This window comes from Haliotis asinina, chromosome 6, assembly GCF_037392515.1.
Source record: "Haliotis asinina isolate JCU_RB_2024 chromosome 6, JCU_Hal_asi_v2, whole genome shotgun sequence".
Lineage (NCBI taxonomy): Eukaryota > Metazoa > Mollusca > Gastropoda > Lepetellida > Haliotidae > Haliotis > Haliotis asinina.
In genome coordinates this window covers 49,114,607-49,258,785 of record NC_090285.1, presented here as the reverse complement: position 1 = coordinate 49,258,785, position 144,179 = coordinate 49,114,607, and the positions used below count along the sequence as shown (strand labels likewise).

Genomic DNA, 144,179 nt, shown 5'->3' with positions numbered 1-144,179 from the left:
TGGACCAACCATTAGTTGCCCTTTTGACATGCATGGGTTGGTGTAGACCTGTATCTTCATGGGCCATTCAGGAATACTGCTGGGTGTGGCATTAAACGGTAGTCATTATTGCACAAGAAAGAGGACTCAACATCAAAGACAGAGGAAGCATAGATAATGTGTCTCCACCAGCATGTTGTTTAACCCCTCTCCCTTCCTTTAAAGCATGGAGTATATGATGGTCCTATAAGTTTTTGTTGTGACACTCTGTAGTTTGTTGTGCCCCAATAGATCAATGCTCTTGTTGTTGATCACTGGACTCCATGGTTTACAAAATACTGCCATACAGCTGGAAAAAATGGCGCACTCTGTGTTAATCAACACATACACACACAAAGAGTTCATGCAGAGTTGCATGTATCTGGCACACAAGAATCCTGTGATTCTGAGAGCTGGAACACTTAAGCTTTCCTCCTGATTCACCCATATGTTACTGTGATTCTGTTCTGAACAGCATAGAAGACCCACTCACTCACATATATATTTTCATATCAGTTACAAACTGAAAGAATTGCATGAATGAGTACTTGCGCATAACTGTTTTATGAAGGCCTATCAGTTATTTTGTTCTTAATTTTTCTAAAACCACTTGAAAAGCAAGAACCCCAAGCAACCCATGCTTGTTGGAAGAGGTGACTAATGGGATTGGGTTCTCAAGCTGACTGACTTGGTTGACACATTATCATATCCTGATTGCATAGATTGTCAGGTCCAGACTCTGTATTATACAAACCACCGCCATATGGCTGGAATTATGCAGAGTGTGGCGTGAAATCACTCTGACACCTACTTGTTAGCAACAATATCAGATACCAAGTTTGACACTGGAGACAACCAGGCATGTAACAAGCCAATGTGTTTGTGTAAGTCTGATAGGTTGCAAAGCGTTATATTTAGATAGTATTGATGGCCTGTCTAACCCTTTTTGCAACAATCATGTGTAAGCCTGAGCTTTTTTTCACAAAGGTAGCTACACCTAAGACAACTACTTTGGCATGAGGAGTTACCACCAAAGACTGGCCGTTTCTCTTCAGGGGTTAGTTAATACCAGAGACCAGGTGTTTGAAGCCAGTATTAACTACCACAAACAACCACTTTGGCACCCTGGTGCCCTTACATACATGCAGAATGCCAGAATTGTTGCAATCAGACGCAAGGGCATTTGGTCCAAATAATGATTCAATAAACATTTAAGCTAGACTTTCACAGTATACAGAGTCAGACTTATACTCCACTCTGTGTTCACGTGTATATTTCTATTGATGAGGTCAATTCATTGCATAAGTATTTGACTATTTGCCGATACCTTGACTCAGTTTAACATGAAGATGAGTATTTGAAATTGCGATTTAGCATTGGCACTTAGTTTGAAAAATACACTCTGAACAAAGATTTATGTTCAATCAATACTTTATTCCATATCAATAAAATTGGCTTATATACAACTTGCAAGTAGACTGTGACAATGTTCATAATAAAAGCATGTTTAAACAAATATTGTCACCTCTGATTATCACTAGGGACTGTTTGTAACTCATGGCTAAGGGGGTAAGGGTGATATTTAAGGAAAAGCATAACAATCCCACCCCCAAAATAACTTGTACATAATTATCCCCACCCCCAGCCATAAATTATGAATGGTCCCTAATCAATCCATAACTAAACTTAATAATTCAATTTCTTCGTAATTGGTTGTAGCAACTACTTTTTCAAAGGTATACATATTTACATTAGAGATAAATGACCTTGGTAAATGCATGACTAATAGCATCAAACATAGCACAGACAGGTAAAAATGATTTTCATTCTCAACTCAGTCACATAAAAGACAGTTTCTCTTACATGTATTATTCCTTCTTTCATTAAAAGCCACCCTCAGAACTGTTTCAAGTTTTGATGCAGTAATTATGTAAAAATACTTTTCAGATTCCCATATTTCTATTAAGTATTAATTTTATTAACTTGATTACTCATTTTATTAAATTCTCTGTGAACTTACTTATGCATCTTTCATCACAGAACCTGTGAAGGTCCCGGTGTCGAATAGGTCTTCAGCAACCCATGCTTGCCATAAAAGGCGAGTATGCTCGCTGACTTGGTTGACACATGTGATCGGTTCCCAACTGTGCAGATTGATGCTGATGTTGTTGATCACTGGATTGTCTGGTCCAGACTCGATTATTTACAGACCACTGCCATATAGCTGGAATACTGCTGAGTGCGGCGTAAAACTAAACTCACTCACTCTTTTATCTCAGTGACATTTAAAAAGCAAAAACAAAAGAACAGAGTAGGTTGTAATGTTTGAAGATAAAACATTATACACATCTTATCTAAATAAAGAATCACCTAAGTATTAGGGAGTGATGTTGATAACAATCTACACCTGTTTTATGTAAAACAATCTGGAATAGTTAACAGCCTCTGCAAACCACATTTAGTTCCAAAATTCTGTATTACACCATTTGTATTTAAGAACAATTATATTTCTATTGTTAATTCAATCCTGTATGTCATGACATCTGCAGTCAACTATTTACTAAAATGAGAACAACATTCATTCCACATTCATCCTGGTCTTAAACAACATGAACAATTCCAGATGAAAACAAACATACCACCACCAAAGAATTGTATTTCCAGTTAAACAATACTTAAAGATCACATATACTCTAGTAGGGTACAAATACAAAATCACTCGCTGACATCGCTATAAATGGAACCCTGCCACAAAAACTACTAATTTCGACCTTTAATTACCTTAAATCGACCTTTTTGTCAACAGTGCACAATTCTCAGCCGCAAACGAAATTTCAACAAATCAGAGCGGCGCATCTCCTTGCTCCTGTGACAGTATACTATGCAATATTTTGGAGGTGGAAGGAAACTAATATTTAACCCCAACACTTTCATCAATTCAAATTTCTTATCAGGGTAAGCTTGATCTACACCATTCCTTTACAGAGTTGCTGCCTTTTGCCACGACAGGATCTGTTGACCTTGATACGAGTTCAAATGATCCATGGATACCATTCTGATTGTCAGCAACAGGCACTTGATTGAACATGTAACCTTTGCTAAACGAGTGATTTACAGAAACAGTAGAAAGCAGTGTTCAGTCGAATTGCCAGCATACGTGAACACAATAATGTCGGCAACCCTATTAAGTACTGTACTTCCTGTTCTCCCTGTGGTAGTTGGTGTGAGATGAGTTTTAAATTGACTAAAGCCAATATCCACATACAAAATCACAAAACTACATGCACAAACCAACAAAAAGTCTAATAGTCAGATCTGGGAATTTGTCCTGACAATAATGTTCATAATTATTGGTGACATGAACTCATAGACCACATTCTTATTACTTATGTATTGTCTCTGATAAAAAAAATAACAGTACAACAATATCAAGAACTCAAATGATATGACCAGTGGAAACACAACATACAGCACTGTTCCTGAGGATTTGTGCCTCAGCTGTGCATACACCTGTAAATATGTCCAGACCTATCATCTAATTCAGTACAAGAGCCAATATCAAGCCAATGGTACCCAAGACGGTTCCAAGGATGACACCAGTATATATACAACATACAGCATTTTTGGCCAGGACTTTGGCCTCTGAAGGGAGTCCGAGTTCTTTGTACCTGTTGGCTTCCCATGCATACTTGGTGGCAAACATGCCTGGTATACACAAACATATCAGACTCAGGTAAGATGCAACAATGACCTGTTTTATGCTACGCCATGGTTTGGGCACAAGGCCCCCACTGGATGTAATTTTAAGACGCACACCTGTGTTTTCATGTTGCACAATATATGGGTTAGCTTTCTGTGTTTCTTCTGATGCGTTCTCTTCTGTCTTGGCATCTTCGTCCTCCATTTTAATCTGTACATCTTCATATTTAGCAGACATGATCTGGAACTATAAAAATAATGAATGAATTTATTCTGTAGATACTTAAGGAGCACTGATCTGGACGACTTGTTGCTTTTGTGATTGGTTTTACTTCTTCTTCCTGTTAGGTACCAGCGTGATATCCCACAAATTTCTTACTGGTTCAAGACCTCTGTTATGCTACCCGCAATCATAATAAACCAATCAAACTCCAGCCACTATGACGAACTCTCATCATTGTTTTTGATGTTAGGGGAAACAACAAATGGTTAGTTGCTATTAGTGGTGGTCTAATTAATTGAAATAACTGAGGATTGGTCACAATGACTAAATGACAGAGAAACTCATTCGTATCTTCTCATAATCAACTCAAAACAATTCTTGAACGCCTGTTTACATTAACAATTCACAAGGTTGGGTTTGTCTGTTACATTTCATAAGCAATGAAAGGTCATTTGACGTCATGATTGAAGTATCTTAAAGACTCAAGGAAATTTACGTTCTAACTTACTTGTGCTCCTTTAAAGACATGAAATATGTAAATGCATTATGAAACAATGAAATAACAACATAAATTTCTTAAGCGGTGTCTTGATGTCTCCAGGTGAAGGCCAGATAGTGCCATATATTCTGTAGAAGTTACAGTTGATTTGATGAAAGCGTGTACATATATAGACAGCAAGGAATATTGTATTTCAATGATTAATGACAGTGCTTAAATATTGTCTTCTCATTATCCTCTTATTATTTTTGTCAAGTAGTACAGGTGTCTGTGAAAACTGCCATATAGCAGGAAAATTGCTGAGATTGGCATAAACAACAAACCACCCAGATCCGTATGGGTCGTCCTGACTTTGGCCATCTATTAGCTCGACTTCAAGGCATGGGCAGATATTTCAGACGCTGAAGCGACAAATAGCCTGCACTTTTTGAAAACAGAAACACATTTTTATCTGAGTGCCTATCAAGTTTTACACACACTTCCCAGATAAAGATAACTACTGCCATTTCATTTATTTGCGATAAATCTATTTTCGCTGACACTAGTGACAGTGATAAACACTTGATACTGATAGGGGTCTACAATGGCTACTGCTGTACTTGTAAATAAGAAAGCATTGTGCTGAAACTTGTACTTTTATACCCATACGAATGAAAGACAAACCGTTTATTCAATGCAAAGAAGTTTCTATTCGTTACACGAGGACTGACATGGTTTAATACAAGCATTTGGTTGCTGAAGATGCGAATCTTCACGGATACCTGCAATCAAGGTATGACCCTGCCGAGAGCCGCGATGCGGTCCTATACAGTTAAAGTTAAGGCCGGACCCTGCATCACGGCTCAGTCGGCTGTGCCCACACGGGCTGCGACTGGTAATATGCATGGGGTCGAGTGCACTCTGACCAGTATCGATGTACTCATAGATCGCTTCTCTACCATTAAACATACCTTGTATAGTCACGACAAAGTAGGTGATGACTGGCTGATAACCTGTTGACTACAGGTTGCATCTGCAGCGAGTTGTCTTGTTGACATACTGTGCGCATGCGTATGATTCTGATAGGCGTGGCCTTTATACCTGACGAGAGTTTGCCGGCTTGCAATGTGTTTTTATGTCTCAAAGTATCCTTCTCATGGATGTTCGCTCCCACATGTTACGCATACAGCATAATACCATTCGGGGGGGGGGGGGGGGGGGGGGGAGAGAATTACGCAACGTCTCCCGTGCAGTTATACTTCATAAGCAACACAAAAATATCTGCCTGTGATATCAACATGAAGCAAACGTGCCACTCACCTGTCAAGTGAAAGAGAGTTCTGTTCTGTAATTATTACTAGTGCTTCACTGATTTACATCCAATGGGCTCCCCGGGTAGATCTGGCATTGAGCAAGTTATGTGCCGTTGAAAGAACAGACTGTCGGGTGACTTGACACACCGCGGCATGGATATATTGCTTACGGCTGGAATGGAAACGCTACAGAACACTGGCAGTCTTACACAAGGCAGAAGAGAACTATAAACACGAAAGTAGGTCATGTACAAGGAGGTTGTGAGTCAACATGGTTTACTACGCGAGTGTGGCAAACTATACCCCCTTGGGAAGTATTCCAAATATTTTAGCGCGTCAGGTTTATGTAGAGGCCGGAGAGCGCCAAATAAAAAGAGACTTTGGCACGAACCAATGATAATGATTAGTTGTACTGTAAGCAGTCTTATTCGTTTCATTTGACAGTTAACGCACGTGAAGAATAATCGATGGAGCCTTGCCAGCCATTTATCATTCAATTTTCATATTAAATATTTTGATTATTTGTTGTATAACACCACATTCAGCAATATTGCAGCTATATCATACAGGGTGACGGTCTGTAAATAATCGAACCTGGATCAGACAATCCAGTGATCAACGTTATGAGCATCGATCTATTCAATTCCGATACTATGACATGCTTCACTCAAGTCAGCAAGTCTGACCACCGATCCCTTTAGTTTCCTCTTGTGAAAAGCATGGGTTTGAAGACCAACCCCGATCTCCAAGGGTATTTTTTTACCTTAACCCAACTTATGACAGTAAGGTCTAAATAGGGTCTGATGTACAAGTGGTACACAAGCGTGTGTTCATATTGAAGAAATCAATATTCCCATTGTTTGAGGGTTGAGAATATTAGGGATAAACGATTTACAAATGAATGTTTGTCCGTACAAGACGCACAGTTAAAAGGTTATATTATATAAATTCATTTATATAGCATGAACCATGACACAAAATGTTCTACAATATTTATTATGTACCTACTGTTATGAAATGGACCAATATCTGCTGTCTTCGGGGCAGTGTTTCCTGTTAATGTAATATATATCGTAACGAGAAGCTTATATGGTATGCTCGTCATGATAGCTTGCGCAAGAGCCCAGCTCCTTGCATCGACGTCCCTTTCCTATTGTCCCGCTGATTGCAAGACCAAGCAATGTGGGGAGTACAACAATCCCCCGTAGTGATCGCCCACTCCTATGTCTGATTCAGATGGAAACAAGTCGGTCCCGTGTATTTCGAAAACTGGTAAACCCAGTTGCTTCAGATTTAAATAGTCAATGAATGAGTGAGTGTGTTCAGTGAATGAGTAGATATTATAATCAAGCAATATCCCGGTGGTGGGGAGCAGAAATGGGTTTAAACAGGGACCGGTCACTCGCTTGCTTTCTTTACCATTTGTACTAATTAACGTGTGCCTCGTCATGTTCCATCGCACACAGTGACTTGGCTCGTTCCCAGCGCAACTTCAGTTGTGTTTAACTTCAGCCAGTTTATCTTATCAGTCGGAATTTTACAATGAATGAATTATAGTACGAATTAAGAGCAAGAATTATGTGAATAAATGGAAGAAATTGAGAAAAAGAATAAAAGAAGTACATATGTGAATGAATGAAAGAATAAATGATACACCGCGGCCTTCCCTCCCAAAACATGTTGAAGGACACAAAAGTATCGCGAGAACACGTGTTAACATCAGCTGTCCTTTTGAAAAATCTACTTTGAGACATTTTTGTTTACATTAATAATTAATCCAGATATCTTATTGCATGTGGGGAATGGAATGGACATTAACAAAATGTTAACTGACACTGTCACACTGCCCTCAAAAATAAAGCGTAAAACTGTCACAAAGCGTTCTAAAACACAGTTCCAGTTTTGTCAAATAAGATCAACAAGAAAGAAAGAAGTTATGGAACTATAACCCTCAAACATCAATGGCGAATCAGATCAGATCGGCGATATGTCATATTTTTCACACACCTCAAATACACCCTAACATTTTGTTTTTGATTGTGAAGCTATTACTTGCAAACACATTTCACCTCATATTATATTCCCCTCATAAGAATTAAAGGTGTATGTGGAAGATGTTTTTGAAGTAATAACTAGAAACACTCAAACAACGGCTTGTTGTATTTCAATGGCGGATCAGAACAGATCGGCGATATGTCACATTTTTCACACACCTCAAATACACCCTAACATTCTTATCTAGATTATGAAACTATCACTATTGCTTGCAAACACATCTCACCTGATAGTATATTCCCCTCATAGGAATTAAAGGTGTATGTGAAAGATGTTTTTTGAGGAAGTAACTAGGAATACTCAAACAACGGCGTATAGCATTTTAATGGCGGATCAGAACAGATCGGCGAAATGTCATATTTTTCACACACTCCAACCTAACAATTTTTAAGGTCATAAAACTGTCACTATTACTTTCAAAACCTTTCAACTAAAGGTATGTTTTCCTTCTAAAAATTAAACGAATATGTGACAGAAGTTTTTATAGTCTATCTTCACGGTGAATCGAGAATTGAAGCCAGTGAGCTATAACATACCGACTTGAAACTTTACTACAAATCTACTGTCCTAATACGGACACTAATACCAATTATTTGACTTAAACTGAAGTTACAAAATAGTTGACTTATCTTCTACATGTAGGATTTCAGTTGTTACAACATTCAGCGAACTTAATCAGCTGTTGAAAATAAACCGGGCTCACTCTTAAATACTACCCTGCCACCATATTGGCTACACTGGTTACGTAACGATCCAAGACATACCTTCAGCGGCTTTTCGTGGAGTTTCTTCCACCCCTCTATACAGGCTCTCTGGTTTAAATAAATAACCATTTTGGGAATCGAACCTAGGTCATTGTCGTTGACGAGCGAAGGATTTTCAAAGCTCTCTTAGCGCTATAATTGTCGTAAGTGCCACACATTAACATTAACTTACGACTGTCTTAGCACTAAGAGAGCTTCGAAAATTTAGGTTCTGGGTTTGAAGTGGTCCAGACTTCAGCTTAACCGTCAGCAAAAATCTGTTCAACTGCCAGTAAACTATGTTATCCAGCATTTCTAAACCCCAGCCTATATGCCGTGTGTTTATGTTGTGATTTCCACTTAATGTTTTTGTTTCATTTTCAACTTCATGGATCGGTTGATCTGGCTCGTCTGCTGACTATGTATTGTTCATGATGTCAATCACTTGAATGTCTGTTCCAAAGTCGAAGATTTACAGGTTGACATCATGCAGAATATTACTCAGCGTGGTGTGAATATTAAACGCGCTCCACTGTTCATCTGTGACAAGGCAGATAGGAATGTGAACACATGAATTGGACACTTACACTATGATGTCGCTTGGATTAACTGTCAGCTGAAAAACGCCGCAATCATCTGTGTCGCAGCCACATGTCAGATGTGTTCCATACAATTTAGTCAACATCGTGAACATCGATCTACGGAATACGAAGAAATGCATCAGCCATGTCAGCAAGAGGGCATCGGTTGATGCATCCTGTATGTTTATGTTCCCAGGGCCAGGGTGAGTGAGTTTAGTTTTAGGTCGCACTCAGCAATACTCCAGCTACATGGCGGCAGACTGTGAATAATGGAGTCTGGGCCAGACAATCCAGTGATCAACAGCATGAGCATCGATCTGCGCAAATGGGGACCGGTGGCTTGTGTCAACAGCGAGCCTGACCACCCGATCCTGTTAGTCTTCGTTTACCACACGCATGGGTTACTGAAGATCAATTCTACCCCGGACCTTCATAGGTCTCGACCTTCTGTGCCCGAAGGGCGAGGAGGAATACATACAAACATAGAGGGTACATCAACACATAGTCCCCGTAGGAGCACTGAACAATGTATTTCTTTTACCGAACACATCAGGGTTAATTTTGAACTGTTTGAGGCATGGGTATCGGATTACATTAAGGAGTACTAGAGTGAGGTAGTTGGCCAATCCCGACAACAGTCAGAACACTCAAAATTTCTTATTCTTGAAAACAAATTTAGAGCTATATCCCCCTTCCATCGATTTGCATTCACAAAACATCGATAATTTCAGTGACTCAATTATTCGAGATAAAATAATTTTTACAAAGTACCAAATGAAATCCCACAGTTCGGCATTCCCAGCGGGTAACACTCAAAATGTTAGTCGTTTCTAAGCGGTGTGCTGTCAGAATAACAGAAGAGCGCCCATCCAATCAGAAAACGACATTTATGTGTGAAGTAAAGATGCAATACATCAGTGTGACAAGACAGATTAGACATGAACATTTTCAATACCAAATAGTGTCAAGAGCCAAGACACTCAACTGGGGGACAGACACTGACAGCTGTGAATTGATCTGTAAGGTTACCACACGAAGTAGAGTCAGCTTTTTGAGAAAGCTTGGGTGCACACTCTTGAAAAAAAGATGGAGCGCTCACTTCATTTTTACCCGTTTTCACCCCTGCACACCCGCTCCTGATCCGCCTATGTGAATTACAAGAAACCCGGAACTCCTACTGACAATGAGTTTCAAACACATATAGTTACACGGCAAATGTACTGACTGGAACAGGCCCAAACTGAGAAACGTAAAGCATTGTCAAATCTGGGACTTTAAATTTGTTATAATGTTCAGATATAAGGCAACAGAGAACAAATAATCCGACCCGATGCAGTTAAAATATGTAGCGCCATCCCCATGGAAGGTTCTCCGTGCTTTTGTAACTAAGACCATACCGTTTATCTAGTTCAGGACAAGTGCCAAAATCAAACCAGTCGTACCCAAGACGGTTCCAAGGATGAGACCAGTATATATACAGCATACGGCATTTTTCGCCAAGACTCTGGCCTCAGAACGGAGTCCGAGTTCTTTGTACCGACTGGCTTCCCATGCATAGTTGTTGGCATAGATACCAGGTAAACACAAACATATCATACTCAGGTAGGATGCTATGATGATCTGTCTTATGCTGTGCCATGGTTTGGGCACAAGTTCCACATCGGATGAAATTTTAAGACGCACGCCCCTGATTCCTTGTGGCACTATATACGGGTTAGGTTTTTGTTTTTGTTCTGATGTGTCGTCTGCTGTCTTGGCACGTTCGTCCTCCATTGTTATCTGTACATCATCGTATCTAGCGGACATGTTCTGGAATTGTAAAAGTATTGAATGAATTTTATTCCATACATACAGTAAAGGGGAGAACAGGACTGTCTGTAACCTGTGCGATTGTCTTTTTTCTTCCCTGTTTTTTTCCCTAAATATTTAAGAGGAAAGTTATACGTATCTTCAGTCGGGTACACATCTGTAGTTCCGTGTGGATAACGAGCCCTTCATTCTTGATCTGCCTCAAGTCTTTTGTCCCGACCCCACAGACTTGACCAAGGTACACATGAAATCCCATCAAGAATTAATGGATTTTGCCAGAATATCATAATTCGTTCTCACATTTCTTCAGACTCTTCAAAAGTAAATCAGTCAAATCCACTGATTATTGACAGTAAAGGGTGAATCCTCAAAACTATGTAAGGTGTAAAACAAAACGCCATCTTGATATTAATTATTGGCAAGTGAAGTCATATCTTTGACCCCTTAATATTCGGACATTTTTTCTGCATATATGCCTATCTGTTTTACTATGACATTGATAACAATTAAAACATTTGACATTATCTGCTTCATCTTAGACCGCCGCCACATACTGGCAGCTGGAACATGTCTGAGAGCGGGGATACACACGAGACAAACCAGATCCATACGTTGGTCGGCAATCCTTGCAGAAAGGTAAACCAAGTTCTATGGACAGCCAACGTCCTTACTGCAGTGTTATCATCACACTTGCTCGATAACGGTGATAGTACTTACACCGAAACGTCGCATCCATTGCAATAAAGAAGTAGACTATCCATAGAACCTGGTTTTCCTTCTTCTATACAAGTCCTAAAATGCCTTTCAAAGAAGAAATCCTTATGTGACCGAAAACCGAATACACAAGGACATCATAATACTGAAGCTGTAAGCAGCAGGGCAGTGTGGTTGTGTTTACTTTCATTGAATCGACCTTCACCTCAAAGAAATTGTCAAAATATGTAGATATCTACAACATTACAATATGTTATTGATGTATTACATCACTACCAATGACCCATTTTTTCACAAAATGGCGTGTTCGCGAACCTAGACTCAGGATTGTGAGAGAGACCATCCCTTGATTAAAGGATCGATCTAAGTGGTCAGAAACATCTTGAAGAACTGCGATTTGTTATTTTTGGTAATTCATATAATTGCAACCAAGAGTTTTCAGAAATGGTAATAAAGACCGAGGTCGTTTTTTTATGATTTAGCGTCACTCAGAAGAGAAACGTTGTCAAATTTATATTTGAATTCCCCAGATCCTGTCTTGTACAATGTTCTATAAATATTGAGCCAGCGTGTGCAACAAATGGACGAATGTCTGAAAAACTGGGAAAGGGCTACATTGTGTAGAATCTAAATTCTCGGGGGTTTTTTACATTTCGAGCGCAGCCATGCGACACAACGGTGTTTTTTCACATCCGGTAGAATCTACAGTAGAGATCTATTCATTTTATCTAGACTCTTGGTATTGAAAAAAATGCTGTTTTATTCTAATATCTATGAGTAATTCACTTGTGTATTTGAGGCAAGTGTGTGAGAAACTGACCTAATGTCTACCGGCTTCGGTGGAGCTTGATTTTTGTAAATGTCCAATATGGCGGAAAACTATCTTCAGCGTTATTTTTGTGAAACAACTTCGATTCAACGTGTATCACGATACCAGAGATCACTTGTATGCTATTTTGAAAATTTTGATTTTTTAACATTTGCACATCAAAATACCTTGAACAGCGGTTTCATAATGTGTCAAAAAGACCACAAGTTGAGGTTCAACTCAATTTTTGAAAGGTTCGAAATCGACGTGTGAACAGACGTGTGTATTGAATACCATGGGGAGAGACACAAAATGTTCTACAGTATGCTTCTATGTACATATACTTACTGGTATCAAATACCAACTCGCTTCGGGGTTGTGCTTCTGTTTATGTCAAGTGTTTATATATCCAAGGACGTATATTTATTCGTCTTTGATATATCTAACGAGATGCTTAGATTCTGTATCTATCGTACATGCGCAAGTTTCAAACTCCTTGCATCAACGTTCGCTTCCTACTTTCCACACGTCGCTGCATGTATGCAAGTACAAGCTATGCGGAAAGTTACTTAAAACGACACTAAAACACAAAGGACAAGGTATGATAAGGGTGGTTTTTGGCCCACTAACGGAATTGGCTGAAAACATGTTATTTGTTTAGAGACAAGTTGGCTTTGCATAAAAATGCTGTATTTTATATGTTCTGAGGTGTAATTTTACTGCAGAGGGGGCCTAAAATGGGTTTTACCAGTTTCCATGAAAAATAACACAAAGTCTGAAATATCAGTGTGCCATAATGGCTTATTCACAACTGTCATTTTATTTACATACAAATTACCTCAGTTTTACGACAGGTAGTCATGCTGAAAAACATATCAATGTCAATCATACTGTTTTAACCGCAAGGGGCCCAATTAGGGTTGCAAAACATTGTTAATTCAATTACTTGCCAATTGTGTCCCCAAAACTCAGTCATTATTCACGGCATTCTTTGCAAATGTAATCAATGGGTCCATTGTTCAACATGTAAGCATGATGACAAACATGTTGTACTAAGAATCACAGGGGCCTGATTTGGGTAAAGCTACATTTTGGGCACAGCTTCATTCCAACTAGTAAGTGTTACAAGTCAGCATTTACAACCAGTTTTAGCAAATATACAGTTATGATCTCAGTTATCATACGTTATTACAATAGTCAACCATGTTGCACTAAAAATCACAGGTCTTGACCTCAAAGGGGACCATTTCGGGCGAAATTTCATTGTCAGCGCAGGTTCATATTAACACCATGCACACGTTGAAGTCAGTATTCAAAAGACTTCACAGAGTAATTATTCACAACTTATCCACTTTAAAGATATAAAACATCCACTATTACTTTTCATTCACACAGTCATCAATCTCAGTATGTGATTCACTCTCAAGAACTGCAGTATTCAAAAGTGTATAAACCTAAAGTAGATCAAAATATATAAAATATGAATTTAAAATATTGGGAACAAAGGCAACTAGACCGACTTGAAAAGGTGAATGGTCAGTGTGTCTCAAGAAAAGATTTACATGATGTTAATTAAAGCTTGTTTCACCAGTGTTGTAACATAGATTACCAAACTTAAGAAAATAATTACAATATTTGGATTTGATGTGAAACAGTTTAATTAAACATTGTAGACTTGATAAACAAACTTTGAGAAAAAATGAAAGAAAAGTTACAAGGATTTGAACTTGCATGTCGGATAACAAAAAGCACCAACAGTCCACTGTTGCAACCATTAGGCTACATATTCCTTTGCCTCCCAGGGTGAATTTAAGCTTATATATTACACTTTACAACTATGTATGACTTGACGTCTGCTTGTGTTCATCATCTGCTAGACCTTGATACAATGTTCTTATTCTAGCTTTAAAAAATCCTTTTCATACAGTTAAGTGTAGTGATTTTGGTTAAATGAAATGTAATATGTCATTGGAAACATCAAGGTACGTAAGGTCTTGGAAAATCCATATGTTTATACATGGCAATCCTGTTGAATGACAGTGTTATTTTGACAGTGACAGGTGACTCAAAGGTGTTTGATACACAGATGATAGAAAAACTATGATCAAATTCTTACGTAATAACAAAGATTCCCACCTTTACAGTACTGCTTGATCATATTTCGAAAATCTTCAGACGTCTTACTTTTCTAGCAGAGACCAACAACCCAAACCCAATGTTTACCTCTCATAATCAGCCTTGTGAGTGCGTTATGATATTGAAAAATTTAATAAAGATGTTTGATATGGGTATTTTAGAGCACAAAACCATTCAAAATATAATGTATCATGGCACAGATGTGTAAATGTGATGGATTGTTTTTAAAGATGTTAGTTTATGTCAATGTTTATGTTTTGAGATGTTGTATGGGGCAATTTCATGAACTGAAAAAATGTACTTTTTTGTAAGATTTTGATGTGAGCAAAAGCGTGACCCACCACAATTTTTTAGGTGTGCATTCTAATTTACTCTCTTCATATGTGGTGAAAAAATTGGGATGGGTCACGCTTTTGCTCACACTTTTCTACCACTCTGAAAATCAGAAAATGTAGGTTTCTAGAAGATATTGTAAAATATGTTAACTTTGAGGTCTTCAAAGAGGAAAACTAACAACACTAAAAGCATAAAAAATGCAATTGGGGGTAACTTCAACAATTAGTTTAGCTCCTTTTATGCTACAATTATTGTGTTGTAAAATTTTGATAATCATGACATGTTGTGGGTCAATAAGGGCCTCTATCATACCTTGTTCTTTTGGGTATAATTCCTTATCCATCTTTTTCTATTTTGGCAGGACACTGAATAAACCAACCTGGTCATGTACAAAATTATACAAACCCCTTAAAATCGTCTAATTACAGCTGTCAGACGATTCTGACTGGGATAGTGCTGGTTGAACTACTGGGTCATGAAAAACTCTTAGCACAAACAAATCTTAAGTTTGAAAACAATGCTTAGGTAAGATTTTAGATATGTCTGGATCATGAATCTGTCTCAGGTGGCATTAGTATAGGCAATTATAGATAGGGCAGTTCGCACTCAAGAAAAGTCGTCCTGAATGATAATCTTCATCGCGAAATGGTTTACATGAAACACGAGTGCACCATCATGCAAGGTTTTAGTAATACTTAAAATGTAAAAGTTAAAATGTTAAAGTTAAAATATATTTCAGAAATATTTCATAGTCTAATTTTGATTTGATTCCGAATCCGTTTGTCAATCTAGGGGACGTCACTCGAGTTGAACCGGGTATTTCAACAGCACCATGGCGGATTAGAAAAGGTCATCAGAATCCATTGTCTTAGAAAGCAGTGAGCACATGTGGTCAGTTCTTTGTATGTGTGTGCGTGCGTCCTTGTGTATGCGTGATGAAATAGATTTCACTATGTTTTGATTACCTGTTATAGCTGTTATATTTCTGATATAGCAGGTTTACAATATCAAAATAATTGTTGTATTCATCTAAATGCGTCGTCCGTCGATGGTTCAGGGCAGTTTTGGGTACAAAGACTCCTTTGATAGGGTATCGGCTAAAAGGACCAATCAGAATCAAGCATTGTTCAAAGCCAAGGTAGGATACTAAGTTGCGATTGCGTTAAGTTGACGAACTCCGAGCCGACCACTTCTCGTAGTACACATTTTGCCAAGCGACAATCAGGAGTTAGTGAGTGAGTGAGTGTAGTTTTACGCCGCTTTTAGCAATATTCCAGAAATACCACGGCGGGGGACACCAGAAAATGGGCTTCACGCATTGCACCTATGTGGGGAATCAAACCTGGGTCTTCGGCGTGACGAACGAATGTTTTAACCACTTGGCTACCCAACCGCCCCAGAGGCAGGCAGGAACCAACAAGTACCATATTTTCAGCGTGTTATGTTATGGCGAGGATCGAACCCGCGACTTTACACTCTCCGAGCGGACCACTACATCATGGAGGCGGTTTGTCGTCCGGAGAAATACTGTTTTTCGTAATCATCAAATAACAAGTTTATTCTAGCATTTTCCAGGTTTACAAAACAACACAGTTTATATCTGGCAGTACATAGAATGACATTTCAAATTTAACTAAAACAAATGCAATGGCAATACGATACGAGAGGTACAAATACAACACTATTGCTGTTTTCCTCGTAACAAAATGGTTGATACCTATCACCGTTATTCCATTTGCGTATATCGATGCTGATGATATAAGTCACTGGATTAGACTACAGTAAAGTTGTTATGCACCAAATAACACACGCACACACGCACACACACACCCGTCGCAACATGTTCCAATCAGGTAAACTAAAGTGAGTCAATCAAATTTTAAAAACATTTCTTTACCAATTCAGCGCCCTTGAAAACATCGGTGATAATAACAACGAATCTGTTGGCGTTTGAACGAATTCTTCCGTTCGATCTTTATGCGGTGGGATATAACCATCTATTCTGCGGGTTTAAAGTCATGCTGTGCAACCACACGTGTCGGTGGAGCGTATGCAGGTTACTATACGTCCTCGTCCATTTTCTGGATCCAGGTTGCAAGAAACACAGAACCAAATATCACAATCAAAAGAGATCCAATAATAACGCTTGTGTAGATGCAACATACAGCATTTTTCGCCAGGACTCTGGCCTCAGAACGGAGTCCAAGATCTTTGTATTTTTTGGCTTCCCAGGCATATTTGTTGGCAAATATGGCGGGCACACAGCAACATAACAGACTCAGGTAAGATGCAATGATTATGTGTTTGATTTTGCCCCATGGTTTGGGAACAAGTGACTCGTGAGGTGGACTTTGAAGATGTACGCCTCTACTTTCTGCTGTCATTTCAGACGGGTTGGGTTCCATTGCGTGTACTGTCGTGTCGTCTGCTTTTGAAGAAGTGTCGTCTGCTGTTTTGGCTTTTACGTCCTCCATGTTTATCTTTACGTCGTCATAGCCCAAATTCATTTCATTTACACGATCTTGCGATGGCTGCATCGATAGTCCTGGAAAAATACAAATAATAAATGAAATGTATTTGTAGATATATTCAAAATTGTGATTTAAATATACAAAAGAAGCCGCAAGATATGTAGTTATGTATGTTATTATTCAGAGTGGTAAAGAAAAATAATACTAAATATAAAAGTTTCCCCCATATGATACTTAACACTGTGTATACATACAATGAAAAGTAAAGTGACTGATATTGGTTAAAGCCTTAATATACATTATTAACTCATTTCCATGAAAGTATGCCGCGTCGAATCTGAGACGAACATTCTATTTTGCCTCCCAGCACAGATGGCAAGCCAAGAATCCCAGTCATGAAGAATATCTACGATAGAGGCCAAGACTCAGCGGATCCTGCTATCGCGATAGGACGTAGCTCATGAAAGCCGGTTACTGTCTACGATTAGAGCTGTAGAACCTTGTCCCCTGTAAACATTTTAAGTGTTGCTTCCGCACTTGGAAGTGTTGCTCACGTTTGGGTTCCTGTACGGCCTGAATCTCACTTCCGGCTGTCGTCTAACATACGGGCGATATACTCAACAACCTGTGCGTGATTACACTCAGTTGCAAAAGAAACGTCCCCATGTATATTATTCTCTCCAAAACAACAGTGACAAACACAATAGGTATATTCAAGGATTTATATCAATAAAAAAAAACCCACTATATTTTACAATTCGGTAGGCTATCATGGAGGTGCTATACGTTTTCGGATGCGACGATGGAGTTGGTCCCACAGGTCTTCAGTCATATGTCGTGAAGGTCACGGAGTAGAATAGACCTTCAGCAACCCATGCATGCTTGTCGGAAGAGGCGACTAACGGGATCGGGTGGTCAGGCTCGGTGACTTGGTTGACACATGTCATCGATTCCCAATTGCGCAGATCGATGCTCATGTTGGTCACTGGATTGTCTAGTCCAGACTCGATTATTTACAGACCGCCGCCATATAGCTGGAATATTGCTTAGTGCGGCGTAAAACTACACTCACTCACTCACACTCATCAGGTCTGTTAGTTTAGAACCTGCTTTCATTTGTGAAAAAGTTTCGACCCAAATTTCCTTGCTTCTAGACTGACGAACATTCCCGTCTACGAGGTCGTTGTTCACGTGTCAACGTCATGCCTTTGAACGTTCGGTAGGCACGGGTACCATGTGCACGAAAAGACTCCTTGCTGTCCATCTGCTGACTCGATGCCCTCGACTTTTCGCCGCTGATGACGACACAGTTACAAATCTCTTCCTCAAAGGAAGCACCCGTACATGATGATTTTCCTAGGGTGGGTGATCTCCACTTCTTGTCTTGTCTGCTGTCCTGCCAGTTTGTCTCAAGCGTCTTCCAAATGTTCGTTTTACGAAGCCCGTGATTCTTGCAACTTTGCAACATGAGAGTGCGTGGCTCCTACCTCCAGCATACGAACTGCTTTGCGCTGTTCAGCTCGTGTTTTTATATACAGATTGCATAGGGGTACTTTTCTGCTCGTGCGGGAAGTTTTGGCGCTCAAAATCATGTAGCAGGTGTTTTTCCTTCACATATAATGTTAATATGTGTTTGGGAGATGTGCTCCCAACCTTAATTCACGTATATGTCAACTTAGAGGACAATTATTATATTTTCGGGGGGGTGGGGGGGGGGGGGGGGGGGGGGGCGCGTGTGTGGGGTCGATTCGTTTGCACGTGAGTGTACAAGTGAACTTGTTACACAAGACTGGGTGAGTTTAGGTTTACCAGGGTTAGAAATATTCCGTTGATATCACGGCTGGGGATGCCAGAAGTAGGCTTCATACACGATTATATACCATGTGGGGAATCGAACCCGGGTCATCAGCGTGACGAGCGAACGCTTAAACCCTTGGATACCACACCGTCGTTACACAAGAGGGGTATACATTTACCACTAATGACAGCGTATCTATTGTCCATCGATGACGAGACTTTCTTGAGATTCGAAGCCGATGCATAAGTTTAATCTTTTGTAATTCAGTATTAACTTTAGTTCATTACTAAGCATTCTTTTACTTCGGTGTTTGCAAGATTAAAAAAAAATGTCACGACAGTGGACAGTGGATCCACTCACTGCATGGTTTGTACCCGGTTCAACAATCGAAACCTTTAAACTATCCTCTGGTTCTTGGATTCAGTGGAACGAGCGAGTTGAGTTTTACGCCGCACCCATCAATATTCCAGCTATATGGCGGCGGTCTCTAAATTTTCGAGTCTGGACCAGACAATCCAGTGACCAACAGCATGAGCATTTGTGAAATTGGGAACCGACGACATGTGCCAACCAAGTCAGCGAGCCTGACCACTCGATCCCGTTAGTCCCCTCTTACGACAAGCATAGTCACCATTAATGGTTGCTGAAGGCCTATTCTACCCCGAACCTTCAAATGTCTTCGGTGGAACGACGTCCAATGCCTTGCCTGTGTTGACTTGTTGACTTGTGTATTTCCTTGTTTTGTTTCTAGGTGAACACTTTACACGCCTCTTCATGTATTTATGACGAGTGTCAGCCATGTCATCCATGGATAGCACTTGATACGCTCACATTTTTGCGAAGCAGTCTTACTACTTGATAGTATTTGAACACCTATTAGCGTCATTAGGTTTATAAAGAGAGATGTGAGCATATGAAAAAAAAAGATGTGAACATATATATCGACGTACTCGTTTTTTTAATTATGGATTATTTGACGGCTAATGTAATGTAATGGAGAAACATTTGGATTCTTACCATTCATATACCATTCAATTTTCAGATTTGCTATTCCTGAACCCAAGCCAGTGATCGAGGACTAAATAGGCTGCCATGCATAAGTGTTACACAAGCGTGTTTTCATACTGAGGGAATAAACAACATTATTGTTGATAATGATTCACATCAGGTATGAGAATATAGGGAGGAACAAAAAAAAAAAAATAAAAAAAAAAAAAAATATATATATATATAAAAAAACCCACAAAGAAACAAAAAAAAACCCTCCAAAACAAACAAAAACAAAAACAACAAAAAACAATCAAACAAATACAACATTTTTGAAAGGCTTAAGAATAACAATAACCTTAGTTGGTTCGAACGATACTTTTCCAGAACTTTGGGTAGGAATTATGAGTGAACTTAAAACTTTTAAAACTCTGGGTGTGTTTTTTTTAACTAACTCCCATAAACCTGATCTGAATCAATGTCAACAATAAGAATACTGATTCCTTCAATGTGAAAACACGTCTGTGTATACATACGTGTTATTAATAGCAGGAACACTAACACAAAATATTCGACAATATCTCTGAACTTACTGTTATGTTGTGCACCAGTATCTGCAAGCTCGGGACAGTGCTTCCTGTTTATGTTGTGAGTATACCTTGTAAGGGGCCACTTCTATATACATACGGTACATACACGCCTCGCGAAAGCTTGCGAAAGAGCCAAACTCCTTGCATCGACGTTCGCTTCCTGTTGTTTACCGCTGTATGCCAGTACAAGCTATGTGGAGAGTATAACAGTACATCCGCGTTTACGCTGACGTAAACGGACCATACTATGTCAGATTTCTGTGTAAACGGACCGTTCCCATGTTTTCTGAAACTTCGATTGTTTTTTATAGGCTTCGCCTGTGTAATCTGATAATTTAGCCGAGTTAGGCATGTTCAGAATTCACACATCTTTAAGGTTAACAGATATCATCACTTCGTACATCATCACATGTATACTGTTCACTTGAGTGAGTGAGTTTAGTTTTACGCCGCACTCAGTGATTAACAGCATAAACAAAGATCTGCGCAGTTGGGAACCGACAACGTGTGTCAACCAAGTAGCATTTAATGGCAAGCGTGGGTTGCAGAAGGCCTTTTCTACACCAGACCTTCACGGGTCTTCCCTCAAGACATTGTCAATGATTCGTCTGACATGGCAGGGCCATAAATCCGTGAAAATCCTCCCCGCTCTCGCAAGGACGGACACGTAAGAGTAGATTAACGGGATCGGGTGGTCGGGCTGACAGACTGTTGGAGCACCATTTATTGCTTACAAAATTCAAACTATTGAAAGTCGGAAGTCAAGATAATATCTTGGATTTTCAACTTAGTATCTTGAATTTTCAAGAGAGTATCCTGAATGTTCAACTTGCTATCTTGAATTTTCAAGATCATCTTGCATGCACATGGGTATAAACAGTCAACAGCATGTTGTACTGGTATATTCACCTGGATATAAAAAAAATCATCAGCGTGTTGTACAGGTTGCATTCACATGGGTATAAATGTCGCAGGTTCGAGTCTCTTCTTGTCCGAAACAAATCTGATGAGACGGAGTTGCCTTGAAAAGCTGTTTATTGTCTGTAACTGTAATTATAACAACATTATTAAATGTTGATATCTGTCTGTATGCCGTCGTCTCAGGCTGACAGATGACAATAAGAAGTCAATTCAAATTGTGCTGACAGGCAATTGATAAAATAATGGTTCATAAGTAAGATAGACAAATTAAATATATTTATAACCACATGTGCTACGCATGGTAGTAGCACATTAGCATGAGAGAAACAGTCACAGATATGGCGCGAGGTCAGTGATCCGTGAAATACAGTGATCTCTCATGATATGAAATAAGGACCTTTCACACATTCTCGTACGTGCTAAGATAGTGCAATATTCCACAAATATTGCATAAAATGTACATACCGATGTATCATTCATTTACGATGACGGGTTGGCAAGTTTCTTTTATAATACAGGGACACATCGGGATTTCATAACTTTAGAATAAAAATATTTTAAGACCCCACTGAGGCCTACTGATCAAAAGGTAGATGATTTCCCTATAAAATAATCTTTAAATGGTCACAATCGGATCATTATTTCGAAAGTAATAAGCCACGACTCATCGACAACAGCTACCTCCGCAATTTCATGCCAAAATCATGCATGGATCACCAAAGGCAACGAAAACCCGCCTTTTAAATTCGTAATTCCAGACCAATGTAGGACTTGTTTCGATCGGCATTCTACGGGTCTTAAAACTTATTGCAACATCTACATATCATTTCCTCGACAGTAAGCTGACATTTCTTCCCAAATCATCGTTAATCACACTCACTTGTCGGCCATACAAATATATGTATGTTTTTCTGGCACTGTTTCTAAGGGATACAAGCCCCTGAGATTGAAACCCGGATCTACACGAGTCTACGTAAACGTATCCTCGGTGCTTTTCGTTACACTCCACCACTGAGACTGAGTGGTGGAGTGTAACGTAATACACTGAGACGAAGTTGACTTGGGATCTACACGGGTGTGATACCGATTGAAACAATAACTGCCTTTATTTCAACGTGGGTGAAATCAGAGGAGGGGAAAGGCCAGCGTTACTGGTTTGGCTCTCACTTCTAATAGTTTTGAGGTGGATTTAGGATTCGAACCAACGACCAACGTAAGCAAGCTCAGGTAATAGTCGCAGCTCTACAGGGAGAAATCTACAAGCAAAATTTAGCACATACACAAGCCTGCACAATCACAACCAATGATATATCAACCAGGTGTCCTACAACCTGGGATACTCAACAACTACTCTATATAGGCTCCCTGCTACAACCAATAAGGGACCATTCATTTAATTTATGGTTGGTGTGTGTGCGTGTTTGGGGTACAGACAGAAAGTAAGAGGCCCCCTGCTTGTCATCCCCTCCACAACGTGTACAAAACTGATTAAATTAATATCATCGCACCACCAACAAATGTTACAAATTCGGTGAACAGAGAACCTCCTTACATGAGTGGGAGGCAACAACGCAGGGAAGAGTACCTTGGTACACCAGAACAAAATGGGTGACCCCTCCCCTCTTAAAATCATCACAAACCCCCACCCCACTCCCCACCTATGAATGTTACAAATTTGGTGATGGTCTAGGACAAAAGCAGTCGTTTAAAAACTTCCTTGACAAATGCCACACTGACAAAAAACATCCAAACAAAATCTATGGCTGTTAAATGCCACCAATGACAAATGCCACCCAAATAAAAATAAACACCACCAATCCAATATCATGTTTACCAGATAAATTTGCAATTTCCCCATGGCATTTGTCCTGTTTTCTCTCCATATGAACCAGTACAGTGGTACATGCAGTATCTTAGTGTGACAGAGAACCTCCTCACAAAATAGATGCAGCATCTCAGAGAAAAGTACCTTGTACACCAGCAAGATGCAGTGCTTGTGAAATACAGGACCTAGCTGATGCAGTAAATAAGTATGACTAGTTTCCTAGTAAGATGCACTACTTTCTTCTGTGGTGAGAGTGAGCGAGTTTGGTTCTACGTCACTTTTAGCAATATTCCAGCAATATCATGGTTGGGGACACCAAAAATGGGCTTCACACATTGTTCCCATTTGGGGAATCGAATGCCACTACCTCATCTGCTGTAGTAATTCCAAGTGATGCAGTACTTGTGTTGCAATATTGTTTCATTATCCCACACACCAAAAAGACATCGTCAATCTATATATTTGGCTGCGTGTCTGGGTGCCTCTCTGGGCACCATCTCTTGGTGCCTCCTTAGGCGCCACAGTAGTGCCACTCATGATGCCACTTTAGGTTGTTAACAAAAAAAACCCAAATACAAATGAAGCAAAAACAATGTCTACTAACTCATGTTTATTGGTGTCATCTTCATAAAAACACATAAAACAACTGCAGATGATTAAATAATTGCTCACATAAACAAACACTGGGGGCCAGGTAAGTGAGCCATTGAGTATTTACTCACAAGTACTCAGTATGTCTTCACTATGCTGGGTTCAGTCTATTGGGTAAGAGTGTGAGTGAGTGAGTTTAGTTTTACACCACACTCAGCAATATTCCATCTACATGGCGGCAGTCTGTAAATAATCGAGTCTGGACCAGACAATCCAGTGATCAACAACATCAGCATCAATCTGCGCAATTAGGAACCGATGACTTGTGTCAACCAAGTCATCGAGTCTGACCACCCAATCCCGTTAGTCGCCTCTTATGACAAGCATAGTCGCCTTTTATGGCACGCATGGGTTGCTGAAGGCTACCCCTGGGACCTTAATGGGTCTAAGATTAATGAAATACTGAAAGAAATCAGCATAACTGGTTTCCAGGTTACTTCAAATATGAGGTTGTTTGTGTGTGCTTCCCCAAATGGGTAACATGTTGCTTTAAAGATAGTATTATTCACTGTTGTAATGTTTTGTTGTATGTGTAATCTGTCTGTACAAAAGTGCATAGGGAAACTACAGTGTTCAGGTGCTGCCCCAAGTGACAAATATTATGCATGAATTGAGGTATGCAAATTTAAACATTATGTATAAGAGCAGAATTTAAAAAGGAGGTACATTTGTCACAATATTTCCTATGAAATAACAAGTAAATGAATATATAAACATGACATCTCTAAACGCTTGATGCATCATGTGTTTAAAAACACTCTGGCACACAGGTTGAAAAGAATACATTAGGTTATTTCATAGAATTGATACTCTGCTCTTTGTTCTTTAAGGTTTTCCATATGTGTGGTACATTCAAACAGTGAAAACAGTCAGGTTTTGTGTAACAACAATCAATATCCTTCAGTCACTTCATGAATTTTCAATTTACCTGTATGTGGGGGACGGGTTTGTGAGGTGTGGCTGCTCCGGACACAGCAAGTGTCAAACAGAAAGGTGTAAATGCTTCGAAGTCAAGCTGAAGTGCAAGCAGTCACTGCCACAATAGCTTTAACTGTTACTGACAAGAAGTGATGTTGAACTGTGATCCACTTCCGAAGATTAAGTACTGTCAAATCCCGATGAGTCGAATGTCGGTGCCTCAAATATTATGTATAAGTACCTGTCAGTCCTGACCATTTTTTCTACCATCAGGCGAATTGATTACTTGGTTCCCAGCGATTCGACTCATCGGTATTTGACTGCATATCGATTGTTGTTATACAAAATGATGCACAATGGCTGACACTCTTAGTCATTTCATGAAATGACTGATTTCACAATCGGACTGTGACACATATACCAACACAACACAAAGTGAAGTGGTTAATGGTGACTTGTCATTTTCTGCCAGTAATTATCTGGAGCTCAGCATTCACAAAAACCCCACTGCTTTGAGTCATCATTTCCACTTGCAATAAAATACCTCACTATCAGGGAGACAGTAGTCCACAATAAACAATAAAATATATGTGGGTATGAATGTATGTGGACATTAATTTCAATCTACAACAACTTACTACAATCCATGATGATTATGAAACTGAGAAACATGCAGAAAGGTCACCAGTTTCAGTCAAAAATATATATACATATATCTACTGTAATGCTGTTAAGAGGGCTCCAGATAATTTTTCAACACCATTTTTTCAATATAAGAGTACTGGGGAAAGTTACAGAACTGAATGGATTTTAATGGCGTGTAACTAATCTCGTGTTTCCTTTCATATATGCACCACAACATTGCTACTCTTGTGTAAACAGGGCAATTAAGAATGAAGCAATACTTTTTCAGATAAATATGTCCGTAAATGATACCAAGACCATACACCATTGCTGTGGTTCGTATCTACTATGTTTTCTGCCTTTTATCCTATCATATCGTGCATATTTTTTATCTGTACATATGCTGATACAGCCCTTATTGGGAGCCCTGGTTAATGTTAAAGACAACTTCACCATGCTTCACAATCACCTGCCATATTTGTGAAGGCACACACTATCAGTACCTCATAAGATGATATAGGGGGGCACTCATATTTTATGGACTGCCCATATTTCAACACTGGAGTTATGTAAATAGCTATACACAGAGTCTGTGCACACAAGTCTGTGCTCATACATCCACTAGCAACATACAACATCTGGTTTGAAGAAGTTGAAGTGGGTAGAGAAATGGTTACAGAGGTACCTTTGTTACCGTCACCTGAAGTTTTGTTCATTCCTGGATGCCTCTCTCAGCAATGTTTCAGCGATACCATGCTGGTCTCGACCACACAAAACCTGTGACAGTACTGAAAACACAGTACAAAGTTCCTAAACATTAACCATTTGTCATTTCTTCCACAATGCCAAAAACAAATCAAAAGGTAATTTATTTAACACACACACACACCCAAGTCTGATGATGGATGTTGTGAAAATATAATATTGTCAATTCAAAATATTGACAAATATTTAACATACCCAATGGTCCATGCAAAGCTGAAGGAGGCATACATTTTGGTTGATTATTCAAACGAGTGAGTTTAGTTTTACACCACACTCAGCAAAATACTAGCTATATTGCTGCGGTCTGTAATCCAGTGATCAGTATCATGAGAATTATCTACGTCATCGGGATATAATGACGGATCAAACAAATCAGTGACCCAGACCACCCGATCCCCTTAGTTGTCTGTTAGGACAAGCATGGTTTACTGAAGATCAATCCGAACTTCATGGGTTATTATTCAAACAAGCAGGATACACATGAAATATAAGTATTCCTCCATAACAAACTTACAACATAGTAAATTAACAAGTGTATATACAAGTAAATGTAACAGATGTACATTGTATACATAAGTGTCAACAAGAAAAGAGCCATAAATACACCATGCCATGCAGAAAGTGGTCAAATGTAATGTATGTTGTATTTGGGACTACACTCTCTCAGAACAGATTCTAAAACATTTGTTGGGTTGAGTCCCATCCATGATTCGAGCCCACACCTTCAGAGTCTAATTACCTAATTACCAGCACACAGTCAGTCATCTAACTCACTCAGCCAACAAAAGCACTAGAGTAAGTGTAATCCTAAATAGAACATATATGTTAAGAAAAGAGCCCTTTAAGATTCATGTTTCAGGAGGCAGCATAATGGTATGTCAAACATACACAACACAGCCTAAAATGATTTTCAAGGAACTGGCAGCAGGTAGCTCTCTGACATTCTTCATTTCTTCTGGTGGGGGCAGTGGGGTAGTGTTTAAAGAATTCACTTGTAATGCTGAAGACCCGTGTTCAATTCCGAACATGGGTAGAATGTGTGAAGTACATCTCTGGTCTCCCCAGCCATGATATTGCTGAAATAGTGCTAAAAGCAGAAAAAAACTAAAATCACTCACTTGACTCTTTCTCACCTTCATCCAACTAATGCCACGCTAGGATCAGATTTTCAGTTTCACTGGATTGCCTCCCTGGCTTACTGGATAGCATGTCTACATGGGGAAGGATGGTGGCTTGATTCCTTGCCATGTAATACCAAAAATGGTACTTCTTATTACCCATCCCAGGAAACTCTGTCTACGTTGGACACCTGAGTGAGTGAGTGAGTGAGTGAGTGAGTGAGTGAGTGAGTGAGTGAGTGAGTGAGTGAGTGAGTGAGTGAGTGAGTGAGTGAGTGAGTGAGTGAGTGAGTGAGTGAGTGGTTTTACACTGCTTTTAGCAATATCATGGCAGGGAACACCATAAATGGGCATCACCCATTGTACCCTTGTGCAGAATTGAACACCCCAGGGTTTGGAATCACCACCCCTACTGCATAACATTTCAATGAGTTAGCACTATAATAATGACATTTTTCTGGACTAGTTCACATATATAGCTACACATATGTACAAGCATGTCACCTTGAAGTGAAATAGTCATGAACACGTGTAAAACTCCCTTAAACATAACCTGCCACAACTGGTTTGTCTCTAAGAATCTTAGAGATACAGAGCAGAAATGTACACACAAAGTAATTATTAAATGCAAGCATTGCAACATAAATCAGTCTAAGTAAACTTAGTCTCAGTACTTTTCGTTACACTCCACTACTGAGTCTAACAAAACCTTATGGGAGGTCTTGTTATGTAACCTTTCAGACTGACCAATCATAACACAGCTTACCAAATCGCAAAAGTGGACATTCGCACATACCTTTTCAACTTTTTATCTCAAGAACGTTCATACCCCAACAATTCCAAATGCTATTTAGCTTACGCTCGCTTCCAGGTGATGCACACGGCATACGTACAACCATGACAACGGTGAGTAAACAGTCGCTGAAAATGGTGTTTTGGGCATTATTCAAGGATGTCATCTTGCGGAAATATTAGTTAATGGCAACCATGTCAACAGAAACCCCAAAGCACATATACTGCAGGTCAAATAATTGTGCTATATGCGGATTTGTTTGAGGAGAGATCTGTGTCAGTGACCTGAATATTTTGGAAGTCCCTCCGATCCCTAAATAGTAGCCATTGTCTGATTGGTTAAATCTATTATCGTGTTTGATTGGATGGTCATTGGTCGCTCAAAGGTTACTTGATGCGACCTTCTACTAGGTTTTGTTACACTCAGTGGTGGAGTGTAACGAAATACACTGAGACTAAGTTTACTTAGACTGCAACATAAATATGCTGTTCTTGCATATGACCCTTGAAGATTCAGCATTGTATACTCATAAGTGAACACATGAAAGTGCAAGTGTTACTTTATTTATTTCCAGAATTTCCCCCCCAGTGCAATGCATACCTTGTGAAGAAACCTGGAAAGAATAAAGGACCATGTGTACTGTCATGTGTTGCCTTATTTGTTTCCATGAAAATATAGTTTTCTGTATTTCATTAAGAACATATTCCAATTTCCTGTGTTCACTGACAATGATGTCCTTGGGTAAAGAATTACAAATGACTTGGATGTCAGGTAAACAGGATATTGTATTTTCATCATCTGACACAACATGATCTGTACAACATTACTTCAATTGACTAGTTATATATTTCTGACTAGTTCTGCCATTATGGCTGCAAGGTGTTCTGTCTCACAAGAACAAACACACACGAAAAATCAGGTCCTGATTTCTCGAGGCAAACTTAAGTCTGAGGTATGACTAAAGTGTGAGTTTTACTCAAATTTGACACAAACATGGGAAAATGCATTTCCATGAATGAAATGAAATTAATATGAAACTCAAACTTTGAAGACACTTTGAGTTTAGTTGATAGATTACTTATGTTGTTTGGGCTTTTATATTTTAACACTGCAGTTGAGTTACAAATTCAGCTATTTCAAATTGTCAAACTCAGTTTGAAATTTAAGTAAATACTTCTGTTTGTGTCAAGAAATTGGGGCCTGGTAACCCAGTCAGTTTCAAGAACCTCCTCATGTACAACACGGATATTTGGATGTACCTGAGATACTCACAGACACGTGTAGAGGCAGGTACTGGGTTTCATGCATATAGTACCTTGTATCAAGTATTTTGTCACTAAAAGTAGAAACAGATGCCAAACACATGAAACATACTACAGAGATGCCAACCCCAAAGTGTTGCAAAAAGTAGTTTCAAGGATCAAAATGGTAGTCAACAAAATACTAAAAATCATGATGAATTACAAGAAAAATATGACACTAATAAAGAGTGAAGCTTTAATTTCATATTCAAATTCAAATTATTTGGATAATTTTAGGCTAAAATGCATTTAAAAGATGAAAATATATGTTTATGTCTATATATCCCGACTTTAATGAATTTTCTTTAAATTTTGTATAATTTCCAGTGCAATCATACTGGCATAGTTTGAGGAAAAAATTCGCAATGACTATTATAAAATCGTAGAGGTTGGCATATCTGCATCATACAGTGTTTCAGACAGGTAAAACCTGACAGTTGCCTTGTCTGGGTACAATTAAAAATATTTCTAATTAAGTATTGAGACTCATGACTTCTTAAAGTCAACACATTTGCATACCTCCACACACTACAATAAGAGGAATTGATATGACAAGAATAATGCCTACACAAAAACTAACATAAATCAAAGTGGCAGCATAATTAGCTAATTTTTTACTTTCACTGAGAAGGCCAAGTTCTCTGTACCTCCATGCTTCCCATGCAAAGTGATTGGCACAAGCTCCTGTCAGGAAACAGCATAAGTAACTCAAGTAGGATATAATAATCAACATCTTCATGCTTGTATATGGTTTGGGCACTAGCTCGTTCGCATGAGCCTTCCTCACGAGAAATGGCACAGTGATTGTCGCTTCTTTATTGCGATTTTTAGCAGTGTTTTTACTGGCATCCTCAATGACAAAGGTGGCAATGCCCTCTTGTCTCTCCTGCCCAGGATGATTCTCTATCATTGAGGAGACAACAGCATCCCTCTCAGAGCTTTGATCTGCTGCTTGTGGAGGAGGAACAGACGTCTGAAAGTAAATCGTTCAAGTCTGGATATATCAAACACAGGGTTTTAAAGCAATATGCCAATATGCAAATATCCCTGGGATCCCTATTTTAGTGAATCGAGGTAAAACACTGCATATACCATGTCTGCCTCAAAGCATGACATCATTAGAATGAGGCAGGCTCTTACTTTCATAAAATTTCACCTTGAAGTATTTCCTGTTGATATGAAATGTCAGTAATACAGGACAAATTTTAAGGATAGCAACTTCTTGGGTTTATTTTCACGAAGTTTCGGGGCTTATCCTAGCCCCCTCATCAGGCTGAGCTGAACTGAACAGTACGGCTAACTGTTGACACTCTTACTGTTAGCCTTACTTAGACTTAGCCTTACTGTTCAGTTCAGCTCAACCTGATGAGGGGGCTAGGATAAGTCCCGAAACGTCGTGAAAATAAACCCAAGACGTTGCTATTCATAAAATTGGTCCTGTATTACTATGCCAACTTGTTAATGCCTTTGAAGAATCACATGAAATGTCAGATTCAGCAGGATGACGATGGACAGGATACATTATGTATAAAAATACATAGATTAATGTCAGATTGTATAATACTTTGTGATTTTCACTAGTTCAGAGCAGGTTCAAATGGAAAAGCATGCTCGAGAAAGATATGTTTATAGACTCTACTGCAGTAGAGGATATTTTGGCAATGAACTCATAACAACACATTTTAAAAATTTAACTCGTAAATACTTTTGTCGCTAAAAAGGTTACAAATAATATGTTTCAGTAAGTGTATAGGTCTTGTATGGATTGTATTTTGACTTAAAACATGTTTGTCATAGGTGTCCCTAATGGGACAGGAATTTTACCCAATCCTGACGATCAAACGTCATTACTATTTGCATGACACTGATTCACGAACACAAGTTTATGATAAGGCCAATATTTTATGAACATTGAGTCATACAGTTCAAGCCTAGACAGTTCATTGAGAGTAAATAGCAATACATGCATACTGGTGTTAAAATTACATATTGCTGACAGCTAGCTGAATATTTTGGGTTTTGCGAGTCAATGGTTGCAGACGATCCCTAGTCCGGCAGCGCTCGGCCCTGTCCGTCTACGCCTCAGCTGCACGAGATGCACATTGAAATACAAACGTCGCCGATTGAAATCGGGGATTGTCTCAACAAACTAGAATGTCACTCTTGAACGTTTGCCTTCAAAATACGCTTGGTCTACGAGTTCAGTGTTTAGAATTTTAGCATATGGATGCCTTTCTGCATTGGTTAGTAATTTATCGTTCTTCTAGACTAGTGCCAAAATGGTAGTGGCCCCTGGAGAACATATTCTTGAGATGTGTACAGTAGATTTCTACACCTACCATTTTCTCTGAACCTGCGTCCTCCCTACGTATACACGCAAATCTCCTTCTGACGAGTTACATCTGTTCAGCTAAGAAGCTCCTGCATATATAGCCTATCGGCAATAACAGTAAACTTTCTCTGGTTAAAACCCAATAAACTGGTTCTTCTGTTGATGCGAGGAGCCTTAGCATTTATGCAACCTGCCAAAAGATGGCGCTGGTACGTCTTAATTTCATGAGTTAGTCTGTTGGCCGTATGGAACTATATAAATGCAAATGGAATATTAAAGAACATGAGGTTGTCATTTCACACAGTTGTGTTTGTTGTGTAAATGAAGACTTTATGCTCCCGTCAAACGGGTGGTACCTTCACCGCTAAAAGCAGGCTTGTTATAATATAGTCAAGGGGAGGTAACTAAACCTCCACAAGCATTTTCGAAAGCAGACCCAAAAGAATAATTTAAGAGTCAGTGACTTAATATTTGACGTCACTTCGGCAATATTGCAACCATATCGTTACGAGAACAGTTCATTTAAAAACGCGCGCAAAAGACCACCAACAACTAATGGTAGATCACCATACTAGGGACCATGGGGACTTACAATACTTTTGCTACCTGCATGGAGCCAAGCTGGATTTACACCATCCCATCAGCCGTTGGCGATTGTAAGACAATTTATCAAAAATTTTAAAATTACAAATATACAACGTTTCAAAACTTGGTACGTGAAAATTTTACTTTGAACGTTCTGGGACTTAAGTACCCTCACAGGGGGACAATAATTTTACAATACTTTAACCCCCATTGAAGGCACAGCCCCTATCAATCGCAGTTGCTAATTTATACTACCATTTAAAAATAACATTTATCTATATACAAAACAGAATAAATTAAGATAGGCATGCAACCCAGTTGTGAAATGACTGGGTTAGTCCTGATTTCATCACCTCTAAATTAAAGTTGTTTATGACTCTTTTTTGAGGTTATACATTTAGTAAAGATGATCATAGACAAGGTTGATTTTCAATCAGCTCAAATAAGGGTGTATACAAACCAAGCATTCTGTGAAGTATTACTAGGAGGCTTAGGTCTGACTGTTTCATCATCTCATCCCACTATGAACACCACTTTATGAACTCAGGCGTATTCCCACAACCTCTGTACCAAAGGCCTGGTTAATCTCAGATGTCGAACAGGTCATTGGGGTAGCGTAGTGTTTAAAGCATTTTGTGTCATGCCAAAAGATCCAGGTTCAACGCAAAATGAATGGAGCTCATTTCTGATGTGTCCTGCTATGATTTTCCTGTAGTTTTGCCAGAAGAGGCCTAAAAGTAAAACTTAGTCAGAAGTCATGGTAGAGTGTGGGTTTGTCACGCTGAAGACCCCTGTTCAATTCCCCATATGGGTACAATGTGTGAAGCCCAAGAAGCATTGATATTGCTGGAACATTGCTAAAAGTGGCATGAAAAAAACCCTCACTCATGCTGGAGCATACCTCATCCAATAAACAGAAAACAATACTTGATATGACGTGAAAAGAAAATTTTAAAATATCAACATAACAAGAAATATATTTGCTGAATGTTTTATTTCTTAATATTCACAAATATTTAAAAGGAAATGTTTATCCCACCAACATATACATACAAAGTTCAACAGCCTATTGAAGGTCAACAAGAACGATACAAATCTGTTCTGCATATATAATAAGGAGAAATCTGAGCAATTCTTCTAGCTATCATCCTCGACTGTCAAAGGCTTTGGCTAACTAAGATAAACAACTGTTACCTTTGAAACTAAAGAGCTGTTAAACATGAATTTACATCCACAATATTAACATATGGCAACATCTGAAATTTATAGTCATTTTTAGTTCTATGAACCTGTGTTCAACAAAGTAAATAACAATCATCAATAGTAGTACTGTATGTATGCGATGAGTCTCATCACTGATAAGATGAAGTATTTGTCTCTGAAATTTGAAACTGAAATGGTAAACCTGAAGGAAATAAATCTATCACAGGTCTTTTGTACTCGGCAGTTTGTCACACAGTCCTGCCATTGCGAACATCTGCCTGATACAAACATGTATCAGTTTTCAGTACTGATGTAAAATATATTGAGAGAAATAAGGTGAGGCATTACATGAAAGAACAAGTGTTGCTATATTTTCCAAGGTTTCTCCACAAGCCTTGTATTGCACATTCTCTTCCCACAGTGGTTACTTGTCATATCTTCCTAGGTAATGTATTTTGGTAGGAAGATATGACAAGTAACCTCTGTGGGAAGAGAATGTGTACAGCACAGCTTGTGAAGAAACCTGGAAAATACTAAAGAGAGACTTGTGCTTACATGTGATACATTGCTTTTTTCCATCAGTAATTTTATGAACATCATGGGTTCTAGATTTAACTTAAAGATAATGCCATATAGGTTCTATCAGAGATTCCTGGAAATCATACAAGCTGACACCAAACCACTGATTTGTTTGTTAACAGAAAAAAAACAACTCCGCGGTTGGATAACTTTTCTGGAGTAAGACACCTTGTTGCATTGAGCCTTATATATAATTCATTCCCATCCATCACTGATAAAATGAAAATATCTAACCTAGTAAACAATAAAACATATTATATTTAAATACAATAAAATGATTTAAATGCAGATAATACACCAATACAGTAACAAATTAATGGCATGCTAAACTGGGTCACTGATGTATCGAGAATTAAAGCTTAGTAGAATTAAAATCACTTATTGAAGTATACATGCACAAATACCAAACAGTAAGTGCACCACAAAATATAAGAACATCTAAATAAATAAAAAACTTAAAAAAACAACTTAATCAATTATATGTTTCTTAGAGACTGTTTGCACACACTTTTGTTTACCGGTATATGTTAACATCATATTGTAGAAGCAAAGAAATAGTGTTATTAAAAACTTGTAACTATGTACACCTGTAACCAAATCCACATCAAGTAATGCTACAGAAAGTTGTAACTACAATCACTGCTACCAACTCGCCTGACGTTGAAATATTAACAAAGATGGATGGAAAAAAAACACTGACTTAATGCATATACAAGTACTGTGCAGTGTGTGGATTCTAACACCCTTAGACTACTTTCATCCCAGTAAACAACAGACAACATAAACAACATCAAACTAAGAGCCAAATAAACAAGCTGTGGGAGAATTGCGTATTAACATTCTATTGCACAAAAAAATTCTTATAAATTTCAAATGACAGAAATGTTTATATTCATTGATGTTTTCAGAAACTATCTTATTTTAAATATTTGTTCTGACACTCTCATGTACATGAGAATTCTACCTCAACTTTTACAACCAAATACAATAATCCTTCGTGACCTCATTACTAAAATGGGACTGAATACATTAGTATAGATGAACACTGTTATACTTTTCATTGGTTCTCTGTGACTCTGGAATCGGTAATAAACTCAACGAGGAATGTGCATTAGGGGTGACAGAAATAAAAGAAGTAGTCTGACAAGTATGTTTATTTCATATAATTCAGATGCTGACAGCAAAAATAACTTAGAGTAATATACATTCCAAGACAGCAGAATGTTACATGTCCATTTATCATGAGTGGAGGACAGGTAAGATCTAATGGGGAGGGTCACGGTCAAAAGAACATTCTATGGTAAAACCAAGTCTAGTTGCAATTTGTCTTTCCACAATTGGTCACGAAAATAATGACGAAGGAAGTGTAGAGTGTCATCTCAAAATAGACTAAGTATTAGGGGAAGGGTAATTATTTTCAGTACTGTGCATAAAAGATTTCTGACACCCTAAATACACACTAAATATATTTTGCCATTTTGTAAGAAAACAGTAATTAAATGTGTTGGTTAATTTTACTGAAAAGTATGTTTGTCATTTTCTTCATTACAGTCTCAATCCTTTTAAAGAAAATAATTTTTAGAGATCTGGTCTAAATAAACCGCTATATGCTATGAATGGGTGAGTTTAGTTTTACACTGCACTCTGCAATATTCCAGTTATATGGCGGCGATTTAAGAAAATCAACTCTGGATCCAGTGATCAACTGCATAAGCACCGATCTGTGCATTTGGGAACCTGCAAAATGTATCTATATGCTATGAGGCAGTGTGTAACCCCTATCTGCATCATATTAGTCACACTTTGAAATGTACCTGTTGAATTCCTTTTACTGATATTGTGGTCATGTCTGCAAGATGAATCTTGTTTCATAAAAAATACCCAAGCAGTAAAAGAAATAAAACTCCTACGACACTCTTCATAACTGCTATGGGTGTAGACTGGTACAGTCTGTAGTTGTACAGTATATAAATGGTCCTGTTTAAGACACTGACTTTGCATCATGGTTTGCACCCATCATTAGACCCACTTGTCATTTCAGGGGTGGTGGGGGAGCCTGTTGGCTAAAGCCTTCGTGAGTAATGCTGAAGACTCGGGTTTGATCCCCATGTGGTTACAGTGTGTCAAGACTATTTTTTCTCTCCACCACAATGCACAATGACATTGCTGGAATATTGCTAAAAGCCGTGTAAAACCAAACTTGCTCACTCTCTTAGTACTACCATTAAGGCCAAGAGAGAAGGAGTTCAGTTCATGCTAGTATAGTAATATTCAGGTGACATAAGTGGGCTTCACACATTATACCCATGTGGAGAGTCAAACCTTGGAGACTGGCACGATATTAAGTCCTAGAGAATACATTAAGCAGGGATTTAACTAGATCTGCTCAGCAGCTGATATTCATGCCAAAGGTTGAACAATTTTGTTTCATCAAACTTGCAAAATACAAATTATTTTTTTAAATATCTCAAGTATCTAATGACTTGGTCAGTGAGACTTGTATTCCACTAATAACAAGACCAAAGAAGAGAAAGTAGCAATTTTCATTATTGTATTGAGTGCAATGAAAAATTGTGACTTCAGAATACCTCTAAATACATAAGATGTTGTACAAACAAAACTAAAAATAATTCCCAACTCTCATGCCGAAGGTACTGAGTTTTAAAATCTAAATTAATCTGTGTAGAGTACTACTACAAGATCAGGCATAAAAAATAATTAAATTGAACCTGTTACAAGTGTATGTATATAACACTGATAACATCAAAATAAATAACAACATGCAATAAATACATCATATGAATAATTAATCAGTGGAAAAAGACAACATGACAAATGTTTTAAATGAGGTCTTGAATTTTTGTTTTGTTTCTGTTCTTGGTCAATCAAACAATGTTTACTGTAAGATTACTCAAGACCTGAATACTTGTGTTATGAATCTGATCACATCTAAATTCAGAAAATATTACTTAAAATTTAAGAAAGGTTAAAAATGAATATAAAAAAAATATTTTCTCTTTCTTATGACATTCGACAAAATATGACCATTAGAATTCACTGATCAAAACGGAATAATTGTAGATCACAATCATTCGCCCTCCACCATCTTGGAATGAATTCATCATAAGCCAAGACTTAATGAATGAGTCTGTCTCAAATTCTTCCTTAACATGAAAATAAGTATGCAATATGTAAAACTATTTCAAATATTGGAGGGGCTGGGATATGTTTCAACTAAAAACTCTATGAACCTTTATTACACCTCTTTCTTAAACACATTTTGGAATAATGTCACTTTTGTGCCAGCAATGTTATTTTTCAAGTCTGAAGTGTATTTCAGCTGAGACAATATATTTTTCTAAATATAATTTGACCCCATGCCAATGTATGAAAAGATTGACCCCTTTTCAGTGTTCTCTTTTGGGTCTTCTGACATGTTGATAAAGCAACTATGTACACAGAAAAATAAATTTGTCTTGGCTTATTGATTAATCACAAAATTTATTTTGATATATGATGATTTTTAGCTTTAGAAAAATAACAACAGCCTTTTAGTCTGCAACATGTGAATTTTGAAAAGACTAGTGGCTTTATGTTAATTTCCAGTGCTGTCTCAGAATAACAGTGAATAGCAGAATAATCATTTCTCCTATTTGAAACCTGTTTCCAAATCAGATAACAAGCACGAGCAGTTTAAAAGGTATTTAGAAGTTGGTGGAATCAAACTAGAAATGATTTATGGTTGAACTTCTTTATTATACAAGGTCACAACATTTCGAGACAGTTCCTAGTCTCTTTTTCAGGTGAAGTAGAGACTAGGAACTGTCACGAAACATTGTGACCTTGTATAATAAAGAAATTGAACCATAAACCATCTTTAGTTCAATAACAAGCACATTCTTCATTTGTCCTATCAGAATCCGCATTTAAAAAGGCGATGGAAAGTGGCAATGGGTAAAAAATATCAGATGGACTCAAAATGCAAAATGCACATGAGGATAAGCTGAACAGTATCCCATCCTCACCTATTGCAATAATAAAATGAGAGCAAAATGCTGATGATGAAGGTAACATTTAATTATCATATCAACAATCTGGATTGTAATAAATGCATACAATGGGCCCTTACTGTAAATAAATATGGCACAATTTTACAAACTGTTTTTATGGACCGTTGATTCTTAACAAGTGTTTGTAAAGAATACTTAAAATAAACACCATTTATTTGTCCAACAAAACGAGTGTTTTTCTCTAGTAACCATATCAACAACATTGACAAAAATAACTACCGGTAGAACACCTGTTGAACAGACTTCACCGACATACAAATTACAGCATAGCGGTATTAACATTGCATCAAATATGGAACATCTTTCTATGCTAAGTAACACTAAAACTGAGCTTCAATTTGGAGTATCCATTTCAAATAGTCTTTCAAAAATGGATAAATGAAAGTCTGATTTGAGAAAGGTACCAATATCTAAAGCTTACAATTAATCTTTGCATGCTTCCATTGCATTTAAACAATTGCATCCAATGAAAAAATGAAACACCATGTGGCTTTTTAAATGAGTGAGTCAGTTTAGTTGTATGTCGCACTCAGCAATATTCCAGCTATATGGCAGTGGTCTGTAAATAATCAAGTCTGGACCAGACAATCCAGTGATCAACAACATGACCATCAATCTGCACAATTGGGAACTGATGACATGTGTCAACCAAGTCAGCGAGTCTGACCACCCGATCCCGTTAGTTGCCTCTTAAGACAAGCATAGTCGCCTTTTCAATGATGATCTCAGAATATATTCATGGAAAAAGGAACAGAGAAATTTGTTGTATATCACTTTCAGAGATATATCCCTATGGAACACTTTAAAAGACACATCCCTTACAGAACACTTTATGAGATCTATCCCGTATGGAACAATTCAAGAGGCATATCACCTATGGAACACTAGAGACATTCACAACTGGTGAGGCACACATACAGAATACCACCAGAGACAACATCTTATATACATGTACAAGAAAGTCTGCTTTGTAAACTTTGATCCTGCTGCTTTCTACAGTCAAAATCACATTCATCAAAAACAACATGAAGTTTTAAAGTCTGCATATGATCATGAAGAAAAACATAGTACGCATTCATTTTGGTACAGTTGATTGCAGAAGAGTGCAGAAGACCAGTAACAAATCAGGAGTAGTAGAGATGTCAACATTTTACACTTCATACTGATGCTGAATTTGTAATCATGATGCTGTTGTATTTAAGACAGCAATAAAAACACTCAGTTTTGTAGGATTTATAAGTGGCAATGCCCTTCTGCAAGACTGGAGTTCCAAAGGTGTTGTCCTGCTGCTCAGTGAAAGTTGTCTTATGGTGGAGAGGCCTTAAGAAAGTGAATTTGTTCAAAATATGCTATGAATGGTATTTGAAGAAACAAGGAACTAAAACCAAGCTTGCATTTCGTTCATTTGCTTATTAGATGACTTATTGTGTTCCTTTTGAAGCATGACTCCTGCTTCCTCAGTCTAAGACAATTTACATAATTACAGGATAAACACATCAATCAGTGTACAACACTCTGTGTGCTATTTCTTTGGTTCTGTTAACAGCTGATAATATTACTTAAAGGGGAAATAAAGACAATCACATTTGAACCTAAAGGAACATACTCAACAATAATTCAGGTTTCAATCATAACACAAAGTGTTTGCTTTAGGTGGTCTGAAAGTCACGACAATCTTAATGAAGGAATCTAAACACTGAATCACAATGAACACATCCTGATGGGGAACTGGGAAGTTAGTTAACTTAGATGAGTTACCATAGATAAATCTTTCCAACATTAAATTAAAGTAAAATTTTGAGGGACCATCTCAAACTATATTTGTACAAGAGGTACAATTGTCACAACAGTTCCTATCATGATATAACACCAAAGTTAACTCAGTATTTGAAATTAAACCTGTACATATATCAGGAGACTTTTCTAAATTCCTTTTCTTTTCTATAAACCTGAACTGTTCCTGTATTTCTAAGACCCTCATCTCACATAACCTGTCTTCTTGGTTCAAAATACAAGAGAGCCTGTGAAATGAGTATCAAAAGCTATTAGCAAAACATCTAAAAGTAAATAATAATTCAATTTAAAATTAAAAAAATAATCTAACAATTTTTGCCATCAAACATCAGAGGAATATGTTTCTTTCTGACAAGAATGAAAGGGGAACATTCAACAGGTTGCTGTTTATAGCATGGCATCTCATTCAAACAGATAACCTGTTGACCCAACCTTTCTGCATGCTTAATGAGCCTGCCCAGCTCTCATTGGAAGCAAATAAAATCAGAAAGTACATGGATAACATCTAACACGTTTGTATATTTGGGAAGGGTCACAGGATTAACATTCTTCACTATCAAAGGCTGAACTTTCATTGGAGTGGGAGCAAGCAGTGAATATAACAACCCTGCACTTAATCAACTCTAAAGGCATTAACAATGATAAACTTCTTGTAAAACCATTAAGAGATGTAAAAAGATCGTTCCATTAATGTAAACAATTTTACACAATTGATTGTCATGTGCTGGAACGAGTCATGTCTCCCTATGAAGAAGCTGTAATTTCATTTCACCATGGACATGATGATTTGGGAATAAAATATGTCCTTTTTAAATCTGCCTTGTGGCTGAATTTAAATGGATTTCTTAAAATATTAAAACCAATTTTGTGATATTGATCCTGTCAGGACACGCTGAAGCAATACCACAGGTTTGCAGTGGAAGAACAGAATAGATCATTAAGGCGTTGATCCAGGGTTATAAGTCTGACAGCTAAATTTGCCATTGTGTATCAAAGTGATGATTCTTTGACAACTAAATGCACAGCAGTCATATGTAATTCACAATCTGTCAGATCGATTGTCCAAAACGGACAATTATCCTGTAACCATGGTAACTAAACAGGTCTGGAAAAATATGGTGAATGTTTACACAGGAAATATAAATGGAGTAAAACATAACATGATTATGATTGTTGCAAAGAGATTGATGGGTTGATGGATAAATACACAAATGAATTCTGGCCAGTGACTCCTAGTAAAGCCTGTGACTGAATTCTATGAATCTTATGAACCACCACCTGGAACCAACATGTCAAAACCTTGTGGTTCTTAGACATTAACTTTGCAGTTTCACCACAGACAGATGACAGAATAACTGTATCTATATGATAAAACTATACAGATGTTGAACTCGCAAGCCTGAATCTTGTTTACAATCCAACTTGAGAAAGGGAATGACGAAATATTTCTGACATCCGCCAATTCCTAGTAAAGCCTGTGACTGAATTCTATGAATTTTATGAACCACCACCTGGAACCAACATGTCAAAACCTTGTGGTTCTTAGACATTAACTTTGCAGTTTCACCACAGACAGATGACAGAATAACTGTATCTATATGATAAAACTATACAGATGTTGAACTCGCAAGCCTGAATCTTGTTTACAATGCAACTTGAGAAAGGGAATGATGAAATATTTCTGACATCTGCCAATCTGCTTCTGGTCCAAAAGAAACAAAATCAGGTTAAAAAGGCGTCAAGAAAGAAATTACATTTCACACGATTCAAAATATGTTGAACATGATGTTTACAGAGTACAACAGACAGACAAGGCTATAATAATCAATGGAAGAAAGTGCATGACAAGCTGTGAATCAAATACATTTTTCACTTATTATGTTAAAGCCTGTGTTTAAGACATTATCTCATTCTGGTACAGTGTTATCTCTCCTTACAATGACTACCCATGTTAAACACTACGTGATATCGACAATATCAGCTGAAATATTCCCGGGAAAATAATCATAAGTTGAAATCTAAAACAAAAAAACACAGAGACAGAGAGGTTGTTAATGTTTCATTAGCAACATGTGCATGTTTTATATACTGTTATAGACTTATATAATCTTGTTACCATGGTAACCTGAACACTCCATGAGGTGAGATTTCTAGAATAAGAAGATCTGGATAAGCAAGGTAACACTGCAGGAGATATATAAACAGCGCTATAACTGCTGTAAGTGTATGTTTAAATAAAGTAAAGCAGTTATGATTATCTTAGTGTGCCTTAATAATGAAAAATAGTGGTCCCTTCCATATTCAGATTCAGAAAATGGCTAATAATCCTGAAAATGACCCACTGTCAAAGTTCTCCCTCCAAGTTCTGTGGGGGATATCAGAAATGGGCCTCACATGTTATACCCATATGGGTGTCTTCGGTGTGAATGCTTTAACCACTAGACTATCCTATTTATCTTAAGAGTTGGGTTTACCTTGCAGAAGACTATAGTAAAATATACCAGCAAGCAGAAAATCAGAACACTTTACACAGAAGTAGAACACTATGTTGGATACATCCTAAATAAGGGTTAATAGCAGTGTATGAAATAAGGCCCATCCAATCATTCAAGGCATGCTTGATATCTTTAGATTATCTCATCTGGATAAATCCAGTTTGGGCTGGTAATATTTTGAAGTTATCATCCCTGATATCTGGCTATGTTTTTTGCTTATTTCATACACTGTTCACAAAAGCTTGATTAAAAAAGAACATGTTCAACAGAGATGTGAACACTGTAGGTGAAATATCCAAAGAACATCTTTTGAGGCACATCTCCTATTGAACACTTTTGGAGACACACCCTTTACAGAACAAAGCATTAGACACCCTACCAAATGCTGTAGGAGACACGCCATTTACAGAACACCTTTTGAGACACATCCCCTATGAATAACTTTTGGAGATATGTGTAATGCAGCTCCTTGAATATCTACAGTACAAAGCATATCCACTGAGGACAACTGCAAATCTCAGCCTGTCAGGCTACACAGAATCTATGTATAACCATATAGGATGTATTCTTCTTTGTGGATCTTGAAGTCGATCTCCTGCATATAAATATGAATTAAAAACATGCACTTACACATGTATTTTGATACCACTGATTGTTCACTGCAGTTTTAGGTCACAGGTTTGTCTATCATATGCTGTTGGGAAGTGTCAATTCCACTAATCAAACCTAGCATCCATTATTACAAACAACTGCTATAGGAATAATGATGAAGAACAACAGGATGCCGATTAGCACGCTGGCATAGACGAACATGATTGCCCGCTTTATGTCTTTCTGGGCCATTCCAAGAAGGCCCTTTGACTGATGCATCCGTGCACGCTGGGCATATCGGACAGCTAGGAACCCAGTGATGATGCACAACACACAACTTACGAAAGATGCAATGAGCACCTGCTTAAAACTTTGCCAGGGACGCGGAAGCAAATCTGAGGATGCCACTCTGCGCAGGTTGGGATCCGACTCTGTGGTGTCCTTATATGGGTTTTCCAGATTGTCCTGGAAGATGGGCTCGGTTGTGTATGAGGACATGCCATTTCTGTCTGTGTTGCGGCCATGTTGGATTAGTGACACGGACACATGGTCACTGTCTGTTGGATCGTGGTGGTTATTTGTGTCTGGGGTTGCATCAGAATCAAAGCCATCCTTGTGTAGAGGTTGTCTCTCATGGTTGTTGGCGTCGTCCCTTCGAGACATCATGAATTCTTGTTAGACTGATATACTGCAATCTGAAAGAAAGACAAGTCTTGCAGAAAAAGGTATTTGGGACAGGGGAGTTTTTCATTCCTGTTCACTGAAAATGAACAGTTCCATCACTTAATGACTCACTTTACCACTGTATGAAGTTTGTGAAGTGAATCTGAAAATGTCTATTTTTTACTTTTAGTTTATATATATGTTGATTTGGAGAAAATTACTTGTGCTTTCGTTCACTGTTCCAAAGACTGTGAAAAAACAACAAGAAAACAACAACATTACCTTCTGTAAACATAAAACTAACAAAATATGACTGACTCAGTGTTTGCATCAATGCAGAAACCTGCGTTTTTCCCGCAAAAAAATGATAAAAGCATGCAAACATTCTTTTGCGTGCCTATTTTGGACACATAGATTCTGATGTGCTTAATTATAAAAAAAACACATTAAAACAGCAACATATAAAAAAAGATAATTTGAAATGATTCTGGATTGTAATGAACATTTCACACACAAACAATTTGGATTACGCATTTAAAATTTCATTTTGCATGCACTCTTACAAAACCTACCACGAACACTGTGACTGGAACAAAATATGACTTCACTTTAAATGTAGAGTACTCTGTGCATTAGTTTAGGTCAAGTTTCAAACACTGTACAAACTGAACATGTGCTAAAGTTCTATGCAATATAAGTTTGAAGCTACACTTCTGTCTTAACAAATATTCTTTATAGGTCGTCACATTGCTCACATCTTCCAAGAAGAACTTGCCACATGCTTACATAATTATCACCACAACTTTCCCAAACAGACAAATGTAAAGTACATCTACAACAAAATGTATTAGATATGCTCCCAGAAGAAGAGGCAAAGTCTCAACCTGTCACTGCACTAAAACCTTTCTGTCGGTTGTTACTGTTAAATATAAAACGTATTTGCTTAAATGTTCATAATGTACCAGGTTCCAACTTTCATTCCGTACTATATGTAACCCTTAAAAAATTGTCAGATTTAACGTATGTTGTGGTTATAGATTGCACTGTCTTAGCCAAGAACAAATTTTAGCACTTTCTGGTGTAGCATGAGATGCACAAAATGTTCAATCTAAATGTTCATGACCACTCAAGAGCTGTTGATTTACCAATACCAGAGTCGGTATAAATTAAATTCCAGACATTCAGGCCATGATCTAGAAGTAGATCACTGAAGATTAGAGTACGGCCTCTAACGCCATAAACATGCTATGACTGTGACACAAAACGCTTTATATAGTTTATATGTACACATCGGAATCGATAACTTATTGTTGTCATAATGAAGGCCATGTGATCCGTCGATCAATAAAAGGAATGAATCACTCGATCATGAAATCGGATGAAGCCAGTTTTGCCGCAGTTGATTTGAAAACCGCTTTTCTCCATCAATATCATAACAATTGTTCCATGAACAATATGAGTTTTGCAGTTATTGCAAAACAGCAATGTTAGAAATACCTTATGGAAAACTGAACTCTTCCAGTCGTAGTTTAGTTGACCAGCATTTGGAGAAATTCTTTTGTAAACATGGGCTGGGAGTTGTTTTCTTGGTTAAATCCGGAACCGGAAATGGCCATTGTAATGTAACCTTCACCTTTGCAATGATCTTCCGGGGTTATGTTTATTGCCACGGGGCGATGTCAAACGTCATAAACTCATTTACAACATCCGAAGACGTCATTATTCGGAAATTTTACAAGTGTTCAGCTGACGCCTGTATATATTATACTATATTCTTGGCGTAGCATTTGTGGACCCATTTAGGTCACTGATGAAAGAGAGACGAGTCATCGTGTGTGTTGTGTTCTGACAATAAACGTTAGAAAGACAGGTTAGTTGGCTTTTTGTTTGGCAGTTTTCAAAGTCTGTGCACTGCATATGTCACATTATGACGTCATAAAATTGTTAGCGATACAGCTTCTCAGCTGAGGGTATGGCGTTTACCATGACAACGGTAAACAATTTTACCTGGAAGAGGTGATTCGGAAACTTGTTCAAGTGTCATTGCCCATTGAAATTAAAGTATTTTACAATTTTACATGAAGGTATGATAATATAAGTTGTTCACGCATCCTCTATATCTCCAGGGTACACGTATGCTCTCGACGGTAATACGGTCTGACGTTCGCCTCTTTGTAGGAGTGTCACACGCGCTTACCGTATTACCCGAGGGAGAAACCCACGACGCATTTATCTAACCGCCGTGTTAAATGTACAAATGTACAAAGTATCACTTTATTTCATTTAGAAAATCGGTACCGACTACTGAAATGTAAACATCACTGCTTCTGCATGCGACTGGATGTTTAAAATCAGTGGAACATATTCTGACAAGCTTAGAACCGCTATAAACTGGTTAAACATGTTGAATGTGCAAACGATTCAATGTATAAGATAGTAAAAACATCACATTCCGTATACCCGCGACATCCTTCCCAACTGAATGAGTGAGCTTTATCGCAGGGACATGGAAACATGCATACTTATCTGGACAATTTGATAGGTGACTTATAGACTGAACACCACTGAACCTGAACCTTATCCACCTTAGAGGAGTCTTACATCAATTGTAGCATGATATGTCGTTGATTTACGTTAAATAAACTCTCCCACTGAACACAGCCATATATTTTTTCATCACAACCATATAACTTATCTCTTACACATACGCATCTCGAAATGAACGCAACAATAATCATTGTCCAATTCCCGACGACCTGCCGTATGTGTATAATAGGAATCCTTCCACTGGATCTCAAAAATGAACGTGCAGTATGTTATGTTTGCGAATGCCCGTTATATTCTGGTTTCAACCAAAGGGAAACGAAAAAAAATGGCAAGGGCCTAGATTTTCGAAGCTCTCTAAAAGCTAAGATAGTCGTAAGTTAATGTTAATGTATGGCACTTACAACTATCTTAGCACTAAGAGAGCTTCGAAAATCAAGGCCCAGTCTTAGTGCGAGCTACAGTTTGCTAGTGTTTTTAAAATGAGAACTGGAAAAAATATTTCCCCATTATATAGATCAACAACGGGAGCTTGGGCTCATAACGTTTGGAGAATGCCACTCGCTTTTGCTGTAAAGGTGAAGGTTTAAGTTAACAACGAAAGCTTAAAGCGTGGCAATTACACGCTTCGTGAACGGCTGTTTTTTTGGGGTTATGTCATATCGCTTGTAGCCATATTATTATTCTGACATCTAGTCTTTGAAATGACTATATTTTAATTAACCCAAATAAATTATAATCATTATGACACAATAAAAATGAGCTGAGACATTTTCTTCATTTCCTGACACTGCAGTCACTATTATTGTTTCTATTATTATAGGAGTACTTCAGAATTCTGACTGAAAAGTAAATAACGAGAATAGTGTGTCTATTAGAACAAAATGATCAACTTAGCTTTTGATAGGATCCCTTTCATTGTACAACAGTCACTAAAGATATCCACATCAATGTAGTTACAAAACCCCAAGGAAGTACTTTCATCTTGAAGAAAGCGTAAATGTGAGTTGAAAGTCCACGTGGTGTTGTTTATATACAAACCCTCCCGAATACGTCTATTTATAACACACAGACATGACGCGTTAACTATTTTGGCCGAAATTTCACCGAGTGACGAAATCATTGGCTTGCGCTCGGTATGTGAAAGAGCGAGTAACGATCAATACTATTAGTATTGTGTCGTTGTTTTCCTTCATGGTTAATTCTGCGTATTGCGTCATATGTCTAAAAATAAAACATTCTCACATGAAACAAGCCCGGAGCAATGCATGCAGTCTGCTCTAAATGAGTGAATATCATCTTATGCCGCTGTTGAAACGACTACAACTATGACATGGGTCCAGAAATTACTAAATGGTTGACAGCGCGACCATTAGGTCAGAATCCCACAAAATACATTCCCTCATGCTGTCACGTGGGAGGATATGAAAACTATGTTAACTAATGGAGATGCGAGAACTAACCCTATGAGGCATGAGCATGAATGAAATTTTTTACTTGCTCGAGACAGAAGTATTCAAATTTCTTAAATATCCAACCGTCTCTACATTTAATTGATTCATGGCTTTTCCTGATGTAAACGAAAATTGAACCTTCATAAGTGCATATAAGATGCTAGCAGTGAGTGAATGAGTTTATGCCCCACTCGGCAATACTTCCGTCTACATGGCAGAGGTCTGTAAATAATCAATTCTGGAACAGACAATCCAGTGATCAACACCATGAGCATCAATCTACACAACTGGGATACAATGACAGGTTTGAAACATGTCAATGGGATGGTGACCACCTCATAGTCACCTCTTACAAGAAGCATGTGTTGCTGAAAATCAGTTCTAACCCTGATCTTTACAGTTTAACATACCAGCAAGTATGGAATATAAGTTTGTTCTGTATTTGTTAAATGTCCTTTTCGCTGTTTGCTTTGACTCTTGGCCAGTGGTGAGCAGTCTTATGATACCCACATTATACTGGATAAATGACATACAAGCTTGTATACATAAAATGTTTATTTATGTACTCCAATCTTGGCAAGCCATTGAATACCTTGTCCCCTTTTCAACATAACTGTATCAGCATGCATTCACGCACACTGTTGAAATCCAAATGTACACATCAGAGAAATGATAAATCATCGGACACAGGTCAGTACAAACACATCCAACAGGGCATACAGACACTTGCAGATGGAGGCTTATGTCCATGTTGTCTCTTGTCCCCAGTGAATTAGTGACTTATATTTAACCCCTTTTTTGAAAAATACTTTAAACTGATCACTGATGGTCAACCGAATGGGGTGAATGTCTTAAAGTATAGCCTTTGGTGATATACCAAGCACCCAGAATAGGTCTGGTGTCAGTATGGCAATAAAAGCATATGAAAGGGATGACTGGGCTTTGGTATGCAGTTCACAACATATATAGGTAGCTCCACATTACTGTTCAAGCTCTGCTGTGCCTACCATAAATTTTGTCATTACCAGAGGATGAGGTTCTTACCTCACTCACACTTACTGTTTCACATGATTACATCTACACATTTCTCTTTTGTCCCAGTTCTTGAGTCAACAGGAACACATGAGAATACATGAGAAGAATATGGAGGATCTGGAACTCAGTTATTACGGCCATCTTTTCTCATTTCATGAAATTGACAAATTCTGACAGTAAGGTACATCACTGGTTCACCAGCTTTGGGATTCGATTCTTGTTTTTTTCACAAAACAGATATGGAAGGTACTTTGTTCTAATTACTTTATACACCATAATTTACACAAACAACAGACATACTGAATGTACAGATTGTCTATATACAATACAATATGGCTGACACACGACTGATCACGATGACAACTGATCCTGATTACAATGCAATGGCACTACATATATAGTTTACAAATAGATCTAAAAAATATAGTAATAACTCATAGGTAAGGATCATTTTATATTAATGACAGAAATTTGAAGTATTAAGGTAATATGAATATGAACTGACTACAATATATCACCTATGCCAATTTAGGTTATGGGTAGCTATCTACTGCTGAATCATGTCAACACAATTGAACCAAGAGCTAGATACATTCATGTGACAAATCAGTAAAGAATAAAGAGAAAAAGAAAATTCATGACATCTAAAGATTCACAAATCTGTAAGCTCTGCTGGTATTCTTTTCATTCCCACATTCAAATAGCACATGTGGTTTGCTATATATACTGATTTATGTATTAATACACTGATTTTAAAGATTAACATAAGGGGGATGGGGTATTTTATATTAAGTAATATACAGTAACATGACGAGAAAGAATGAATGTGAACTAAGTACAGTTACAATATCTAAGTCTCCCTACAGAAGTATCACAGTAAAATACCTCTACAAAGCCTTAGTGAAAACATCCCTAACTATTTGCCAGTCAGTGTGTCAGTCCTAACATAATGTGCCAGCTTCAGGAGACTATACAAAGAAAGCATGGCTGAGAACCATATCCAACTGGTAAAACCAACATGTGTATTCAGACAACGGCTATAATCAAGGTAATTTCAACTCAGGATTCAAACCACTGTCAATATCAAGAAGGAAAATACCTTTGAGAGGATGATACAACAAGTCAACAAAATGGCACAAAAAATGTCTGAGAAAAAAATACCAAGCCAAAAGCAAGACTAGTCATGAATATCAAATGTGTCTGTAAGTTGGATTTCTTCATGTTCTATCAGTCCCGCAAACTGCAATCATACACTTCAATCTGATTACAGTGCATCAGTAACAAAATCAGATCTTGAAAATACATTACCAAACATTCTCCACATTGCTGTGCACAGTAGAAATTTTTCTATCATCAAACATGTAAGCATGGGGTGTTGAGAAGAGTATGGTTTTGCTAGCAGATAAAACAAACGTCTCCTGGCGTTCTTTGTTACCGTCAGGAGACGTTTGTTTCTTGTGCCTGTTTGCCAACATGTGAAACTTGTTTTCAAATACCACTAATGTATCTGTGAAATAACTCGTAGTGGCAAATTCAACCACAACTGTTACTACTAGTATTCTCATGAGAGGCAACCAGCATTATAATGTTTTAAAAAATTTCAGATTGTTACTTAAACTGTAAATAGAAAAGAAAGTACATGAAAGAAAATTTATGTGTAAAAACGTAATGTTTATAGTGTTGAGATCACACACGAGTTCCCCCTGTGTCCTTGAGAATCAAACAGCTGACATTCCATCTTTTAGAGGGAGTATTGTGTCTATGACATTGCCATTGTCCTCATTAGACACTGCCCCAGGTATAGACCCTGTACAGGTAGGCATTACACAACATATATTATTACACTGTCTTATCTAACTGATGCCCTAGGCTGTATCATCAGTGACTCATCACAGTACCAGAGCTATTGTGACATCACAATAGAAAACCTTATTTTCGTAATTTCACTAGCTACAAACCTATAAGTTAGACGTTTTCATCAGTTTAATCAGTTATAATGTTTCGATTACTGACACATACAATGTTGTTTGAGTTTGTTTGTTGTTTTAATGCTATTGTTGCAGCAAAGTGAGGGTGGTGGTGTAATAGTGTCTCAACCAGACAATTCAGTGATTGAGATCATGAAGATTGATCAACAAAGAGGACTGATTTACAAAAAAAAGGATACAATGACATGCAATTGAGGAAGGCATTGAGTCTTGACCAACCAGTCCTTGTAGATGTCCTTTACAAGCAGATGGTTTGCTGGGGACCCATGCAAACTAAATATAATTCTTAAAAATATGTCACATATCCTATCTGGATGCTTCAGTAAGAATGACTGAAAAACAGTGTCAGTGAGTTTAGTTTTACGTTTCTATTAGCAATATTCCAGCAACATCATGGCAGTAGACACCATGGGTATATCCAAGGTACCAATGTGGAAACTAAACCAGGATCTTTGGCATGATGAACAAACACTGTAAGAAGGTGCTTGAGAAACTGATAACAGGCACACCGAAATACACTTGCTGTCAAGACTGCCCAAACACAAAGACAATGATATACAGTATATAGAAGACGGTGAACTGGTGATGAACAGGTGAAGACTGAAGCAGCACATGGTGTCACAAGCTAAATAGGCCTGGTACAACACCACAGCAAAATACACTGGGCACGGCTGGAACATTTGATTGAGAGAAGGTGGGAGGGGTGATATCGGTGCATCTGTACTCACAACATGATCTGACAATGCCCTAAGTACACTACTCCACTTCTGATAGGATACTTTCACCATGTCACCATACACAAAACATAATTTCTCAATATGTCAAGTTATTATTGGACAGAATTTTCAGTAAAACGCATTGTGTCTTCATACGTAACTGTCCCTATCAAAAGTTAAGAATATGTATGTGGTTTAGAAGATGATGAATGTCTCATGCGTAGTAGACTCAGTATCAGATACCAACTGTCCAAAGCACTAGGACATGGTCACAAAAATATCCTTGCCAGATATGATTACATCTTTCAAATGGTTTCTTGGAAACATATCTGTCTGACACTCTCTTTGGTATGTGATATACAGAGAATCTCACCCAAGTCTCAACAGATATCAAACATATCAACACAAGTTGAAGAAATATCCAATGCTTGCGTCTTTATCAAAGAGTGTTGATATAATTGATATCAGTAGACATGAGGGTCAGATTCTATTTATCATCCAAAATTATTCTTCATTAGTTTTCAATCAAAAATGTACATGTCTGAATACAGTACTGCCATTAGATCTGCAGTGCAGCAATGTCATAGCATTGTGATGTCATAAACTTCATGACGTCATAGCATTGTCAGGGCATTGTACAAAATCTAATGTGAAAAAGGTATCTCCACAGAGACATTGTCTGATGTCACACAAGCGATATCTCCTGTGGAGCACAGTTTTGGATGATAAAATTACAATACAAAATTTCACACACCTTAGGGATATTCAAGTATGACGGACAATCTTAAACTTTGTTAAGAAAATCTAGAGCATCAACTAGGGTTGTCAAGGTTACTGAATAAGGTGACTGCAATCGCTCCACTACATATAACAACTCCACTGAAGCCAGAGTTACTATGTCTCCAATGAAGAGTGAGTGAGTGGGTGAGTTTAGTTTTACCCCACACTAGGCAGTATTCCAGCCATATGACAGCCCTCCAGTGAAGAGTCGGCATGAATGTACTCCATGTTTCTAAACAGTTTTGAATAGGTCTAACTAATACCTAATAGAAATAACTATACCTTGCTAGTTCCGATACCTTACACACTTATATTTTTTTTCAGTTAATGGGCTGTTTCACCCATTCATGAACTAAAAAATTGACTCCGCACAAGGCCATATTGGTAACATACTTTTCTAGATGAGTTATTTCCTATTAATAATTTCACTTCATTCAGACAAACTGGTCAAAATTTGTTCCAGATTCATCACAATAAGCACATGAACAAAATCCAAACAATTGTAAAAAATATCAACAATTATAATTTCTCTCCAAAATATTTATATATTCAGTTTATAGAAGAAAACACTCAACCATAGGAAGAATTCATCCTACTGCTAGTGATGAAAGAGAGTGACCTTCAGCATCATGTCACATGCAACAGTCACATACTTGCACATGCCCATAATTTTCTGACCCAATTCAGAACCGATGTCAGTTATTCTAGAAATTACCCCTAATTTGTCTAACATCAAATTAGTCACGTAATGAAATACAACATTACTGACGCACAAATTCAATTTGATGTCATGTGCTCCAACAGAATGCAAGTCCACAGTCCATTTCCAATAAAACATAAATACGACTTTGTGTCAGGTGTCAGTTTCACTGGTATCCCTGGGGGTAGCCTGCCTGGGGGCGGGGGTACCCTGATGCATAGCCTCCTCTGTAAGGGTTTCCCCCTGCTGTAGGGCCGGGCCCAGAGGCTGGGGCATTGTACTGCTGAGGCTGCTGAAGAAAGAAAGTACAGTGTTAGGTTGCCAGGGAAACATTAGATAGAGGCTATGAAGAGCATCTCTGTAAGTTCTGTCATCTTTCAGATTACACATAATAACATAAGCCACATTTGACAACTTTCTAAATGGCAGGGCATATTTATAACATCTCTTTAGAAATGTCATGCTGGCACAATGGGTGTTACCAAACAAAAATTTAAATAGCTTTTGTGCAAGTGTGCCACCTGGTTTTAAAGGATGTAAGTTCTACAATCGAGGGTGTGTGGTATGTTCATGTTTCTCACTGCATTTACATCTTTGTGACAGACTTGTGAAAATGGCAAAATAATGATTCACATTGTTAAGCACATACAGGAAGTACCTTCTGAAGACATGGGAGTACTTCTACAAAATGGGAATACTACAGAAGAAACAGTTTAGGAAGTGAGTACCTGTTATAATGTATTTTACTGATGATGTTCTATGTAATGCAACTTGAAAACCCAAAGTTGTTTAAGCAATTTGACAGAGGCAGAGCCACCATATTTAATTTAAGGATCTTGGCCCTGATGAGAGCAGCCAACTTCATCACATGAACGTCTGTACATCTACCCAGGACTGCTACAACTGGAAAACATGTATCAACCAAGTCTGACCATCCAGTCAGTCCACTGTTGCCAGAAGCAATGAGTTTCTGAGGACCAATTCTAACCAGGAATTTCACAGATTTTTCAATGTAAATGGGGTGGTAGTGAAGTTTAGTGGTTTAACAGTTCGTCTTGTCACATCAAAGACCTTGTTGGATTCCCTAAATGGGTACAATATGTGAAGGCCATTCCTGGTATATCCCTCCCACCATGATAATGCTGGATTTTTGCTAAAAACAGCATAAAACCATTCTAACTCACCCATCGTACTAAAAGAAGCTAGGAACCCTTGTACGAAGGGTATGAGGTCGCTTGTCGCTCGAGTGAGTGAGTATTAGTTTTATGCAGCTTTTAGCAACATTCCAGCAATATCATGGAGGAGGACACCAGAAATGGGTTTCACAAAGAATCACATATTGTACCAATACAGGAACCCCGCTCTTCAGTGTGACCTGTTGCTTAAAGCACTGGTGCTGACAGTGATGACAGATTGCATGTTTATACAAGAAACTAAAACAAGAATGTACATAACATCAGCTCAAAGTGACCTCGCCTTATTGTCCACAATCAACATTATGTCAGTGTGTGTGTCTGTTAAAATTGAGTCTAGACCAGATAATCTAGTGATTGATATCACATGCACTGATCCACCCAACGACAAGTAATCAACCAGGTAACAGTAGTCTGGGCCCTGGTCCAAAAGCACTTGTAGCATGAATAGCTACCATATCAATTTAGTATATTGTTGGCTCTCAAAATTCATATCATAGTCACCTGAACATTATGTGCCCCGGGCCACCATTTGCATATTTTATTGACCTCTGACCACTCCAAAGTGTGAAAAAGGTCAGTAGAAGATACACTGAAACACTATTTGAACCATAGACCACAAGAGAATAAATTTCCTAAAGGGTGCCAATCCACTTGACAAAAGAGGAAACTGAAAGTAGAAATTTAACCAAAAAGATAAACAGAACTGTATATTAGGCAATGACTCAAGGAGCTGGTGAGCAAGAAAGTCTCTCTGAACTACAGGAAGTCAAGACCGTTTCACCATCCTTACATAATACACTTGCAGAACAAATACAGTGTGTGTGAAATGCATATTTGTCCAACAGGATTTTGTAATTAAAAACTGTTGATTTTTGTTAAATCTCAGTGATACACACTAATGTAATGATTCCAACAACAATCAATCTTTTCTTCTTATCAAAAACAGAATACATCTACTGAACCCAAAAGGGTGTGTTGCTGTAAATATGTTAAAAAATCTAACACATGTTTTGTAATTAGTTGTATCGGAGAATCTAAAATATACACAGAAACCTATTCATGTAGGAATTTTCTCTGTAAAATTGAAAGAAAAACAAATGCAGAAATGCAATTTTGGTTCTCTTGTATTGTTATGTCCCCTGTATCCAAGATTACGATAGAACAGACCACACTGGTTTGCTTTTCTGTTTGTGGTGCAACACCACACACAGAAAATTTTCTGCCTTTATGACAGTGGTCTTCGCCAAACAATCCTGTGACTAACTTTGTGATCCTGTTATCTGCCTTTACGACAAGCATGGTTTGCTGAACACCAATACTAAAACCAGATCTTCACTAGTAGTACATCATGTAAGCAGAAATAGCAGAAGACTCAAACACCTTGAACAAAATAAACCAGAAAACAATCACCATGAAATAAATGGCACCAGCTCTGGTTTACCTTCTTTCACCACTCAGATCCAAACAAGTGAAACTGTGATCAAAAGTCAAACTTTATTTGAGTATTTAGTAATTAGAAAATTGACTTGAACAAACAATTTTTATGGATATATTTCATCTAATCTTGTGTCATGGTACCAGAAATTGAACTGAAAAATTATGAGTGTCCTTTTACCACAAGCCAGCAAATAGAAAACAATTTCTGAAGGACGGATGAAAACCCCATCGACGAATCTCAGGAAGAACCAAACCAATCAAAGGGAGGTAATTCTAAATGAAGACTTCTGTTGTTCAGTTTTAATCAGATTAAATAAAAAAAAAAGGTGATGGCTTTGCACTTATTTCTTTAAAACGTTCCACAAAACTTAACCAAGCAAAAAATATAGACAACCCCTTTTGGACATCCACAAAAAAAACAACACAAGCTGAAGGATGGGGCCAAAATACTCTGTCAAAGCAGACTTGCAAACTAACCTGTCCTTGTTGATAGCTTTGCTGTGGCTGTCCATACATTTGCTGTTGTCCTGGCTGTGGCTGTTGTCCAGTTAATCCATAGGGTGCTGACTGAGGAGCTCCATAGCCAGGCTGTCCGGGCTGAGGCTGACCAGGCTGTGGATGTCCAGTCTGAGGCTGAGGTTGGGGTGGACCAGGCTGGGGTTGACCAGGCTGGTGTTGCCCTGGTTGGGGTTGTCCTGGCTGGGGTTGTTGGGGATTATACCCTGATTGTCCTTGTTGGTATTGAGCATATCCGACTAAAAAATTATTTTCAGTGGGTTTTATAAAACATAATTTTGCTGGTTGCTCATCAACAAAAGTTTTTCTTTAAACAAATGATCTATTTTGTTCAAAAGGAGTCAAATTATTTTGAGTGAGAGAGAGTTTTAAGCTGCTTTTAGCAATATTCTAGAAGCATCAAAGGGCTTCACACATGTGAGGAATCAGACCCGGGTCTTTGACATGACAAGTGAAAACTCTGACCACAAGGCTACCCCACCACTCCTCTACCATAAATAACACTAACACACAACACCTTCAGCAGATGATGATGAGGGAATGTATCTGCTGCTACAGAGTCCATACATGGATCCACACAGGTGCTATTGTTATTGACAGCTCATGGGCACAATGTGTGACGCCCATTTCTCGAGTTAACAGCCATGACATTGCTGGAATATCGCTATAAACGGCATAAACCCAACTCACTCACTGTTTATGGTAGAACAGTGTAGTATTTGTGCTACATTGTTTCTGGTTAGATTCAGAAGAGGGCTGTAGTCAGCTGTTTACTATACAGTTAAGACTTGTTAATCTGACATCATTTGGTGCACAGCAAACTGTCGGATTAACAAGGATGTCAGGTTATTGAATTCTGAGTGCAGATTATGTTCATGGTCAAATACAGGACAATCACAATTCAGATTAAATTAAGATCACACCTTTTGCAGCTACATGATATGTATGTCAAGATATCTGTGGATGCAAAAACTGACAAAGCAGAACTTTAGATCTAAGTGTCAACTTCGATGCAGATATCAGAACAGAACAGCTGTAGATTCAAGAGTATATCAATAAATTGATCTATTTCCAAAATTATTTTTGACTTCGACAAGAATTGAGTCTTTCCTGTTTCTTGAAGTAAACGTGCGGGGAAGGAGGCATTTTGTTGACAGTCGACTTGTCAGTCAATCAAACTGCTTGTTTTGATCACATGTTTATATTCATAAGGAGTATTCACTGTTTTCAAAACCAATTCCTTTTTTCATATAACATTTATGAAATCTTCATCAATGCTTGCCTCTAAACATAGGTCTACACAATAAAACGACAAAATGGCCAACCCACTGTAAAGTCAGGGTTATTGGAGCTGGAACGAAGGACAGTCGGATTAATGAGATCAAATTGTGTTTATTCAATTTGTTACCAACAAAACCATTGGATAAAGCCGATTGTTGGATAAATGGAGGTCTGTTTAATGAGAGTTGGGTGGCCAGATTTGTCTGGAAATTTCTCAGCCAGCTGTGGAATATTCCATTTCAAACTGATCCAGAGAGTTAGAGAAAGTTCTAAAGATTTTTGTTAGTATATGATGGGGCACCATTCATGCCTCAGCCATCTCACATTACATGCAGGTCAGCTGTTATGGTCATCATTAGAATTTTGATCCTGATAATTTTATATAATTAATTTTAGAATATTTACTATTAGGCTGATATTATCATCACTGTCGCAGTGGGCAAGCTGGCTAAAGTGCCAGACTAGTGATCCAGCGAAGTTGAGGTGTTGGGATCGAGTCCACCTCTGACTGTGTGTAAAAACCTTGGAGTCAACCCTGCGTGCAGACTCTTCCCTTGTTGTCACAATCCCTTGTGTACAGTACACAATAGTGTGCCTAAAACCCTAAAAGAACCCATGAATCTGTTTTTATATGACCAGATAGTGGCCAAATACCTAGTTGCGGGTGCAACAACAAGCAGTAAACTTGGACAAAGTACTGTGACTATGTGTCCAACCCACCCAGCTGAGAAAAGGTACCTCGATAGGATGAGACAACTACAAATAACTTGGTACGCCTGGAGGCAACAAGAGATTGACATCCAATGATTGAGGGAAATATGAGTTAGTGACTTGAGCATGCTCTAGTTGCCTGGATATGTGCGCTATATAAATATCCTATAACATATAACATTTATTGGGATAATGATGATAATCACTTCTTTGATACAATAATTCCATTGTATTTGTACTGCCATTATATTTTGTGCTGCCTTTGTAATTCCTCTGAAATAATTTACATTGACTTGTGAATTTAGTTCTTTTTAGAAAAGATTAGCTTACAATTCCCATTTCCATGTTGTCTGTTTTTTATGGACTGATTTCCAGTTTATGTATTGCTTTGACTAAGGAATCAACATTCATGTAACAAAAACGAGGGAGTTTGGTTTTATGATGCACCCAGCAATATTCCAGCTATATGGCAACGGTCTGTAAATAATCAAGTCGGGATGAGACAATCCAGTGGTCATCAGCATGAGCATCAATGTGCACTACTGGCAACCAATGACGTGTCCTGTTAGAGGCTCTTGCCTGGACCTTCACAGGTAATGTAACAAAAAGATCTGTTGTTCTCGTCAGATATAACCAACCTGCTCCTGGCTGTTGCTGTCCAGGCTGCTGGTGTCCAGACTGCTGGTGTCCAGGCTGTTGGTATCCCGGCTGCTGTGTTTGTGCTTGTTGCCCCTGTGTTTGACCAGGGAATGTTCCTGGTTGTCCTGGAAGCTGGTGCCCTCCTCCCTGCGACTGTTGTGAAGCAGGTGGTTGTTGGTACCCAGCCTGACCTGGGAAGGCCTGCTGAGGAGGCTGTTGTGGGAAAGACTGGGGTGATGGTGTTGGTTGCTGTTGTGGGGTACTGGGCTGTTGCTGCGTGGGTGTTCCTTGCTGTTGGCGTTTGTACTGGTTACTAGCTGATGATCCTACACTGGAAATACTGTCAGGTGTACCGGGACGATCATTTGTTGCTGGAATACAGAAAATATATTAAATTTCCCATTTGTGATCTCTTCCTAAGATCTTTGTTTTCTGCTAAACAACGCACTCAGCAATGTTCCAGCTATATGGTGGTCAAAAGACCTAATCTGTTTCTAAGATATTCATCTTACCTGAATGAGTGGCCTAATTCTGTTTTGAATAGTTCTTCACCGAGAGGTGTTCATAAGTTAATACAAGGAGCACCTTTGTTGGTTGCCATTTTCTCAAAATACCAATATCTAAGTTTCGAATAAAGTCTATATACATCAGTTCAGCTTTTCAAGATGCAACAGAATATTACCTTTGATTGTTACTGTATGTTCTATGTAATGTAAATCACAACTTTTCAAAGCCCTGGATACATCAGATATACAATGTTATCTGATAAATACAAAAAATATTGGGGACAAATTATTTTCAGAGAAACAAAGTATTTTCTTAAAATAAACCAAGCCTCACAAAACTGTTATACTGTCATTCCATAAACTGTTATACTGTCAGGTAAAACACTGTGTGGGTTGGAGAAATCTGAATAATCTCACTGACATCATCACGAGGATCATTATACGTTATCCGTGAAGATCTGGGGTAGAATAGGTCTTCAGCAATCCATGCCTGTCGTAAGAGGCAATCCGGTGGTCAGACTCACTGACTTGGTTGATAAATGTCATTGGTTCCCAACTTTGCAGATCGATGAGCATGCTGTTGATTACTGGACAGTCCAGATTCGATTATTTCCAGACCACCACCACATAGCTGAATATTGCTGAGTGCAGCATAAAACTCAACCCACTCACACACTCATTATATGTCATACATGTCATGAAGGCTACCATACAGCCATTAAGGTCTCAAGGCTACTGCAAACGCAAATTGCTCGTTACACTTGTCCAGAAATTCTCCTGACAAAACAAACCAACTTACAATCACTTGTAATGCCGAATGATGACATAACCTTGTTCTGTGTGCTCTCCTCCACAGACCTCTGTGATGACAAGGGGTCAAACTCCTTGCTGCTGGCTACCTGCACAGGCCGCTGGAACCCTCCACCCCCAGAGGTACCTTTCTTGGACGGACTTGGCCCCAAACCAGATCCTTTAGGGACAGAAATATGCTAAACTGCTAATAATCCATCCACAAAAACCATGTCTCCAGTCCATTATAATATATACCACAGATACTCTAGATCCATTTGTCCGCATGGTTTTCTTTTGGATAATATAGATATCAAACAAAAATTACTCACTGTGAGTAAAGTTTGGTTTTATGTGAGATAGGACTTGTATAGGCGGCAATGTCACTTTCGAAAAACAAGTTTTATGCAAATGGTTCCAGAGTATTCATTCATTTTTTGACAGGTGAGATAATACATCATATCAAGGAAGCTTGCAGATTAATTCTTCAACTAAAGTCATTAAACGTCATACTGCTATAAAATAATCTAATTGTTTTTATTGTTAATCATCAATATCCATATATAAAAACTGTTTTATTACACTCCTAACCGATTTGATCTGACTTTACACCAGAATACAAGGATGTCCTCGTTTGAACTCTGGTATCAATAACCACATTTTACAGTAAGCCAATTTTTCACTGATAATGAAAATATTCACATTTGCAAAAAATCTTCATAAATATGCAACTCAAAAAATTAGTGTCATTCATGTAAATAAACACAACAAACATCCATGCAAGCATACTGGATAAAAATTAGTACCACTATGGATAAAACCATGCATGTGATGCACGAATTTTAATTCTCCACATCCACAAGAAGAATTGAGGTGCCTAATTATTACTTTTCAGTATTCATAGGGTCTGTGTGTGGATCAGTTTTCATTTAATACCTTCATTATGAGTAGAATGTACAGTAATGCCCAAACCCCTGAATATTTTGTTTCATTTTATCTTTTTAACTGGCAACATATTTCAGGAATTCTAGGAAACCATCAACTAAGATTTTTTGTAGAAATAACCAATGTCAGATGTTTACCCTCACCAAGCCTGACAGGTGTGTCATAAATAAAAAGACTGGATTTAAATATGAGAGAAAATAAAAAATACATGTAATCAAGGTGCTAGAGCTATCAGATATAAGGCAACCTTGTGAACCTGTTATCTGGACAGGATACAACACATGCAGTGATATAATTTGATTATTGATTATTGATTTCTCTAACACAATGCCGGCATTGTTCCACGTGCTGGTGTATACTGTACTCCGTCAAACATCAAAGGAGCACCTGTTACAGGTGTCCATTTCAATCATGGTGACATGACACTTGTGGACTTGCTCATGTCTTTATGGAAATATTTATCAGCTTAAATCATAATTATTAGACAGTGTAGTTAACGAAAACAAGTTGTCCCCATATTGCCTGAATTATTATCCATATATCTAGACTTGCCCAATAGGAAGACAGAACTGCTACACATCCAAGGACTTACCACTCAAAGAAAGAAAGGCCATGACACTTGGAACATGTGCAAATTGATGTAGCCTCACTGATACCTCTGAACTATCTAGGTCTAAGTTATGATATCAGGCTAAATCTCACATTAGCTATGAAAAAGTGTTTCTGAGACATAACAGTGATTTATAAACTAAGATGTATTTGAAAAACAAAACAAAACCAACATTGCTTTTTACGGCTTATTTATGAAGTCCTCATATTCATATCTTGAAAAATATTATATTATTATATTTCTGGTGAACTAATATACCATTAATCTGAATTAGATCATGTTATAAAAGAATTACAAATCACCACTGCAAAACTGGTAGCAATGCAAACAGAAAGTGTGTCAGACATGAAGAAAGCAAGATAGCAATATTGCCTACTGTATTTCTGTGAAGTCATTTCTTAAACTGTATCAGATAAAATTGTGAGGAAAAGTCAGATAAATAATTGAATTACATCTGAGAATGAATGACACAGATTTGACTACGGATAATGGATTTGACCATCAAGATCTCCTTGAATGTTTGACTGAGCACCATCCATATCGTGTACACAACACTGACAAAAGCATGCCACATGCTGCATAGTGTAAATGCCAGTGCAGGGTATTTAGTAAAAGAAGTAACTCAAAACTGCACTGGAATCCTTGTAGGAGAAGTGACTAAGCTGGGATTAATCCCACAATTTGGACAACTGGCCAAATATCATTGAAAACAAACCTTTTCAATATTTAACAAACTTTATGGTTCACAACAACTTTCATTTTGTGAGTGAAACATTTTGATACAGATTCTTGTGACAATGGTATGAGAATCAAAACGTTGCAGTCATAAAAGAAAAGAAGTTGTTACTAGTTGTTCAATAATGGTTGTTCAATAATGAGAAGGCACATGAACTTCGAAATGCCACTTTCTATTACACTTCAAAATGTGATTGAGAAGATCAGTCATTTAGAAATAAAAGTTACGAACAGCAATACCATCCTCACTTGACCTAGTGCTAAATACAAACATTTCCTTTCCATCCAGAAAACTGAGACAGAGAAATCAAATTAATGCATCGTATAAATCTTGACACAAAATATATATTTCATAAATATCCAGCAAAAATCAGAAAAACAGTACAAAACTAGGATACTAGACAAGATGATAACACATCAATGCAAAAGGAGACAGAACCCAGTTTTGAACTGGTCAGTATTTGAGCCACTAGTTAGACGGTGTTAGTGCTAGCTACCATCGAGTGTGTCACAGGTACTTGAAGGTGCAGGCGTTGGCTCAAGGCGGTCAAGGATTCGGTTCACTCTGTCACGAATCTGCTGAAGTTCTTTCCGTAAAAGTTTAACTTCATCTGTCTCCAAGGGCTTGGGTTGGCCATTAACTAGAAGACACATAGCGAAGATTTTAAGTTTTCTGTAGAGAAGTGTTGGCAACAAAACATCATTATTTCTACATCTTGGTGCACCAGACACTTTGACACAATAACCGAATGGCAAAACAAGACTATTTATGCAATTCGATTGATTCCTAATCTAACGTGCAGGTATGTTCCGCTGATACGTCACAAAGGTTGTTTCAAGCAGTGAGGTTAGAATTTTGCTGCTGCAATATGTAACAAGCTTGAAGGGGAATCAGTTCACTTTTAATACTAACAACCCTAACTTTGGATCTTCATCATCTGTCATGCGCTTCATCACTTCTTCTTGGAGACAGAATGTTATTATTGTTTACATCCTTGAAGCACTCTTGAGTTGCACAGTGAACAAAATGTATCCTTAAGATATTTTTTATGAAAAACATATCAAACAAACACTTAATTGGACTTACCAAATAATGTAATTTTAAGTATTCGACTACACTGAATGGCAAAGGAGAGGTCTGAACTGTCAAATATTGTAATCAAATCCCCATCTGAAAAATCAAAATACAAACATTATCTACAATAATGACTCTGACTCTGAGAGACATCACTGTGACAGTCTAAACAATGTCATGACATTTTTGTCACTTTTGTTTAACAGTTCATCTTGATTCACATCACATTACATTGATCAAAGAGTATAAAGTACTATTCATAGCAGTTCTTTAAGTATTCAAGGGAAATACTCTACATCAAGTCTACAACGTAACAGTCTTGGACAAAAAAATGACCACTGCATGGCCACATGACCAGTCTTTCACATAATGAAACAGCACATATAATGATGATTATGTATGTTTCAGATTCAAATATTCAAATGAACTGACGTATTGAAAGGTGTTTGAGCCCACCAGTTATTATGGTGAATTTACTGCTTATCACCACCCGACACTTGTTTACCTTCGTCCTTATATTTAACAATGATGTCATCGTTGCTGTTGAGTTTTCCACGATAGACACGCTGCATCATAACAAGGAGTTCATCATATGTGATGTCCTCATTGTGTATAGGGATACGTCGGATGTCTTCACCAAGCTGAACTTTGATGATCAGCTTCCCACTGAGGTCCAGCTGTGGGTCAAGATTGTTCTGCATGGCCACCTATATCTGCCCATATACAAGCAGCATGGACAAAATATACAATGCAAAGTTTTTCATCATATTAATCAAATACGAATCACATCTGACATGTATGCAATCTGACTGCGAGTCAGGTCTCATACTTACAGCCTTAAGGTTAGCTACGAAAACTATAATAGAAGTAGCCATGAATTCTATTCGCCAAACCTAGGCCAACCAGTTGCCTCCCTTTGATGCAACCTAATAACTTTATTTGTAACTAACAGCTTGTAAGATTGAATTGCTTTGGTTTGGTCTATTTTGCACCACTGACTTTTTGTGCAGTCAATACTATACAATCAGAGACTATATATACAGTCAACACCTGGTTTTAGAGACACAAAAGTGGCAATACTGATTGATGTTTCGACTGTACTATGGCCACTGCTGTCAAATGTGGCAGAAAATTTGCTAAGAGTTTGATTTTTACGCAGCCTACTTTAACTTTACATGTTTAGGCTGAAAAAACTGTTGGCAAAGTGAGAATAATGTAACACTTCATGTTCCTAACTTTTCCTAGTATTTCTATGTCAGGGGTTCAAAACTGCTTTTAAAAGCCACTTGCCACCAGAAAGTAAGTTGTCCTGACTAATTTACCACTTGCCCTGATGTTTATGACATGATCATGATGAAGAAATTATGAAAATAAATCAACATGGCACTTGATGTTAATGTTTAGTGGACTATTTAGTGAGATGTGATTAATAGCAAAGAAAGGTAACTTTACTTTATTATTATTGTGGGCTCCTTGTTGTGAAATTTAATAGCTACAAATTGAGCAGATATGAAATGAAATCTAAGCTTATTTGCAGTGTGAAAACGTAAGCAGAAATTATCTAGTAGCCTCATGAACGAGTGATACCATACTTGACTGCCCGAAATGAAAACTGACTTGCCCCGGGGAGACTTAAATGTTTCAGAATGAAAAAAAGTTATAATTCTCTCACACAATATGCAAATTTAGAACTTCATTAACAGTCTGCGGAAAGAGTTCCGCACGTACCCAACTCTTTTGGGATGGTAAATCTGCTGCAGGGAAGTTCTTCACTGGGGTAGTATTCCAACACTGACATAAATTCACTGATTTTTTTAACCTGTCCTAGTTTATTGAATGTACATTTACTAAAGTTTATTGAATGTATATTTACTAAAAATACATTCAATAAACTAGAACAGGTTGAGAAAAAAAATTAGGATGAGCTATGCATGTCAGTTCTCATTTTGGATTTTGATGTGAGTGATGAACTCTTACCAAGATATTTTCAGTTCTTAAACCAAAACAAAATTTAAGTCAGCATTATAACTACTGCGTCGTGTAAGATGCACGCGCAGTCTTATTCGATAAACACACAACTGCCGGAAATGTACTGACGTTGACGCCGGCTACTGGCTCAATACCAATGTCCTATTCGCATCACTGTCGGTTTGTTTAGCTCAAAAGCAAACTGTGGCTAGATGGGTTTTTTGTTTGTCTACACGTAATCAACCCTTATGATTTAAAAAATTAATGATTCAAACTTACAGTAGTTTGGCAACAAGTCACGAGAAATCGAGTCAGTCTTGTCTGTGCGTCTCGATGTGGCAGACCACTTACAACACTACACGAGACACTTGCAACAATAACAAATTGTCATCGAGAGTTACTTCCCCTTACTGATGGCTGCAAAACCCTCAAGATTTTACGGACGCTTTTAGTAATGTAGAGAGGACAACGACCCCTAGAGCCTTCGGAACAGACTTTATTTGAGAAATGGGCAAGACCATTTTTCAATACAGATTATTATGAAAAATTTACACGTATGCACATGAATGAGAACTAAACCTTACCCGTTTCTAACACAGCAACTTCGGGAAAGAAAGTCTTTCCAGAAAGCTTACAGCTAAAAGGTTAAGTCTTGGACCCTAGCTCATATTCTTGGGAGATATTTACAGAAATACTACAAATATATGTTTCGCTTAGTTACCAGACGTATCTGGAAGTGTATGTTTTACACACAGATCACTCGTCCTCTTAATATGTTTTCTCACGAAATCGGAAATGCTGAGAATCTAAAACGTGAACATGTGAGATGTGAAAAAAAAACCAAAACCAAAAGAAAAACAAACAAACAAAAAACAACAACAAAACACAAAAAAACCCACAAAAACACACACCAAAAATCCCCCCAAAACAAACAAACAAACATAAACAAACAAAAAACAGTTGTCTTTCATTTGAAAACATGTAGTGATTTTTAAGTCAGTATTATCCTAGCATTACACACTATTAAGCACAATTTCATTTCATTTCCAGTAGTAGAAGAAATGGTTGGAAAAACGTGAAGGAAACGGGGAAATAATGTGATGAGGTTACACCATGATGTCGTTGATTACCCAAACAGATATTGAATTCTCGAGTGAAAAGCTTTATATATCAAAGATATAAAGACATATTCGATCAGGGACTAGACAGTGTTCGATATCATGAGCAACGCTCCATCAGTCACCGAGCTTGACCGCCCAATTTTGCCACTATCAAACAGTGACGTATGCATTCTTTTCCCTGGGGATTCACATCCCTACTCCGTCGGCCCTGGGCAGGCGATCTTATAAGACTGTGAAAATTATGACCATATGTCAATGAAACATTAATGATAACCTTTATGTGAGAGATTTTAATTTTACTAAGCCTTTAACAACATTCCAGCAATATCAGGGCGGAGAACACCATAAATGGGCTTGTTTCTTCGGCAGTATTGGTGGACGCAAGTGGCCCAATCCTCTTGACCGTGGCAATTGTCTGTGCAGAGCTGTTTCTCTGGGCTCAATAGAAAGCTGTGACTGTGAGTTCGAATCTGTTCTATGTTTCTTTGTTTCGTGAGTTCCAACACAAGTTTGCCGCCCGTATTGCTTACACGTTTTTTGAGAGTCTGGGCCTAGATTAAATTAATGTTAAATTAATGCGACTATCGTAGCGCTAAGAGAGCTTCGAAAATCTAGGCCCTGGTTCCCGGGGTCTGTTGCGCTACGTGTCGAAGCGCATTTTCACAGCTGAAGAGAAAACAGCACAAATATTAATGTAAATACCTTTATAACTTCACAACGCGCCCCTTTCTTATGAATCACAAATCTCACCCAATGCTGATCTAACACGTTATATAGTACTATTGGCATTAACACAAGCAAGCCACACTTACTGATGAGTTAAACTGATTTCAAATTTTTGTAATTTGCATATGATTGATTTCAGTTTAACGATAACTTGGACAACATTTAGATATTATCACAACGTGTCCGGTGATATCTGTTTACGTTCCATTAGAGTAAGGTTGCAACTTTCATGAAATCTACGGTATGATGTTGACAAATTTAGAAACATAATCAGAACGTTTCTTGATACGAAGCCACGATAATAAAAGTCAGGAACGCTTAGGGTCATAACTCTGCCAAGACACTGCGACATCATATGCATGTTGGCCACCTTGACCTTTTCACCGGCTTTACCCACAAATTATCAGGTTTTGAATGTTCGGAATTCCCTTTTTACCCGATTTTCTGCAAGTTATGTTGGGATAGATTCCTATGCACGTGTATGTGTCTAGTGCAGAAAGATAGGTAAACTACGGTGACAATACCGTTTGCAGTTTTGGTTAACTTTGTACATTGAATCCCCCAGATTGCCTCCCTTGAAGAAGGGATCTATCTACGGTCGGACCTCTCTCGTTGTCACCAATTTCATTTGGATCGAATCCTTCAGCTGGTGATACATCAATGTGGTCCATATCAAACATGACGTCGTCAGGGGAGATAATTACAACATCCTCATTTGTTGCTGACGTTTCGTCAGGGAGAGTCAAATGGTCACGGTCAAACATTATGTCCGCACTGTTCGAAGTTTCTCGAACGATGTCGTTTGCTGCCTGTTGGTCCAGCGGCTGAAGATGTAGGTCAAGATTGGTGCTAAGTTGACTGTTACTGCTTGGCTGATCCAGCCCGTTAGCGTGGGAGCTGTACACTTGGAAGTCCTCTTGGTTTGCCGACCCGCACACTGAAGGCGGAGGCGGAAGAGTGGGGATGAAGTCGCTTCTATCATTATTTGACAGGGTGACGGGGTCAACAGTGAAGCGACCAGTTTGAACAGTCCCAATGTGGTCAGCGGTTCGACCAAGAGTATCATCCAGATGTGAGGTAGGGAACTCTTCATTTGATTCTTCTAATCTTGACGCAAATGCTGAAGGTCCATGGTAGTCTTCCATTTTGAAAATCCCGTCAGCAACTTTCAACGTTTCAGAAGACGGATTTCGGGGTGGTTGTTTACCTACAGGCGAAGAGGTGATGTTATCTCTTTGGGATAGTTGCGAGGAAGCCAAAGGTCCAGCTGTTGGAGAAAAGGGGTCCATTGCAAATATACACCCACCCTCAGTGTTGATTATCTTGTTTGGGGAGAGTTCAGGTATGGGGGGAATGGCCAGCACACCTATTGATTCTGCCGCCTGGGACTGTGGTGGTGGCGGCGGTGGTGGAATCCGTGGTATGTCTTTTGGTGGGGTTCCATACGGACTCAGAGGATCCATTGAAAATACCTCCAGATCATCATTCGGAACAGCAGATGTACTCGGGATATCCACAGGACTTGTTCCTTGTCGTAACCCTTGACTCGTGGTGTTGGTTGAGGATCCATGTGCAGATGTCGCGGATCGTTGCTGCTGAGGGGATAAAACAGATGTTGGTCTTCTTCTTCCCTCTTCTTCAGACTGACACGTCTGGGTCCCTTCTGTTCTAATGGAGTGTTGCCCTTTGCTACCACCGCCATACTGGCTGCTTCCTCTAGAGGACGATGTAGCAGACAAGTAAGAAGATCTCCCAACTTGATCCTGATGTTCTCCCGAAGTACTTTGTGTCCAGCTATTTGTGGACCGTGGGCATCCCTCCTCACTTCGTCTAGATGGGCTTCTCAACGTATCTCTCAATCGCTCCAGCTGTTCCATCACAAACTCTTCCAACAGCGGAGTCGTGGGTTGGTTTCCACTCGTCATGGAAGCCCTGCCGCTTTCAGACATTGCGTTAGTTGCATTCTGAAACTGCTGTTGGTGTTCCAGAGCTAGAATAGCTTGGTAGAGAACACTTGCAGTTGGATTAAATGGGTTAATGGATGCGCCAGAACCAACTCCAGATCTTCTGGAGTATGCAGGTGACACTCTTTGACTGTCCACTGAGATGAGATCGGCTTGAACCCCAACATCATCATAACGCTTCTCTGCCTTGTCTGAGTTGTCCCTAGAATGGTTCTTGGTTCTTCTGTTGGATGGGGAGCTTGACGTTATGTTGATGACATCGCTCTTTCGGAAACTTCCCTGCACAAACATCAAATCAACTGTCATTTTCAGTGATTTTGTCTCATTAATGTAAAGAATTCACAGCAAAGGAAACTACATATCTTATGGAACGAGAAAATGTAAAATAGTCCAGTTTACATTCTGTGTTTCCTGGCAAAGGTATTCTTTAAGCAGTGCAGATGAGCTGGGTTAAAGTATAGGAACTGTACACAGACAACGCTAACATGAACGTCGATTTTGTTAACCTTGTTTCACACAGTGGTGACAGTCGTGTGCCATGCTTACAGGACTGCCAATGGAAATGAAACCTACCTTTGCTGCAGAGCTACTTGGAGTGCGCATAGTTGAAGATTGTGATGGAATTTCTCGACGTTGCACATGACCCTTACGTCCTCCTCCGAGCATCTTGGACAAAACCTGGTCACTCTTATGGAGAGCCGACAGGGCAAAGTCCACCTCCCTCAGGGCACGTCGACCTCCTGGTGACTTGGGTATCACTGTCACCTGGTTGATATCACTGAAGTACAGAGCATCGAGGTCAAGGTCGTTTAGGGACACGGCGTTCGCTTGAACAGGGGGACTATCTTCAACGTCGAACACCGAACTACACTTGGACAGGGTGGTGAAGTCGACTACGGATTCTTCGTCTTGATCCTGCATTTGTGCCATGCTGATCACCTTGATGATGTTCGAGGACTGGGATGTTCGTTGCGCCCAGGGGATGAGGAACAGGATTAGAGCTCCGGCCAGAACTGGAATGCCGGCAACGTGGAATGCGACGTTGTAACTGCCGAGCTCGTCGTACATGAAACCTGTCAGATTGAACGAGTGATGTAGATTTGCGAAGTTAACCTGTGGTGTGGATAATATATATTGCTGTAAATATGTGCCTGTATATGATAGTCACAAACCAAAGGTCAAAATGTTGATATTTTTTATTCGATTTAAAGATGTCAATTTCCTCGTGGGCGCAATCATTTCGCCGTTTAAAAGGGAAACATATCGGAGTAACCTAACCTTACCACACTGCAATCCTGCAGTCCTGAGTGGGCGAGTGTACGTTTGACCGATTTTCACAATAAATGGAAAGATGGTGAAGGGAACATTACTTAATCTATTCATCTCAAAACATCTTTGCAAAAACGCTACCTGCAACAGGGGGTCCTAATGTGAATGTGATGGATGATGTTCCAATCAGAAAGCCCCATGCCAAAACTGCCTTGTCAGAGCCCACCAGTGAACAAGTCAACAGCGGCAGCAGAACGACGTAGCAGCCGTCCACAAGGCCGATAACGATCACGTAGGCAGCCAGGCCTCCAAACGACGTAATCAGCGGCAGCAACATCGTCCCCGCACCAGTTATGACCATAGAAAGCTGATGCATGTGCACGCGGTCGAGGAAGCCATATTGAACGATCTTGCCGAACAGAATTCTGCCGGTTGCTGTGACTGCACCCAGGATCATGACCAACATGGAGCCCTGTTCTTGTGAGATACCGTTGTCTGCCGCGTAGGATACCTGTAGGTTTGAAAGTTATCACACCATTCCTGCATATAGATTAAATAAATATATACAAGTGTTTGTGTGAGTTTAGTATTACACCTCTCTTAGCAATATCAATAATCCAGCAATGTCATGGTATGGGGAAACCGGAAGTGGGCTTCATTTATAGCAATGTGAAGCGTTTCAAGTCGGGGGACATCTCAAAAAGTTCATATTTTCAAGAAAAATCTGTAATCCTCGCAATGACACGAGGGATCAGAACAATTGCTGAGTGCGGCGTTAAACAACAACCAAACCAAAATAACTTGAACAAACATTAACGTATAATCAGAATAAATACAGAACGATACAATACGCTTAATACCCTTCATAACAGATCTGAAACCGTATCCCACTCATCATTATTACAAACATGTCACATTATGAACTGATGTTGATTAGTTGTGGATTACCTAACCTGTCCCACGTATACTCACAAGATGGACATATGGTATGTAATACCCGAACATGACACAGGTGACTGCAGCGGTCCACACAACAAACACCCTGTTCTTCCATAGCTTCAGTTCCTCCATCAACCTCCTCAAAGGGGACGCACGGATTTTCTGGATCGGCGTCTTCTGTCTCCCATTAATCGGTCGGATGAGGATGTTGCAGAGGACAGTCAGGGTGCACGTTCCCGAGAAGAACCTGAAGGTGTTCCTCCAGCCGATGGACCTGACCAGTGCCTGGGCTAGAGGAGCTGTGACAAGAGTTCCTATAGAACTTCCGGCTGTCATGATGCCCACAGAAACACTGGCGTACTTGTCAAAGTATTCCTGTCCTATCGTCATGGTCGGGGTAATTGACATGCCGGCGCCAATGCCATAGATAACGGAGAAGGAGAAGAAGAGGGTGGAGAAGGAGGTGACGAAGGAGGAGGACAAGACGGCGATGGCGCATAGTGTTCCCCCGGCCATCATCACTGGTCTTCGGCCGAATTTCTCGACCAGCATGCTGACGAAGGGTCCAACCGCCATAGACAGACCATAAGCCACAGATCCTACCCATGCTGCAGATAGAAGTAGGAATTAGGTTGACAGATACATTTAGCACTCGCTTGGGAAAATCCTGTCTACAGCTGAAACGTTCCTGCGAAGGCCCCAACAACTGATCAATTGCAAAACAATATATATAAGAAAAACAGAAAAGGTGAAGTCTATTTCTGCACGTACCACACAGTGAGTGGGCAGGTGAGTGGGTTTAATTTTACACCGTATTCAGCAATATTCCAGCAATATCACGGCAGTGGGCACCACAGGGGCTTGTAACGCTAAAAACTGCCATGAAGGCATATACTGTCTCTCATGGGGTATTAGTACTATAAAGTATTTTTATAGTCAGGGACACCAGAAATGAATGTCACAACTGTATCCATGTGGGGAATCGAACTCGGATCTTCGACTTGTCTAGTAATCGCACTAACCAGCAGGCAGCCATATCGCCGCAAGTACCAAACATGTAGTAGCGTAACAGCATCATCAACTCGTGGACTCGTGAAGGCTGGTGTCACTGGCCTTAAGCAAACCGTGTGTATTCTGTAACACATATGTAACCATTTCCATGCTCAGCATCATCCTCGAGATATCCAGGGTATACGTTCCGATAAATCTCAACTATACCCTGGACGCATCTTCGGCTCGGTCCGATTATTTTATTACCTCCCTACCAATCACAATTCAAGTTCGCTATTTAAATGATCTAACCGACTAAACTTGACAACGCAATTCATGCAGAGGAAATCTGTGAAATATGTAGAAAGAGTTCTTGCATGTATTTTTTAAAAGTTTTGAACCAGACAGTTGGTCTGTATGGTTTCCTCAAAAGATGAGTCGCACTGCGAACAAACTTTCATAGCCACGATCGCTATCTTTGTTGACACTGATAAGCTCGGTCGTAACGGCGGCTTAGCTGATTGGCTACAGTGAGAATGCAGTAGGGAGATAATAAAATAATCGTGCCGAGGGTATACTGGAGATTTAACGGAAGTATACCGTGGAGATATCGAGGATGGCTCAGCATATGCATGCTTGTTTGTCAGGTCGAGCCTGGATTTTTACAGACCATAGTCCATAGGTGGATCCTCAGGGGGTGGGGTTTGTAGGGATACAAGTTCCCAAACCCTGGAAAAATTATAATTTTGTCGCGTATGGCCAGCTGTTTCATACAGACCTGCTGTTCCTTTTGTTGTCTTGAAGTCTTCAATGAACTCAACAAAGAAAACCCCAAATGCGTGCAGTATACCCAAAATCAGAACTTGAGTCATCCAAGAACATACACAGACAATCCACGCCCATTTACTGTCCTTGGGGAACCGCAGCCCTTTCGGTGCGTTTGAAAACGGCATTTCATCCTCTGGATTTGGTATCAGAGCTCGCTCTGCCATCCTTTTGACGACGATTGACCAAGTGAATATTTAGCCAGTATGTAGAATTTAACCCATGTTTCACAACCGTGTATGTCGTGTTGTCATGGAACATGTCAAATGACGCAAGCGTTGTCGTATTACGTCATCAAGTTATGACGTCACAAGCATCTGCCGCATTCATTTTGTGCACGTGCTTCCATTCATTAACGTGTATTTAGAATTTACCACAAATAACACTGAATTCGATATTGAAGAGATTACACTATGACATGAGGTATTGCAGCTGATGCAGGCGATTTGAAATGGGGTTTATGACCCGCCAAAAAGGATCGCACTTTTTAGCATGGTACATCTCTCGTAGCATGGTACATCTCTCGTGGACACGATTCTGTCATTCTCTTCGTTGACAACAAACGGGTAGACGAAGAAAATGTATTTGAATAGTTCTCCCCACCAAACAGATTAACCTCTGCTCATGAATGCAATGTCAGTTGTCAAGCATGGACAACAGATAGATCTAGCTTCATATACTCTGTCAATTAGATTTAGTGCCATATCTGAAGAACAATGTACAACATCCCATAGTTTCTATTTAAAAAAAAGAATTGATGCGGAGGATTAATAAGATCTTTGGCGTGGCGCGTCAGTGCTCTAGTGAAGTTTCTTTTTAAGTGTCAGTGTTCGCCTCGTCAAGCCTTATACCTGACTAATTATAGATTTTAAACATGGGTATACAAAGCGTGATGGTTACTTATAAATATATAGATCTAGATGAAGACCTACACAGTCAGAAAAGGTGGATCTATCCCATATCAAAGGAATAAATTCAAATTTCTTTACATCAGTATATCACGAAAGCAATTTTCTTGAAAACAGTTTATGATTTACAATTTTAAAAACAACTGACTAACCGGCACTAGTAGAACCGAAAAATGATAGTTTTGACGTTGATTCTATTTTAACCAATGAGCGATCAAGTTAACATCACGTGAGTTTTGCAACTCAACCACATGCGAAGGAAAGCAAATGGTCAGAGAACATGCAGAAAAGATGACTCGTTTTGATGGCAGCTTGAAGTTCTGATGCAGCATGCAAAAAGGAGCATCTTGTCCGAGGTGTCAGCATACATTTGCTGTAAAGTTTCGAGGTGTGCAGTCGCAAGGTTTACATGTCGCATCGGCTGCTGTGCCAGCCATTTTACAAACTATGACGCTCCCGCCTGATGATAAACAAACACTTTGACACACGTTTTGCAGTCACATAAAGCAATGCCACTTGTCACATATGGATGGGCTGGTTACGTTTGTACAAACTACACAATGTTTTGTCAATAAAATATCTACACTCTTGACTGTAAGTCCGTTGACATCGTTTATAAGGGTGAAAGATTTCCGATTCTCAAGCAGTCGACTCCTATTTTCGTGCCTGCGTTCAGTTTTGTTGGATGTCGCCAATATTTAGCGTGGTTGTATATCTCTAGATTATTGCTAAGCCGCTAATTCTGCATATTTTTATTAGTGTTTTGAAATATACTCTGTATGTAACTTTTGAACACAACAGTAGATCTACCCCAATTGGAGGATATTAGTGTTGTTTATCCCTCACAATATATCAATCAATTGTGAAAAGCTCAGTATTTGATCTATCCCACCCCAAAACTTTACTCTACGGATATGTCCCAAACCCAAACTGATCCATTCTGTGTTGTGTTTTCTTGATCGGAGCTCTGCTCCTGCTGTATTAGATGCATAGCGTATAGCGTTACATAAGGAACGACCATACACAGTAATAAATATTTTGTGATGCACTTGCAATCAGTTATAAAGGAATTACCACATACAGTTTTGGTTGATTGTTGTGGAATACTGACTTATCCTCCATTAAAGGTACAGGGTACATTTTTGTAGTTTGACTTTGTTTAGTGTACAGAAATAAACCTGGAATACACAGCAGGAGTAACTGTATGGACAACAATCCCATAGTGGCAATAATGGACACAATCATAACATCGGGCAAGCAAAACTGCTACGATCAAGGCAAAGAGGTTACTGAATTATGAGACTTGCCCCTGTATGTGGTTTGCTGTGCCGAATTATGAGTCTGGTATCAGTTGTTTTATATCTTGATTTAACAACCAACAATACAAAACAGACATTCTTAAATTGCTGTTTTGTTTTTATGAATATTGCTTTGTCTTCACAGCTTGTATTTACTTTACAGCTTCATGGCTGAAACAAATCCAGTACTTTCTTTCTGACAAAAGTCAAGGTAGATACTTATGTACTGCTCAATAAGTTCTTTGCATTCTGTCTGATTTAGAGCATCGAGGTATTTCACGCCAGCCCTTAGTGCTGAAGTGTTCCCATACATTTTGCGAGTCTTGCCTCTTGAAGTTGGGCCGTGAAGGCAAGAAGAGCATCACTTGTCCGACATGCAAGGTAGGTGAAGGTTTTGGTTCAAGGGTTGTCAGGATCATAGTCAGGATCTGTTTATATCTTTCACTATAGTGCTGAAAATATGAGAACTACTTCATGTTCAGCTTGACATGAGCAGCTCTACATATGCACGACCAATGCGGTCATACGTTGAAAATGGCAGGTCGAGTTAACTTTATGAAATGGGAGCTAAGAGTGTTATTAATGTTGCATTCGTGTGAAACATGCATACATTGGAAACATTAAACCATCTGTAGCTTCTTTGAGATGACAAAACAGCGTTCTTGTTTTGGCTGTTCAAACATGTTGACAAGCAACAGAGTTGCTCAAATTCACAATAACACACCCAACCAGTTCTGAGATGGTCAAGCAGCAATGTTACCAGTGTCATATTTGTTGCTGTAGGATGTTACCATAGTTGTATATTAGTTGGTGTAGGATGTTACGATAGTTGTGTATTAGTTGCTGTAGGATGTTACGATAGTTGTGTATTAGTTGGTGTAGGATGTTACCATCGTTGTGTATTAGTTGCTGTAGGATGTTACGGTAGGTGTATATTAGTTGCTGTAGGATGTTACGATAGTTGTGTATTAGTTGCTGTAGGATGTTACCAGTGTCATGTATTTGTTGCTGTAGGATGTTACCAGTGTCATGTATTTGTTGCTGAAGGATGTTCACATAGTTGTATACTAGTTGCTGTAGGATGTTACCATAGTTGTATATTAGTTGCTGTAGGATGTTACCATAGTTGTATATTAGTTGCTGTAGGATGTTACGATAGTTGTATATTAGTCGGTGTAGGATGTTACCGTAGATGTATATTAGTTGCTGTAGGATGTTACGATAGTTGTGTATTAGTTGGTGTAGGATGTTACGATAGTTGTATATTAGTTGCTGTAGAATGTTACCATAGTTGTGTATTAGTTGGTGTAGGATGTTACGATAGTTGTATATTAGTTGGTGTAGGATGTTACGATAGTTGTATATTAGTTGGTGTAGGATGTTACGATAGTTGTGTATTAGTTGCTGTAGGATGTTACAATAGTTGTGTATTAGTTGGTGTAGGATGTTACCAGTGTCATGTATTTGTTGCTGTAGGATGATAGTTTTGATACCAGTCTCATATATGTGTTGAATGTAGAATGTTACAATTGCCAGGTTTTTTAGCTGAAGGATGTTACCATTGTTGTGTATTTGTTGCTGGAGGATGTTTTTTTTTCGCTGTAGGAGATGACCAGTTTATGTTTATTTTGCTGTAGCATGTTACAGACCTACCCCAAGGGGAGACAGGTGTACGGCACCTCCCCAGCCATTATTACCTGTCGGGGTACCTTGTCTGCAGCCAGAAGGCTTTGCTGGAACAGTGAGTACTAGACATCATGTCACTACTTCTGTGAAAAATCAAAAATGTACCTTAAAACAAGTACAGATATTCGCGTCAACTGTAAATCACCAGTGATTCTTGAACTATGTTTCCTGCAGAGGATATTAGCTGTAAAATGTTATCACTGCAAGATTTCTGATCATGTCAACTTGATCAGTCGGGGGAAAAGAGAGATGGGATAGCCTGGTGGTTAATGTGTTCACTCGTCAGGTTGAGGACAAGGTTTGATTCCCCATAATGATTCCCCACAATGATCGAAGCACATTTTGGTGTCCCCCGTGATGGTATTGCTGAAATATTGTTAAAAGATCATCAACACTTTTATATATCTTTATGAAACCAAGTACACACCTCAGGATTGTGCTGAACTCGTGTCTGCTGATTTTAATAAGAAACAGCTTTAAATGATTTTGGAGTTTGTGTTTGATGCCGGACCTTACCGTTTTTCTATGAATCATTGTAATATGCAAGAAAGGACAATTGTCCATAATCATGACCTTGCCAGGCAGAGGCTTTTTAGGATTTTGTCTTGTATTGTGAAATATTTTTGTAATATTTCTAAAAGCACTGTCACACTCTGTTAAATATGTTTCATTACACTCCACCATATGGTGGTGTTATGCTTAATGTGAAACATTGCTGTAACTAGAAGGTGTTTCTAATTCTGAAAAATTACCAATTTGTCTACAAGGACATGATGCAGTTTGCACTCTGTTATGTCTTTAACCTGCTGCCTTGTCATTCCTCAATGAGCAGGGAGCTGAGTAGGATGACGGCAGCTGGTATGGCTTCTGTTAACAGGAAGACTGATGTGGCAGAGGCTAAAGGTATGTCAGACAGTAGGGGTGTTCCGATAAATTGAAATGATTGAAAATGGTTTCAGTACCTATGCAACCGAGTAATTGATGACATTTTTTCATAAGTGAGCCGATGCAATTGATGTCTACTGGTTTAGTCTTGGAAACACTAGACAGTGAACATATCTTCGAAGTTGTACTGCGTCAATGTAGCTGGATTAGTGCTGAGTGGGGCGTAAAACCAAACTCACTTACTGTTGTGGCCTGAAAGTGTGCATAATTGTTAGAACACTCATTTCATTAACGGGAAAGTCATTATGGAATATTTCGTGAATACCCCAGGAAATGTGTGTTCATGATACATTCATCATCACTTTAAAGTAGCAAGATGCATCACGTTATCCTTATCTTCAATAATAAGAATAGGAAAATCTGAAAAATGTGCTAACCAATTCTTTTTGGTGACTGATCGGTTGTATTGAACCAGTCATCAAGTATGAGATTTTAACAAGGTACCAATATTATCAGACAGTCACATAGTAGCTTACAGTAAGACTCTGCTTCAGTTTGATACGAATAGCTGGTTTTAGTGGCTTTGTTGGGGTAGCTGACTGGTTAATGTGTTAGCTAGTCACACCAAAGACCTGGGTTTTGTTCTCAACTTGTGTCAGTATGTAAATGCCATTTCTAGTGTCTGTGGCTGGAACAAGCTAAGATCTGTTCGTGTCCAATTCATTCAGTACAAGTAGATATATGAAATGTTAGAGCCAATGTAAAATTTACAGAGCCACCTTTCAGGTTGGAGTTGGTGATGTATAATTCTGTTATAGCATGGTGTATTCTGAAAATGTTTGCAAAGTTTCCTAAATGTCATTTGTGTGAGAAGGTATTGATTGCCAGTTGTTAATTTCATTATCCGTAGTAACCAAATGAGTGTTGATTTTGATGCCTGAATCTTTGTTACATTAATGATTGCAAAAAACTCCTCAAAGATTTCTTTATTGCAGTAAAAGTCATTTCATGTATTTATTAGCCATTATTATGTTCAAAGCAGAGATCTCAGTGCTATGACTGTTGTAAATCTCTGAATAAGAATGGGAGTTACATTCTGTTTGAAGCGTTGCTCTGTTGATCAGATTGTTTTCATTAATTTTGCTGTAATTATGCCTTTGAAGATCTGACTTGGTTGATGCATGTCATCGTATTCCACTTGTGTAGATTGATGCCCATGCAACTGATCACTGGATTGTCTGGTCCAGACTTGAGTATATGCAGACCTGTGCCATATAGCTTGAATATTGCTGAGTGTGGCATCAACTGACATTAAACATCAACCGACCAACCAACCATTCTGCTGAAACAGATTTTCTCATGTGTTTTGCAGGTCGTGTTTGCAGTGAGTGCAGGCTTAACAGAGCCACATGTAAATGTGTGAAATGTGACTGTGTGATGTGTGGCCTCTGCTTTGACAAGGTACGGGGATGTGGCTCCCAGTGTAGACAGGTATAGCGTAGTGAAGGCTAGCAATAGTAGCATGCAGCCCTAGCATGTTGTTTTGGCTCACTGGTAAGGTTACTCATACTCCATTGAAACTCTATGTTACCATTGTGTAGCTGTGATTCTATCGGCACTGTCTCAACTGTCATTTTGGTGGCTTATTATATACTCCTGCTCCTGGACTAAGAATGTCAGCATTGGAAACATTACAATAACATAGCTGGAATGTCAGAATCACTAAACAAATGCCTTCAATAGTTTTCATGTTTTTGGAGCTGGAATTGTCATACTGTGTAAATAGAGAAAAACACATAGAAAAGGTTGAAGTTGCTAACAGAACGAAATATGTCGGGACTCCACACACTGTTTCTGTAATCTTTCAAACCTAAGTGAGTTTAAGCTTAACACCTGCCATGATATTCCTAGAATATTGGTAAAAGCGTTGTTAAGCCATACTCACTCACCTCATCAAATTTAACATAGCATCAGCATTGTCTCTCTCTCTGTCTCTGTCTCACACACAGACACACACACAGACACACAGTGACACACACTCACACTCACGCATGCAAGCATGGATGCAGGGAGAAACTGCGCACACACGCACGGACAGAGAGACTGCACACACGCTCACACACACAGAAACTGCACACACAAACACATACACTTTCACGCACACACATGCAGAGAGAGAGAGAGAGACTGTACACCAATACAAACGACTGTCCTTATTTATCAAGCATGAAAATGCAGCCTGGACCCTCCCTATGATTTTATTAGACTAATTAGTTAACAGTACATTCAGAATTATGTGGCCTGTGGAGACGAAAACAAGGAAACAGTTTGGCTAGCCAACTGCTTCTGAATCTCTCAAATTATTTAATTCAGTACAGAACAACAAGTGCCTTTGGTTTTCAAGAACCTAACACCCATTTTATGGCGTCAGTGAGACGGTCGCTGTGAATCATTGGCAACAGTATTGTGTTCAGAATGTTATTTTTTTATGTGTGTGTGTGATAAGCTTCATGTGCAAGAGGGATTCTGCACAGGTTAAGGTTATGGACAGTTCAGAAAGACTGCCATGGAACTGATTTGCTGTTTTACTTACTGTTGCATACTAATATCAATTATGTTTCATTTAATGTCAGATAACTATAATGTTAGTAAAATAGTAAAATGTTCCAGATAGTTTTGTTTACTAAGGATGATTTTGTATGTTGCTATGTGGAACAATTTTTCATTACAATAATCAAAGTATTTGGAAAAGGAAGCTATTTAATCGAGGGAGATGTAATAACTGTGACAGGAGTTGCGTGTTCAAGCAGTGTTCACTCTAGTTGCCTAAATGGTTGTGTCATACAGTCACAGTAGCAGCAAAACCATGAGGTTATCAGGCAAATCAAGTACCTGAAGGTGCTGCACAATATGATCAGTAGTTCTTTTTAACTTGACATGTTCAAACCTTGCATTGCTGATCTAAACGTTGCATGAAGTCAGCAAATGTTTGTTATTGCTAGATGAATTAGGGTATAAAGCCATGCTTTCACCTGCTGCCTGTCATTTACATTTCTTTAAATTTAATCTACATGGTAAATGAACACTTATATCACTGAAAACATGTTATGTTGAGTGATATAAGATTTTAGCAGTCAGCAATATGTGAAAGTGAACTCCATTTATTGATGTTGTCTTGTAGGTACACTCCTTATCCAATACTCTGAAACAGCATCAGGCAGCAAGACTCACTGACGATGACAACTGGTATGAAATTTGTTTGGTATGCGTGCATGACAGAACATTAAGCTAAGTAAGACAAGTATAAGTAAATATTCCATCGGAAATGCTAAGATAAGCACATTATGTTTTGTATGCAATCCTGAAATTATTCTTTATGGTTGCTGTGTTGCTTCAGAACGTTTTCTCTTTATTTAAGCTGCATGGCAAGCCTGTTGAAAATAATATATTCCGTATGTTGCCAGACCTTTTGAGGATGTGTTCTCATCATGTAAGCTATATTAACTTTATAATCTACATGTTTGTAAGTTAAAAGGCAAGCCTTGAGAGTATGATATGTTTGCTTTGTTGCCAGCCCGTTCGAGGACATATCCCCTTTATGTAAGCTACATGGCAAGCCTATAGAGTATTTCTGTGATGATGATGATACAGCTATATGTTCCCGGTGTGTGATAATGGGCGCTCACAAGGAACACTCAATAACCTCTATGGAAGAAAAGGTATGTGTTTATGTCTCATATCACCTAATGAATATGAAAGTATACTGATCAGCTGAAGAAACGCAGGTGTTTTGGCAGGTTTTTATATGGAAGACATAAATGCTTACTTTTATGAGATTTCGTTTTATTGGAAGCTTGCGTTACTTTTGCTGTTCAGTATAGTAGTGTTTTATGTGTATACGTATGTATCACAGGATGAAGCTAAAGGGATTGCAAGGCCTGTGCAAGCTGCCAGTGTCAGTAAGTTTGAATCCCTGAACACTAGAGGTGTGATGATACAGAAAATTCTTGATATGATACATATCGCAAACTCTTGGAACGATAAGATTTGATTCACATCACGATTTGCTGTCTTTAGTTATTTTCTTTAAAATGTATATTATGGTATCAAGTAACAGTGTAAATTTTGACATAACCATCAATTTCTAATGAAAATTAACAATTTTAAGGTCCACGATACTTATCACGATGCAAAAAAAAGTATCTATATATTTATCGTATGATAAAGTATCATGATTATCGATACTACAATATATCGTCACAGCTCTGCTAAACACCGTTTTGTTTATGTATCCAAGGAATGATTATCCAATTACAGATAATAAATGATAGTGCCACGATTTCACGACCAAAGAGTGAGTAGTTTAGTTTAGTGCACTCAGCAATGTCCCAGCGACATTCTGTAAATAATTAAATCTGGACCATTGATAATAGCATGAGTATTGATCTGCACAGTTGGGAACCGATAACATTGTCAACCAAACCAGCGAAACTAACCACCTGATCCTGCTAGTGTCCTCTTATAACAAGCATCGATTACTGAAGATCAATTCTAACCCAGACCTTAAAGGACCACTAAACTTTATTTTTTGGTACTCTTTTTATCACAGCATATGAAAGACTTTTGGTTAGTCATAAACGAAACACCATTTTTTTAAAAAAAACAACTTGTGGTTAATTAATACCAAGCGCTTAAAAGTTGCTAAAAAGCCGTCTGCTTTTCTCTCGCCCGCAAATTAAACCGCAGACAGGTTACGTAACTCTGTCGCCAGGGCCCTACAGTAATGTCATAAAAGGAACGGTTTCCAGTTAAATGTATAGAAAATGTGTAGGAAGCTCGTCATTTTGCTGATTTCTCGGTGTCACCAAAGACATGCCAAATTGTTGTGTTGCCCTCAATTGTTTCTTGGGGTCGGGTGATGGTGTCACTATGCACAGATTTCCACCAGACTCCATAGTTTGTGCTTAAATTGGTTGTTAGTGTGTGCAAAGCGAGCGTGTGGAAGCCTGCGGTATATACTAAATCGGATGGTTCGCCCCCTACCATGCTTCCAGGATAGAAAATGGAGTTCAAGTTTCATCGAGTTTATAAAATCAAAACTGCTTACTACACATTGCTGACCAAAAGGATTTTGCATGGATATAACGCTTTCTTCCTCGGAAACGAGGTTGTGGTCGAAGTGACAATATTATCGTAAGTAATATTATATTGACCCCTTATATTGACCGATTCCAAGAGTGAAATTGTTATGTTATAAGCAATGTCATGTAAAATCCTAATGTCCCTCAAGAAAATACATATTTTACTACCAGTAGAAAGTAATTGTCCTTTTGTAAGTTGGTGAAAACAAACTTAAATAGCATTCATCTTCAGACAGGGCGCCGCCATTTTTGAAAATCGTGAAGTCAAGGGCTAAAGTCCATTAGAATTATTGAGATTATGATGTGTTCTCATCAAGTTAGAAAATCAAAACTACTTTTTACTGGTAGTTAAATATACACTTGAATCATGGCCAAAAGGATTTTGCATGACACAACTGTTAACATAAGGACTTCTTCCAAGGAAGCAAGGTGGCGGTTGAAGTGACATTTATATTGCAAGCAATGTTATATTGACCTCCACCTCACTTCCAAGAGTGAAATTGTTATGTTATAAGCAATGTCATGCAAAATCATATTGTCCCTCAATAAAATACTTATTTTACTACCAGTAGAAAGTAATTGTATTTTTGTAAGTTGGTGAAAACAAACTTAAATAGCACTCGTCCCAAGACAGGGCGCCGCCATTTTTGAAAATCGTGAAGTCAAATCCATTTGAATTAATGAGATTATGTATGGTAAGTTAGAAAATCAAAACTACATAAATATGTATTTGAATCATTTCCAAAATGAGTTTGCATGACACAACCTGTAACATAACCTAAGCGAGGTCGGGGTCGAAGTGAAAATACTGCGAGATAAATTTCTTCACTTGCTAAATTTATTTGGTTTGTAACGATCACTCACCAGTATGTAGACACTTGTCAATATACGTCTTTATACTTGGTCTCATAATCCTAATCACTTTATAATCATACTTGTATGCATTTTAAAACTTAATAAAAAGAAGCGATCTGCGAATGTATAACAGGAATGTAATATGTAGACATTTCATAGTTTTCCTATATGAATCAAAATTCGCACGCACGTCCTAGTGTATGTCGTCTGCATCATTACACTTAACGACGAAAACAATGATTCTGTTGAAAGCTACGACAACTTATTAAAAACAAAAATGCAAATATTAAAATTAAAGTTAAAGGAGCAATGTCAGGCTATTACCTTCGAGGAATGTATTCATCAGTATCCACAAAAACAAGTGATATATAATTCAACTGCAGATGTGTCTTTTAACAGTCTAATATACGAAAATGTGATGTATCGTTTCAGGTTTTTCACATTGCTGTATAGTTTTATTGGTTACCCAAGATGGCACACCTGGCAACTAATTGCATAATGTGCGTCATTCTTTTTAAAAAGTTATTTAGTTAGCCAATAATGAGCAATCAATGTATTGGTGGTTAATCCTTTGAAAGAAGGGTGTTGGTTTACATAGACACAGACACGACACGAGTGTATTCAGTATAGATCAGTAAATGTACATACATAAACGCTACCTTTTGACAAATCCCCCGTTTAAATCCCCATAAAACTAATTAATCAATCAGCGTGTTATCAGTAAATCCTTTGATCGATCCAGACAAAAGAAATGCCAAATGGGGGCCTTTGTCGGGTAATCTAAGTGGCGTTACCACTAATTATACCTGTTCTAAATTCATTAACTGAACATCAAGTGAATGATGACAAATAACGTGTAGGTTTATATCATCTAACACAAGTGATTTTGACAGAATCGTCTATGAAAACAAGGGTTGTAACTCGAAAACTAGGCAAAGCAGGAGACAAAACTAAATGATAGTAGATTGTGAGAACAAATAGCTTTCATTTTTCTCAACAGTTTTCTTGATTTCAGGTTTGTACAAACCTGTAAACGAAATAGTTTAACCCCTGAAATGTAGATGAATACTGCACAGACTCTCATTTCTATACCCACTATTACATCACGGAGATGCGCCGCTCTGATTGGTTGAAATTTTGTTTGCGGCTGAGAATTGTGCACTGTTGACAAAAAGGTCGATTTAAGGTACTTAAAGATTGAAATGAACAGTTTTAATGACGGGATTTCATTTATAACGATGTCAGCAAGTGATTTTGTATTTGTACCCTATTAGAGTATATGTGACCTTTAATGGGTATTATGATCAAAGAACTCAATTTCAGGTGTCCCTATGTTGCTGTTGCTGGAATATTGCTAAATGTGGCGTAATACCTTGCTTATGTGCTGTTGGGAATGTTTTCAGGTTTAGGCTTTACTGTCAGAAAGTTGAGATGTGTGTCACGGTGCCCAAGATTTGTGTTCAGAAAGTGGTAGAAACACCTATCTAGGATTAGGGGGCTAAAGAAGCAGGTAATGTTTGCTAAAATATATCACATAATTTCAAACCCATTGTATCGCTCAGTACTTTATTTTATTTCGCAGAATAAGATGTTGCTGGGAGACATGGAGCCTGCCTTACAGTTTGCATCACAAGTTGTGAAGAAGCTGAACAAGGCAGATAAGGTAAGCTCTGAATTAGAAAGGTCACAGTTGCATTCTGTGTGTAGAGTGGGATGTATTTAAAGTTGTATTTCAAATTCTGCCTGTATTATGGGTAATTCCAAATAGAAAGGCAAATTTTCTTTACTTGAAATGATAGTAAGATGAACTTGATTGTGGACATAACTTTTATTTTGTGTTATTGTTTGACACTGGTATGATTGTGATTGCTGAACAGAGGCAGTGGAAGTCCAATAAGAGCTTTTCCCAGTAAAGAAGTAGCCATCTCTATACTTGTCTTGGATGATTAGTTGTCCTCCTAAGAATTTACTTTGCAGTTATTTTTTTTATACATTGATGTTTGTTTGAGGTATCTTCCCCACCGATTTTATATTGATATTCCACTAACTGCATCTTCAGAGATTTTCATACCTCTTTGATTGTTTCCCAAGGTTCACTGCAATTGTTATGTTTTTTCTCAGATACTGTCACAGTCCGTACCGTCTGTGAAGAGTGAAACCTCTGCTGTTATTGATTCCATCAGAGCACATTTTCACTCATTACATGCAGCATTACAAGTCAGGTATGATGTGAGCACGTCACTTGTACTGTATGTTACAGTGTTGCCATGGTGACCTAGGTGGGACCTATTCTACTTACTACTACTTCCTACAAATATGGAATGTGGTGGGGTGGCCTAGTGGTTAAAGTGTTTGCTGGTTATGCGAAAGACCCAAATTTGATTTTCCTGATGGGTACAATGCATGAAGCCCGATTTTTGTGTTAGCGTTGTGTTCTGAAGAGTTAGGAGGATAAGTGCCACAGGTTGGTAGGGCTGTGCACAGGCAACAGGATGGGTGGCTGAAGTCTGAATCTGTAGGGGCGGTGGGGTAACCTAGTGGTTAAAGCGTTCGCTCGTCTCACTGAAGACCCCAGTTCGATTCTCCACATGGGTACAATGTTTGAAGCCCATTTTGTGGTGTCTCCTGCCGTGATATTGCTGGAATATTGCCAAAAGGTGGCGTAAAACTAAACACACTCACTCTGAGAAGTTTGGAGTTGTGAAAGGAGCTGTTGAGGAATGTTATAATAGAGAGATTTGCAGTAATCGAGTTTACAGAGAACAGTTCCTGTCATTAGCAGCTGGGCGATGATAAAGTCGAAGAGGTTTTCGATCTTTATAATATTGAAGATGTGGTAGAAGTATTCTTTGCTGAGGGATTTGATTTTCTAATGATATTGTTGATTGAAGGTTAAAACTAAGGTTTTTATGTATATTAGTACAGTGACAGATGACATATGTCAGTGGCAGGATACAGAGTGAGTGAGTGAGTTTTACGCCGCACTCAGCAATATTCCAGCTATATGGTAGCGGTCTGGACCAGACAATCCAGTGATCAACATGAGCATCATCTGCGCAGCTGGGAACCTATGACAGGTGTCAACCAAGTCAGCGAACCTGACCACCAATCCTGTTAGTCACTTCTTACAACAAGCATAGTCACCTTTTATGGCAAGCATGGTTGCTTACGGGTCCAGGATACAGAGAACATGTGGTAGGGGCAGAGAACAGATTTCACTCACAGAAAGTAAACCATATATATAATGCTTCAGTTATGTATGATGTGCCCATCATATGTATTCAACAGCATTACAATTACTTTGCATCACATATCTTAGCTATAGCTTCTGATGTTACAGGGAGGCTGAACTAATAGAGGATGTTTTTAGAGTGTATCAAGATGGTGTAGCTCCACTTATAGAAATGGTGAGTTATTGTCACAGGTGAAATGGTTTTGTTAGCATTGTCACAAAACAGTATTGTATTAATTGATGATTAATCAAGGATGGGGATGGATTTTGTGTTTGTTGGGGTTTGGGGTAGGGGGTTGTGCTTTGTTGGAGGTAGGGATTTGGGGTATACTGGGGGTAGTAGGTTGAGGCACAAGCAGACTGTAGCGCAAATGGGTTGCGCAGCATAGAGAAAATGACCAGTCTTCTTACATGTGAGCGAAGTGAGCAAAGGTTGGCAACATACTTTCCTCTTTTAGGTTAAAAAAATATTTTTCATGTCAAAATAAAATATCTCCACCATCAAAAGAATACACCAATTTCTTCACTGTGATGTATTCTCACATTTCCAACCCCATGTTGAACAATTACTTTCTTTCTTTCCTTATTTCTTTCTTTCTGGAGTGCCCCACGTTGGCCTTAAGCCTGAAGATTTGAGACGCTGACAGTTCCTTGACTTGCACAAATGCTTTTAAAATATGTTAACTTTTTGTCAAAAAGATCATGATTCTGAAGGTAGCATGTATTTTCCAGAAATCAGAAATGCAGAATGAGAAGAGAAAGCTTGACTCATCTATAAAAGGTACCTATATTCATATTCAGAACTGATGAAACAGAGAAACACCACTTTCTTTTGAAAATTACATGATAGGTATTTGATGAGAAGAAAGCGTGTAACTTGCCATGTGCCGACTGAAATGATTGCCAATTATAGTGAGTGAGTACGTGAGTGAATGAGTTTAATTTTATGCCACACTCAACAATATTTCGGCTATGTGGTGGTGGTCTGTTAATAATTGAGTCTGGTACACATTATAGAGTGACACCATTGCAAATTGTGATGACAACTTAATACCTTGGAAGCTGGCTATGTTTTACCCCTGAGAACATATAATGCAGCTTGTCAAACTTAGTCTTGTGTAAGGAAATATTAAGACATAAATTTATTACCTGCACTTTCCACCTTTTTGAATACGTTTTCTGTTGAGATAGTATTTCTAGTTCTTTGTTACAGCTGCCCAACGTATCATGAACAACAACAATGAAATGATCCTGAATGCCAAAGACATTTTTGACAGTTTGAATCGTGCCAAAGATTTGATGTGTGTTTTATCCAGCACAAATCAAGAGTTAGAATCTGGGATTCGGTAAGTACAAATACATGGTGCCTTTACCCAGTGAAAATCCGGGTTAGAATTGCTTGTCTTAGAAGTGACTAACATAATGGGTGGTCAGGCTTGCTGACTTGGTGAACACATGTCATTGTATCCCAATGTGTAGGTCAATGCTCATGCTGTTAGTCACTGGATTGCCTGGTCCAGACTTAATTATTTACAGAGTTCCACCTTATAGCTAAGTGCAGCTTTAAACTCCACCCAAGCAACTTTAATAAAGATTATGATAAAATTCCCAAAAAGTTACCACACAACATCCAATTTCTTTAATGAAGCCAGTTCCAAGAGAATCCATGTCACAGAACTTGTAATTTGTAACAATTACACTCAGCTCACAGATTATATTGTCAGAACTGATGTAATACAGAGACACTAATTGTGAAAACCTTTTGATATTCTATGCAACACTGTGTAAGAGTGAGGATGTGTCATCAGTGGCTTAAGTGGTGACCACATGTACACTTCAACAATCCTCCCTGTTTCAGGATAGACCTCAAGCTCTCCAGTTGTATAATGCATTTAATTTGTACTGGGTGGTCAGACTAAATAAATTAGTATAGTCATTATTCACAGAATGGTGTGGTTGTAGTTCATAATTCTCAATGACTGTTTCTTTTTTTACTTACTTTTAATATTATTTTACTGCCATGATAATGCTTGAATATGTCAGACCACGATGTCAAGCAACAAAAAAGAACTTGCCGTGAGACCCCGGATATCCAAGCACATTAGATTTTGCATAAATCGTCCGGATAACTGAATATCTGGTTATCTGGATTTCTTTCCTCGAGGCTTTGTTGTTGAAATGGTAGGGAGGATACACTTTTTGCTTATGGTTATTTCCAAAACATCATTTCTTTTAGCTTACCAGTTACAATTTTCTCAGTGTCAGATAGGCCTACTAATGACCGCCAATGCCCTGCTGATCTGTCTTTAATTCGGATTAGCAGACCTTTTTTCGTTTTAAAACATGTGGACACTCGAGCTTCACAAATGTCAGCTGCAGATCAATGCTTAGTGTGGATAAGTGAGTCAATTTTGGGTTGATTTAGCAGGTACATTCGTAAAACGTACCAATCGGAAATGGAAATCAAATATCATTTGTAGACAGTCACTATAATAGCGTAAGATACTGTTTTTACAAGAAATAACCGGAAGCCCAAGTTTCCGGATATTTAGGATCCTGGGTCTCACTGTATACCAAATGAAAGTATGTTTGTTTTGCCGGTACTTTCATACTGTGTTAGATGCTGGTATAGACATAAGATATTAGTTATTACTTCATGTATATTCTATTCCAGGTTTGAAGGAGGAGATTCAATGTTAGAGTCTTTCAAGAGCTATGGTTCTGTACAAGGAGAGGTGCCTAAAAGGTCAGTCTGTGTTGAATGTTCAGATACCCTTTTTTGTGTGTTTACAGTAATATGTTTATTCAATGAGTGGGTATGTGTGTGTGTGAATGAGTGAGTGAGACCTTATGCAGCTATTAACAATATCGCATTGGGGGATACCTTCTACTTATGTCCTTATTTGTATCTTTCAACCTTCAGAATTGATTAGCAAAATGGTTGAAATGTTGAAATCTTTCATGTTATCTCCCTTTATCAATGAATACACACGTACATGGTCAGGGAGTTGAACATTTTTGTAAAAGCCACTTACCACAGGGAAAGTGACTTCAAGAAAATAACTTTTGCTTTTTCATCAACAGAAGAATAACAAGTTTGGATGTGACATTATATTCTGATAAAACTTTGAAAACCATCCTTAGAGCAAATGGGAGAGGTGGCAGCAACCAGAATGAGTCCAATTCCAGAGGATGTATATACCAAATTTGTGATTGTGGAGGCAACTGCATTGGAGAAACTTGCCGGCATTTCAACATTAGACTTAAAGAACACAGAACTTCAGTTGAAAAGTCTGACCTTAAATCTGCACTCTCAGAACACAGTGTTAAAATCAAAATCACTCTATCAACTGGCAACACTCTCAAATCTTGGCGTCCAACGTCAATAATTGGCGGAAAAGAAAGCCCAAAATTTCATGAAAATAAACTCAAGAAGTTGCTATCCATAAAAATGTTTCCTGTATTTTACTGGTTTAGTTATTGAAGAGTGATAAGTTTCAGAGAATGATAGCTCTAATTTATTATTATTACGAAATTTAATAGCTACACCATAAACAGTTATGAAATGAAATGCAAGTTCATTTTGCAGTTTGAAACGATAAGTAGAAATTATCTAGAAGTCCACTGACAAGTAAGATACCATTATTTGATTGCCTGAAATGAAAACTGACTTGTCCTGAGTGTCAGGCCATTGGATTAAAAATTTAACCCCTGATGGTTATACTTTGAATAGGACATACTTCACAGAAATGTACTCCAAGCCTTTTTCTGGTGTCCCCTAATGGGATTTTTGCTGGAATTTTTGCTAAAAACGATGTTAAAACCATACTCTCTCACACATTCACTCAACACAATCTGTTTGCCAGGACACACATTTGTGTTAAAAACACTTTGGTGGAAATAACTGTAAAATCACTTGCCCTGATATGTTTTTCAGAATACTTGCAGTTTTTCTTGTTAATTTCTTAAATAAACAACATAATTAACCTTGGAAAGTCAACTGAACACCAGTATATGACATACAAAAAAACCCAACTGGACTGGGACATCGGGCAATGGGTTCCACCCCTGACGCTTGTCCAGCAGTGTAGTTACTCCTCTTATCTGTCAGTACAAATGTAACAGTCCACTTGAGGCACAAGAGGACCAGAGTCCCCTTTCACAACTCTCGTAAGCCTAAGGTCTCGTAACTGTTCTCGTAGCATTCCTACTTCCTATGTTACAGTATAGGAGGTACGATTGCTAAGAGAAATGTTACGAGATCTTAGGCTTACGAGAGCTTTGTGAAACGGGGCCCTGATGGCATGGCCCTTGTCAGGAATGTTTGATTGTTGGTTGGAATCCTTATGATGTTAATTATGTTTTGAGGTGTGATGGGATAAGCTTTTGGTTAAAGTATTCACTTTTCATGCTGGAGACCAGAGTTCCATTCCCCTCTTAGGTACAATATGTGAAGCCCACTTCTGGTGTCACCTGTCGTGATATTTGGTGGAATGTTGCTAAAACCAGCCTCAAACCATACACACTCACTAATGATGTTTTGAGGCATGTTAGCACCTTCCCTTTCCTTGTAGCTGTCAATAAAGTAGTAACCATTTCAAGCGGGGAATACAACTCCTACAGTAAGTTGTTTCACTGTGATGTTCAAAGTGATGTTAAGAAGACCACTGTAGTGTTCCTTGCACTGTTGTATTGCGCCTTGGATAACTGTGTGGTGGCGCATGTTTCAGAGTGATGTTCCATACCTTGAATGATGCACCAGATGAGATGCTGAATGGCGACACGGACACAGCAAGTGTCGTCTCCTGCAGCTCTATGACATCTGGCACAGACGTCACTTCCACAGCTGACACAGGCGAGGACGTCATTATTGAAGGTGGACAATTTGATTACTCTCTCTTACAATGCAGTCTTTACAGTTCATTATTCAAGAAATGCGCAGTTTGTGTTGTCATGGAGTAAAAGAAAACGTTCAGCTCAAAAATATTAACATCAGATCAGTGCTAATAAAATTCATTGTTAAAAGTTATTTCCCTTGCCTGAAACCAATGATTTGGTGATTACTTTTCTTACCAAAGTGATGTATGCCTAATGCTTTCATCACTTTGGGATCCCATAGGAATTTTTTTCGCAGTGGCATGAAGCATGTCAACTCCATATCATTCTGTCACTAATGTAAAGTTATTAGTTTACTGCTAGAGAACACACAGTCTCAATTGATGAATGTGCATACAACAAAGAGGATCCATGGGATCTTGAGGTTTACTCCTATTGTGTCCAGAGATCCCATCAGTCTCAAATATTTAACATGAAGTTGCTCACGCAATCTTCAGGACTTGCAATTGTGTCTATTTATTCATTTTTTAAGTCGTTTTTTCCATTTTGCATATTTCAGATGAACAAGATGTCGTTGTTGAAGATGACGATGGAAAAGGGAAATCAAAATATGTCCTTAAGCCTGTACCTGGTCGTGAGAAATTGTCAGGTAGGGACATATGACTATCCAGAATTTGAAAGTCTTTTTTTCAGTGCATATGGTATGGTTCCATGGAAATGCCATGACTAAAATATGTACGTGCAGGGCTCTACATTGCGAGTGAAACAGTCGCATATGCGAGTGAATTTTCGAAGTGGCGACTAAAAATAATAATACAGTTATGAAATGGCGACTGCTACATTTGGTGTCATTAACTTCCATCCTTAAACATTTTGCCTCAGATAATAACAGCACATTATTCTTAAAATGACTGCAGTTTTCATTCATCATGATAATCAGTGCTAGCCTAGATTTTACACTCTATATATAGACATCTTATGTAAAAAATAAGCCAAGGGCTTAAGCCATATGCAAATTAGGTTTCCCAAAATTCAATTCGTCTTGGTGAACATGCGCAAAGCTGCAACCTTATACTTCCGTGTTTAACCATGGCAACGAAGAAAACAAACTCTAGACCGATAACGGCCTATTTTTCCAAACCCCAAACAACAAAAATCTTGAATGAACAAACTCAAGTTGACAGTGAAAAGAAACAAAATGATAACCAGTCTAATGTTGAAACACAGAAAGAAAGTAAGCCATCAGTTAATGTGCGTGAATTCAGACCACTTTGGCTGTCAATTTTTTCATGGCTTCGTTATGACAAAGAACAAACTACAATGCATTGTGACTTTTGTCGACCGGCTGGTCGTCATTTGGCAGGCAACACAGACTTTGTAGATGGAACTAACAAGTTCAAACGGGAAAACATTCTTGCTCACAGCAATAGCGTGAGACATGGAAAGTGCCGTGATCATATCTATCGTTTGAAACCTCAGCCATTGCAAAACAATTTTTGGAGGATGAAGTGAAGTCTAATGAAAAGGATGTCAAAGCAGGAAACTTTAGTCAGTAGTTAAATATGTCTGCATTTAATTGAAGTTTCTTTGATACAGTGACACTTGACAAGGTTAAATTTCTTCTGAAACAGGATGTCATTCTGAAACTTAAGATCCTGAATACCCAGTCCTGCAAAAGTAATCATTTTTCTTATCGTTATGATGTAATATGTTCAATGTTAATAGTTAACTCAAAGTAAGCTAGTTACTATATGTGTTGATGCCTCATAAAGTAGCTTCCAGATGGCATATTTCTTTTGAAATAGTTTGTTTTTGAATCACTGTACAGAGTGAGGAAATAAAACAAAACGTTGGTTGGAATTGTAGTAGTTTATTCACAAAATACTAGGTGTAATACCACTACATGTGTCTGGCTAGTAAATTTTCTATTTGGCTAGTAAAAGAAAATATTTGCTAGTCAAAGGTCAACTAAATAAAATTATGTCCGTTGAGCCCTGACCTGGTGTCTGAAATGCCCTGTCAGCATTCTTATTTTTTAACAGTAAGATGGATAGCATAATAACCAAAAGGAAATTAATACTGACAGCAAATAGAAAATGAACATATGAACACGCTTAAAGTCTCACACTTTGAAGTTTTGATTTTCTATCTGGGAATAGATGCAACTTTCAACAAGTGTCAATGTGTTTAGTAATAAAATAAAATGTAAAAATATAATCCACCTACTCATCCTATATTTATGATGAAAAAGTGATGAGAAACAAGATGTTTAATGTGGCCCTCACTCAGATATGGTATGACCTGTCTCCATTAACAGGAATGGTGAAAACTTACAAAAATGACTCTACTTATAGTCCAACTTTGGTGAAACAACACTTATTGATCATGTCTGTTTTGTTTTGCACCCTTGAATTTATAGAAGATACACCCAAACACATTTATGCACAGTCCTGCAGTTTTGTTTGACCCTTAAGGGTCCACAATGTTGGAATCTGTTTTATGTGTCTTTCTTTCTAATTTCTCTTGGTTTTAGGGGTGATAGGGTAGGCTAGTGGTTAAAGCGTTAGCTTGTCGCACCAAAGACCAGGGTTCGATTACTCACATAGGTAAAATGTGTGAAGCCCATTTCTGGTGTCCTCAACATGATATTGCTGTAATATTGCTAAAATTGGTGTAAAACAAATCTAACTCTACTAACTCTGTTGGTTTAACATATTCCCACTTGCCATTGTCAGGTCACTGTGAGAATGTGGTGGTAACCCATATCCGAAGCCCATGTAAGTTTTATGTCCAGCGTTGTGCTCTGAGTGGGAAGCTGTCGAAGATGTCCAAAGCTATCAAGACTTGGTGTACTGGCCTTGCCACAGAGAAGGACATTCCAGCTGATGTCAGCAAAGGTTGGTATGGACGTAGTGGTTGCTGTGAAGAAAGCTATTTGTGGGTTTGACTAGTTTTGGTATTTTTGGACAAAGCGAAAGCAGTAAGTTGTATGTTCATTACGTTCCATTGTAAAGTTCCTTTATATTGTATGGGCCTTAACTCTCATTGAGGGGCATCGGAGTAGTTATCCCCCTCTAGGTGTTCTGCGGGGGACGGTATGTGTGTCCGTCCCTGCACATTTTCCTGAGCAGAACTTCAAAACTGTTCACTATTTCTTAACCAGACTTGTCACATAGATAGAACTGGAGGTGTACTGGTGCCTTTTGGTAGTTTTGGAATTGTGACTAAAGTAATTGTTGAGTTTCCATGGCAACGTGTTTGACTTAGACTGAAATTGTTGCTCCTTTCTAGAGCAGAACTTTAAATCCTTTCAGTACTCTTCTTCCACATTTCTATCTTTACACCAAAACATTTGACATAACCATAACCTTTAGACATATTCATGAAGAGTTTTTTTTCCACTGTCTTCTTGTTAACCTGTCCTAGTGGTTAAAGCGTTTGCCTGTCACGCCGAAGCCCTGGGTTATATTCCCAGATGGGTATAGTATGTGAAGCCCATTCTTGGTGTCCCCCGCGGTGATATTGATGGAATACTACTGAAACCTGCCTAAAGCCCAACTCAGTCATTCACTAACTCACATTGATTGATGGGGTAGCCTCATGTTTAAAGCGTTTGCTTGTCAAGCAGAGTTGTTTTGATTATTCTCACGGGTGCAATGTGTAAGGCCCATTTTTTGGTGTCTCCAGATTTTCATATTGCTGGATTCTTTTCAGAAGTCCTCCTTGGGGTATAAGCATATAAGCATTTTTATGTCCTTAAGGAATTCCAAGACAGTGGTAACCATATTTTTCCAATAACATATATACAAAACAAAAACTCCATTTTGTTTATGAGACAATCCTTACAGTGCCCTACCAAGAGCCCTACAGTCAGGAGCAGGTAACTGAAGTATGTATGTGCTCTCCACTATGTTCTTGCAACAATTATTGGCAGGAAAAGTTGGGTTGATGTATTTGCATGCATAACTGTGGTGCTGGCTAATGGACAAGGACGTCAAAATATATACTGGACAAAAATAATTAGGGATATATGTAAATTTGAAATTATGATCTATTTTTTTTATTGATCCACTGATGAAATACCAATCATAAAAGTGTCAATATCCCTAACTTACTTTGTCCAGTATATGTCAGTTGTTGTGGACTGTGGCATGAGACCTCATTAGCTAGGGGTAAAATTATATACAGCAGTAATTTGCCTTCTGTTAAGTATACCGGCGTGCAGTCCAAGAATTTGGTATTACTGGTTTTGCACTTTTGTTAGCCCTTTTAAACCTTTTGTAAAATGACCAGAACTCAAATCATTTTGTAAAATAAGGTCTTGCATACCAAATCGAAACAGATCAAACCGAAGGCCTTGTATCACAGCATGAATTATACTGTGGTAAGATCTTATTGTTTCCCCAGTAGCATTGGCTGTTGTGAAAATCTATCAACAAACAAGCAAACTGTTGATGTTGTATTGCAGGTGACTTTGTGCTATGTCAGTACTCTGATGACAAGGAGTGGTACCGTGCCCGTGTTCTGTCTGTCATGACAACAACAGAGACGAGTCAGCAAAAGGTTACCACCAAGAAACATGTGGAGGTCCTATACTTTGATTTTGGCAATAGCGAAGTAGTAACCATGGACAGGTATGTAGATAGGATTTGTGAACATTTCATATCGTTACCTGATTTGAAGAACTTGATTGTCTAGTCTTCAGTTTATCCCTGTATTTTGATGTTAATTTGACACCTTTGTGAAAAAAAGCTAAGAATTCTTGGACTATAATCGTGAAAATTATGCTGATTCTATTGTGTGTATGTTAATATGCTTTGGGATTCCTCCATGCCTTTCATCATTGTTTCATCTTAGTATGGCACTGACTGAACAAAATGAAAATGGCTCATTCAACGAGTGACTAATGCATCTAGTCACTCTAATGTGGATATACGCATCACTTTATAAGTGCAGTAATCCTCAACACCATTTCAAATCACTTTCCACTTGCTTGATGGGGCGGTAATGGCTGCTTTGTAGTTAAAGCATTCGTTCTTCACACCAAAAATTTGATTCCTCACATGGCTACAAGGTGTGAAGGTCAGTTCCACGTGTGATATTGCTGGAATATTGCTAATTACGGCGTAAAACCACGCTTGTTCACCCACTCACTCGTGTGACTTGTTTCTTTGTTGGGCTTAGTTCTTTTGAAAGAGTATTTACTTCTGTCAAGGCGTGTGCAAGTTGGCTCACTCTGTTGTAGTGACATTTTCTTGGAATGAAATAAAGTCGTCTCTGACATTGAGTAATTACTTGTTTTCAGATTAAAGAATATGGAAGCCAGGTTTATGAAGCACCCTGAATTTCTTTTGGAATGTGCTTTACATGATATAGAACCTGCAGAAAAGGTATTGTGCATCTCTTGTTATCTTTTGTCACATGTATTGATTAAAAATCAACATTTTGATTTACTTTTATTTAGGTATCGAAAATAACATTCTAGTAGAGACTTAGGACACCATCTTTCATTATCGGTGCTTGCCTAGGGCATAAGTCATGGCCCTTGGTGGAGTCACGGACATGTCAACTTCAGTTTGGAACTTGCCTCAAGACCTCAGCTGTGATTGTTTAATAACAATAAAAAACGAAGTAAGGCAGTTCAGATATTTAATCAGCACTAAGTAGTTAACTGGCAAGCTATAAACTAAGAAGTTTGAAACAACATTGTTAAACAACAGCAATTTCAAGTTTACACTATCTGAACTTAAGAGCCCAGTAGCATTGGGTCAACAATTACACTTCTAAAGTCACAGCGTATTTAAGAAAATTTGTTCATCAGATACGCAGGTTCTTTGTAGTTGGATGTGGGTAATCAAAAGTTATTGTCGCTGTTCAATGCAGAAAGAGAATTTTCTATATGTCTCTTAATTTATACACGTTGTGTATTTACTGATCAAAAACGGTAATTGTCTAATTCTCTTTCATTTCAAAACAATTTTACATGTAATACAGCACTTGTAAAAGTTAGTACAAGAGTACTGTTTCAAAGTGCCAAATTGGAAAAAATCCATTCTGTTTTAGTATTTTTTCCAAGATACAAAGCACTTACATACATGAGTTGTATAGTCCTCACGTGTGTAACTAGTTTAGGAATTATGCTGCTGACATGTGAGAGATCAGCTGAGATGTTTGATGGCTTGCAAATACTAATTTCTGGAAATAGAAAATGGAAATAGCTTCAAGTACAAAGAAGTCATTGAAAAAAAAATAGTAAAAAATATGTAAGTTTTTTGTGTGCTGTAGTCTAACCATGACGGATGCACCAAAGTGCTCATTTCCTCTATTGCAGCCTATTCAAATGCCATGATGAGAGCTATGAATCTTAGCTTATGCTTAGACATAATAAAGACCTTTGATGTGAAGGTGATGAGAGTTGTGTATTTGCAATGCAATTACAGATCCTAATAGAAGCAACTGAATTAGACCGAGGAATCGTCATCTTTGACATCAGCTTCACACCCCATATCATGTAGTGTCCTCCTTACTAAATTGTTTTATTTAGTCAGGCGTGTCCAATGTTGTCTTTTTAAAAGGCCTCTCTTGTGTGTCATGAAGACAAAGTTTTTGCAGAAATGTGAAAAGGGAGATAACTGTTTTCCTTTTTACTTGCCAGGGTGGTGTGTGGGGCCATGAAGCAGCCAATACAATGCGAACAATGATAGCAGATAAACCCATGTTGATGAATGTGAGTAACTGAGATGCGTTACCTTTGTTAGTTGTTAGAGTGGTGGGGTAGCCTAGTGGTTAAAGTGTTTTCCTTGTCATGCCAAATACCCATCCCTCTTGCTTTGGGGTGGCTATCGTTACACTTCCAAGATCTATATTCTTTAGCTAAATATCGATCGATTAGTGATAGATACCCAAAATGACTTTGAGCATAAATGAGAAAAAGGTCACTGATAAGTGGTGACATGTTAAACAGGTGTTCCTAATGAAACAGCATCCTGAAAAAATACCCAACTTTGTATATTGTGTGAGTGAATTATATAAAACAAAAGTTTGTGTACAATGACACAATGACACATATTTTCTTCAAATATTGGTCTTACATCCCGCCCTTGTGTTGTATTGTATACTTTGTGCTTCATTTTGCCTGACAATAATTAAGTAATGTCTCTTATTTTCCAAAGTATTTGATAAATTAAAGCCTCAGACTCAATCTTAAGCATCCTATCCAGTTAACATATATATGTAGACGTTGTGTATGTTAGCATGGCATGGTTAACATGCTTTCTAATTTTTCACTGTTGCTGCTGGGAATCAGGTTATTCGTGAGGTGGGAAATGTGTTACAAGTAGACCTCCACACCCCATCTGTAGACAGTATCCTAGACGACAGACCAATCTCCCTGAGAGACAGCTTGGTCTTCCTCGAATTGGCCAGATTTGTTACCTCGGCAGAAAGAATTTCAAAATCAGGTATGCTATGTGATGGGGATATCATGAATGTAATGCACTGGTAATTACTTGGGCTAAGCAATATAACCGGTTTACCAGTTTTCTATTGGTTCAGTCATGAAAATGATACGTATTGCCATATGCTGGTGGAAAATTGGTATTTCTGACTTGCATTTGGAAAACTTCATGACACTTTGAAACCTTAGGATATTTACTGTAAACAGACAAATTTTCATGACCGTTTAATTTTCGTGATTTTCGTGTCAGACTTCATGACGCGAGAATAAAAACATGCGATAATATAGATATATCATTCACTTTATTCAGATACGTCAACAACATAAAAACAATGCATGTGTAAACTGCTCATTCACGTGTCACTACTGGGCTAATCTAGATTAACACGTGTCACTTACTGATACTCTTACTAATAGTTTTCACAAGAGATTAGCCTCTCACCAACCCCTTATATACAGTTTAACATTTCACTTGGTTTTTTAACATTTAATAAGTAACTGGTTTCTGTAACTTCTAAACCCTTTGATGTTTGAAAAAGACAAACAAGATTTACTGTTTTTGGAGATTCGTGTTTTCACAATTTGCGTAAGCAATCACAACACGTGAGAGGAGATAATTTTATTTTCATTGCTCTAAGATCCGGTCAGGAAGAATTAGGTTTGAAATCAATTACATTTGTTTTTAGATCACTACGCAAATCTGTTTATTTTATAACAACTCAATGATCACGCACCTGGGTGTTGTGTTAAAACATTCAGAGACGCTCTCTGTAACATGATCATATGCTTGTCACGTGACCGGTCGTTTTCATTCCTGAATGAAAGATTTATCGATCAATATCCTGCTTGAAAACCGTAGTCATGTAAAGTACCCATTAGGCCTACATCTCAGGTATTTATACTGTATTGCATTTGTCAATACATTTGTCAACCAGCACCTCGTGAAAATAGGAAGGCACGAAAAGGTTTAGTGACCACCACTCGCGAAAATTTATAGGCGCAGAAATAAGACAGTTTACAGTACTTGTTACAGTACTTGTTTACAGTACAGTTTACATTTACTTGATTATAAGTGATACTTTTGTTTAAAAATACTTCATGCAATATATTGCAATACATATCGCAGCATATGCCTTGGCATCGCAGTGTATCACTATATGAAAATTCTCTGCAATACCCTTCTGTAACGTCAGAAGAGACAACTAATGGGATTGGAGGGTCAGCCTCACTGGCTTGGTCGACACATGTCATTGTATCCCAATCATATAGATCAAAGCTCACGCTGTTGATTCACTCGATTGTCTGGTCCAGACATGATTCTTATCAGACTGCTGCCATATAGCTGGAATGTAGTGCGGCGTAAAACTAAACTCACTCACTCACTCCTTTCCAGTTTGGTTTGCTATTGAAAAGTATTTTGACAGTTACTCAGGCCATTAAACCTCCAAGCTTACAGTTGTCAGATGCATTGGAATATTTTGACTCACTTTTGTCTTGATTTGTCAATACCAAACCTATGCTAACATACATCTCTTTGGGCTCCCCTCCACCAACTCACACAAGTTTACAGAGGGCAAAAGAACTCATTTTGAATGTTTGTAAAAGGGTCCACATGTCAGCGTGGAAGAGACTTCATGAAGCCTGAACCTCGACAACGTGGGGAAACATTTGAAGCCATAGTGACATACTCTGGGGTTCCATCAAGCTTCTGTGTGCAGCCAGTAAGTCACCTCGACTCTTGGTACAGACAGTGTGCGAAACAGAAATAGTTCCCAAATTTGCTAGCTAGTGTGGGTAGCTATGCCAGAAAGTTACTAGCCGACAAAATCCTTTCACTGGCATGTAATGTGAGGGTAGACATAGATGTCATGAATATATTTTCAAGATGAACCCATGAAAATTCACAAGCCAGTCACCCGTGAAGGTTCCGGGGTAGAATAGCCCTTCAGCAACCCATGCTTGCCATAAGAGGCGACTAACGGGATCGGGTGGTCAGGCTCGCTGACTTGGTTGACACATGTCATCGGTTCCCAATTGCGCAGATCGATGCTCATGTTGTTGATCACTGGATTGTCTGGTCCAGACATGATTATTTACAGACCGCCGCCATATAGCTGTAATATTGCTGAGATCGGCGTAAAACTGAACTCACTCACTCACTCACAAGCCAGTCAGGCTAGTGACTGTGGAGATTGACTGGTGCAGCTGGATTTTTGGTCAGTGGCTATGTTGCACACTGGGTATAGATACCAATTGTGACGAGAAATGTTTTCGGAATCGTGCATCGTCCCTATACTAATTTGTATGTATGTTTGATACATGATGTTTCATCCTTTTGTGTTGTAAGCCACTGACTAGAGTGGCAAGGTATCTGTCATTTACAGGCAACAATAATACTGGTACTTGTTACTCAGAGGGAGTTAACGAAAACTACATTCTTCCCTACTGCTTTAGTTAATTTTTCATCTTAACGAGGTCAGGTAGTGAGACTCGCTGACTTGGTTGACATGTTATCATATCATATGAGTAGATTGATGGTCATAATTCTGATCACTGGATTTGTCTGGTGACTTAATTATTTACCGACTGCCACCATCTGGCTGGAATATTTCAGATTGTGGTGTTAGACAACAACAAGCCAACCTTACAAATGGCAATTGTCCCATATGTTTGATTAGCCCATACAAGACATATACATACAATTTGTCAGTACGTGATTGATAGTCTACTTTCAGCTTAATTCAGTCTTTTGTTGATGGAGGGTCATTTGAGTAGACTGGGGATGAAATTCAAAGTGAACTGTGTTGCAGGTTGGTGATGAAGCGGAGTACTTATCAGCCTTGATGACCGAGATGGCAACAACATATTCCAATGGCACAGACCTCTACACAGTCTTCTGTCCTCAAGTTGGTTAGTGAACAGTGTTTGATCCATAGCATTAGTTGTTTTGTTGTTTCTGAGTTGATCATATCTCATACCAGCACACATTTATTATGGAATAGGTCAGCTTATTCTTTTGACATAAGACCCGTGAAGGTCCCGGGGTAGAATAGGCCTTCAGCAAAGCATGCTTGCCGTAAAAGGCGACTATGCTTGTCATGAGAGGCAACTATGCTTGTCATAAGAGGCGACTAATGGGATTGGGTGGTCAGGCTTGCTGACTTGGTTGACACATGTCATTGGTTCCCAGTTGCGCAGATTGATGCTCATATTGTTGATCACTGGATTGTCTGGTCCAGACTCGATTATTTACAGACTGCTGCCATATAGCTGGAATATTGCTGAGTGCGGCGTAAAACTAAACTCACTCACTCTTTCGACATGAGCAGATGGGCAGCCAAGTCTTTTTTTAAACTCGTTGCTCGTCATGCCGAAGGACTGGGTTCGATTCCCCTCTTGGGTACTATGTGTGAAGCCCATTTCTGGTGTGCCCCCACTGATTTTGCCCAGATATTGCTAAAGTCAGTCAGTCCATCAATCCATCCATCCTATGTTTGTAGACATGATCTGTGTGGTACAGAGTATGACAGACCACATGTGGTACCGGGCTCGAGTGATAGACCTACCTGGAGGGAAACAGGTGGATGTGCAGTATGTGGATTTTGGCAACATTGAGCGAGTGCCATACCAGAGAATCAAGAAAGTCTTAGATGCACATATTAAATTACCTCCCTTGGTAAGTTCCTCCAAGAAATGTGTCTTTGAAAACTTTTTTTGTAACGTTCTTACAAGATGATTAAAGATGTTGTTGGGAAACTTACATGATATTGATAGTTTTTTGTGAATATTTGATGTTACTGATGATTTGGGGGCAGTTTGATAGCCTAGTAATTAGATCATGTGCTTGTTACACCGAAGACCTGGGTTTGATTCCCCACATGGGTACAGTGTGTGAAGCCCATTTCTGGTGTTCCCTGCTATGATAATACTGGAATATTGCTTAAAGTAGCGTCATGTTAATTTTAAGTATGTTTATTGTGGTGGACTGTGATTGTTGTGTTTCAGGCTGTACAGTGCGAGCTGAGTGATGTGGAGCCGGCAGATCCAGATGGCAGCTGGTTGGCAGATGTAAGTGCATCAAAGTCAATACGCGGAGAAGTAGGATTTCTTGAATATGGATTGATCTACATAAAGATGACAATATTAGGAAAATAGTTTTGGTATATCAAGTTTTATATTATGATGAACACAATATTACCGAGTCTATCCTTGCTCCGCATAACAGTCTTGACTGTATAAACTGATCTTTCCTTTTGATTGATATCTGTAGTATTTTGTCTTCCTTTGAAAATTCCCAGTTTTGAATTTGATCTTCCAGCACTTCAGTATTTACAAAAACATGCTTAGTAAACAGATCCCGTGATTTAAAAATATCACAGTTGTTCCTCAGTTTGCTTGCCATGGATACTTGATTTTGAATCCTAGATAGATGATCTCACCCAGGTATTGACATTAGTCCTGACAAGCATTTCTGTCAATTTCTTTCAGGGCCTGCAGTGGTGGACTGATCTCACAACTTTCCAGTCTTTCCAACTGAAGATACTGGGTAAGTGACTTTGTTCCTGTAACTACTTGTTGTATTTGATATGAATGGGATAAAGCACGAGGTTATGGTTTGCAAAGTAAGTGGATAGAAGTAAGACCGAGAGCGCATACCAGCAGATGGTTGAGTGCTTACTTTCCCAACAGTAACCAAGGAGGAGTGCTGTATTATACAAATAAACCGTCAATGATGGATAATTGTATGATCATGTTATGTATCTACACGACAAAAATTGAAGTTGCTAGTAAAATGACAATAAGCCTAACTATAAACAGATAATTCAACCCCTGCATCCTTGTCAGCCTGATGGCTGCGAGGTAGAGTGAGCTTAATGATCATGCACGTCCAATCCTGCATGAGAAAACATTAAAATTGTTATTCAAACATCATTGTTATTCATATCATCTGAACTTAAATGTTGATGGTAAGATGGAGTTAGGAAAAAGTAACAACTGGGTAGAGGTCATACATACTTAAAGTAAAACTGGGAAATAGGTCTTATTTACAGAAAGTAAAACCTGGGAGCTAACAAAATCCTCAAATGTGATTATTGTGGGAAAATAAGCCATGTCTAATATATAGTGACAGTCACCCAGTAGGTTTATATATCAAAGTTAAAATACTCATCACCCTTCGATGTTGGGCAGCTAAAAGGTTAAAGCATCTGCTCGTCACGTTCAAGAGCCAGGATTGATGTACCTCGGCATACTCATGGGTACAATGTGTCAAGCCCATTTCTTGTGTCCTTTTTTGTGATATTGCTGGAATGTTGCTAAAGGTGCTGCAAATCCACACACCCTTACTTGCTTGCTCTGTTTTGGGCAGTTTGTTTGAATTATCAAGTGTCTTCTCTTCAACATTGAAATTTCAATACAGAAAGATATTCCATCACCACGCTAGTTGAAAGTGACACATGATCACTTATGCATAAATTGAATTGAGTTTGTTAGCGAAGATGCCTTGAATATGATGTGTGCCCTCTGATGTGTCATTGTAGTGATGAGTGATGGTTAATGTCTCGTTGAATGTGATTATGATCATTATTTGAGTAAGATTAGTAAACGTACGTTAGAGGTCACTGATGCATTATTGATTCTGTTGACTAATATATGATTGTTCTTTGTAGAGGTGCAGGTTGATGCTGTGGAGGTGGTCCTGTACCGTATCCTTGATGACAGCCCTGACAACCTCAGTGTCAACTACCAGCTGGTTGCTAATGGATATGCCAAGAGCACTGGAGTTGGGTAAGCTGTTTATGAACAGTGATAATTCTGGAATGATGGTGGCTGCCAAACTCTGTGCTTCATTGCCTAAGTTATCAAGTCAACTATTTTCTCTAAACCAAGAAGCTACAGTGGAGTAGCCTAATGGTTAAAGTGTCCGCTCGTCAAATTTAAGACTCAAGTTTGATTTCCCGCATGGGTACTAAATGTTAAGTCCTTTCCTGGTGTTGATATTGCTGGAATATTAGTAAAAGCAGCATAAAACCATACTCCTTCCCTCCCTCCCTCAAAACTAATAACTTTGCTGTGTTTTAAAATACATTATGTATAAGTGGGCATGATGGTTTTCCCTCACAAACGTTAGACCTCAAACATTTGTAGAATCATCATCATTTATATGTTATGGACTGACAGCAGGCCCCATTTTCCATTGGGCACTTAAAGTTCACAAGATGCAAACCAAGGAACTTGATGTGACATTGAGGAGTATTGACTTTTGGACCTTCTCTTCAGATCTACAGTTCTCGGACCTTCAAAGAAACCAGCATCAGATTCCCCTAAAAAGGTCTTCACCTACAGAGCCTATAGAGAGGTAATACTTTCAATAACTATCATACATTGTATGACATACATATCTGGATACCTGATGTGGTTACTTGGAGCAGCAACAGGAACCTTACAGTGGGGTAGCCCAGTTAGGGAGACTTTTGCTCATAATGCTGTAACACATTGGTTTTATTCCCTACATGGGGGTCCAGACTCTGTGTCTACTGACTGCCACAGATATCTGCAATCTTGCTGAGTGCACTGTTATACAACAAGCAAACTAAACTGCTTACAATGCTAATGATTTTCAGGATAAGCAACAAGCCAGCAGCGACATTGCTGCCTCCTACATGACCTCTCCGGTGAAGGAAGACAACCAGGGAATCAATCCTCAAAGCAGGTCCTCCACCCCTGCAATAACACCCAATACATCCAAACCCACCACCCATGCAATCACGCCCACAAAGAAAAAACTTAACAAGAATGAGAATCAGAACAACGTGAACGTCAACGGAGCTGCAGCGCAAGCATCTTCTGCTACTGCCTCTGCCCCAGAGTCCCCAGCTGTCCAGATCGAGGTTGTCATCAGTGCCTATGAATCTCCTGCAAACTTCCATGTACAGCTTGCTGAAGCTGACAGTCTAAATGAGTAAGCATTACAGTGATCTCACAAGGTGTAGGTGTGTTCATTGATGAAAAATGTGTCTTGTGTGCACAGATTGATAGAATTAATGCAGAAAAACATATTGCAGCTTAAAGGTCAGACAGTAGTGTTAATTGGTTTAAATTTTAAACAAGGAGTGCAAGATTTGTGACAATATGACACAGTATGTTATCTTCTGTTTTGAAACAAGATGACAAACTTGGTCACATATGTAACTTGGACACTCGTTAGTGATCTATTAGCATTATTGCCACTCCAAACTGTGTTGATATTATCAATTCAATTATACTTCTAACAAATGTTACCGTAAATGTCAGTGTGAAACTTAACAAATTGTGACCTATCTGTATTTGTTCACCTTAATGAATCTTATGGATAAATGACTACGTCTCTTGAAATGAATATTTATAGCTGTGACTGATATGAATAGTTCAGTTTCAAAGTTGTCTGACTTGTTCATGAGCCAGATTCAACTTGTGTGTGAACTCTGACCAGCCAGTCCATCAATTCACTCCAGTGGCCTTTTAAGCAGAGCAGTGGTTAAAGCGTTTTGCTTGTCATGCTGAAGGGGCCCAGGTTTAAAGGGGCACTGATGCGGAGCAATTTCCGTGGACTGGTGTAAACTTTTGTTATTGTTTTTCTCCCGTGAGTACCCGGATGATATCCCAGAATCCGTGACTGGTTCGTGACCTCTGCTGCGCAGTCCGTAAGCGCAATTGATAGTTTGATTATAGACAGATCAGCTTAGGTGAAGTCATTTTTACTTCATTACAAATGTATTATGAAAACAAATGAAACACTTTGAAGGTTAATCATCTGCCAGTGGTAGAAATGGTAAAATTAGGACGGAAAAATAACGAAGCCAATGTATGTCTCTATATTTTGTCTCATAACCCTAATTAGTTTATTGTCATATTTGTATGATTCTGAAAATTAATAAAAGACACACGATCTGCTTATACTCATAGTAAATTTTTACCATAACAGCAACATTTATACATTGTATAGATTGCCAATGTCGATCCTATTTCACACACGTACGCGATCTAGTGTGTGTTTTCTGTCTGAATGCTACAACAAATAAATTAAAACAAAATGCAAATAATGAATGTAAAACAGACTAATTTTATAGCAACAATGTCAGGCTACTACCTTGTTCAGGAATGTATCCATCAATATCCACGTAAAAAAATCGTATTCCATTCATCTGCAGCTGGTAAATAATCCTGCTCTGTGTCGCGTGTCTTACAACTGTCTCATTTGCGAAAAAGTAACATATCGTTTCACGTCTTTCACACTGGTGAAAACCAGATAAACCTCTCATTGGTCTCCCAAGATAGCACACCTGGCAACTAATTGTATGATGTCCACTATTCTAAGTAATTTAGTTAACCAATAATGAGCAATCAATCAATCAACGCAAGGGTGGTTAATTCTTTGAAGGGAGGATGTTGTTTTTGCACTCACACTTTACGACAGGGTGTAGTCATCTCCACACACTGCCTTTTGACAAATCCGCTAGAAGATAAAAGTAATTAATCGATCAGTGTGTTATCGGTTAATCCTTTGATCGATGTTTGTTTTTGTAACTCAGGTGATAAACCCTCTTGCATCACTTACATGCACATATTACATAACATACAATACATTTGCCATTACAGACCTTAATTTATAATGTTGAGTATTTACTCCAGACAGGAGAAATGCGAAATGGGAACCTTTGTTGAGTAACCGAAGTGGTGTTACTACTAATTATACCTGTTATGAATTAATTAATAGACCATCCAGAGAATGATGACAAATAACACGTGTAGGTTTACACCATCAAACGCGAGTTACAGCAAGGAAGATGTAATCTGTGTCGCATGCAGCCTGAAAACACTTATGTGCCGAAACTGTTTTGAGGATAACAACGGAATTTCGTTACGTAAGGAATACACACAGGCATTTGCTGTGTACTTGGGTAAATAGGTGAAATAAGGGGTTTTTTACGCAAGAAAATTTTCAGATTTCTCAACCAAAGGCAGTCATCGTTTTTTGTTTACGAATTCAAATAAATCAACTGTGTGTTTTTATTATCATAAATAATAAACCATTGTAGCTACCATAGCTACCAAAATTTACATATGATATTTGCTATCACAGCTGAACCAACACTCCAAACTACCTAAATATAAAGCTTTGCAATCTTCCGTACTGAAACAAATAGCTTATGGCTTGCTACGTGCCTGTAGACATCATACTTTCATCTAACATGATTAAATATCGAGGTTAAAAACACAGAAATAGGATCAATTTGGATCAGTAACTATACCATCCAAGCATCCGAAAAGAACTACACTGCTGGGATATTTGGTTACGATCAGACAATGAATACCATGGATATTTTTAAATAATGGCATATGATGGGCATCCGGCCTCCTGACTGTTTAGGTGAAGAAATTCTGCTAATATGGACAGGAGCCCAGTTCCTTTGTCCGTCACGGTCGAAGGAGCGGGCGCTGACCAATTTACGGTTTGGTTTCGTAATTAGACTGTTGGCGAGAAACATTATTCGCTCCGCATCAGTGCCCCTTTAATTCCCCACATGGGTACATGTGGGAAGCCCATTTTTTATCTGTACCCTGCTAGGATTTTGCTGAAATATTGCTATAAGCGGCGTGAAACTAAACTCATTCACTTCAGAATGATGGAGCTGCTACAAAAACAGTTCCGGACATCAGAGCCACCTCAAAAGAATTGGAAGGTTAATGATTTCTGTGCAGCCAGACGCAAGAAGGACAACATGTGGTACCGGGCCAGGATTTCTGAGATGCTGGAGGACAAGATGAAGGTACTTGGTCCTGTATTTCTACCAGGGCTGTAGGAATGCATTGGACTATAAATGAATTGGAATTGTTTAGTCACCAGTAGTAATAAAATGATGTTTGAAACGAAAAACCATCGATGCATCAATAGTATGTGTGACTATTGGTTATTTGGTAACTGACTTCTGTTGATGCATGCGCTCTGCAAAATACAGGAAGTACCAGAATCGTTCACTTTGATTTAGAGTTATCTGCCCCAGATACCTCTTAAACAAACTTGATCAGGGTTTCAAGTTTCTTATCAGTTGTTAAAAGACACTGAAAAAACTTCGGCTTTTTTTATTCCATATAAACTTTACAATTATTTGGGGTGAGTGAGTGAGTTTAGTTTTACGCTGCACTCAGCAATATTCCAGCTATATGGCGGCAGTCTGTAAATAATCGAGTCTGGACCAGACAATCCAGTGATCAACAACATGGGCATCGATCTGTGCAATCGGGAACCGATTACATGTGTCAACCAAGTCAGCAAGCCTGACCACCTGATCCTGTTAGTCGCCTCTTACGACAAGCATAGTTGCCATCCATGGCAAGCATGGGTTGCTGAAGGGCTATTCTACCCCGGGACCTTCACAGGTCTAATTATTTGGGAAATGAGACAGTGCATGGAGAAAATACTATAGTAGTAGATAATCGCTATCTCAGTAATATGTTGCTATAGACTATCGCTATCTCAGTAGTATGTTGCAATAGACTATCGCTATCTCAGTAGTATGTTGCAATGGACTATCGCTATCACAGTAGTATGTTGCAGTAGACTATCGCTATCACAATAGTTGTTTCCCCCCAAACTGTCACCCGAAACTCTTCTGATTCAGATGTAGGAAAGTCCTAGTCTTCATGGAGCAAGAGGTCAGACTCAGGGTCTAGTTTCATTGCATGTCATCTTATAAAGACAATATGGATCTTTGCTCATAATCTTAATCACTAGATTTTCTGGTCTGGAGTCCAGTATTATTTAATCAAACACACAAACAAACAAACATCACTGCCATTGTTTATGTATATTATATATGATCATGATGTCACAATGATGAACAAACAAACAAACAATATCCCTACCATTGTTGTTAAATGTCCCCATATATTATCCTGAGAGGATCTCAGTGATGAGACATTGTCATTAATTAAGATTTGGTGATGGTAGATAATGTCTTTTTCTGTGGTAGATAACAATATAAATATATTTGAAAAAGAAATTCATATCTGGTCATGTGAATGTTAATGCATCACACTGATACATGATTTTTGAATACATCGGCATTTTTTATTCCATATAAACTTTACAATTATTTGGGGTGAGTGAGTGAGTTTAGTTTTACGCTGCACTCAGCAATATTCCAGCTATATGGCGGCAGTCTGTAAATAATCGAGTCTGGACCAGACAATCCAGTGATCAACAACATGGGCATCGATCTGTGCAATCGGGAACCGATTACATGTGTCAACCAAGTCAGCAAGCCTGACCACCTGATCCCGTTAGTCACCTCTTATGACAAGCATAGTTGCCTTTTGTGGCAAGCATGGGTTGCTGAAGGGCTATTCTACCCCGGGACCTTCACAGGTCTAATTATTTGGGAAATGTACAGAAGATTTTGTATTAAACGATGCATGTCTAAATTTTCCATTTATCTCAATAAATCTAGGCAGTTTATTAAACACCTTATTCAATTAATTAAAGAGGAAATGGTGTGATATCAAAAGAAAATATCACATTGAATGTTGTCATTTTAATGTTAAGATGAAATGTCACTGTCGGTTGTGTGCTCTGAGTGTTGGGCCTATTTGGTAAAAAGTGTTTGCTTGTTATGCTGAAAACCTGGGTTCGATTCCCTACATGGGTACAATGTGTAAGCCCATTTCTCTTGTTATATTACTGGAATATTGCTAAAAACAGCATAAAACCCAACTCACTGGTATGTTCTATTTGTTAGGTGTACTTTGTGGACTTTGGCTTTGTGGAGCTTCTGACCAGTGCTGACCTGCGTGTGCTGGACTTCAAGATGAGGACCCTGAGTTGTTGTGCCATACGGTGTCACCTGGCAGACATAGTGTCAGCTGGGAGTGCAGACCCGTTACAGTGGTCAGCGACTGCCTGTGAGTTCATGGCCGAGGCGGTGAAGGACAAAACTCTCTACATCAAGAAAGAGGTGAGTCTCTAGATGTATTCATTCAGTTCCTATGCCAAATATCAGTCCCTCCTGGATTCCATGATTCCATGGTTGCAGAAAAAATCACGGAATTTACCTTTCCATGCAGAAAAACGTCTGGTCTGTGGAAAATACATTTTCGTACAGAATCCGTAAACCATTATGATGTCATACATCTAGCAGTATGACAGTAGTGTAATATTGCTGTATAAATGTTACACTGCGGTGTCTTTAACTGGTGTTTCACAGGTTAGTATTGGAATGCCAGTCATGTTACAAAGGAATGTTGTTCAGCTTATGTAGGGTAGGAATGCTGTAGTTTCCAGAAAGTCTGTCCAAATTATGTATGGGAATGCATAACAAAAAGGGGAACACCATACATAACTATATTTTTCATATCCTTCAGGATGACTTTGATATCAGGCAATTTGGGACTGTACCAATATCCATCCATCTTGTGTGAAATTGTTGACAGGGTTATACTTGAGTTATTTAGGTTTGTTGCCAGGTATGTGATATACGAATAGCTTGCAGTTAAAGTTATAATCTGTTTCTGTAGTTATGCATCATATTGGGGATGTGGGTAAGCCATTGGTTCAAGCATTGGCTGCCCCACAAAAGACAAAGGTCACACCACAAATGGTCATCCTCAAGGTTTTGACTGATGTTGTTAAAGGGCGACCTGGAGGATGAAAGCCGGGGTCTGCCCATTGACCTGCTGGTGGAGGAGTGTGTTGCAGAGACGGCCCTGGAACCTTGTAGAACCAGCGTGCACAGCCTCATCAGCTCCATGAAGGAGAAGGGGCTGGCCATACCATGCAGAAAGTAGGCCCTCAATCAATTGTACCCTTGTAGAAAAACTCCTAATAATTGACTTAAAAACAAAATAGCCAGGTACCTTGGCTGAACTATTAAGTTTTACATCTGCTGCATGTTTTTTTTTGTTTTTTTTTCCCTTATGCCCCCGCCATATATGGCAGGATGAAAGAGGGAATGTACTCCATACACTTCGCCACTAAAATGCTCTGTGGAATTCAATGAACTTATTCATGGGCTTTTGGGGGACTCTAATGGTGTGCATCTCATATTTTGGTTTTGTATTTTGTAGTTTTTTGTATGTTTAGAGACATTTGATCTTAAACAAATTTTGTGAAATTTCTCTCTGATGATAGTGAAATTGAAGATTAAGTCAAAAACTGCTCAACAGAATTGATTATGCTTACATGTGTGTTTCATTGGGACTCGAAAGGTGTGCATGTCATAGTTGCATAGATTTATATTGAATTTGTTCAGTAGAAATTAATCTGTCTTGTCTTGAACATTTATAAAAAGTGCAGAAAAAGGGATTCTCTGAAAAATATTTGTATGTTGAGGAGCAATGGATGATATTCCATGCCCAGATAAGCTGCATGTCAGGGTAAATACACATAGAAAATTTCCATTTATGCATTGAAAAGTATTTGTTTTGTATCAATTGTGCATTTAAAATGTTAGATACACTCACACACTCACTTTCCCAACACTGTCCTACTTTGAACTCATTGACAGGAAGGACAAAGAGGCATCTCAAAATCTTTTTATTGTCTCCTCATTTGTTAAGTCAGAGCTCGAAGATGAATTAACCCAGTGACTGTATTGTTTTGGCTCTTGTTGAATTCCCAGGAAAAAGCAAGAATTGGGGGATGGTTCGACCTCCACTGTGAAATTGGAGAAAATTGCTGACGAACCGTATGTTGAGTGTGAGGTGCTGCACTACTCCCGTCACACTGTCCCAGAGACACCCCTTCTCACTGTGATACCCACCTACGTGGACTTCAATGGGATCATCTACTGCCAGTGTCTTGATGATGGTAAGAACATCTTACATAATCATCTATACCAGCGTATGAAACTAAAAACAATTCAGCCAGACAACAGGGCTTGTTAGATGTAAGACGTTCCAGCCCTGACCAAAACTTACCTGCCCACAAGAAAATACTAATATACATGTCTAAATTTGAAGCTGACTGTGAGGCAGGTGAATTTGAGAATCTGGTAGTCCATGTTGAAAATAACCCATCTCCAATGGTCGGGTAGCCATGGTTATCCCCCTGGCTTGTAATGCCTTGTCTGTCTGTCCATTCGTAATCATTTTGTTTCTGAAGCATAACTCCAAAACCATTCATTATCCTTCAACCAATATTGACACATATATCAGATAGGACGTAAACTGGTGCCTTTTGCTATTTACAGATTTTTTATTTTTCTTGGTTTCCATAGAAACAATTTTAACTTGGGATCAAAGGGAAAACCATTCACTACCTTTCTTCAACACTAGAAAGACATATCAAACATAACTTGATGTGAATTTTGCTATTTGCAGATTTTTGTCATTTTTGTTTTTCTTGGTTTCCCTGGAAATTATTCAAACATTATCTCAAAGGGAGGCAGACTTTATTTCGGGAACACAACTTGAAAACCATTCAATCTGTTTTAACAGAACTTGACATACTTATGAGGCAGATCTTGCTTATTGCTATTTACAGATTTTGACTCAGTAAAAAATCATCATGCTTGACCTTAGGTAATTGTCAGATGATTTGTTCTTTCAAATATGTAGGAGCTTGGGGATGGGATATGTCATCATCTGATGACTCTTGTTTTTCAATCACAGAGACAGAGTTGATGACAATGACTGATGACCTCCAGACAACATACATGGAATCTAGTCCACAGCGAGTCCGGTGGCAGAACGGCCAGGCTTGTATCTCCTACTTCAAGACAGATGACCTCTGGTACAGGGCCAGGGTTGTCGAACTCAGTGATGACAAAATCAATGTAGGTTGGCTGGAGTAGCGTACTTCATGTTTTTGTGGAGTGGTGTATGTTTTCATGCAATGGCACAATATGCAATGCATTGCTTTTCCTCGTGTGTTTCCATGCAATTATACAATATTTAATACCGTAAACCGGAAATTTTCGGTGCCTTGAAAATATTGTGTCATTGTACCCACAACCTGATCTTTTTATTTGCCTATTTGCTAGAGTAGTTGGCTTTGCAAAACACAACACAGTTAACTGAAACAACATTGCTTCTCAAATCATAATGTAACATCATTGTTTCGATATTTTAATTAAACAAATGTGATAAATTGAAGAATAAACTCAATTACAGTACTTGTAAAAACTGTCGAACGTACTTTACAACTTACTATTTCCATCTTTTTTGTGTGATGGTTTAATTAATTCAAGTGGCGTCTCAGCTTTCTTCGCCTCAAACTTCACGCTTGGACATGATGTTTAATGCTGAAATATATGCAAGAAGCATATTTCTCACAGGTCATAACCTAGCATGATACGTCCACTTACTTCCATAATACACTATAGGTGGTGAATTTTTACGCAAAATGTTCAGAATAGCATGATTTTTCCCAAAACTTTCGTCTGAATCTCAAGGTTTTTGTTGACAAGGACAGTATCCTTTGCTGTAATATGATTGGCTGTCTAAGGACTTGCGCATGATTCTGACCAATCATGGTCCTCATAGCAGACTGAAGCAGAAAAGCGTCATCAGAAACCAATCTTTATCCAATAAAATCACTTCTTACAACTGTGAAAACACTCTTGGCAATGTGTACCATGATGTTCAGAGCTTTTGAATGATACCCGGGATTAAATGATGCCTTGCATGTTATTGGTGTGAAGCTATGAAACGGAGGTATTTTCCCCTGTTGTATCCAGTTACAAACGGAAAGCCACTGATACCGGGAAATAGACGATCATAGGTATTATTTGAGAAACCACTTGGTAATAAGTAAATGCATCTGGTTGACTGGCACTGAAGGAGTTAGTATTACTTCTCTGTGGGGAAGAGAAATGAATACAGATTACAGTACATAGCTTTTACTCGTGTGTTTTTCAGGCAATGGTATAATGGACAGTGGCAGTCTAAATTTACTCTTTTGAATGGTCTGTCCATTTACTACGTCAAGATTGAAAAACATTCAGATCTGGTCAGCCGCAGAATGAGTTGGCATGTTAAATCTGCCTTTGAGAGTCTGAGGGTTATCTAATTAATTAGGGCAGTTTTTTTAAGTGCTGCAAGAACAAGTTGGCTTCACTATATATCATTTCTTGCTGTTCTTATGCTTTGTTATGGTCAGAATAGGTGTGATGGGGTAGCCTAGTGGTTAACGTGTTCGCTTGTCATGCTGAAGACCTAAGTTTGATTCCCTAGATGGGTACAAATTGTGAAGTCCATTTGAGATGGTCTTAACTGTGATGTGACTGGAATACTGGAATAATGCTAAAAGTGGTGTGAAACTACACTCACAAAGTGTGGTATGAATATTTCTTAAAGACTTTTTACTTACAGGGAGGAAGGTTACCAGAGACTGATACCGCTTTCTTGAAGTTTTCAAATATGTCTGTTCTGAAATTAAACCAATTTTTGTGTTCCAGGTGCAATATTGTGATTACGGTAATTCCGAACTCCAGTCTGTAGATCTGGTCCGTCTCCCTGAAACCAGATTTGTGGAGAAGCCCCAGCTGTGCCTCGAGTGTGTCCTGCATGGCGTTATCCCTGTAAGTTGTCCAACACTGAAATCACAATGTCTTTAAGATCAGGTCTTCCATATTCATAACCAACATCTGACAGCTCTCCTGCATCAGGTGAACTCTTCCCAGCAATTCAGGCGTGTATGCCAATGAGGAGGTTTCATAAAGAAGACCATTATGCAAATAGTATCATAGCAAAATTACAGGTAGCCTAGTGGTTAAAACTAAATTTGCACCCACCACTGTGGTCCAAGATGTTTATGTCACTAGATATTGCTTACTGGTTTACATTCAGACATCACATCATAAGCAACACGAAAACAGTCTTCATATGGCTAAATTAAAATAGCTAAATGTTTCTCCAACATCGACGCGTCACTTTATTTTGCGCATGCAAACAATTTTATTATTCCCATTTAAGAAAAATAATTCTGACTTGGCCATTTCCCGATCATCTATCGTCCCGTCCACTATCAGAATGAGTGTGACTGAACCTACAACTTATTAACACATGTTAAACTACCCAAGCTGTATTTCTGAGAGAAAAAAATAGAAATGTATTCGTTCCATGTCACTTTTTGTTTCTATCAAAAAATAAATGCCCTCATCACTTAAGACAAAAATGTGCCGAGAAACATTTCACTATTTTTTATGCAAGCTAATACTTTGACTGTGTTATTGTGAGACCTGTCTGTCTGTTCCAGGTCAGCAGTGATGGATCTTGGCCTGTAATGGTGCTTGACCATGTCCACAGCATGATTGTAAACCACCAGTGCCAGATTGAGATCATGGTAAGTTGTACTGGAGACCTTCCAGTGTCCTTGGTAAGTGTTTGGGTAACTTAGACCTGACTGGAGAACTGAGTAGCTGATTGTTCATCTGAGTATCTGATAGCCGATTGGATAGCTGAACATCTGATAGCTGATTTGGCAGCTGAATATCTGATAGCTGATTGGACATCTCAGTAGCTGATTGTTCATGTAAGACACTGATTGTTGATTAGGCGTACTAGGTTTCCAATTACAGATTTGGCAGTTGAGGTTCCAATTACGAACATTTACATGTATGAGCAAACCTAATAGTGTCTGAACAATATACTGTTTAGAAGAACCCATGCAGGAATATATCATAAATCAGGAATATATACCCTGTGTTCATATTTGATTGTTAGATGTTCTTTGTTTAAATGAGCACATGTGTCATGGCAAGTTATGGAATATGTTTGAGATAGGTGTCAGGTGTGTGGTGCTGTTCTGGAAATAGTAGTGGATTGCAGTTAAAATGTTGCTTGTGGAGAGTTAGTACCCTTGGTTGGTGGTGGGGTAGTCTAGTGGTTAAATCGTTTGCTCGTCTTACAGAAGACCCTGGTTCGATTCCCACATGGGTACAATGTGAGAAGTCCATTTTCTGGTGTCCCCTGCTGTGATATTGCTGGAATATTGCTGAAAAGTGGTGGAAAACTAAACCTACTCACTCACTACCACCCTTGGTAAAAAGGCATGGCCATGTGTGGAGCGAGTGAAGCACAATGTGCATTTATGAAGAAACGAACATTTTCCAGAAGTGAAACATAGCAAAGTATTTTTACGAAATCTTACCACATCTCATGTATGCCAGAAGTTTCAGTATTGGAAAACAGTATGCTCATAGTCATGCTGTCAAAGTGTCACTGAACAACCTAGTCCAAATTAAAACTCTGAACTCAGATTTACAGATTGTGTTTTCTTGATGGAAGGCAAAGATTTCAGCGGTCAATCACGACAGTGACTGAATACATGTTTGGTTGGAGGTACTGTACTGAGTTAGTTGACAATGACATATTGCAGAAGGTGGGGGAAGACAGCTCGCTGGAGATACGACTCAAGTTACCTGATGGGTCAGATCTCGGCAAGACGCTCATACATATTGGGGCAGCTACAAAGCCTGATGATCTTACAACTGAGTATGAAATAAGCCACAAAATATCTGATGTTATTCAGGTAAGATATCAGAATAGTGTTCCTCTAATGAACTTGTAAGGTTTTATGGGTGGTGTCTTTTCAGCTTGCATCAACCGGAGATGGTTTTTCCATGATGTATAATTAAATGTAAAATATTCTGAGGAAAAGTGTGAAAAATCAGTGTACTTTGAATCAATGCAGTGTGCATGGATAAGTGCGCAGTATGGACTGGACTGTATTTATTATTGATGAAACAGAAAAAGGAGGTATTTGGTAAAATTGATTTGAATAGGCATCAACTGTTAGCAGCGTTTTGCATCTGGTTTTATTCTGGAGATAAGTATGATTGTTAAGGTTGTACTGACACCTGCCTTTTCCCAATTGAACAGAGGCGCTATCCATATAAACAGCCTTGTCTAGCACCAGTTGGAGAATATTTCCCTGTTGTAGTCACCCACATGGAACTTCCAAACATTGTAAGTATAGAAATCTGGATTGTTTTAGCCACAAAATGTGAAAAGTCTAGACTCAACTGTTTCATGTTATACAGCTCTCACATAATATAACTATGTCAGAACATTCTTTTGTCTTTCTTGTAGATAGCTCAAATATGTCAACGTTTTACCCAAAGGATAAAAGTAAAGATTAGATATACCAGTATGGATGAACAAGGGCACTGGGGTAGCCAAGTGGTTACAGCTTTCTCGTCACGTTCAAGATCCGGGTTCTTTTCCTCACTTTGGTACAGTGTGATAAGCCCATTTCCGGTGTACCCTGCTGATGTTCTGCTGGAATATTGCTAAATGTGGCATGAAACTTAACTCTCTTACTCACCCTTTTTGAACAGTGAGGAGTGTTGTTATGGTGTAGATTCTAACACCATTATCATATGCCTGTCAAAGAAAGCAGGTACATTTGTAAGTCTCTTACAGACTGCCAGGTTTGTTTACTGTCAGAGGGCAGGTTTACTTTGGTCTGTTTCTTACTAGAGTTTTGTCTTTTGTTGATTATTTGTCTGATTTGTACTTCCACACTGTCACGCTTAAGGGTGACTATTGACGGAAAAACAACCTTTGCGACAGTGATAGTCTGTTGCAACATACTAGGTGTGGTTAATGTTAATATCAGAGATGTACATACATCTGAAGTGAAAATTGTGTGCATTGCTTCAGGTGTGGTTCCAGCATGTGCCTCAGGAAAGCTGTGATATAGATGATGCTGTGGTGAAGCGAGCGCTGCGGGTGAACAATGACCTTGCAGCTCTGGTCAAAATGTCCGCCGAGCTAGCACAGGCTGAAAGCATGGGGAAGTCATTCGTCAAAGTTCCAGCACCAGGTAGGTTATATATCTGCCATTCAGTGTTTACTGGAATGTAGATGTGATATCACAAAAGTGGAAGCAGCTTTGGGTTTGTTTATGTTTGTATATTTCCAGTATTTTCTGCTGGTATGAAGTTGTTGCATTCCAGTTTAAAAAAACAGGAGGGCACGAATGGAGGATGGGGTTAGGAAGGGGACTTTAAGAGATAGCAATAAAGAAGCTGCTGCTGTTTCTGTAATTCTTTCGTAAAATCTTAGTGTTTGCCTGTTTTATGTAGACTTGCCCAGAAGTTCATTTTCCTCTAGACGGCAGCAGTTGTCAGTTGAATTTCCTCGAGGGGGTTAGAATAGGCCCAATGCTTGCCCATGCTTGCCATAAAAGCTGACTGTGCTTGTTGTAAGAGGCGACTAACGGCATTGTGTGGTCAGGTTCACTGACTTGGTTAGCACATGTCATCGATTCCCAATTTCGCAGATTGATGGTCATGCTGTTGATCCCTGGATTGTCAGATCCAGACTTGATTATTTACAGACCTCCGTCATATGGCTGGAATATTGCTGAGTGCGGCTTAAAACTAAACTCACTCACTCCTTGAAGGGAATAACCAGTGTTATGGATTGGGAAAGCTGATTTATATTCCGATGACAATAGTACCCTGAAAATGCTCAATTTTACTGTATTGTATTGAATGTTGTGTAGCAGTGAAGTGAACAAACACAGTAGAATTAAACAACTGAAATACCCTTTGTTTTCTAATTTGCTGATAAGGAAAATGTATTTGGAATCAGGATAATGAAGATTTTGTGTTCTTATATTCACAGTGACGAAAGATTTGTGTCATATTTATGATGTGTGTTGTACTTTATAGCTGTACATGCTTGTTCTGTTCTGCCAGGTCAGATGTGTAGTGCCCAGTTCAGCTTCGATGACTGCTGGTACCGGGGCCTGGTGATAGACAGAGACGAGGAGACACAGTCAGCTCTAGTCCTGTTTGTTGATTATGGGAATGTGGAATATGTCTTTTTGGACAGGTTGGTGTTTGATTGTCAGGTCTTGTGTGTTTGTTTCTTTGCTCATGGTTACTTTTGTGAGTGTTATTTAAGTCATGAGGAAAGAACAAAGAAGCTGTTTAAGAAGAATTATATCCAATGGTGGGCTTATGAAGATCTGGGTTAGAAGTGACCTTCAGCAATTCACGCGTGTCCAAAAAGATGGGTAGCAGTCAGACTGACTGACTTTGTTTATGGATTTCATCCAGCCATGACTCAACTGTTAGTCCAGCAGTGTTTATTTGCATGCTGACATGATATTACTGAAATGTTTATGAGTACGGGATTTAGCAAACAAACATCATGCTGCTGTGCCCTGAAGTGTATTTTTTTGAAAACTGTAAGCCACTGAAGTCTTACTCAGACATAACTAATTCATGGCTGATAATGAGTCAACACATCCAACTGCACTGTTGAAATGAAACAGTTGACTGCATTTGCATTGCTAGATGTTGGGTACAAAGCTGCATTGCATGTAGTGAATGGATATGGGAAATAGTGCTAGGTAGGTGAGTGATATGACAACAATTTATAAAATTACAGCAAAGTTTTGATGTAGGAGATTGTGTCTGAGTTGTCAGTAGTGTTTGAGCGAAGTCACTTATGGCTGTGTTCCAGATTGCGAGTCCTGACAGCATCAGCCCGGGGGCTGGCAGGTCAAGGAGTGCGGAGCTACCTCTATGGGGTGCAGCCTCCAGGAGGGGCCTCACAGATCTGGTGTAAGGACAGCATGACCATGAACCTGGAGCTGCTTAGAGACAAACAACTAGTAGCCTGTATAAAGGTGGGTGTGTTTAATAGCCAGAATAAAGGTGGGTGTGCCAGGTACACAGCTTTTAGCCTGTATCAGCAAGTACCAAGATGGGTGCATTAGATTAACCAATTTTTTTGTCTATTATGGTGAATGCATTGATAAAAAGTGGTTATGTCATAGATGGATAAATTCTTTCACTTCATGTGCTTTCTGTTTCATCAAACATTGAATTGAAAACAAATGGTGACCACTCTTAGGTGTGATGTTTACTTGGATCAAAGATTGTCTTGCATTTTTCCCTCTCAGTCCTTGGAGCCGCTGTGTGTGGAGCTGTACCACAAAAGCAGTGATGACATCAGTACCGAACATCTTGAGTTGGCCTACCAGCAACTCATAGATTCTGGCCTTGCTCAGATTGACCCAGGTCTTGCTGAGGAATCAGAGTTGTAAGTAGAAGCATATTCCGCATCTGGTGATTGTACGATGTTATTTTCCTGTCTGGTTCTAACAGTTTAGAATCTGGGTTAGAATTGTTGTTCAGTAGCACATGCTTGTCATTATAGATGACTAATGTGATCAATAGGTCAGGTGCGCTGACTTGGTTGACACATGTCATAGTATCCCAGGTTCGTAGATCAATACTCATGGTGTTAATCTCGGGATTGGTGTGTGGCGTAAATCTCAATTCATTCACGTGTAGAGTTGGTTGAAACAAGTATCTTGTCCAGATTTTTAGAAGTCTCAAAACAACAAGCAAACATTAAACACTGGCACCAGTGCTGAAATATTGCTGAATAGATGCCCGAGAACTCTTTCTCTGATCTGTTCACATTTGCATGTTAAGGGGCAGTAGGATAGGCCAGTTGTTAAAGTTTTCAGAGAACCATGTTTAATTCACAACATGGGTACAGTGTGTGAAGCATATTTCTGCTGTCCCCAATCCTGATATTGCTAAAGGCGACAAGAAAACCTTTCATGTTTTGTTGCAGGTTTGACTTGGCAGTGACAGCCAGCTTAAAGCAAGCAGAACTGAATGCTGATGTTGTAGTAGAGGAAGACACAGAGCTGAAGGAGGATGAACGAGTTACAGAGTAGTGCAACATGGGTGTCAGGGCAACACACTAGTACTCCAGGAGTTTGTTGATGTTTTACGTCTGAGGGGCTGGATGTGTTCAGTGTTTCAACGAACAAACTTACCTGATCACTGTCACTTAGAAGTAATCATGAGCTGTCAGAACGACTGACGGAAGAAGATTGCATATTTTCTGAAATGTTAACCACAAGGCTGTTGTTGATATATTCATGCCATTTTTGAATATAAGATTATAATTCAGGTACTTTTCAATTATTTCAGTCCCTGAGATGAATTTAGAGTTTTCGGAATGAGTAAGCATTCATGTATTGCTTTAAGACATTGTGAGTTCTTAAGAAATTGAAACTGAGAAACATTTAGATATGGAGATGAATAAGTGGAATGAATGTTTGTGAAACTGATAACATTGTAAAACTGAGAGGTATGTGAGGTTCAGAATACTTGTGAAACAGCGAAAAATGTGAAGTTGGATACATGTGAAACTTAGAAAAATGTTATGTTAAGATCTGACAAAAATGTTAAGATAATGTGAAACAGTAAAATGTGAAGTTAAAAATACTTTTGAGGCTGCAAATTATGTGAAATTTTGGTGAATGTGAATATGTTTGGAGTATGGATAAGAGACAGACAGTTTTTGAATGTGGAAAGTTGAAATGTGCGGAATACGTAGCAGATAAGGTTGGACATTTGATTGACAGAATTTGCAAGACTGGACTCACTCATGTGTTAAAATAATTGCTAATATTACGTTGTCACATTGTTTTTGCTCTGACTGAATGTATGTAATAGGTTTAGTCTGCAAAAGTTATTTTTCATGTGGCCAAAGATATGATTTAATCATAGTTCAGATGGCAGCAAGTATGTTTGGAGAAAAGGTGTAAATATTGCTGTATGTGTGATTGACATTTGTAGGTGCTGTCATCTTACATGAGAATCAGGATCACTTTGTGAAAAGTGCCTGATGTCAAACATCATGAATCTCAGTACAACATAGAATCATTTTATCTTCATAACCTCATGATATTCTACAGTGTTTATGACAATTGTTACTTTCTTGTATAACAGAGTGTCATACCTTCTATATTCAGGATCACGTATACCACTGGTAAGCTGTACTTACCTACCCAACTTTTGATTTCTTAATGGAAGCTTTGGTTTGTCTTGAACAGATTTGTAAAACAAAAACCCCAAAAAACACCATTAAAGAAAGTTTGCAATGCATATTCTTGAGGGAAATGTAGGCAGTTGTGTCGACCAGTGGTTGATGTATTTGCTCATCACACTGAAGGTCCAGGTTTGATTCCAAACAAACTCAGAGTGACTCTTGCTGGGATATTGCTGGAGTGTTGCCAGAGTATTGCCAAATGCAGCATAACAGCTGACTCCCTTACTTGCCTAAGTAAATAACATGGCTCATATCTTTGGGTTAAGTGTGGTTTTTGCGTTGTAGCTTTTGAAATACCTAATCTCCATACCACAGCTTCTTTGCTCCTTAGAACTACAAAAACTTAGAATGTGTTATGGAAGAGTATTTAAATCTGTGTATTTCTTGATTTATTTTTTATATGACTGAAAAAGCTACTTTCACCTGTTGTTTTATACCCAATAGAACCAACAGAACTTGGAGAGACAAATCAAGTATAACATCAACTTAAATGTTGACTTTTCTGGACTCTTAAGAAGTTCAAACTCAAAATAAAATTTGAGACAACGCACAGAGAAAAGTTTTAGAGTCAGATCTGTGTTAATGTATTGCATATTAAAAGACATATCATCCAAAATTAGTAGGGTAGCCTGGTGGTTAAAGCATGCACTCTTCATGCGAAGACCTGGGTTTGATTCTCCACGTGGGTACAAAGTGTGAAGCCCATTTCTGGTGTCCCTGGCCGTGATATTGCTGGAATATTACAAAATTGCAGCATAAAACAACAACATGATCAGTAGTCAAGGTCTTGAAGCTAAAGCTGCAATTAACCAGCTCCAGTGGCAGAGGGATGAGTGATTTCATTTGATTGTGATGTCACAGTAGTTGGCAAGGCATTTTGGCAAAATTTCATTGTGTCGTTCAATCTTTACGATATTTAGTATTTTTTACGAACACCAGTGTGGAAAGGGTTTCCAAATTTAGCTAGCCACTCAGGGTAGCTATACCTGAAAGTTAACAGCCCACAAAATAATTCACTAGTTCGAATTTTGAATGAAGAAACTACACAAATGATTACAAACTGGATGAGGATAAGATACTGTAGGCATGACACAGGTTATCATTTAGCTGCTTCTATAATGAACATTTAAAGTGTATTATAATTGAACAATTTGGAGTTAGTGATATATTTACAAAATGACCCAATCAAAAGTCCACACTAGCCAGTCGGGACAGTGACTGTGGACTGGCCCTACCAGATTTTTACCAGCCACAGGCTAGCAGACCAAAGTTTTTTTTCGTAAACTGAAATGTGAAACATTTTGATATGGATAGCAGGATGTTTCATTCTCTTAGCATGTGTTCCAAGCGTCAGGGTTAAGTATGGTACTAATATGGCAATATCTTATCACATGCTGAGGTGTATAGGTTCAATTTATGATTTAGACATATTGTATTATGTCTCTGAATTTGTTTGAAATTTTGAAATAGTGCTTATATGTTAGGTTAAATAGTATCTGTGATTTGTGTTCAGATTTTATGATACATTTTTGTGAAAAAGACTAGTGCTTCCTTCATGAATATTTGAAGACAATTTTCAGATCTTTGAAGGGCCATGAGTGGATTCATCAATCCCACATTGTGCTTTGAGTTTGAAATATTGTTTAAAGTGCCATTAAACACTAGCAACTTAATCCGAACCTTAGCAAACTTGTTTCACTAACTTAGTCTGCTGTCTGTAATAAAAGGCTGTCTGATGAAAAGTGACGAGTGGGAGTTAATAAATTTAAATCAGGAACATTGTCAAATTACAGACTGTGTTGAGTTGGATGTAATCTCAGCTTCTGGACCTTGAGGGGCAGTGTTATAAGCATAACAGGGGAGGTTGAATAGTTCATAGAACTCTCAACCTAAAGTTGTGAAACAGCAGTGCTGCTAGCATTGATACATGATAAAATACCTGTAAAACTCTCAACACGTCACAACAAACAAAAAGTACTAATATTGTAAATGGAACAGATACTCTGCTTATACTAGCCTTGAGTTCATCACTGGCGAATCATTTCCATGCAAGTGACACTTCAAATTTTGAAACAGGTTATTATTCACTGGGTGACAGGTTAGGTGTATACTCGTGGATTCTACATGTGTTGGTGCCCTGTAGTTGGAACATATGAACTACAGCTCTGTACTCAGTTTTAGAATCTTCTCTGAGATATCAGTAGGGTCTCTCTTCCAGTTACCACTGTTACTGTTTATTGTGAGGTGTTGAAACTTTCACAGGTGTCTCATGAATGATCAGTGTATGCAATACTATCAGTGTCATTGCTGTTTATCAACTTCAGGTAGTGAGTTCTACCAACTTTTTTACCTCCCCTCACAGTTAATGTGTTCGTACACATTGGGTTCGGTTTCCCACATGGGTACAATTTGTGAAGCCCATTTCTTGTCTCCCCTGCTGTGATATTCATGGAATAATGTTAAAAATGATGTTATGGTTTACTCACTCATTCTGAACATTGACATCCTACATTATATGCTATTTCAGTTTAGTTAAGAGGCAGTCAGGTAGCCTAGTGGTTGACGCGTTTGCTTGTCATGCCAAAGACCTGGGTTTGATTCCCCGACATGGGTGCAGTGTATGAAGCCCATTTCTGGTGTACCCTGCCTTGATATTGCTGGAATATTGCTAAAAGTTAAACCTCACTCACTCACTCACTCACCCACTCAGTTTGGTTCGGTTTTTGTTTTTGATGCTTCTTCTGTTACTTTTTTCTGAAATTGTTTTTTGGTGTTTTGTATCAAAATAAATGTTTTGTATCAAAATAAATGTTTTGTATCAACTGGGAAGCCACTTTCACTGTGATTGAAAATAGTATCTTGTTTTTGCCAAATGGTTTTGGATTTCATACTTTAGCAAGAAATGTTATATGTTCATGCTGACTAGTCTCTTTGTATTAAACCGAAGGCTTATTTCATGAATGGTTGTTATTGTATCTTATGCAGTCACTACACTGTTATGAGGAGGTGTTTGTTTATGCGTTATGATAACCAATCTCTTCAGCTCTTGATTTTGAGGGAAACTACTTGAATATTTCCACTTTCATTATAATGATAAATGCTTGATTTTGTTTTTTGTGAAGATTTCGTTTTGTACAGAATGGACAATGAAAGAGAGCTGTTTTTTTATTTGTATCATGGCTGTTTAATTTCGATCATCACTGATTTGGAATTAAAATTTGTGTGTCATACCAGATAGTGTGAATTGTTGTTAATATCAGTCACTTGATTATACCTACCAGATTCGTATCTTTCCTCACATCAACATTGCAATTCAAATCTCTCATCACAATGTCTGCAAGTTACACTAGCCTGGATTGAATGTCCGATCGCTTTTAAACAAACACACCATATCTTCGCATTCTCTGAAAAGATCTGGGAAAATCTCATTTCAGATCACGTATTTTTGCCAACCGTGACCAAACCAACAGAATTTTGTACATGAAACCAGGGATAATCTGTATATAGTCTTCCTGATGAAACCAACAGCCAATCAGATAACGCCTTTCTGGATCTTACGGAACTTATTTCAAACCGGTAACAACAAATTAACAAGTTTTCGATTCAGTATTTGTACACAGAACACATTGCAGTGAAGTAGTTTACACTGCTATGCCAAGTCTTCTCTGTTCAAATATTTAGGCTGTTCGAGCAAGAGATGTGGGGATGCAATAACTGAATCAGATTCAGTCGTGAACATCGTGACTGTCTTTAGGAGATCGTGAGTTTCATTGCTGAGCTTGCATGATAGTGAATGAGTGAGGTTAGTTTTACGCCGCACTCAGAAATATTCCAGCTATATGGCTGCGGTCTGTAAATAATCGAGTCTGGACCAGACAATCCAGTGATCCACAACATGAGCATCGATCTGCGTAATTGGGAACCGATGACATATGTCAACCAAGTCATCCCGTTAGTCGCCTTTTATGGCAAGCATGGGTTGCTGAAGGCCTATTTTACCCCGGACCTACACGGGTCTGCATGATAATGAATTGAATGTATAAAATGACAAAAGCCATTTTCCATATTCATAAGAAATCTGTGTCAGTAGTTTCGACTTTTCAGAACTATACCTACCATGAGTATGCATTCGTACATTGTCATTCAGATGATGAAGGGGCAAGAGGTATTCCAGAATCGTTGCGCTGTATTGCAAATATACCATTACAGAAAGTAGGGAATTTGCTATTTTGGGAGCATACCACTATAGCTACTGCCAATGCACATGAGAAATAAAGTTTTATATATATATATATATATATATGCACATGAGAAATAAAGTTATATATATATATATATATATATCTGTGGGAAGAGAATGAATAAAGAAGTAAATCCATACCATACGCGGTTACATTCAAGGATCAATAACAAATAGTCATGACGTTATGTTCGAAGAAAGATGAAAATATGATGACCAATTCGTTGGCGCTTCATATTTTAAAACGCGTATGACGGGTTTATTTGAGGTGTGTGGGAAATATGAAATCGCCGATATGTTCTGATCCGCCACTGAAATGCTGCACGGCGTTGTTTGAGTGTTTCTAGCTTATTTCTTCAAAAACATCGTTCACACACACCTTTCATGCTTATGAGGGTAATATGCTGTCAGGTGAAATGTGTTTGCAAGTAATAGTGATAGTTTCATAATCTTAAAAAGAATGTTAAGGTGTATTTGAGGTGTGTGAAAATTATGACATATCGCCGATCTGTTCAGATCCGCCATTGAAATGCTACACACCGTTGTTTGAGTATTCCTAGTTGTTTCCTCAAAACATCTTTCACATACACCTTTAATTCTTATGAGGGGAATATACTATCGCTAGAACACATGTGTTAACATCAGCTTCCTTTATAAAAAATCTTCTTTGAGACATTTTTGTTTACATTAATAATTAATTCAGATCTTATTGCATTTGGGGAATGGCAAGGACATCAACTAAATGTTAACTGACACTGTCACTCACCCCACAAAAAAAAAAGAAAGTGTAAAACTGTCACAAAGCGTTGAAAACACCTTTCCAGTTTTGCCAAAAAATAAGATCAGCAAGAAAGAAAGAAGTTACAGAGCTATAACCCACAAGCATCAATGGCGGATCAGATCAGTTCGGCGATGTGTCATATTTTTCACATACCTCAAATACACCCTAACATTCTTTTTCAGATTATGAAACTATCACGATTACTTGGAAACACCTTTCACCTCATTAGAATTAAAGGTGTACGTGAAAGATGTTTTTGAAGAGATAACTAGAAACACTCAAAAAAACGGCGTGTAGCATTTCAATGGCGGATCAGAACAGGGCAATTTCACCCTAACAATTTGTTAAAGTCATAATACTATCACTATTACTTGCAATGATCGTTTTGCTAAAGGTATGTTTTCTTTTATGTAAAAAAAATAACGAAGGTGTGAAGGAAGTTTTTATCTGCACAATTTAGTCTATCCTGGCGGTGATCGAGAATAGAATAGTGAGCTATAACATACCGATTTGAAACTTTACTACAAATCTAGTCCTAAAACGGACACTAATACCAATTATTTGACTTAAACTGAAGTTACAAAATAGTTGACTTATCTTCTACATGTAGGATATCAGTTGTTACAACACTAATTTAATCAGCTGTTGAAAATAAACCGGGCTCAATTTTAATTACTACGCTGCTGCCATATTGGCTACACTGGTTACGTAACGACCCGAGGCACACGTTTAGAGGCTTTTGAGACTTTCTTCTCCCTCTCTATATAGTCTTCCTGGTAAAAACACAACTGAAGTTGCACTGGGAACGAGCCAAGTCAATGTGTGCGTTCGAGCATGACGAAGCAGACGTTAATTAGTACAAATGGTAAAGAAAGCAAACGAGTGACCTATCCCTGTTGTAGATTATCCCAGCCCTAATAAGCATAGGAATGTATGGTACAAATGAAAATAATGAATTGTATGGCCATAGATGCGCCTGACTTAATGGCATTCGCATGTGCTCCATAAACGTTTAAAAGGCTGTAGTGAGACCGAGAAAATGCTAACCTTGATCACAGAAAGTCCCAGCTAGGTATTTTAGTAGAACGCGAAACCCGTCTGCAGGACGTTATTTTAGTAGACCGCGAAACCCGTCTGCAGAAATGGTACTCCGACTTGAAGGAATTTGGTTTGCTGTTTATCGGCGATATTCCTGCTATATGGCAGCAATCTGAAAATAATCAAGTCTGGACCAGACAATCCGGTGATAAGCAGCATGTGCATCAATCTACGCTATGGGGATACAAAGACAAGTGTCAACCATGTCTGAGCCTGACCCCCCAATCACGTCAGTCGCCTCTTAAGAAAGGCGGCTGAAGACTGTTATCGTAACCCTGATCTTCACGGGTCCCAGACGGTACAGTACTAGCAATTTTTAACGCTGATCAAAGAAAGATCCAGCTCATCTTTAAAGTAGACCGTGAAACTGGATCTACTGGAATGTCACTCGACGTAAAAGGAAAATTGTCCATTTAAAAACTGATGTCATAATAGTTGGCCTTGGACGGGTCCGATTTTCTACCCGGGTACACCACCCTCTATTACCCTACCTTACCCGGATACTAGTTATGTTAATTCCTGACATCAAATCTGTAAGAAATAACATTATATTCTTCATCTCAGAGGCTATATTTTGTTTAGTTTTTAAATATCTAAACCATGTATATGATTCGGAAGAAGTGACTGTAAGTATGTCTAAATCTAAGACCATACGGATTAGAATTCGACTACGAACACTGTACTTTTAAGACGATTCTTTAATCATGAAATAATAACATATAACATTGTTTAATCTATTGGTCATAAAATCACAACAGGTCCTGGTATGAAGACGGTGTTCGGGTCCATCTCATTAGCCACCTGTACTGGGTATCCATGTTATCCGTCCCAGCCTTACATAACAGGCTAGTGGCAATTCCCAGCGAAGGGGGTATGGCAGAAGTATACTGATATACTTGTAGTGAACTGTCTGGGGTGTACCATGGAGATGTCACCATGTCACGTTAGTGTGTATTGATTCTACATTACACTCGCTCTACACCAACTACAGTTCTCGTGCAACCGTCACTCGACACTGTTAGCGGTAACTTGAGCTTATACATGAATGGTAGTAAAATCAATAGGTACACGCAAACAACACAGATACCCGTTCAGGCAGTCCTATTCCGGGTAGCTTTACTGTAGATACAGTTCTAGGAAATGCTGTGACGTCACGCTGTTTGTGCATTTGCCATGGCGCGTTGAGTACACCCCTTGTCCTTCTCCTCCTCTGTCATCTTTTCTTCGAACTTTCTGGAAAACATATGGACCTAAATTCTGTCACAGGTAAAACACGTTTTTATATGTTTCAGTTAACTTAATTTCAAAGTTAATAATCGATGTCAAACTTGAAACATAGTCTGAAGCCATATGCGGTTGTCATGTACCTGTGAATGTGTGAATTTGTCATCAGGTTGGGTGTCTTCTGAAGTAATATCGCACAACAAACCACTGACACTAAAAAGCACAAGCAGACATGTCTTTTGCAGACAAAGTGGCAATTGTTGCAGGTTAAAAAGAATATGAGTTAAGGTATTAAGATGGAGAGGTCATGATGACTTTCCTGTACACCTTGTCAATAGACAATAGACCAATTGGTCATGCCTATAACGATCGTCAAGTCATTAAGCAGGTTTAGTTCAGATGTTATTATATTTACATGTTCTAAATGATAAACCCAAACCTGAGAACTATGTTAAAGTAGACATGCTTCTACTGCGCATGTGTATCGTTAGAGACTATATTTGGATATCATTCCATAATCAAAGCACGAACTTACAACTGACATTGAGCAATAACTGGCGGGACGACGAAACATGTGCGCAGCAGCATGGTTTGATTGTCACTAAACATTTGTATCACGTTTGTGTTAATATGTATTTCTGACCTATATTTATGTTGTACTGTATTCGTTAACCTCGATAATTTCAATGTATTGTTTTGGAAAGACATTGGTTAAGACAATGAAACTCCATAGCTGGTACTTTTGATGACCCACGACGTACCTTGTCTGATACTTTTGATGACCCACGACGTACTTTGTCTGATACTTTTGAATGTGTGTGTATGTATATATGGTAATGAATCATTTTGTATCTCGTCTGATATGTGTAGATGTGTGTGTATGTACATACATGTAATGAACGACAATGTAACTCTTCTTATACGTTTGAATGTGTGTGTGTGTGTGTGTATATGTAATGAACCACATTGCACCTTGCCATACTGGCATATCGTGTAAATGCAATGCTGTCTGAATTAGTTACTAACGTTTAGTTTGCCTCTAACTGCAACTATGAAATAAAAAATCTTTTTATCAAACTATCAATAAAATATTAACGAAGTTTACTGTTTGTTACGAGGTATGAGTGCAGAGAAAGGGACAGTCATCTGTTCGAGAAGCATGTGCTCAAAAGCAGACAAGTTTATTTATTCATTTACCAGTGCTGTGAAAACCAATGCTGTGAAGTCTCCATCCTTTCTCGCACACCTGGCTGTCCCCTTCTCTGCACTCCTCCCGCGTAACAAATTGTTAACTGTGTCAATATTTCAATGATAGATTGTTAAGCAACATTTTCACTTTTAGGACAAACATTCTGTAAACGCCTCACAGAGTTGGTATGATGTTTTCATTATGATCAGCGTTTCATTGATTATTTAAATTATTTATTAGTTAGATTGCAATTCATCTGTCCGCTTTTGAGCCAAACGGACAAGACATGGGATCGGGTGGTCAGACTCGCCAACTTGGTTGACACGTGTCATCGTATCCCAATTGCGTAGATCGATGCTCATGATTCTGATCACAGGATTGTCTGATCAGACACGATTATCTACAGATCACCATTACAGTAATTTAGCTGGAATATTTGCTCACTCACTCGGGCTGCGTATTGTCGTAAGGATATTTTTAACATTTCAGTGCCGCTATCTGTATCCTTCCTATGAGGAAGTGAACCTAACGTTCCTATAGAAACATGACACAGGAGGAAAAGCGCTTACAGATCATACAACAGCTCATGGATACTACACACGCTCGTGTTGAATGTGACCAACTTGTCAACAAACTTGCTGACGCCCGCATCATATCTAATTCTGACGTCACTAAAATCACGGAGACAGAGGAGAAGGACAGGGTAGCAGTACTTGTAGAAGTGATAATGGGAAAGGACGATGAAAACCTGCGCCCGCTAGCTCTGAAAATACTGGAAGCAGAAACACTTCCGGACCCGGAAAGAATCAGGAACACAGAAGAAGCCATAGACAGAGCGATGCCGGGTAAGCAACACGTGTCTGAGTTACTTAATATGAAACGCATCGGCATTTTTGCAGTTGTATAGCAGCGCATGAAACAAAAACACCACAGGCAAGTAGATCTTTAGTCTGTGTATGTATGTATGTATGTATGTATGTATGTGTGTGTGTGCGTGTGCGTGTGCGTGTGCGTGTGCGTGTGCGTGTGCGTGTGTATGTATGCATCCCGTGCTACGTGTTTGGGGGTGTAGGACATTGTTTCTTTTGACATTCGGTAAAGGACAGTGGTGTGTTCTATATTTAGACTTGAGACATATACGCTTCAAAAGAAGTAGGGGAACTGTACTTGCAATGTTCGATTGTCGAAATTGGGTGATATGTGGGATTGAATCAGTGTTGATACAATAATAAAGGTTGTTTTGAGAATGCATCACCGCATGGATTTTTCATTCAAAACAAAGTTGTTCGTTCAGTTATCCCCCTTGTTAGGTGACTGGACTAGAATTTGATCCTGAAAACCCTGACCATGCACAGATACGAGAAAATTATCAAAATTATCGGAAGAAATGGTCTGCTGTGATTTATCGACCTGCCTGAAAACCGTCAAGATGCATAATGACACCCCATGCACGTGTAGGAGGCCCCACGTTGTGCACGTGCTTCCCATGCATTGTGTTTGCGTGTGGTGATAACGTGAAATGATGCTGCATGCACAAGATGAATGTCGTTGTAACGTTCCTCAATGAATTTTCTTTCTATCAGATTTCAAAGTTAGGGTTCCCCTACTTTTCCGGAAGAGTATATCTAGACAAAGTTCTGGGAGGTACAATGGTGCTACAACCAAAATCGGTGGTAATGCTCTTTTCCTGAGTAGAGCTCAAAAACCGTTCTTTATTTCTTCACCAGACTTGGCACATCGATAGGTCTAGTGGTATACACAAACAGTAGGAACAATCAGTCATTTTTGTTGGAGGTTATGTACAGGTGGTGTAATATTTTGCTAAGTGGATGTTTTGGTAGTTTTTGAATTTCTGAATAAAATATTTTTGGCATTTCCATACCAACGTGTTCGACTTAGACTGAAAATGATGGTAGTGCTCCTTTCTGTAGCAAAACTTTAAAAAAAACTATCAATTCTCTCCTTCCACTTTTCTATTTACTCTCCGGAACATTTAACATAACTTGTAGACATATTCATGACGAGTTTCCATGACGCGGTGGATATTGAAGAATTTGTCTTCTTGTTGTTTAGATATGTTATGTTTCTTTTTTTTTCTTCGAGTATCAGTTACTTTTTAAGATAATGACTGTGGGTTTATGTTAATATATAGATATCAAATGTGAAATGGACAATCTGGAAACTCCGTCAAAGTTTACAACTGTCATTTTTGGATGCAGGTATAGTACATTCACAACCTGTCAAGGAAAGGAGAATCCTCAAGTACAGTGATTTGTCTGATGATTGGGAACTGAAAAACTTTTTGGCTGGGCTTTCAGAGGAAATTGGCGAAGACGAAATGAAGACAATGAAGTACTTAATGTGTGGTATGTTAGTTGCTGTTGTATTCATAATGGTTATATCCAAGATCCATGACATGGTACAGGGTACATATGGAATACTGTAAGGGACATTCTCGCGATCTCGCATTCTCGCGATCTCGACCTTTGGAAACAAGCTCAAAATGTCAAAAGTGCGAGAATGCGAGATCGCGAGAAAAGGAAATGTCGCATTCTCGTGTTCTCGCGATTTCGTGTTTTTGTACATGATATCCTGCATTGTCTTTAACGTTAGTATCTTTTATCGTCACGCTAGCTTTAGAGGAAACTGACCAAACGGAGTAAAATACATACGAGTGGATATTTCCCGTTCTGCTTTTAAAAACCTGTACGTCTTTTATGCTTTATCTTCCCAGGCGAAAATGGCTTCGGGGATGCAGTGATTGAAAAAATAACTGACCCATTGAAGTTCTTTGAAATATTGAGAAAAACCAGAAAAATCGATGCATACAATCTACATTTTCTGCAAGCTTTGATATGGCGCACCAAAAGAAGAGACCTCACCGAAAAGATTCGCCAGTTTTGTCTGGAATGTCATAAGAAGCCAATCCATTTTTTCCTTCCAGCCGAAAAACCAGGTAAAACATTCGTCGTGTGCTATGAGGCAGCCATTCACTTGATATATTTGCCGTTTCCAAAAACAAATATCACTCACAAATTCCTAAAATTCATTACTACGTTGTTACGTACTAATCTGACTTGTTTTAGTTTAATTGCATTATGACGTCATTTCATTCTGCTCTCTCCATTACCCTCCAGGAATGGAACAGTGTGTACCAGAGCCAAATTGAGTACTTCATTTTGTCATTTTGACATTTATTGTTGATAACAAAATATTCCCAATATTTTGAATGTAATTTAAGAAGGTCAATATCCTCATAATTTTCCATTCCTTAAACATTACGTGCCTGGGCTCCTCAGTGGATTCGGCTCCATTATTTTAAGGAACGTAGCGTTACTCGGACATTACCCAAAATATAACGATATATGCATTTGACGGCAGTACCTCTAATCTTTCACGTTTTCAGAAAACGGATACACTTATGTCAAGTTCCATGTAGAAGGCGACATAGATGAACTCAAACATGCAGACAAGGAACACCTGAGGGTTGACGTTGCACGCATCCTCTGCGTACCTATCACTGAAGTCTTCATTCGAGGTCTTGAACCAGCGACAAGTCTCTTGTTTACGTTCATGGTCCCAAAGGAGGATGTCAAGAGCTTCATTCACATCTACTCGTACCAGGAGGCCTCGTTTGTCCATTTGTCCGTCCACGTCCAGATACACGGTTCAGAGTTGTCCCTATCTGGTATGAAATGTACTGACATACTTCTTGAAGAAACAATGTAAAAATAGTGCAATAGTCTGTGAATCAGATAATATGAAAGTAAAAGGTAAATCGCGATATTTCCAGTAAGTGACCTGCTAGCATTTGTAGACGGATTACATATTTCCTCTGTCATGGTTGCAGGCCGTCAAAGATAACACTGCCACGGACATTTTGCAAACATTCATCTTTTTGTCTCTTTATAGAAATTTCTCCCACAACAGAACATGAACACAAACCCATATATCGTGAGTTGAAGCACTTGTTGGAGCAAGAACAGAGTCTCAAAACACAGCTTGCAGACAGAGATGAGCAGATGATTGATCTCCAGGATAAACTTGATAGAAAGGAAGAAGACTCAACCGTGGACCAGATTCTACAAAATGATGGAGCGCTAAACGCACGGCAACTTCATCAAAAATATGAACTCTATAGAGACATGTTTTACAGGGCAATGTCCGTGATGAAGATGATGAAGCCAAGGGAATACGTGCCACACACCAATGGTAAGTTTGGGACACTGAAACTGTCCAGCGCATCAGCTTTGTATAGAAAACTTCTGTCACAAGTCATGGAATGCTGCTCATCTTTGGATAGAGCTTTGCTGAACAAACTGCTTGATGCAAAGACTACACTTGAAGCCATAGCACACGAAGAGAGACACAGGAAAATGCAGGATATTATCATGATGTTGTCAGAGCAGGTAGAGGAACAGGCAGAAGTGAATGCAAATTTGCAGGCATTCATTAGCATAGCTGGTGCATCTCCACCTTTCCTGCAGGACATCTTGGCAAGCCAGGAACAGGTGAGGAACGACGCCATCAAACAAGACCAACAGGGAAAGACACACAAGCTGGAAATAATAGGAATGCAAGTGGTCAGAATGATACATCCAGGTATGCCTATTGATTTTCTGAAAATGAAACACATGTGTGCATCTACACATAAATCTTTTACCGAATAACTTAATCTACTTGAACGACTTTCAGGCAAGAACATTTATGCTAAAGTGCTATTTTGTTTCTTCTCAGCACCCCAGCCGATTTTGATTAATCCATCAATTCTGATGTCAATGTCCAAAGAACTATGCAACGAGGAGAGACAAACACTGAAGACGTTTCTGTGCTTTTCTGAGATTGAAGAGGAACTGCTGAAAGTGTATCCAGACAGATTTCTTGAACTTGCAGTGTTAAGGGAACTTAACAAAGGAAGACGAAATGATCCCATGGGTATGATCAATATTTGTGATGTACTGGAACAGTTAATGATCATTCATAATTTAGTTCGATCATCACTGATCAATTTGAATTGCCTTTAAGAATGTACCGAGTCACATTGTTGGAACTTACTTTGGTAATTCATGTCATCTTTGAAAGGAAAACTTATGAACAGTTCATTTGTTTCAGAGATTGTAGGGGAGATTTTGGAGAAGATTGGAAAGAGGGGTTTGGTCCAGCTGTACTTGAAGCCTGAACAACCACCACAGGTGACTAAGAAACCATCGACAGAGAAGCAAGATGATGACGCAAGAACGGTGCTAAATATTACGTGATCAAGCGAGGAGACATACGCCCATATTGTGGACGCTGTTAGTAAAATGAGAACGTTTCTCTATGATTTATGTCCGCATTCTGCCTTACAATGCATGCCCTATAAGAGGTTATACATATCATGTGTGCAGCAACTGACCTAAGACTACAAATCATGGGCCAGTCAGATAGAGAAATGTATGTTACCTTGGATTGGTGTAATGCGTTTCCTCTTTGTTTTAACCGTTAGGACGGAATTATAACAGTACATTATTCCCCTGCATGTTTATTATATAACGTGTATCGAATCTCGAAAGCGTGTGTATTTCCTTTGCTCAAGAGAAATTCGATATGGATAAAACACTTGTACACATTACTGGAAACAAACAGATACGACATTTAGTTTGCCAGCAAATGAAGTTTTAACTCAGCTAATGAACATTTGGGAAACCGAAGACGTTCGTCTATCTGCAAGATGAAGTAATTTATAACATAATGACACAAAGCATTTTTTGTTGTATTCGACATTCGATCATACTTACTTTTTTGCCTTTTCATGTTATCTATTCGTTTAAAATTCGACTTAAATTTAAGGACAGTTTCACCTCATTCAGACAAAACCACAGAACCTCAAGGTTACAAACCGTTACCAGATTGAAAAGACTCGCTGTAACACTCCAAACTAAAACACAATTAGCATATCCGTATCAAATACGTCTTCACTCTATGTACCATTTTATGTTTGTTTCATGTTCGCTACCTCCTGTACCTCCTGTGCAAAGACAGGAATGGTCATAATCCATTGATGCCGATTTGAACTGACTTACTAATGTTCTTCTAATCTGTTATTTTAACCTTTCTTAGGAGAACAGTTGACATTGTGTAAAGTGTCCCATATGTATGATACTCTTTCTGTGTAAATAGACTGGAATTTATATGCAATCTATTTGGAAAACCCGTTTTCGCCTTAACTGTATAATCATGGCTATTTGTTTTTGTGTTTTCTACCAAAAAACCCATTACATAACATACTTATGGTGTTGGTTAAGACATTTATTGATGTTAACGCATATGTTTAAGCCTTAAGTGGCAAGACAAAATATTTTCTTTTCTTTGTCTATGTTTTCATTAACGCCGCACTCACCAGGTTTATTGCTGAGGTCTGCATATATAATCGAGTCTAGATCAGATTATAGGTTGGAGTACAGAAACACCATTGGGATCTTCTAACTATCGAAGTAACTTTGCTACTTGGTATTCTGTCACATGTGTCACAGGTGTCATTGCCACGGTCATTGCTACTTGGTATTCTGTCACCTGTGTCATTGCCACTGTCTTTGCCACTTGGTATTCTGTTACCGATGTCATTGCCACTTTCTGTTCCGGCGCAATTACAACTGATGTCTTGAAAGCACAGAAGTCGTTCGAAATATATCCGACGTATTGTGAAACTAAGGAGACTAAACCCGAATTGTATATCAGCAGAATTACCTGCAGTGGCCTTGCTGTTAGGAAATACGTAGCACTCACTTTAAAGGGAAATAACTCTCTTTCCAATCTCTACACGACATTTATTTAAACACTTTTCATCCAAATTTGCGTAAAACTGATGGATGGATTCGTAAATTGAATAGTGCGTTTTGCGTCCTATTCAATTCTGACCAACATACTGTTTAAGTGTTTGAATTATATATCTAAATGTTTTAATATCTTATTATTCTTGTCAGGGATTTACACCCGTTGTTATCAATGCAGTAATAAAATTATATATTTTTTCGTTACTTCAAGGGTACCATGTTTGCGATTTTATACCCACTCCAACTTCAAATGTTTTTATCATTTTACTGATTTTGTGAAAGAAAACTAAATGATTATTCATCTGTGTCGATTGACACTTCACACCAAACATTGTGTTCTTGTTACATTATCATTCCAGGATAATGATCTTCTTGTGTGTAATAAAGTATTAGCTTTCATTTAGTCGAGAATATTGTCATTTGTTTGTTGGTTTATTGGTTAAAGGCGCACTGAGCAGTATTCCAGCTATATGGCGGCGGTATATGAATAATCGAGTCTGGAACAGACAATCCAGTGACCATCGGCACGAACATCGATCTATGTGTAGCAGGGCGTGGAGTCATCCCACAGATGACATCCTTACCTTGTCAGCTTGCTGACGGGGTTAACCTCTTTGGTCATGTGGACAAGGCGTCCGACTTCGGATCAGAGGGTCCGTCGTTCGAATCCCAGCACGGGACTCGGAAATTTTGTGGCCGCTACATTGGCGCCCAACGTGGGTCTGAGCACGTTCATATGAAATTTGAACAAAATAAGCCTCAGTACCCAACTATGCGGCCTGGGACGTGCCTTCTGTTGACGGGGGAGTATGTAGCAGGGCGTGGAGTCATCCCACAGATGACATCCTTACCTTGTCAGCTTGCTGACGGGGTTAACCTCTTTGGTCATGTGGACAAGGCGTCCGACTTCGGATCAGAGGATCCGTCGTTCGAATCCCAGCACGGGACTCGGAAATTTTGTGGCCGCTACATATGCAATTGATATGCTCTAAACGCCAAAAGAGACATTGTCCTGCTACCTTTATAAATTACTGATAAATTAACAGAGATATGTTAGGAGGCATTAGTTTACGAGAAAGACGAACTACACAGCTTTGTGCAAATCAAGAAACACAATTCTCAAATGCATTCATATGTAGGTGAAATTCATCTTTTTCAGAAATTTGCATTAGTGAAAACAAGTGAAAGGTGTCTTTGATATTGTGAAAAAGTGTTTGGGGACATCTAAAATAGGAACAATTTTCCATTTTGTTTATACATAGAAATATCAATCGCCAAAACGTAGCAATATTCATGCAATATTGGAATCCACTTCACGTGTAGAATGATTCTATATGGTATGAAGAGAGACTAGGATGCGAGATATGATACACAAATACGAAAAATATGCCACGATGAACAGATGAAGAGAGACAGAGAGTCATTGGTATGTTGCAGAAGGGGATTGACATGCAATACTTTTGCTAACGCCCCCGGATGTCACCGTATCATATCACCAAGTCGTAAATAAGACTTATTCAGCGCTACAAACAGACTGGGTTTACCACAGACAGACAAAGCAGTGGACGTCCACGCATCACAACGCCAGTTGAAGATAGGTACCTCTGTCATTAAGGAAGGATTGTCACGTTTCTTTTGGCGTTTAGCATACAATGACATGTGTCAACCAGTGTTGAGTTGCACAAAGCGATTTATGCGCTACAATGATTGTAACTCCCATTCTGCCACATTCTGCTTAATATAGTCGTAGCACTAAGATTTCTTTGTGTTAGTAGGCCCAGGTCAGCGAGCCCGGTCACCCGATCCCGATAGTCGCATCATAGGATACGCATGGGTTGCTGAAGATCAGTTCTAACTGGATCTTTGCGGGTTTTGAGAATGGTCATTTGACTGGGTAGCGATACTCTGAAGAAAGTTTTCGTCCTGTTGCTGTTCCGTTCGCTAGAAGTTTTAAACGGAAGTTTGAAACGCCCAAAACACATGTTCCCAAGGTCTTCAAACATCTGTGACAAGAAGGTATACGAACATTGGGTTGGGGCGCTCCGTGCCATGGAATGTCTCAATTATAGCATCTCTGTGGTATTTTAGGCATAATAGATATGTCCTAGACCTAGCGAACTGCCAGCGTGGCAGCTCTTCACACCAAATGGCTTTTGATAAACAGCATACCATCTGGGTTTTATGCATGTTGTGGTTGATACACCGAATATTGATCCAAACACACATAACATATTATCTAGACGTTTGTTATCGCAAAATAGTCAATTATCCACTAAAGCTTGGTTTGGCAAATGCATCAGAACTGTTCCAGCTGGGTAACGAATATATTTGTCCAACAATTTTCACGAAGCATAATGCTGCAGTGAATGCGTTTAGCATTAGGCCGCTTTTAGCAATATTCCCGCATATATCACGGCATGGGACACTAAAAATCATCTTCCCACATTGTGACTATCAGTGGAATCAAACCCGGGTCTTCGGCGTGACGAGCAACCGCCCTAACCACTAGACTACCCCACCACCCTAATAATGTCTGAAACATTACACAGGTTAGGTAGTTACAGATTAGCAATTTTGAAAATAAATATTTTAATCAAAATCAAAACCAAATCTAGTTGAGTGATCTCAGGATAGTCTGTAAGGGAACATTCCATCGTCATGTGGCAGGATTATTGGGATGGCAGTAAATACAAAGTTAGCGTATGTCATTCATTACAAACACCGCCAAGATAGTTGGAATATTGATCAGTGCGGCGTAACCAGCCATCACTACAAAAGGACATCCAAAATATAATCTACCTGAAGACACTAAGACATATATCATAGAAATAATGTTTATAACACAAAATGTAACCATTTACCAACAGAATCACGAATGTCCAGTTGATAATAATTTGGTCATGGAATCACGCACAAGAGAAAATCAAGTGTTTACCCAATCACAGATCATTCACAAGATGTGTTTCAAGTTTCATTATGGAACTGTCCAAGCCTTCAATGTGACACGATCCCTTGAATTGATACGTGACAAAACACGTCTCCTCATGGATGATATCAGCATATATTCTGTGCCACAGATACAAGAGAACGTGTTCGATCTGTAATCGATGTGCTTGTGGAGGTTGCCGTTGTGTCAGCTGTTTATGAAGATGATTCCAGACATGCTCTGTCGGATTCATATCCGGAGATCGTGCTGGCAATACGTTGATGTTTACATTGTTGAGGCAAGACATTGTAAGAGCCTGACAGTAAGCGGAAGTGCATTGTCCTGCTTCAAGATAAAACCTCTCGGCTGTTGATGCACGCGTGGTAACACAGGTGGTCTCAAGACTTGGTCTCTGTACCTTTGAGCAGTCAAAGTCGTACACTCTGCTGACGTCAAAACCAACCTCAAACAATGACACCGTCTCCACCAAAGGATTCACCTCTTGGACACAGCCTGGAGTCACCCAAAGTCTGTAAACACGAACTCACCCGTCATTTCGGAACATGTTGAATCGAATCTCGTCTATAAACAGAACTCTCTCCTAATCACGTCGCTGCCACGATATACAGTTTGAGCCTATTGTAACCTTCGTCGACAATGTTGAAGAGTCAAGGCCATTCAACGACGGTGTCCTCTAATGCCAGCCATACGGAGTCGTATTAGGTTAGTGTGTTCATACGGTGTTTCAAGGCCATCGCCACCGTTGACGTCACCTTGACGAATCTGTTCCTCAGGTGTATTGTTCCTCAGGGGTATAGCTGGCGTATTGACCCTTGGTCTACCCGTTTTTGGACGGTCTTGTATTTTGCCTGTTGGTAACGGCTCAAATTGTTTATGGTTGCTTGTCTGCTATTGAAGACTCTTTGAAATGTAATGTTGCGATGCCCCCATTGTTTGCCTTACGAATGTCCGAATCACGTTCGGCTAGTGAAAGTCTCGGCATTTCTGTGATGTTCTTTTTGATAATGCACGATTGCACTGTTCCACTTCTGTATTTATGCAACAATTGTGCACTGAGATTTACAGCAAAGTCCCTTTATGCTGTTCATGAACCTTTTTTCCATGCTAACTTTTGTATAGCGTTGATATCCAGTTCAACGACTCAAAGGCGCTTTGATCAATGGATGTCCATCACAACGGCACATCGTATTTTCAATCTCAACTCCCTGGGGATGTTACATTTCTTGCAACCCACTAGGCACACCGGCTTTCCCATTCCTACGAGGTACCCCTTCACAGCTGGGTGGACTGGGACACATAGTCACAGTACATTGTCCAAGTTTACTGCACGTTGCTTTACCTGCATCTGGGTGATTAATCGTATTCATATGGCCATCATCTGGTCATATACCAACGCATTCATGAGTTCTTTTAAGTGCACATCTACTGTACACTAGGGGTTGTGGCAACACTGAAACAGTCTGCACACAAAAGTTGACTTCCAAGCTTGCTGGATTACCAGCCTGGCGCCTGAAGCAGCCCGCCCACCGCACCCTTCATGCCAGCATGAAATTGCAAAACGATTAATTTATAAGTGTCTTTTGCCCGGTAGTTTACAGATAACAGATGATAACCCTACTCCTATGTAGGGAATGTCAACTTTCATCTTATGGTGAAATAGCCGTAAAACCCACTGGAAAGGAAAACTCGAAATCAGTGGTGACACCGGATGATCATTCATATGTACATGTACAACATACATACATGAACAAGGTCATCTCGACATTTGATTTCTAGTTTCCTTTTGGCGTTCCTTAGTCGCGTAAATGGTTTATACACAGGGCTACCAAACCGTGGCCGATATTTGTATACTACTATCAACACCACATATTAAAACCGCCATAGCTAAGCATTGTATCTATATTTATTTATTTAGTGGTTAAAGCGTTCGAAGACCCGGGTTCGATTCTCCACATGGGTACAATATGAAGCCCATTTCCGGTGTCTCCCGCCGTGATGTTGCTGGAAATTGCCAAAAGTGGCGTAAAACACACTCACCTACTCACTCTCTATTCGACGCCATCACCTTTCAAGGCAGGGGCGGAAGAAGCGGTTTGAGAAAGGGAGGGGAGCACACTCTTTAGAAAGAGTGAATGCACACATCATTAACACATGAGTTTAATAATTAGATAAACTTTCAGGAGAAAAGGGGTGCTTGGGGGTGCACATAGGCCCCTCCCCATCATTAGTGATTAACATTAACATTAGTATTGTTTGGAACGGACATATCATTTAGGCCAGACACCACTGAAAAAA

General features: G+C 38.7%; 4 protein-coding genes and 2 long non-coding RNA genes across 10 annotated transcripts; 2 read left to right on the top strand and 4 right to left on the bottom strand.

The window, feature by feature from the left end:
* Nucleotides 1–1,431: 1,431 nt before the first annotated feature.
* On the bottom strand, nt 1,432–5,506 carry LOC137286844 (uncharacterized). Its single transcript, XR_010957004.1, has 2 exons — nt 5,390–5,506; nt 1,432–3,964 (listed from the first exon to the last, which is right to left on the bottom strand). It is a non-coding gene; the product is annotated as an uncharacterized lncRNA (long non-coding RNA).
* Nucleotides 5,507–40,376: 34,870 nt separating this feature from the next.
* LOC137286173 (uncharacterized) lies at nt 40,377–45,597 on the bottom strand. The gene is made up of 2 exons (XR_010956983.1): nt 45,485–45,597; nt 40,377–44,019 (listed from the first exon to the last, which is right to left on the bottom strand). It is a non-coding gene; the product is annotated as an uncharacterized lncRNA (long non-coding RNA).
* Nucleotides 45,598–48,525: 2,928 nt separating this feature from the next.
* Nucleotides 48,526–65,969, bottom strand: LOC137286172 (protein TFG-like). Of its 4 annotated transcripts, none has more exons than XM_067817855.1 (8): nt 65,892–65,969; nt 64,150–64,357; nt 63,657–63,740; nt 63,067–63,210; nt 60,290–60,460; nt 58,984–59,355; nt 56,315–56,592; nt 48,526–53,496 (listed from the first exon to the last, which is right to left on the bottom strand). In XM_067817855.1, the coding sequence occupies exons 2-8, from the start codon at nt 64,343–64,345 to the stop codon at nt 53,371–53,373; spliced, it is 1,371 nt and encodes a 456-aa protein (XP_067673956.1). In that variant the 5' UTR covers nt 64,346–64,357; nt 65,892–65,969; the 3' UTR covers nt 48,526–53,370. The 4 variants fall into 4 exon arrangements, with proteins under 4 accessions (XP_067673956.1, XP_067673960.1, XP_067673957.1 ...); XM_067817859.1 differs by having other exon boundaries at nt 49,271–53,493; nt 63,088–63,210; XM_067817856.1 differs by having other exon boundaries at nt 53,291–53,493.
* A 2,029-nt stretch (nt 65,970–67,998) lies between these two features.
* Nucleotides 67,999–73,613, bottom strand: LOC137287935 (uncharacterized). Its single transcript, XM_067820307.1, has 5 exons — nt 73,400–73,613; nt 71,665–72,239; nt 70,834–71,203; nt 69,997–70,496; nt 67,999–69,702 (listed from the first exon to the last, which is right to left on the bottom strand). Exons 1-5 carry the CDS (start codon nt 73,611–73,613, stop codon nt 67,999–68,001), a joined length of 3,363 nt encoding a protein of 1,120 aa, XP_067676408.1.
* Nucleotides 73,614–74,575: 962 nt separating this feature from the next.
* LOC137286604 (RING finger protein 17-like) lies at nt 74,576–126,826 on the top strand. 2 transcript variants are annotated; one of them, XM_067818553.1, is made up of 42 exons: nt 74,576–74,742; nt 75,915–76,033; nt 77,290–77,393; nt 78,171–78,241; nt 79,596–79,684; nt 81,405–81,469; nt 81,798–81,942; nt 85,802–85,882; nt 86,341–86,441; nt 87,560–87,626; nt 88,184–88,232; nt 88,665–88,797; nt 90,126–90,197; nt 92,182–92,327; nt 92,847–92,936; nt 95,023–95,184; nt 96,756–96,921; nt 97,593–97,677; nt 98,943–99,014; nt 99,594–99,747; nt 101,349–101,464; nt 102,554–102,653; nt 103,244–103,419; nt 103,749–103,811; nt 104,232–104,289; nt 105,413–105,530; nt 106,023–106,101; nt 106,367–106,704; nt 109,405–109,552; nt 111,521–111,736; nt 112,413–112,561; nt 113,399–113,586; nt 114,390–114,553; nt 116,177–116,299; nt 116,977–117,063; nt 118,099–118,251; nt 118,602–118,688; nt 119,385–119,547; nt 120,428–120,563; nt 121,200–121,365; nt 121,642–121,781; nt 122,325–126,826. In XM_067818553.1, the coding sequence occupies exons 1-42, from the start codon at nt 74,685–74,687 to the stop codon at nt 122,428–122,430; spliced, it is 5,103 nt and encodes a 1,700-aa protein (XP_067674654.1). In that variant the 5' UTR covers nt 74,576–74,684; the 3' UTR covers nt 122,431–126,826. The 2 variants fall into 2 exon arrangements, with proteins under 2 accessions (XP_067674654.1, XP_067674653.1); XM_067818552.1 differs by having other exon boundaries at nt 74,579–74,742; nt 79,596–79,714; nt 122,325–123,623.
* A 4,026-nt stretch (nt 126,827–130,852) lies between these two features.
* Nucleotides 130,853–139,345, top strand: LOC137287380 (uncharacterized). Its single transcript, XM_067819637.1, has 8 exons — nt 130,853–130,978; nt 132,615–132,970; nt 134,345–134,491; nt 134,860–135,081; nt 135,532–135,813; nt 136,038–136,727; nt 136,863–137,060; nt 137,238–139,345. The coding sequence occupies exons 2-8, from the start codon at nt 132,670–132,672 to the stop codon at nt 137,381–137,383; spliced, it is 1,986 nt and encodes a 661-aa protein (XP_067675738.1). The 5' UTR covers nt 130,853–130,978; nt 132,615–132,669; the 3' UTR covers nt 137,384–139,345.
* The last annotated feature ends 4,834 nt before the right edge of the window (nt 139,346–144,179 follow it).

Coding starts and splice junctions, on each gene's coding strand:
- LOC137287935 (XM_067820307.1), bottom strand. CDS start 73,613: ATGGCAGAGCGAGCTCTGATACCAAATCCAGAGGATGAAATGCCGTTT. Junction 72,240..73,399: donor GACAACAAAAGGAACAGCAG/GTCTGTATGAAA, acceptor TTCTATCTGCAG/CATGGGTAGGATCTGTGGCT. Junction 70,497..70,833: donor ATTAGGACCCCCTGTTGCAG/GTAGCGTTTTTG, acceptor TCAATCTGACAG/GTTTCATGTACGACGAGCTC.
- LOC137286604 (XM_067818552.1), top strand. CDS start 74,685: ATGCAAAAAGGAGCATCTTGTCCGAGGTGTCAGCATACATTTGCTGTA. Junction 95,185..96,755: donor TCCAGCTGATGTCAGCAAAG/GTTGGTATGGAC, acceptor GTTGTATTGCAG/GTGACTTTGTGCTATGTCAG. Junction 106,705..109,404: donor GAAGCTGACAGTCTAAATGA/GTAAGCATTACA, acceptor CATTCACTTCAG/AATGATGGAGCTGCTACAAA.
- LOC137287380 (XM_067819637.1), top strand. CDS start 132,670: ATGACACAGGAGGAAAAGCGCTTACAGATCATACAACAGCTCATGGAT. Junction 135,814..136,037: donor TTCAGAGTTGTCCCTATCTG/GTATGAAATGTA, acceptor GTCTCTTTATAG/AAATTTCTCCCACAACAGAA. Junction 136,728..136,862: donor GGTCAGAATGATACATCCAG/GTATGCCTATTG, acceptor GTTTCTTCTCAG/CACCCCAGCCGATTTTGATT.
- LOC137286172 (XM_067817855.1), bottom strand. CDS start 64,345: ATGCAGAACAATCTTGACCCACAGCTGGACCTCAGTGGGAAGCTGATC. Junction 63,741..64,149: donor TGTTAAATATAAGGACGAAG/GTAAACAAGTGT, acceptor TTGATTTTTCAG/ATGGGGATTTGATTACAATA. Junction 56,593..58,983: donor ACAGCAACAGCCAGGAGCAG/GTTGGTTATATC, acceptor ATAATTTTTTAG/TCGGATATGCTCAATACCAA.